General features: G+C 40.6%; 4 protein-coding genes across 13 annotated transcripts in view; 2 read left to right on the forward strand and 2 right to left on the reverse strand.

Annotated features, from left to right (window-relative positions):
* LOC131951594 (sarcoplasmic/endoplasmic reticulum calcium ATPase 1) overlaps positions 1-2,943 on the reverse strand; it is a 32,441-nt gene extending 29,498 nt beyond the window's left edge. For 2 of the 6 annotated variants that reach the window (XM_059313910.1, XM_059313908.1), the window contains exon 1: positions 2,502-2,933. In XM_059313910.1, the coding sequence (XP_059169893.1) occupies positions 2,502-2,619 (118 nt within the window). In that variant the 5' untranslated portion in view covers positions 2,620-2,933. Of the gene's footprint in view, positions 1-2,501 lie in introns of all 6 variants that reach the window. The other 4 variants (XM_059313914.1, XM_059313913.1, XM_059313911.1 and 1 more) reach the window with 4 other exon arrangements.
* A 5,446-nt stretch (positions 2,944-8,389) lies between these two features.
* Positions 8,390-96,643, reverse strand: LOC131951596 (mediator of RNA polymerase II transcription subunit 15). Of its 5 annotated transcripts, none has more exons than XR_009388426.1 (19): positions 96,539-96,628; positions 87,984-88,071; positions 87,152-87,203; positions 86,191-86,373; positions 85,707-85,751; positions 85,353-85,447; positions 84,756-84,833; positions 83,658-83,714; positions 77,611-77,663; positions 77,035-77,135; positions 76,712-76,855; positions 71,546-71,609; positions 66,787-66,835; positions 65,355-65,506; positions 63,748-63,905; positions 36,962-37,063; positions 14,308-14,405; positions 8,761-8,882; positions 8,390-8,655 (listed from the first exon to the last, which is right to left on the reverse strand). XR_009388426.1 is itself a non-coding variant. In XM_059313919.1 (18 exons), exons 1-18 carry the CDS (start codon positions 96,607-96,609, stop codon positions 8,811-8,813), a joined length of 1,659 nt encoding a protein of 552 aa, XP_059169902.1. In that variant the 5' UTR covers positions 96,610-96,628; the 3' UTR covers positions 8,667-8,810. The 5 variants fall into 5 exon arrangements, 2 of the variants coding, with proteins under 2 accessions (XP_059169902.1, XP_059169901.1); XR_009388425.1 differs by lacking the exon at positions 8,390-8,655 and adding an exon at positions 8,687-8,730; XR_009388427.1 differs by lacking the exon at positions 8,390-8,655 and adding an exon at positions 8,690-8,706.
* A 2,587-nt stretch (positions 96,644-99,230) lies between these two features.
* LOC131951599 (uncharacterized) lies at positions 99,231-117,186 on the forward strand. The gene is made up of 4 exons (XM_059313921.1): positions 99,231-99,343; positions 108,400-108,487; positions 114,629-114,680; positions 116,568-117,186. The coding sequence occupies exons 1-4, from the start codon at positions 99,231-99,233 to the stop codon at positions 116,609-116,611; spliced, it is 297 nt and encodes a 98-aa protein (XP_059169904.1). The 3' UTR covers positions 116,612-117,186.
* A 2,465-nt stretch (positions 117,187-119,651) lies between these two features.
* The window catches only part of LOC131951598 (uncharacterized), a gene marked incomplete at its 3' end in the record, with an annotated part of 28,979 nt that continues 4,451 nt past the window's right edge, over positions 119,652-144,179 (forward strand). Inside the window, exons 1-9 of the mRNA XM_059313920.1 lie at positions 119,652-119,723; positions 130,429-130,697; positions 133,478-133,609; positions 135,848-135,921; positions 136,405-136,511; positions 140,558-140,605; positions 141,525-141,659; positions 142,082-142,204; positions 143,720-143,866. Coding sequence (XP_059169903.1) covers positions 130,485-130,697; positions 133,478-133,609; positions 135,848-135,921; positions 136,405-136,511; positions 140,558-140,605; positions 141,525-141,659; positions 142,082-142,204; positions 143,720-143,866 — 979 coding nt within the window. The remainder of the gene's footprint in view (positions 119,724-130,428; positions 130,698-133,477; positions 133,610-135,847; positions 135,922-136,404; positions 136,512-140,557; positions 140,606-141,524; positions 141,660-142,081; positions 142,205-143,719; positions 143,867-144,179) is intronic.

Genomic DNA, 144,179 nt, shown 5'->3' on the forward strand with positions numbered 1-144,179 from the left:
TTCCGTTTATCGGAATTCTCTGAAAAGTTGATACGGATCTACTATTTTAATATAATACTTATATTAGAAATTTCATCAAACTAGCTGTAACGGTACTCAAGTTATCGTGTTTACACACACACACGGACAAGATTGCAAAACTATGTTTTTCAGACTAAGGGAGCTCGTCAAGATTTGCAAAATCTCGATTATTTTTTTTGCATGATTACAAGACTTTATACTTTGTATATACGAGAAAGTAAAAATGAAGAAAAAAGAATTATTTTCTTGACGTAGTCATTTTGAAGGCTGCTTGTTTAAATGTATGCAAATGAATAGATTTAAAGCTTTAACAATTTTTAGAGCTAACAGAATGTGTTCCTTTTATTAAAAAGGTTCTGAAATTTACTAGGTAGTCATAAGATAAAAAGTTCAAAGATAGCAACAACTAAAAGTTAATAATGATCCAAATGTAGAAAAACATTACAAACAATAATTTATCTTTGAAAACCATGGAGTAAAAAAAAAAACTAAATTATGAAATCTGATTTGAAAAAATCGTGAAACAAACAAAACAAACATTCAGTAATATGAAAAATGATAATTTTAAAGTTCTTTGACTATGGATAAAACAGTGAAATAATGTAGAAAGATAGCTACATCATTCTTTAAGTGAAATCCTTAGGTCTATTCCAAAAATGTATAGCTTCTAGTACTTTTATTCAAATAGGCCCAGTTCAATAAAAGCTAAAATCTACGTAGATTGAGGGAGAAATGTTACTACCTATATTTTTGAGGTAATGCAATTAAAAACTAGATGAATGTTAAGAAAATTGTATATATACCACAAACTGATAAAAGTTTTAAGGTTAGTGTTTTAACTTATATTAACAGTGAACAGCGATGACTTTAACTGATGATTGAAGTTTAGTTTTAGTACAATTCAGATAGAATATAGATCTAGATCAGCGGTTCTTAACATGGATTCAATCAAACCCTAGGGATTGGTGAGTTAGCCTGAAGGGTTTGGCAGAGGTCAAGACACACCCGACTCATATGCTTTGCCAGCAGTATTTGTCAATGTGGGCGATAGAACTATCTTCAAATATTAACTAGTTCAAATACGACACATTATTGAATTGCATAGTAATATAGTACACCATAGCAATTTAACATATCCCTACTGTAATATTTCTATTCTGTAGAACTCTTGACACCACCACAAAAAAATAATAATAATTGTGTCAACGCTACCTATTAAAGACTTTAAGAGCATCCTGTCAGCAGGAACAAGCTATTTTGTCTAGGTTACTGTTTGGTAATAAATACCAAATCCGATTAGCCTAGATTCAAGCTTATACAGAATTTGAAATCTAAGACAAATTCCAGACCGAAAAAGATGCGCATAGCTCTACAATTACTTGGTTTTTCTTGTCATCTACATGTTTGTTGTTTTGGCCTATGTTATGTCTTAATGGGACAGGGATTAACACGATAAATACTTAAATAGTAGGCCTATATTTAATTCGGCTATTAAAATATATTTTTTTAGATATTTTATACGTAGAGACTAGAACTCAGTTTATACTATATACTATAAACCCTCAACCCCTGATGACCTGTCCGCACTGTACAAATAGATTTGTCAAAAGAATAAAGCTAAAATAGTAATTGAACCCCATTGTGCAGCTATAGAAGAATAAATTGAGTTAATTTGAGCCCATTTAGTTGATATTTAGGTCATTGCACTTTGCATCTTTTGCCAGCCAGATAGCACTTGGGGGAAAATCTTTTTCTGAGTAGTCACTTCAAAAATTTTAATCAACTACCTAGATTTCTTAAATCTAGATTACATTCATCTATAGGACGGAGGGGTTATTAAATGGCAGTGCACCTAACTATCACTGCTATCCCTGCAGTCTCCAGTTCAGTTCTTGGTCCAGACCCATCTAGAAATGTAGTCTATATAAAGTATATAGATCTAGCTCTGCTGAGTAGGCCTTCCTGTCTCTCATTCATTAAGAAAAGTTTAGTAATAGATCTAGATATCTAGATTTAGATCTAGATCTAGTAGTAGACTAATAGAGTAGACTAGTTATTTAGTAGTTAAGGCGGTTGGGAGGTGCTGACCCTCCATATGCTAAACTACTAACTACTTCATCTGCCCTGGATCCTCTGGAGTCTAGAATCTATGGAAGGTTAAGTCTGAAATGGGAACTTTTTTCACTTTACTCTAGATTCTAGAATCTATAAATCTATTTGGATCTAGTCTAGACCTAATCTATACGTCTAGATCTAAATCTAGTATCTAGACTTCTAGATCTAGAAATAGATCTGGATCTAGACTTTAGTTGGCAGCCATAGTTCATTGACCTAGATCTAGATCTACTGAATTGATCAAGTCTAAATCTAGAATCAAGATTCTAGACTCAACCCAATAGCTCCGAGAACATTCTAGATCTCGATATTATGTTTTTGTTATGTAAATTCTAAACTCGTGTAGTTTTACGCAAAAATCATACCGTTTGGTCCATATTTTTCTGTATTTCTTTTAACTTGTTCGTCTGATAATCCTGTGTTTTCATCTACACCAAAGTGTGCACACACTTCTTCGGTCGTTTTCGTGAAAGAGATATCCATTGTGAAATGGCGGTGGTGCACACGTTATTTCGTGTCACCGTTTTTTTAAAGAAAAAAAAACAAATTTAATCCCCTATACTGAAATCCCCGTTTGACAAACTTTTTAATACACTAAAATCCGAAAAATGAAATTAGAAATGCACGTTTCTTCCTAAGAAATCCCCTTCCTCCAGCATAGGTAATGAACACAGACCTCACGCCTAACACAGGTGAGGTAAAAGAGAGTGAAAAGAGGGGCGTCAGCTCTGAAGGAACATCCCAAGTGATATGTACGGAATGGTTGAAGTCATAGGAAAGACTAGGACGAGATAATTCACTTATATTTAAAGAGAGTTCATTCGAAATCCTAAAAGACAGCTATGTGAGGTGCAAATTTGGGTTTTCAGCATTTTCGCAAACCGGAACACCCTTAAAACAATGAAATGGTACAGCCCGTGATCTCTACGCCATTACTTGTGAACCCGATGTGGTCTAACGTGATTGGCTGATTGGTCAGGACTCCAGTTAGGTAACGATGCAGTATCGCAAAACATGACGTCAAGACGGAGAACCATAGCTTATTCGCTGTTTTATTTCCGTACTATTTTTGTTACACCTCCCCCCTCTGAACGTCTTTCACCCCCCCCCCCCCCCCATTTTCCTTTAACCTGCAAATATATTGCAGAAAGGCACTTATTTTACCTGCTGAGTAAAAGTAAGGTGCTCAATCCAGCGAAGGCTTAAGTGGGCCAGTTAGTATTTCACTGCTCTATTCCTATTAGCTACTCGAACAAACTTACATGAGCTTTACAAAATAACTTTTTGTAATTTTTGTTTACTCTTCGACTTTTTAAATATCGAAAAAATAATGTTTGCAAATTTCGAGCTTAAACAAACATTCGAACAAACAAGTAGAATCTAGAGGGTAACTATAAAAAAATTAGTGTAAAAAGTCATTCAAATGACCGTGACGTCATTTATCAACGACCCGAGTCCGTTGACCTATATTTCCATCTTAAAATCCCAAATAACTAGATCTAGGCCCGGTTCGTTTCTTATCTTGGTAAATCGTTAGCGACACTTTAGGCCTACGGTACTTTATTGTTTTTTAAACTCCTAAATCTAAAAGCCTAGGCAATATTAATATTTTCATTACTTTTTAAACTTTTAAATCACTAGATATTCGTTTGCGAATGAAGTCTAATAGTAATAGACTAAATAGATCTACATGTGAATTCTAGGGGAGTGCATATTCCCTCGGACTAAAATTTTTGGCCTAGATCTACATTGTATTCCTAAAATCTGTAGATCTCGGCTGCGGGTCATCCATCCCCAGCCGAGATCTATGATGTCACCTTTTTTTTGACAATGTTTACCCCTCACCCTTCTCTATAGTCACACATCGTCACAAAAGGCTAGACCCCTCCCATCCCACCCCCTAAAAAAGTCACACCTCAGCCTACAGCTATAACCCACCAGTATTTCTTCCAGACCTTTTTTCTCGGGGGGGGGGGGGGGGGGACTAATGTTTTAGGGGGGTGGCCAGTGTTTCTTCCAGACTTTTTTCTCCGGGGGGGGGGGGGGGGGGCACTTGAAATTTTCGGGGGGGGGGGGCGGTAAACTTTCTCTGGGGGTGGGGCGGACACTGTTAAAAGTATATATTTTCTATACAAAATTAAATTATATAAATTTCATTCCGTTCGGGGGGGGGGGGGGGGGGGCGGTAAAAAATTTCGGGTGGGGGGGGGGGGCTTTGTCCCCCCCCCCCCCCCCCCGAAGAGATGCCTGGAAGAAACTCTGGGGGTGGCGGTAGACGTTTTTAGGGGGATGCCTGGAAGAAACACTGCGACCCACGCCTTCTCCCCTCCCCCTCCCCCCTTCACACAAAATTGCAGTTTAATTTCTTTCTAACAATTGACTGATCTCGGTCAACATACAGTATATTAATCTATTCTATTTCTATTTCAATTTTTTTTTAAATAATTTTTAAAACGCGACATAACGGCTCAAATTCAGTTTCTAGTACAACTTTTTTTAAACTAAAAAATTGTGACGTTAAACTATCTGAATTCCTCTCGTCCTGCCCCCAGAAGTATGACGTCATTTATAGACGACACCCTGCATAAATGCTTCTACATCTGTTAGATTCTGTAAGGAAATTCCGTACGGAAATTCATTAAAATATTTTTATAAAATAGTAAATTTAAAAAAAACTATAGCTATTTTTCTGAAACTTGATACAGTTTAATTATTAAGTCAAATCTGAAGTCTAGATAATTCTTTTTTTAAGGCGTTTGTTATCTCATCTCTGGCCGCCAACCAAAGATCCACAGCAGAGTCCTGTGCGATCTTCTCAACCTGACCCCGACATAAGAGCCAGGTCAAATCGAGCCCGCCAAAAGGGCCAGCGACAAACGGGCAGTCAAATAGGCTCCCGACAAATAAGCTCCCGACAAAATACGCTCCCTTCATTAAGACTTCCGACGAATAGGCTTCCGTTATTTTGGCTCCAGACATTTTGGCACCGACAAAAGGGTTCCTGTCAATAATGTTTGCGTGGAGACAAGTTTTCCGGTGAAATTGAATATGGCACCTGCAAATGGGACCTCTTCGCCAATACTCTTTAGAGTTAGCACCCTTAAACAATACAACGTATTCAGCTATTGCTCGGCAGGCCTTATATTTTATCTTGTACAAGAAATAGAATGTTATAAATTTAAGGGTCATCAAGGTATGACTCAACCATAGCGTCGATTGTGGTCTGTTTAGTGCGTGGGGAGAGAGGTCCACATTTATTTGCAGTATACGTGTAGGTGGTCAAAACATAACGTCGTATATCATGCACACATCATGTACACATCATGAAATCGTGCACATATCATGTACATGATGCATTTAAACTTGTGGTCGCTTTTAAGCAACCAATCTTCACTGTTGTAAATAAAATTTGCTGTTCGTTCATGAAAAAGTTTTTCATTCAGACATTTTAAAGAGGTTATAGGGCTTGTAAGTAGGTCACAACTTATCGTTCTCGTCAGCAAGTAGATTTCGAGACAGTAGACATACAAGCCCTATAGTGTAACGCCTATGCCAATAGTGGTGGTCATACGATTTACGTGTTTGGAGTCAATATGTCGCGAGCATATATGTCGTGAGTCAATATGACAGGAGTCCATTTGACGGGAGCCATTAAGTAGGGGCCCTTTGCATGGGTAACTTTGACGGGGTCGTCTTGTCACGGGCCGATTTGACGGTGAACCATCAAACTGGTAGTTCACTAACAGCTTTTGAGCTATTTTCAGTACTGGAAGTAGTATTTACACTTCTTCCGGGTTCTCAATAGCCAATAACGTGAGTACCGTTTACGTTAGGTGGACGAAATTTCGCAAAAAAGCTTACATAGTATGCGCAGGTTTCTCTCAAATTTTGAGTGATTTTCGTCACAGGGAGTGGTACTTTACTATTTTTCTACGGCCACACTGTATCTCGAGTGCTGTTTCATTTAGGTGAACGAAATGTCTTATCTAAGATCTTTTCCCTGTGTTACTTTAAATATTTGAGTGACAAACGATATCCGGAAGTGTACTTTATTTTATTTCTGGTTTATAAAAACGCTATTTCCGATTTCTCAGGAAAATAAAAAACCCATAAGAATGAATTCATCTGGATTTCTCTGTCTATCATCCGTCGTAGGCGGATACTAGCGAGCAAAAGTTTGACCACTTCTACCAGACCGATTTCTTTCAAGGGTGTCACCCACACACGAACCTGGTGTGGTAACTGAGGGTGTCACCCCCACCCCCATGAACCTGGTGTGGTAACTGAGGGTGTCACCCCCACCCCCATGAACCTGGTGTGGTAACTGAGGGTGTCACCCCCACCCCCATGAACCTGGTGTGGTAACTGAGGGTGTCACCCCCACCCCCATGAACCTGGTGTGGTAACTGAGGGTGTCGCCCCCACCCCCATGAACCTGGTGTGGTAACTGAGGGTGCCACCCCCACACGAACCTGGTGTGGTAACTGAGGGTGTCACCCCCATGAACCTGGTGTGGTAACTGAGGGTGTCACCCACACACGAACCTGGTGTGGTAACTGAGGGTGTCGCCCCCACCCCCATGAACCTGGTGTGGTAACTGAGGGTGCCACCCCCACACGAACCTGGTGTGGTAACTGAGGGTGCCACCCCCACACGAACCTGGTGTGGTAACTGAGGGTGCCACCCCCAGACGAACCTGGTGTGGTAACTGAGGGTGTCACCCCCACACGAACCTGGTGTGGTAACTGAGGGTGTCACACCCCCCCCCATGAACCTGGTGTGGTAACTGAGGTGTCACCCCCACACGAACCTGGTGTGGTAACTGAGGGTGTCACCTCCATGAACCTGGTGTGGTAACTGAGGGTGTCACCCTCCATGAACCTGGTGTGGTAACTGAGGGTGTCACCCACACACGAACCTGGTGTGGTAACTGAGGGTGTCACCCCCACGAACCTGGTGTGGTAACTGAGGGTGTCACCCCCACACGAACCTGGTGTGGTAACTGAGGGTGTCACCCCCACACGAACCTGGTGTGGTAACTGAGGGTGTCACCCCCACACGAACCTGGTGTGGTAACTGAGGGTGTCACCCCCACGAACCTGGTGTGGTAACTGAGGTGTCACCCCCACACGAACCTGGTGTGGTAACTGAGGGTGTCACCCCCACACGAACCTGGTGTGGTAACTGAGGGTGTCACCCCCACACGAACCTGGTGTGGTAACTGAGGGTGTCACCCCCACGAACCTGGTGTGGTAACTGAGGTGTCACCCCCACACGAACCTGGTGTGGTAACTGAGGGTGCCACCCCCACACGAACCTGGTGTGGTAACTGAGGGTGTCACCCCCACACGAACCTGGTGTGGTAACTGAGGTGTCACCCCCACACGAACCTGGTGTGGTAACTGAGGGTGTCACCCCCACACGAACCTGGTGTGGTAACTGAGGGTGTCACCCCCACACGAACCTGGTGTGGTAACTGAGGGTGTCACCCCCACACGAACCTGGTGTGGTAACTGAGGGTGCCACCCCCACACGAACCTGGTGTGGTAACTGAGGGTGTCACCCCCACGACTTGGTGTGGTAACTGAGGGTGTCACCCCCATGACCTGGTGTGGTAACTGAGGGTGCCACCCCCACCCCTATGAACCTGGTGTGGTAACTGAGGGTGTCACCCTCCAAGTAGATGCCATCAAAACAAAAAAACAAAAAATGAGGCGACCGATGCTAGCACGTTAAGACAGATCAAATAGACTTTCCCTACAGCTAGCAGCACATGATATGACAAGGCCACTCAATTCTGAACTTGCTAATCAGACATTGTGATGCTCAATATCTGTACTTATCATGTGTAAGTGCAACATTTGTCATGTGTAACATTTGTCATCATGTGTAAGTGTAACATTTGTCATCATGTGTAAGTGTAACATTTGTCATGTGTGTTACATTTGTCGGTACACTAGAGAGACTGTATTTGGTATTTCAATTAATTAACAGGCTATCGCCAACGTGCTCACCACGCTGCAGTTAATTCAACCAGTCCAAAATAAAAGAACTGACGAATGTGTGGCGGCGAAGCTTTATGTGCCCTACTGAAAATCTAGACAAGAGAAAGAGCCCGGTGGATGGGACTCTCAACGTTTAGGCTGAGACCCACTGGCTTGATTTATTCCCTAACGCTTCCAATAATGTCTGCGTCCCACATAATGGTGTCGGCTATCTGCTAGATGACAACCACACAATCATAGAAAACACGAAACAGAAACGATATTTTTATTTGTCAAAAAAAGACATTATGGTTCAATGATTGTTGGACATTATGGTTCAATGATTGCTGGACAGCATTATGGTTCAATGATTGTTGGACATTATGGTTCAATGATTGTTGGACAGCATTATGGTTCAATGATTGCTGGACAGCATTATGGTTCAATGATTGCTGGACAGCATTATGGTTCAATGATTGTTGGACATTATGGTTCAATGATTGCTGGACAGCATTATGGTTCAATGATTGTTGGACATTATGGTTCAATGATTGCTGGACAGCATTATGGTTCAATGATTGTTGGACATTATGGTTCAATGATTGTTGGACAGCATTATGGTTCAATGATTGCTGGACAGCATTATGGTTCAATGATTGCTGGACAGGTTCTGGAACGTCCGTTGCTTGTCTAGACGAAGGTCGGATTGACCTGGGCAATGAGAGGGTTGACGGGGTCGCACGCTTTTCTTACACTCATCTCCTGGGGGAGAAATAAAAAACACGTCAGCTAAAGATACTGTCAAAAATGTGCACCCCCCCCCCACCCATACACACACAGTTGTTTTGTAAAAACGTTCAGTTTAGTAGAAATGTGCACCCCCCCACACACACACACAGTTGTGTTGTAAAAACGTTCAGTTTAGTAGAAATGTGCACCCCCCCCCCCACACACACACAAACCACCCATATAAGCTAAAGAGAACTGAAGCTAGAAAACAACAAGAGTGAGTTTGAGGGCTAAAGAAAATATTGGGAGAAGATCAAGTCACTTGTGTACCAGCTAATCGCTTGCTGTTGGCTGCTGTTTGTTTTCATATACCTGTTACAACCTTTCTCAGTTGATCATACGGTTATGACGTCATCTGATGCAGACGTTCAAAGAACATATAAATAAAATCCCAAACAGACGGTAGGTGCGTAAGCAGACACCTAAAGCCTGGAGCAGAAGTCTGGAAATCTTCTGGAAATCTTGCATGGCCGACTTGTGAGCACACGGGTAAAACCATCGAAACCTTTACAGACACCTGCTATAGTGCAGTCTCGAACCATTTGATTCGCGTGTCAGGTCAAGTGCTGGCATTTTACCTGGGCTAGTGTCACCTTATCAAGTCACGTGACCTCAGGAATAGGACTGGACAACATCAACTCAAACCAGCACAACATCAACTCAAACCAGCACAACATCAACTCAAACCAGCACAACATCAACTCAAACCAGCACAACATCAGATAGTTCCAATCAAGTAACATCAACTGGCACATACATTTGTTTATTGCACTAATGGATCTAGAGAAAGATCTATGTCCTAAGGCGGGCTTACAGAGAAAGATCTATGTCCTAAGGCGGGCTTACAGAGAAAGATCTATGTCCTAAGGCGGGCTTACAGTGAAAGATCTATGTCCTAAGGCGGGCTTACAGTGAAAGATCTATGTCCTAAGGCGGGCTTACAGAGAAAGATCTATGTCCTAAGGCGGGCTTACAGTGAAAGATCTATGTCCTAAGGCGGGCTTACAGTGAAAGATCTATGATGGGATGGAGGCAGGAAACACTGAGCGATGCCAGCGCCATCTGGCCAGACGTGCTATCGTAGGGAGAAGGTCACAGGCCTGAATGTCGAGCTCCACTAGACGCACGTCCCTATCACGTGAGCCACTATCAGACAAGTTCGACAAACGACGTGAGACACAAGATCATTTATATAGTGGGGAGAGTTGGCCATCTAATGGTGGTTGGAAGATGGGAGAGTTGGCCATCTAATGGTGGTTGGAAGATGGGAGAGTTGGCCATCTAATGGTGGTTGGAAGATAAAAGAGTTGGCCATTTAATGGTGGTTGGAAGATAAAAGAGTTGGCCATCTAATGGTGGTTGGAAGATAAAAGAGTTGGCCATCTAATGGTGGTTGGAAGATATAAGAGTTGGCCATCTAATGGTGGTTGGAAGATAAAAGAGTTGGCCATCTAATGGTGGTTGGAAGATAAGAGTTGGCCATTTAATGGTGGTTGGAAGATAAAAGAGTTGGCCATCTAATGGTGGTTGGAAGATAAAAGAGTTGGCCATCTAATGGTGGTTGGAAGATAAAAGAGATAAAATTGGAATGTTTAGGAACTTCAAACTGGGAGGACCAAACAAACAAAAATGGAATGTTTAGGAACTTCAAACTGGGAGGACCAAACAAAAAAAAATGGAATGTTTAGGAACTTCAAACTGGGAGGACCAAACAAAAAAAAATGGAATGTTTAGGAACTTCAAACTGGGAGGACCAAACAAAAAAAAAATGGAATGTTTAGGAACTTCAAACTGGGAGGACCAAACAAAAAGAAAATGGAATGTTTAGGAACTTCAAACTGGGAGGACCAAACAAAAAAAAATGGAATGTTTAGGAACTTCAAACTGGGAGGACCAAACAAAAAAATATGGAATGTTTAGGAACTTCAAACTGGGAGGACCAAACAAAAAAAATGGAATGTAGGCCGAGTGTTGAGGACGGAGGAGCTGCTGTTCACTTACTGTTAATGCTAAGCCCTTTGTCACTTTTATTCACCTACTCGTTACACTCTAACCATCACACTTTATTCCTAAACCTCACGGAACATAGCTGCACATAACACAACATATATGTGACTTTTTATCTTCTCTTCGCCCAATCTTCGGTCCCAGCTTTTCTACTCGCAGCTCTTTGGTTTTTACACAACACTATCCACAATCTCTCCCCTCCCCCCCCCCCCCCCACCTCACCCTTTCCTCAATTTTTCCCACGCAGGCCGTTAAAATAAACCAGTCCATTGTTTTTTCTTCCCGTTCAGACTGTTTGGGAAAGAAGTTAGGAAAGTGTCATTAAGTTGTTGGGATGCACAATTAGTTGCTGCTGTTTCAGGGTGTTGCTCTTCTACTAGATCCGTTGATGTGGCTTCTCAGTTGTCGCTCGTATGTCAAAGTGTAGCCTTCAACAGCTTGTATCTAAAAATATTGTATATAGGGCAGTCGTATGTCAAAGTGTAGCCTTCAACAGCTTGTATCTAAAAAATATTGTATGGAGGGCAGTCGTATGTCCATGTACTACTGTGTGGATACATATAGGGGTGTGCCTATAAGAGAAATTGTATTCATTGACAATGAATGAGAATACAAATTTGAAGATTGATCAAGGAAAAATGTCGATATCTCTATCCTAAATTGAAGCAGTCTCCGACCATTAGGCCCTGATGTTTTAAAATTGATTATTTCAGCGTCTGAAAACAATTTTTTTATAAATAAAAATACCAGGACAATCTTTATTCGATGTCAGAACATTGTCACATACATGTAGAAAAGGTTACGACATCAAAGTAGACACACACACACCACATACGACGTGAAACTAGACACACACAAAACACATACGACATCAGACTAGACACACACACCACATCAACATAAAACTAGACACACACACACACAACATATCACACAATGATCTCAAAAATTAGGAATGCAGATTGAACGTAATTCTGATGTGTGCTACCATACAATAGATCCAAGTTGAACGTAATTCTGAAGTGTGCTACCATACAATAGATCCAAGTTGAACGTAATTCTGAAGTGTGCTACCATACAATAGATCCAAGTTGAACGTAATTCTGAAGTGTGCTACCATACAATAGATCCAAGTTGAACGTAATTCTGATGTGTGCTACCATACAATAGATCCAAGTTGAACGTAATTCTGATGTGTGCTACCATACAATAGATCCAAGTTGAACGTAATTCTGATGTGTGCTACCATACAATAGATCCAAGTTGAACGTATTTCTGAAGTGTGCTACCATACAAAGGAGCTCTTGGTGCAAGAGAAATCTAGTTGGCACGTGCCCTCTGACCTCTGTGTTGGCACGTGCCCTCTGACCTCTGTGTTGGCACGTGCCCTCTGACCTCTGTGTTGGCACGTGCCCTCTGACCTCTGTGTTGGCACGTGCCCGCTGACCTCTGTGAGAACTAGGCGCTTTTGCAGGTCTAATTTGGGGAGGTGGGAATGGGAGAGTTGACCGTCTAATTTGGGGAATGGGAATAGGAGAGTTGACCGTCTAATTTTGGGAGGTGGGAATGGGAGAGTTGACCGTCTAATTTGGGGAATGGGAATAGGAGAGTTGACCGTCTAATTTGGGGAATGGGAATAGGAGAGTTGACCGTCTAATTTGGGGAATGGGAATAGGAGAGTTGACCGTCTAATTTGGGGAATGGGAATAGGAGAGTTGACCGTCTAATTTGGGGAATGGGAATAGGAGAGTTGACCGTCTAATTTTGGGAGGTGGGAATGGGAGAGTTGATCGTCTAATTTGGGGAGGTGGGAATGGGAGAGTTGACCGTCTAATTTGGGGAATGGGAATAGGAGAGTTGACCGTCTAATTTTGGGAGGTGGGAATGGGAGAGTTGATCGTCTAATTTGGGGAGGTGGGAATGGGAGAGTTGACCGTCTAATTTGGGGAATGGGAATAGGAGAGTTGACCGTCTAATTTGGGGAATGGGAATAGGAGAGTTGACCGTCTAATTTGGGGAATGGGAATAGGAGAGTTGACCGTCTAATTTGGGGAATGGGAATAGGAGAGTTGACCGTCTAATTTGGGGAATGGGAATAGGAGAGTTGACCGTCTAATTTGGGGAATGGGAATAGGAGAGTTGACCGTCTAATTTTGGGAGGTGGGAATGGGAGAGTTGATCGTCTAATTTGGGGAGGTGGGAATGGGAGAGTTGACCGTCTAATTTGGGGAATGGGAATAGGAGAGTTGACCGTCTAATTTTGGGAGGTGGGAATGGGAGAGTTGATCGTCTAATTTGGGGAGGTGGGAATGGGAGAGTTGACCGTCTAATTTGGGGAATGGGAATGGGAGAGTTGACCGTCTAATTTGGGGAGGTGGGAATGGGAGAGTTGACCGTCTAATTTGGGGAATTGGAATGGGAGAGTTGACCATCTAATTGAGGGGGGGGATGGGGTGGGAAGAGGTGACGCCATGATCATGTGTAAATGTATTTTATATAGCTTTTTACTTTTTGTATATACGAAGTATAGAGAAAGTCTTGAAATAGTGCAAAAAAAAAAATCGAGATTTTTGCCAATCTCGACGATTTACAGCTCCCTGAGTCGGAAAAACAAAGTTTTGCAATCTTGTCCGTATGTCTATATGCGTGTGTGCCTGTAAACACGATAACTTGAGTACCGTTACAGCTAGGTTGATGAAATTTCATTTATAAGTATTATATTAAAATCGTATATCTGTATCAACCTTTCAGCGATTTCTGATAACCGGAAGTGAAACTTTTTCTACTTTCAAATTTTTCAAAAGCCTATAACTTGAGTACTATTTCAGATAGATAAATGAAATTTCACATGTAAGTAAAATATCTATTTCTCTACCTTCTGAGTAAATTCCGTTGACCTGAAGTAGTAATTTACGCTATTTCTGATTTCTCAAAAAAAAAAAAAAAAAAAAAAAAAAACAAACAACGCATGTGAATTTATAAAGTACTAAAAATATTCCGCACTATTGTAAACATTTTGTTTTGCCTTCACTTGGTGTGCAATTTTTTTCCCTACGAGATTCTATTCTATTTTTAAAAGTTTAAGTAATTTAAAATGGATTAAAAATATTGTCTATTTCCCGAGTTGCCATCCCCTGTTGTTTTATATAAGAATATTCGAGAAAGTTTAGGGGAGATCACTCCCGGTTTATTGAGGATGTATTTGGACTGAACTACGACCTTTTTTTTTTTTTTGATGTATATGAAAATTAAAGAAGAACGAAAATTTTCCATTGGAATCCGTTTTGATAATTCTATTGCTATTAATCCGTTTGAATAATCCAATTCTAACTAACTCTAGCTATATCGTTAAAATAAGTGCGTCAGACAGCAGACTTGAGCGAGGACTTACCCAGGAACTTAACAACTGCGTCAGGCAGAAACGGTTGGGCATATTGGACAGATGAACAGCCAAATTCTTTTCCACGTTTTGGAAGAATTCAGTGGCATCTGCAAGTAAAGGATATAAGGCAATCGATACAGTAGCATGATGGTAGGAAGAAGAAATATTAGGTAATTATTAGATTGCTAATGGTACTCACGATATGTGAATATTGTATAGTGTGTGTGTGTGTGTTTGTGTGTGTGCATGTGTGTGTATATGTGTTTGTGTGTGTATGTGTGTGTGTGTGCATGTGTGTGTGGATGTGTGTGTGCATGTGTGTGTGTGCATGTACCCGCGTGTACAACCGGGAGCTGTCCTAGAAAAACACGAGTCACGTGGTACAGGAAGCGGGGTAAACACGCTAATCCTATTGAAACGTTTGACTGGATATCTCGGAGATTATCTCGGACTAAATGGTTCAGTCCAAATTTAGACTCGGCCATTTTCCTGCCATTCTGCCGACAATTTATAGACCACAATAGAAAGATATCAAATCTAGAAATTATCAACAATGTGAGACAGTTGGGCTGTAGATGTGAGACAGTTGGGCTGTAGATGTGAGACAGTTGGGCTGTAGATGTGAGACAGTTGGGCTGTAGATGTGAGACAGTTGGGCTGTAGATGTGAGACAGACAGTTGGGCTGTAGATGTGAGACAGTTGGGCTGTAGATGTGAGACAGACAGTTGGGCTGTAGATGTGAGACAGTTGGGCTGTAGATGTGAGACAGTTGGGCTGTAGATGTGAGACAGACAGTTGGGCTGTAGGTGTGAGACAGTTGGGCTGTAGATGTGAGACAGTTGGGCTGTAGATGTGAGACAGTTGGGCTGTAGATGTGAGACAGTTGGGCTGTAGATGTGAGACAGTTGGGCTGTAGATGTGAGACAGTTGGGCTGTAGATGTGAGACAGTTGGGCTGTAGATGTGAGACAGTTGGGCTGTAGATGTGAGACAGTTGGGCTGTAGATGTGAGACAGTTGGGCTGTAGATGTGAGACAGACAGTTGGGCTGTAGATGTGAGACAGTTGGGCTGTAGATGTGAGACAGTTGGGCTGTAGATGTGAGACAGTTGGGCTGTAGATGTGAGACAGACAGTTGGGCTGTAGATGTGAGACAGTTGGGCTGGCCAATAAGAAAGAAATCAGCAAAGAAATAATAGAGCGATCATTTGCTTTGTACAGCGGAATTGTTGATGAGACGAATGAAAAAACACTGTGTATGTCGTACATACAATCATTCACCTGCAGATCGTACATACAATCATTCACCTGCAGATCGTACATACAATCATTCACCTGCAGATCGTACATACAATCATTCCCTTAAGGTAGTTCTACCCTGTCTGCCTACCTACCTACCCACCTATCAGTCAATCTATCTATCTACTTGTTTATCTATGTATATATAATAAATACAAAAAGCTATTTGCAAATGATTTCATTGAGCGTAATTCCCTTTAACTCCATTTAAACAGACCCCATCACAAAGCGTAGATAAATTGATCAGGTTAAAAGCTCATTACCACATAAGGCTACGTCATTCGAGAGAAAAAGCATTATTTACCTAGATTTGACTCAATAGTTCACAGACGGCTCAAACGGCACAGATGACCCACTGAGGTCACACAGATGACCCACTGAGGTCACACAGATGACCTTTGACCCACTGAGGTCAATCTACAGCTGCTGGCACTGATGGCAAGAGCTGACGCACCAAACAACTGTACGACTAGGTCAATGACCTCAAAATTAGCTGTACGACTAGGTCAATGACCTTCACATTAGCTGTACGACTAGGTCAATGACCTCCACATTAGCTGTACGACTAGGTCAATGACCTCCACATTAGCTGTACGACTAGGTCAATGACCTCCACATTAGCTGTACGACTAGGTCAATGACCTCCACATTAGCTGTACGACTAGGTCAGGGGTCTCCAAACTACGGCCCGCGGGTCGGATGCGGCCCGTGAAGAAGATCTTTTTGTCCAAGGAAAAATCGTTTGTTGGTGATGGCTGAAGAACTTTGCGCAGAAAAAAATCAAAGACATGCCTGGAAGTAACTGGCCCCCGAACTAAAATGTGATAGTTAATGCGGTCCTCGGACTGAAAAGTTTGGAGACCCCGGGACTAGGTCAATGAATGACCTTCACATTAGCTGTACGACTAGGTCAATGAATGACCTTCACATTAGCTGTACGACTAGGTCAATGAATGACCTTCACATTCAAAAAAAGCTTCTACACATTTCTAGTCAAAGTCAGCAGTAGGCTGGAGAGACGTATAGTTTGCACATAATTTGTGGAGAAACGTATAGTTTACACTTATTTGTGGAGAAACGTATTGTTTGCACCTATTTGTGGAGAAATATATAGTTTACACTTATTTGTGGAGAAACGTATTGTTTGCACCTATTTTGTGGAGAAATATATAGTTTGCATCTATTGGTTAGCATGTCTGTTTTAACTAGATGATCCCTAGATAAAAGAAAGACTATTTCTTCAGTTCTAAGATTAGTACTTATGTAGAATTTAAAAAAAAATCAATCGTATTCCTGCGGAGAAAGCAAGGTATCGATCCTCCTAAGAAAACAATCAAGAGTTGTCTGCTAATGAAACATTAACGGTTGTTTTTTCAACTTCTATATGCGGCGAGAAATGACAAGCAGATCGGCTTCACTTTCCGTTCGTTGTTGCCATATGACCAGCTAGTTAACCTAGATGATCAACAACTGTGGACATGGTCAGGATAATGGTTAGACAAACTCTCACCACGAGTAGGATTAGATTCAAGGTTAGATTTAGGGTTTTTAAAGAAATATACCCTGCTGAGGTGTGTACATTATGTGATAAACCCTGCTGAGGTGTGTACATTACGTGATATACCCTGCTGAGGTGTGTACATTATGTGATATACCCTGCTGAGGTGTGTACATTATGTGATATACCCTGCTGAGGTGTGTACATTACGTGATATACCCTGCTGAGGTGTGTACATTATGTGATATACCCTGCTGAGGCGTGTACATTATGTGATATACCCAGCTGAGGTGTGTACATTATGATATAAACTGATAAGAAATGTAGACTGTGATTTAATCTTGATATGAACTAGGCTGCAATGTTTTAATACTGATCTTTTGGCGTCAGATACTGCCTATTGAATGTAAAGGCGGTGGTTAAGGTTGATTAACCTCCAGCTGCTAATTGGCTCTAGATGGCAAGAAATCTCCCTACTGCGGCCACTAATGCTAGGCTTGCTACCCTCGGCTAATGACGTCACGTGTTCACAATCACAGGCTCAAATCAAGCTCTTCAACGACAGACGACTCCAGACGACAGACGACTCCAGACGACAGACGACTCCAGACGACTCCAGACGACAGACGACTCCAGACGACTCCAGACGACAGACGACTCCAGACGACAGACGACTCCAGACGACAGACGACTCCAGACGACAGACGACTCCAGACGACTCCAGACGACTCCAGACGACTCCAGACTCCAGACGACTCCAGACGACTCCAGACGACTCCAGACGACAGACGACTCCAGACGACTCCAGACGACAGACGGCAGACGACTCCAGACGACTCCAGACGACTCCAGACGACTCCAGACGACTCCAGACGACTCCAGACGACTCCAGACGACTCCAGACGACTCCAGACGACAGACGACTCCAGACGACTCCAGACGACAGACGACTCCAGACGACAGACGACTCCAGACGACAGACGACTCCAGACGACTCCAGACGACTCCAGACGACAGACGGCAGACGACTCCAGACGACTCCAGACGGCAGACGACTCCAGACGACTCCAGACGACAGACGACTCCAGACGACAGACGACTCCAGACGACTCCAGACGACTCCAGACGACAGACGACTCCAGACGACAGACGACTCCAGACGACAGACGACTCCAGACGACAGACGACTCCAGACGACTCCAGACTCCAGACGACTCCAGACGACTCCAGACGACTCCAGACGACAGACGACTCCAGACGACAGACGACTCCAGACGACAGACGACTCCAGACGACTCCAGACGACTCCAGACGACAGACGACTCCAGACGACTCCAGACGACAGACGACTCCAGACGACTCCAGACGACAGACGACTCCAGACGACAGACGACTCCAGACGACTCCAGACGACTCCAGACGACTCCAGACGACAGACGACTCCAGACGACAGACGACTCCAGACGACTCCAGACTCCAGACGACTCCAGACGACTCCAGACGACTCCAGACGACAGACGACTCCAGACGACAGACGACTCCAGACGACAGACGACTCCAGACGACTCCAGACGACTCCAGACGACAGACGACTCCAGACGACAGACGACTCCAGACGACTCCAGACGACAGACGACTCCAGACGACAGACGACTCCAGACGACTCCAGACGACTCCAGACGACAGACGACTCCAGACGACTCCAGACGACTCCAGACGACAGACGACTCCAGACGACTCCAGACGACTCCAGACGACAGACGACTCCAGACGACAGACGACTCCAGAGAACAAACACTCAAGCTATCTCGGTTCCACTCTAGACTAAAGCTGGCAATCTTAGCGCCACTAACAGCCAATCTTAGCGCCACTAACAGCCAATCTTAGCGCCACTAACAGGCAATCTTAGCGCCACTAACAGCCAATCTTAGCGCCACTAACAGCCAATCTTAGCGCCACTAACAGGCAATCTTAGCGCCACTAACAGCCAATCTTAGCGCCACTAACAGCCAATCTTAGCGCCACTAACAGCCAATCTAAGCGCCACTAACAGCCAATCTTAGACCCATTTCGGCGTCTGAGTCAAGCTTCCCGTCTCCCCAATATATATATACTAGGCATGCTGCCCAGCTTCACTTAGGCTTTCGAAAACATTGAGAATTTGAATGCTTAATTAATTCGCCCATATAAGGCGCCGGTCAGTCGAGGTCAGTTTTGACCCCCTCATCGTATACTTTTCGGCCAACCGGCCCCCGTGTTCTGTCGCCCAAGGCAAGATCCTGCCAAATTTGAAGCGCCTGCGGCGCCGGGAAGTGCCCTATCGGGCACCCGACAACTTAGCTTTATATATTATAGAGATTAGCAAATTGCATAGATAAACAAAGATTTCAATAAATTAATAAAGGCCTGAAATACTTTAGATGATCTAGAATCTCTAGATCTAGAATCTCTAGATCTAGAATCCAAATAGATAAAATAATTTTTTTAAGTTTAGGCCGAGAAAATCGTATTGTATACATTTCATAGCGTACTTAGCTCTAAATCATATTTGAATGAAATAGTTCATTTCTTTTTATTCTAAACTCGGAAGATGACGTCATCAGTTTCGTGCTCTTTTTTTTAGTGTAAACAATAACGACGTCATTGTTAAATGCGTTCTTGTCCAAAGTTTAAACACTTTTCCGGTTGCATAAATAATACTGTTTCTCTACATTCGAATACGCCTTTATTTTTTATTTTTCTTCTTTAAATAAAATTGTGGTTATACATTTAAAACATCTAACATATTATTTTCAACAAAAGTCCGTATAAAGTTCTTCATATGTCGCTGCAGATTCTGACGTGATGTCCGGCGAAAATATTTTGCGGACAGAGAGAGAGAAGAGCGCACATGGCCTTTTATATATTAGGATATATATATATATATATATATATATATATATATATATATATATATATATATACAAACATATACATATATACACGCACGCACACATATATACATTAATGTGGGTGTGCGTGCGTGCATGACGGTCCGGAAAAGAGTTTTATTAATAACGGAGAGTTTATGGTCCATATTTTGGTCGTGTCTTAGTCTCATCTCGAAAAAAGTAAATGCTAGCTTTGTATTCTGCCCATTATGGAAGCAGCAGAAGTGGTCACGTAGTGCTACTTCACTGGATTCAAACTACACCATTCACATTAAGGGCTTGCTATCAAACACGTAAACCAACTATCCTCTTGGGTACAATTTACTAATTTCATAGTAGAAAAGTTTTGAGGTAAAAAACTATTGAAAGCCTGGTTGTATTTTGTCTCCTTATCGGTGCACCTCAGAAACGGCCCGGGACAAATCGACCGTCAAAATAGCTCCGTCAAAAGGGCCCCGACTTATTGGCTCGCGTCAAATGGGCTCCCGTCATAATGACTCGCGACAAAAAGGCTCCCGACATATTGGCTCCCGACATAAGGGCTCATGACATATTGGCTACCGACAAAAGGGCTCCCGATATATTGGCTCCAGACAAATGAATCGTATTACCACTATTGGCATAAAAGTAACCATTTTGTCCTACATCCACTACCACTATAACCTCTTTTAAATGGATGCATGAAATTGTTTTTCATGAACCAACATCGATTCACAAACAAATAAAGCCCTTAACAGCTAAATTCCACCAATTCCAAATTTGTGATAATGTTTAATTTACAACAGAAAATATATGTTGCTTAAAAGCGAGCACAGAAGTGTAAATGTATGATATACATTATGTTTACAGGATAACGACATTTTGTTTTGGTAACCTACAAACTTACTGCAGGTAGGGATGTACAGGGTGGACCCTTCTCCCCACACACTGAGTTGGAACAGCCTAAAACTGACTCAATTATGGAAGTCATAGATAGATGACCCTTAAATTAAAACATACTATTTCTTATAATAGATAAACTATTATAAAAATAAGGCTTGACGAACAAGAGATGCATACGTTGTATTACATAAGAGTGTTGGATAAGCTAACTCAAAGAATATTGACCAAGGGGTCCCACTGGCAGGTGTCATATTCAATTAGACCGTTTGACCGGGACACTGTCTGAAGCAACATTGGTGTTTTCTAGCTGTTAACCTTTACCTAAACCTGGGTCAATACAATTTACATTGGCGAAAAAGCACCCCCCCCCCCCCCCCCCCGTATTTGTTGGAAAAAGTTGAAGGGTTTGACACAATAAAGGTAAACAAAAAAATAGCGAAATCAATACGCAAGTCTTGTAGCCCTTTATCCCTTTATTTTCTTATATATGTATCATTCAATACTTGAGCTCTAATTGAGCTTTTTAATATTTTGTCCATCACTTATGGCGTTCCCCTAAGCGTTAGCGTCCGGGGCGATAGCCCCCTCCCTAACTACGTCACTAGCGCCACATACAATGGTGACCGTGTAAAATCGCATTTGACCAAAAATGTAAAAAAAAATGTTTGGGAAAAAAAAACAAAGAAGCGTGTGACAAAATAAAAAAAAAAGATGGCGCCTGTCCTCTGCTAATTTAGCGCGAGCTGATGGGCGCGATCAGCTGACTCTCTGATTGGTCAATATTAAAACGGATCGCTCGACATGGGTATAAATCCCAGAGCTGAGTGACGCGATTCGATGCTGTCGCATTTCACTTGTCTGCTTGCATCTTGGGATTTGAGTACATTCACAGGAGATAGAACATGGCCAAATATTTTCGTCCTTTTCTTTTCGCGGTATTCATTCTCTGCTTTGTGAAAGGTTTGTATGTGTTAACAGTGGCTCAGCTCGTTCTTCAAGGGGAGGGGCACACAATATACAGGCAAGAGGGGGGGGGGGGGGGTGGGGGTGGCAAGCATATAGGGCCAGGGGGCACACAATAAAAGGGTAGGGGAGGGGCAACATACAGGGGCAGGGGGAAATTGATATAGGGGCAGGGGGCACACAATATCCGTGCAAGGGGCGCGCCATCTAGGTCCAATACAACACATTTAGCACAATGTGAACTACAAAATATTACTACATCCTTTTTTTTTTTACTTTCTCGTATACGGAGTATAGAGGAAGTATTTTAATCGTGCACAAAAATCACATGACATTTTGACAGTTTTCATCGTTTTACACCTCAGTCCTTCATCATATAGGGGACTTATTTTAAACGGGCAAAATAATAAATGCAGATTTATCAAAATTTCAACGTTCTATGCGTAATCGAGTCGGAAAAACCGGACTTTGCTATTCCGTCCGTATGTCTGTGTGTATGTGTCTGTAAACACTATAACTTGAGTACCGTTACAGCTAGGTTGATGAAATTTCATGTACAAGTATTATATCAAATTTGTAATTCTGTATCAACTTTTCAGCGATTTCCGTTAACTGGAAGTGGAACTTATTCTACTTTTCATTTTTCAAAAGCCTATAACTTGACTACAATTTTAGGGTCGGGGTGGTCGAGTCGGTAAAGCTCATAGTTGCTAAACCGAAAAGTCTCGAGTTCGAACCCTCGGGCAGATGAGGTTCGTTAGCTGGGGACAGCCACTCTTCTAGGAGAGACAACTCCAAAATCAAACAACTGCTGCCTTGTAGTTTGTTCTTGGTTGGACAAAGCAACCTGAAAAGAAAAGCAGCCTGAAATCGGATCAATGGCCTCAGTGGCGCATAACCAGTTGATGCATAATGCTTAATTGTGTCGAGTCGGCAAAGCTCATGGTTGTTAAATTCGAAAAAGTCTCGAGTTCAAACCCTCTGGCAAATAAGGCTCGATCCCCTCCAACACTAAAAATTAAAAACGAAGAAGACTACTATTTTAGATAGATAAACGAAATTTTACAAATAAGTAAAACATTTGATTTTCTGCCTTCTGTCAAGTTTTTCCGTTGACCGGAGTAGTAAGTTATAGGCTTTTGAAACATTCAAAGTATAAAAAGTTCCGGTTATCGGAAATCGCTCAAAAGTTAATACGGATCTACGATATTGATATAATACTTATATTTCATCAACCTAGCTGTAACGGTACTCAAGCCTTATTTTTATAATAGTTTATCTATTATAAGAAATAGTATGTTTTAATTTGATTTTCTGCCTTCTGTCAAGTTTTTCCGTTGACCGGAGTAGTAAGTTATAGGCTTTTGAAACATTCAAAGTATAAAAAGTTCCGGTTATCGGAAATCGCTCAAAAGTTAATACGGATCTACGATATTGATATAATACTTATATTTCATCAACCTAGCTGTAACGGTACTCAAGTTATCGTGTTTACACATACGGACAAGATTGCAAAACTATGTTTTTCCGACTTAGGGAGCCCTAATGCACGATTACAAGACTCTTTATACTTCGTGTATAAGAGAAAGTAAAAATCGAATATATTAGAATATTCGAGAAAGTTTAGGGGAAATCACTCCCGGTTTATTCTACGAGATTCTATTTTTTAAAGTTTAAGTAATTAAAAATGGATTAAAAATCATGTCTATATCCCGAGTTGCCATACCCGGAGTGCCATATAAGAATATTCGAGAAATTTTAGGGGAGATCACTCCCGTTTTTCTTTTTCGAGCTGACAATTTCAAACATACTAATGTACTTACAAAATGGGTGCCGTTCCGAGACAATAAATCTATCTTTGACAGAAACCTGCCTCATAATATTGCCGTAATTGGGTTTGATACTTATCTCTCCATACTTACAAATCTACGAATACATACATTTTAGGAACTTTGAGGAACAGAGTAGAGCATATCTTGCAGATGTATTAGAATAGCAAAATAGGCTTAAATTCCAGAGAATTGAAGCAATTATTATCGGGAGGGGGGGGGGGGGGGAGTTAAATCATCGCATTCAAATAATCAAATATAATTTAATATAAAATTATTTCAATACAAAAACTGTATTTTATTTTTAAAAATATGATCGTATCGCCTTCATAGATGAGCCAAGTTGGTTGTCCGCTTGTTCAAATCTCGACGTTCTAAGCGGACCCAGCTCGCAGTGCTGCTGGTTCGGAACACATTCAGACTGACGTGACAAGTTATGTTAGACCCATGACCATGTTTTCTTGTACACAGACATTCAGACTGACGTGACAAGTTATGTTAGACCCGTGACCATATTTTCTTGTACACAGACATTCAGACTGACGTGACAATCAAGTTATGTTAGACCCGTGATCATGTTTTCTTGTACACAGACATTCAGACTGACGTGACAAGTTATGTTAGACCCGTGACCATGTTTTCTTGTACACAGACATTCAGACTGACGTGACAAGTTATGTTAGACCCGTGACCATGTTTTCTTGTACACAGACATTCAGACTGACGTGATAATCAAGTTATGTTAGACCCGTGACCATGTTTTCTTGTACACAGACATTCAGACTGACGTGACAAGTTATGTTAGACCCGTGACCATGTTTTCTTGTACACAGACATTCAGACTGACGTGACAAGTTATGTTAGACCCGTGACCATATTTTCTTGTACACAGACATTCAGACTGACGTGACAATCAAGTTATGTTAGACCCGTGATCATGTTTTCTTGTACACAGACCTTCAGACTGACGTTACAAGTTATGTTAGACCCATGACCATGTTTTCTTGTACACAGACATTCAGACTGACGTGACAATCAAGTTATGTTAGACCCATGACCATGTTTTCTTGTACACAGACATTCAGACTGACGTGACAATCAAGCTATGTTAGACCCGTGACCATGTTTTCTTGTACACAGACATTCAGACTGACGTGACAAGTTATGTTAGACCCATGACCATGTTTTCTTGTACACAGACATTCAGACTGACGTGACAAGTTATGTTAGACCCGTGACCATGTTTTCTTGTACACAGACATACAGACTGACGTGACAAGTTATGTTAGACCCGTGACCATGTCTTCTTGTACACAGACATTCAGACTGACGTGACAAGTTATGTTAGACCCATGACCATGTTTTCTTGTACACAGACATTCAGACTGACGTGACAAGTTATGTTAGACCCGTGACCATGTTTTCTTGTACACAGACATTCAGACTGACGTGACAATCAAGTTATGTTAGACCCATGACCATGTTTTCTTGTACACAGACATTCAGACTGACGTGACAAGTTATGTTAGACCCGTGACCATGTTTTCTTGTACACAGACATTCAGACTGACGTGACAATCAAGTTATGTTAGACCCGTGACCATGTTTTCTTGTACACAGACATTCAGACTGACGTGACAAGTTATGTTAGACCCATGAACATGTTTTCTTGTACACAGACATTCAGACTGACGTGACAAGTTATGTTAGACCCGTGATCATGTTTTCTTGTACACAGACATTCAGACTGACGTGACAAGTTATGTTAGACCCGTGACCATGTTTTCTTGTACACAGACATTCAGACTGACGTGACAAGTTATGTTAGACCCATGACCATGTTTTCTTGTACACAGACATTCAGACTGACGTGACAAGTTATGTTAGACCCATGAACATGTTTTCTTGTACACAGACATTCAGACTGACGTGACAATCAAGTTATGTTAGACCCGTGACCATATTTTCTTGTACACAGACATTCAGACTGACGTGACAATCAAGTTATGTTAGACCCGTGACCATGTTTTCTTGTACACAGACATTCAGACTGACGTGACAATCAAGTTATGTTAGACCCGTGACCATGTTTTCTTGTACACAGACATTCAGACTGACGTGACAATCAAGTTATGTTAGACCCGTGACCATGTTTTCTTGTACACAGACATTCAGACTGACGTGACAAGTTATGTTAGACCCATGACCATGTTTTCTTGTACACAGACATTCAGACTGACGTGACAAGTTATGTTAGACCCGTGATCATGTTTTCTTGCACACAGACATTCAGACTGACGTGACAAGTTATGTTAGACCCGTGACCATGTTTTCTTGTACACAGACATTCAGACTGACGTGACAAGTTATGTTAGACCCGTGACCATATTTTCTTGTACATAGACATTCAGACTGACGTGACAAGTTATGTTAGACCCATGAACATGTTTTCTTGTACACAGACATTCAGACTGACGTGACAATCAAGTTATGTTAGACCCGTGACCATGTCTTCTTGTACACAGACATTCAGACTGACGTGACAATCAAGTTATGTTAGACCCGTGACCATGTTTTCTTGTACACAGACATTCAGACTGACGTGACAAGTTATGTTAGACCCGTGACCATGTTTTCTTGTACACAGACATTCAGACTGACGTGACAATCAAGTTATGTTAGACCCGTGACCATGTTTTCTTGTACACAGACATTCAGACTGACGTGACAATCAAGTTATGTTAGACCCGTGACCATGTTTTCTTGTACACAGACATTCAGACTGACGTGACAAGTTATGTTAGACCCATGACCATGTTTTCTTGTACACAGACATTCAGACTGACGTGACAAGTTATGTTAGACCCGTGATCATGTTTTCTTGCACACAGACATTCAGACTGACGTGACAAGTTATGTTAGACCCGTGACCATGTTTTCTTGTACACAGACATTCAGACTGACGTGACAAGTTATGTTAGACCCGTGACCATATTTTCTTGTACATAGACATTCAGACTGACGTGACAAGTTATGTTAGACCCATGAACATGTTTTCTTGTACACAGACATTCAGACTGACGTGACAATCAAGTTATGTTAGACCCGTGACCATGTCTTCTTGTACACAGACATTCAGACTGACGTGACAATCAAGTTATGTTAGACCCGTGACCATGTTTTCTTGTACACAGACATTCAGACTGACGTGACAATCAAGTTATGTTAGACCCGTGACCATGTTTTCTTGTACAGTGACATTTTCTTGACATAGACGTTCTTTCAAAGAGCTGTGTCTCTATCTAACGTGTATTGATGTAGACGTTCTATCAAAGAACTGTGTCTCTATATGCCATGTATTGATGTAGACGTTCTATCAAAGAACTGTGTCTCTATCTAACGTGTATTGATGTAGACGTTCTATCAAAGAACTGTGTCCCTATATGCCATGTATTGATGTAGACGTTCTATCAAAGAACTGTGTCTCTATATGCCATGTATTGATGTAGACGTTCTATCAAAGAACTGTGTCTCTATCTAACGTGTATTGATGTAGACGTTCTATCAAAGAACTGTGTCTCTATCTAACGTGTATTGATGTAGACGTTCTATCAAAGAACTGTGTCTCTATATGCCATGTATTGATGTAGACGTTCTATCAAAGAACTGTGTCTCTATCTAACGTGTATTGATGTAGACGTTCTATCAAAGAACTGTCTCTATCTAACGTGCATTGATGTAGACGTTCTATCAAAGAACTCTGTCTCTATCTAACGTGTATTGATGTAGACGTTCTATCAAAGAACTGTCTCTATCTAACGTGTATTGATGTAGACGTTCTATCAAAGAACTGTGTCTCTATATGCCATGTATTGATGTAGACGTTCTATCAAAGAACTCTGTCTCTATCTAACGTGTATTGATGTAGACGTTCTATCAAAGAACTGTCTCTATCTAACGTGTATTGATGTAGACGTTCTATCAAAGAACTGTCTCTATCTAACGTGTATTGATGTAGACGTTCTATCAAAGAACTGTGTCTCTATATGCCATGTATTGATGTAGACGTTCTATCAAAGAACTGTGTCCCTATATGCCATGTATTGATGTAGACGTTCTATCAAAGAACTGTGTCTCTATCTAACGTGTATTGATGTAGACGTTCTATCAAAGAACTGTGTCTCTATCTAACGTGTATTGTTGTAGACGTTCTATCAAAGAACTGTGTCTCTATCTAACGTGTATTGATGTAGACGTTCTATCAAAGAACTGTCTCTATCTAACGTGCATTGATGTAGACGTGCTATCAAAGAACCGTGTCTCTATCTAACGTGTATTGTTGCAGGGTTGGTCGTACGACGTAAGACGGATGATTTCCCACTGGTGGAGTGTCACCGCTCGGATATTGATCTTTTATTTATTGCCGATGCTGGCACTGCCACGCCCAAGACATTGGGGTTTGACCACTACATCAAGCAGATGCGCTTCTTCTCCCAACTTCTTGATGTCTTCCTCCCGGCCGGTGAAGACAGGCTGACGAGGCTGAGAGTGGCCGTGATCGCCTCCACTATTGCTGGCAGCTACCCGTACTACAAGCCGCGCATGAACATGCGGGTCGACTTTAACCAGTTCACGGAAAAAACAAGCTTGCAAAGCTTCCTGTTAGCGGATAACGTCGAAGCAGTTCCGGTGTCCTTCCCCATTTCTGCCGCCTTATACGCTATGCAAGATTTGTTTAACGACGCAGCGCTCGGGTCCCGACCAGACGCCCAGCATGTGCTCATCATGGTAGTCAATGGAGCTAAGCCCCTTCAGATCAACCCCAATGATGACCTGAAGGCGTTCAACTCCACTTCCGTGAAGATGCTGGTCTTGCTGGTCGGATCAGAGTCTGGTGTACACATCATGTCCATTTTCCCTAGCAACAACCTGGTCGAGGTCACGTCGTTTGACGACATGATGCAGAACCAAATGATACCCATCATGCTTTGTCTGCAGTGCTACAACGACTGGTTCCGGTACAAGGCCAACAAGGACGAGGAGAGCATACCAAACATCTCGTGCTACCGGCTGCTCTACAGCCAGCAGGAGATCAACTGGGTCCAGGCGGGCGAGCAGTGTTTGGCAGCTGAGTCCGAGCTGGTCTCTATAGAGACCAAAGAAGAGTTAAGTTTCCTGCGAGAAACTCTGCCCTCCAAGATACACGAGCTGAGCAACTTTACGGGAGACTCGAATGACTCGGTGGATATTTTTATCGGCTTGAAGCGGGACACGAGCAGCTACGGTCAAAGGTTCAGGTGGATCAACGACCTGCCGCTGGCATACACCGCCTGGAATGTGGGCGAGCCTTTAGGGGGGCATATTCAGGGCTGTGCCGTCTGGAACTTCAATGTCAGCCTGTATAGTCAGGGGCTTGACAAAGACAGCATTTCATCCGCGCTTAAGGATATACAGAACAGGAGCGAGTACCAGAGTCCCAGTGATGGCTGGTACAGTATCGGCTGTGGCTACAGAAACGCTAAATACTACATGTGTGAATCTAAGAAACCGCCATCTTTTAGAGAGGGTAAAATGCCCAACTTAACCAAAGCCAGCGAGCACAAAGTCTTAGCTGCTGTGTCGAGGGGCGAACTAGGTCTAGCCACGAGCTACAGCGAGACGTTCGGCTACATGACGTCACTGGTGGCCACATCCAGCATAGCTCACTCTGACGACAGGCCCATGCTCTTCACGGTTCTGCTCAACCACAGCTACAGCAGCCGTCTCCCGTCCACGGAGCTGCTCCTGTTTCCCTGCGGGGACACGGCCAATACCAAGGTGCCGTACGCCCAGGTCTGTGACCATGTCGCCCAGTGCCAGAACAAACGGGACGAGCTCATCTGCAACTACCGAAAGTGTGACGTCATGAACGAGTTCACCTGCACCTCTGGTCAGTGTGTGCCGCTGGACGCGCAGTGTGACCTGTTCCCAGACTGTGTTGACCAAAGCGACGAGGATAAATGCATCAAATGTCGGAACGGACTCTGTCATGACGGCCGATGCCTGCCCAAACACTGGTTTGCTGATGGGGAAGTCGACTGTAACGCCTGCACATCCAGGGGGGATCTCAAGGCAGAAATGCAATCTGTGCCAGACATGAACATAGCCAACTGTGTCTTTACCTGCAACCGTACCCAGTGCACGTATGAATCAATGCTAGGTGACGGGGTCATTGACTGTACGGGGCCGGAAGGTCCACTGGACGAAACGCTGGGCAGCCTTGAACCAAGCACCTGCTACTTGCCCATAGACAACGAGACCACGCTTTACAACAACTGGGCCCCGAGATGTGTCTATTATAAGGACAGGTACGACGGTCTTCTGGGCTGTAGGGATCTCATCCATCTACAAAACTGTGACCAATACATCTGTAGCGAAGGCTACATCAAATGTCCCGACTCCTACTGCATACCAATACACTACGTGGCTAACGGGGTGTACGACTGCCCGAATGGAGAAGACGAAATGGCGCCGCTTGACTGCACGGGAAACTTCCAATGTTATTCTTCGAAAATCTGCCTCCACCCAGACAACGTGTGTGATGGCCATCCGCACTGCCCGCAGGGGGACGACGAAATCAACTGTCACGTGACCTGCCGCCCTGGCTTTGTGTGTCTGGCTGGGGTAGTTGTGCTCAAAGATTACGATCTCTCTATCCCACTCACTGACCTCAGCTTCATAGATCCACGAACTCGCTATCTCGATCTCTCCGGTGTAAACATATCCACCGTTTTTCCCGAATTCCCCAAAGGCCATTTCTATAACCTTTTAGAGATGTACCTATCTCACTGTGGCATAACCCACGTGGACGCTGTGACGTATTCACAAAACGACATGTGGTCGGTGATTGAAGCTGACCTGAGCAGCAACGAGATCACGGGTATCGGCGTGACGAGCATCTTCCGCTACATGGTGAGCCTCAAGTCCCTGAACCTGAGCATGAACCTGGGCCTGAGCTACCTGCACCCGGACACCTTCAACACGTACGGCACCACGTCCCAGCTGACCCGGCTCGACCTCTCCTACACCAGCATCGCCTCCCTACACTACACTCTTCTCATGCCCCTGGTCAACCTCGAGGTGCTCATCCTTCGCGCCACTAAAATAGTCGACATGGTGCCGGGAATGTTCCCTGAGGACTTTGTCCTGCAGGTGTTGGACATCCGTCAAATAGACATCCAACACGTGTACGCTGAGACCTTCAAATACCTGACCGTCAAGTCCAACATGTATACGGACAGCTTCAAGCTCTGCTGCCCACAGCTTCACAGCGAGAAAACGCCCAGGTATGTCTGTGACTCCCCGCCCGATCCCTTCTCGTCTTGTTCTGACCTGATGGAGGAGCCCATTCTACGAGTGCTTCTCTGGGTCTTTGGCTTCTTGGCAGTAGCGGGGAACGTTCTCGTCATCGTGTACCGACTGACTTACGACAGAAACATTCTCAAGATGGCCTATGGTCACTTTGTGATGCACCTGAGCGTGTCCGACATGTTCATGGGCCTGTACTTGTTGATCGTGGCCTCGGCTGACACCTACTACCGAGGCTCCTATGTCTGGAACGAGATGGAGTGGAGGAACAGCGTGGCGTGTAAGGCCGCTGGCTTCCTGTCCACCATGTCCAGCGAAGTCTCCACCTTCTACATCTTTCTCATTACAGTTGACCGGTTCCTGGTTATCCGGTTTCCGTTTGGTCAGCTGAAGATGTCCGGCCCGCTGATCCTCGTGTGCTGCGTCTTGGCCTGGGTGTGTGGCGTGACCATAGCACTGATCCCCTTCTTGCCGCCCTTCAAACACTGGACGACCTACTGCTCCAATGGCTTGTGTCTGGCACTGCCGCTCTTCACTCGCAGACTGGCGGGCTGGGAGTTTTCCAGCATTGTTTTCATCTTCCTCAACCTCTTTCTCTTTATCATAATAGCTATGGGTCAGTTCATCATCTACCGGACAATGTCTAAGATGAGGATGGGTCATGGAGCCGTGAGCAACACCAACAACAGGCGAGTGCAGGACTACGCCGTGGCCAAACACCTGTCCATCATCGCCATCACAAACTTCTTCTGTTGGTTCCCTATCGGCGTCATGGGCTTGCTGGCCCTGGCCGGCTACAACCTCGGCATCCAGGCCTACGCCTGGTCTGCCGTCATGATCATGCCGATGAATTCAGCCATCAACCCCTTCATCTACACCATACCAGCCTTAATGCAGCGGTGGTCAGAATTTATTTTTAAGATTTCACGCGATGATTCCTCACGTGCCAATACACAATAACAGAGAATGAGAGATAGTCGAGTTGCTTGTACCAAGGCAACAGCTGTACCCAGCACATTCAGAACCAACGCAGGCCTAGCTATGGGAGCATGGCCATGTTTGCATATTGCGCCAACTAACAATAACAAGTCTAGTCCACCATCCCTTACTACTTCACACATTTCAAATATGCTACGTCACACATTTCAATCACAGGTACGTCACACATTTCAAGTATAGCTACGCCACACATTTCAATCATAGCTACGTCACACATTTCAATCATAGCTACGTCACACATTTCAATCATAGCTACGTCACACATTTCAAGTATAGCTACGCCACACATTTCAATCATAGCTACGTCACACATTTCAAGTATAGCTACGTCACACATTTCAAACATGCTACGTCACACATTTCAATCATAGCTATGTCACACATTTCAATCATAGCTACGTCACACATTTCAAGCATAGCTACGTTACACATAACAAGCATAGCTACTTCACACATTTCAAGTATTCAAGTCTGTAGTTATTCTTCTTATTAAAAAGCTTACAAACACATTTCAGAAAGTGTTTCACATTTTCATTCAACAAAAATCGGTTTGTTTACATGTGTTTTCTAATTTCGAACCGGAATGCTAATCCAACACAAACAGTTTTCAAACCGGAATAAAAAAAGATTTTTAAAAAATTAATAAAATGTTTAAATAACACGCTTTTAATAATGATGCACTAAAAAGTAGAAAATAAATTATTTTCTTTAAATATTTGATAATACACTACTATTTAAATGACTACTTTATAATCTACTAGCCGTCCCGGCCAGGCCCTGCAGTGGCCTCTGTGAAAACCTATCTGTAAAGGACCATGACATGTGTGATTAGTAATCAGCATATACCCGGCATTGCCCACCCTAGGGTTAGCCTAATCCTAAACACAACCAACCAACCAAAAAAAACGCAAACATAACGCAAACGCAAATACAAACCCAACCACAAACGCAAACACAAAGAAAGCACAAACACAAACAAAAAATAGAAAATAAACAGAATCCAAACACAAACCCAACCAGAAACCCAACCTAAGCACTAAGAAAACACAAACGCAAACATATACGCAAGGTGCTCACAGTTTAGCCCGGGGTGCCAAATTGCACCATTTTTTCCAAAATCTTGTTAGAACTCTGTCAACATAGAGTATTTTGATCATCTCTTGTTACAATTTATTTTAAAACCAGTTTCTAAAACGCGAAAAAAACCGCTGAAACTCTTTTTCTAGCATTGCTTTTTTATAATGCAAAAGTGTGACGTCAAACCCTCCAATCCCCCCCCCCCCCATCACACACCGTCACAAAATTACGGACCCCCTCCCCCCTACGAGTGTGACGTCGTTTATGGACGACCCCCTAGACAGAGACAGTAAGTTAAATAATAGCTTGTAAAATAAAAAGTTTACTTTCCTCGATCTTAGCGTTATTCCTTCAACAAACTCTTACCCTAGAGGACCAATGTTTGTATCTTACCCTAGAGAACCAATGTTTGTATCTTACCCTAGAGAACCAATGTTTGTATCTTACCCTAGAGGACCAATATTTGTATCTTACCCTAGAGGACCAATGTTTGTATCTAACCCTAGAGGACCAATGTTTGTATCTAACCCTAGAGGACCAATATTTGTATCTTAGCCCTAGAGGACCAATGTTTGTATCTAACCCTAGAGGACCAATGTTTGTATCTTACCCTAGAGAACCAATGTTTGTATCTTACCCTAGAGGACCAATGTTTGTATCTAACCCTAGAGGACCAATGTTTGTATCTTACCCTAGAGGACCAATGTTTGTATCTAACCCTAGAGGACCAATGTTTGTATCTTACCCTAGAGGACCAATGTTTGTATCTTACCCTAGAGAACCAATGTTTGTATCTTACCCTAGAGAACCAATGTTTGTATCTTACCCTAGAGGACCAATGTTTGTATCTAACCCTAGAGGACCAATATTTGTATCTAACCCTAGAGGACCAATGTTTGTATCTTACCCTAGAGAACCAATGTTTGTATCTTACCCTAGAGGACCAATGTTTGTATCTAACCCTAGAGGACCAATGTTTGTATCTTACCCTAGAGAACCAATGTTTGTATCTAACCCTAGAGGACCAATGTTTGTATCTAGTCCTTGAGGACCAATGTTTGTATCTAACCCAAGAGGACCAATGTTTGTATCTTACCCTAGAGAACCAATGTTTGTATCTTACCCTAGAGAACCAATGTTTGTATCTAACCCTAGAGGACCAATATTTGTATCTTACCCTAGAGGACCAATGTTTGTATCTAACCCTAGAGGACCAATGTTTGTATCTTACCCTAGAGAACCAATGTTTGTATCTTACCCTAGAGGACCAATGTTTGTATCTAACCCTAGAGGACCAATGTTTGTATCTAATCCTAGAGGACCAATGTTTGTATCTTACCCTAGAGGACCAATGTTTGTATCTAACCCTAGAGGACCAATGTTTGGTGTAGTTTGGTGTGGTACCAACTAACAGGATCTGCGTGGTGCCAGTAACCTGATACACAAGTACTGTTACAAGATATAGAACAAAATGAAAGCCCATGTCTGGGAGTTGAGCCATGATGTATGTGAACGGTTTGTCTACTGACTGATGCTAAAGTCTGGGAGTTGAGCCATGATGTATGTGAACGGTTTGTCTACTGACTGATGCTAAAGTCTGGGAGTTGAGCCATGATGTATGCGAACGGTTTGTCTACTGACTGATGCTAAAGTCTGGGAGTTGAGCCATGATGTATGTGAACGGTCTGTCTACTGACTGATGCTAAAGTCTGGGAGTTGAGCCATGATGTATGTGAACGGTTTGTCTACTGACTGATGCTAAAGTCTGGGAGTTGAGCCATGATGTATGTGAACGGTTTGTCTACTGACTGATGCTAAAGTCTGGGAGTTGAGCCATGATGTATGTGAACGGTTTGTCTACTGACTGATGCTAAAGTCTGGGAGTTGAGCCATGATGTATGTGAACGGTCTGTCTACTGACTGATGCTAAAGTCTGGGAGTTGAGCCATGATGTATGTGAACGGTTTGTCTACTGACTGATGCTAAAGTCTGGGAGTTGAGCCATGATGTATGCGAACGGTTTGTCTACTGACTGATGCTAAAGTCTGGGAGTTGAGCCATGATGTATGTGAACGGTCTGTCTACTGACTGATGCTAAAGTCTGGGAGTTGAGCCATGATGTATGTGAACGGTTTGTCTACTGACTGATGCTAAAGTCTGGGAGTTGAGCCATGATGTATGTGAACGGTTTGTCTACTGACTGATGCTAAAGTCTGGGAGTTGAGCCATGATGTATGTGAACGGTCTGTCTACTGACTGATGCTAAAGTCTGGGAGTTGAGCCATGATGTATGTGAACGGTTTGTCTACTGACTGATGCTAAAGTCTGGGAGAAGCCCACCGACTGCGCATGACGAGAGGGTGGATGATGGCCGGCAGCCAACAGCAGCTGCAGAAGAGCTCACCCTGACGTCATCGAACGGCTCACGTGCAGGTACATCGGTTATAAGAATGTGCTGATAATAAAGGTAACCTCTACAGAGCGAGTAGGGTGCCGTTTTCAAACTAAACCACTGTAAAACACGGGGTAGGTGTACTGTAGTTTTTATACAGAAAGAAAGCAAGGCGTCTGTAACAAAGAGTCGTCTAACTTAGGTCCCGGCCTGGCCCAGTAGGTGAAAAGTGGCGAGTCTATTTTTGTCCACACCAGCAACTAGAGGTGACCTCTAGCAGCTCAAGGTAGATAAAGGTCAAAGCAAGAGGCACCCGGCCTCTCTTAGACGGGTGGCAGCATCACGCATGTACATTTCAAGGTGTACACAACACACATCATTGTGTGGTACACACACCATTGTGTGGTACACAACACACATCATTGTGTGGTACACACACCATTGTGTGGTACACACACCATTGTGTTGTACACAACACACACCATTGTGTGGTACACACACCATTGTGTGGTACACAACACACACCAATGTGTGGTACACAACACACATCATTGTGTGGTAGACACACCATTGTGTGGTACACAACACACACCATTGTGTGGTACACACACCATTGTGTGGTACACAACACACACCATTGTGTGGTACACAACACACACCATTGTGTAGTACACATCATACACCATTGTGTACACAAACTCCAACCCACTGCAATTTTTGGGAAGGGAAAACGACTAACAGTTGGACTAAGTTTTAAGGGTAGGTTACGCTAAGTTGGACTAAGATTTACGTGTAGGCTACGCTAAGTTGGACTAAGATTTAGGGGTAGGTTACGCTAAGTTGGACTGAGATTTAGGGGTAGGCTACCCTAAAGTTGGGCTAAGATTTATGGGTAGGCTACGCATAAGTGGGATTACGATTTCAGATTAGGGATCGAGCAAGTTGGACTAAGATTTGGGGTAGGCGCATAGGTGCAAATATTTAGCGGAGTTGACAATTTCTACAGTTTTTGTAAGTATGAAGTGCTATATCAAACGTGAGAACCATTTAAACAGGTGGGGGGGGGGGGGGGAGAAAGCAACGTTACTGTGACAAGCAACAATTTCTCCAGGCACTCAGAGACAAACAGCAACATTTCAAATGGAGATAAAATGGTTGCAAATAAAAACCACAAATGACAACACAAGAGAAAATTATTTCCTAACCCCTGGCTGATTTGATACGTTGTATTTCGTTAGCTTTTGAAAAAGCTTGACTTAGGTAAGGATGAAATGAAGTGAATGAAATAATTCGAGTTAGCAAGGATGAAATGAAGTGAATGAAATAATTCGAGTTAGTAAGGATGAAATGAAGTGAATGAAATAATTCGAGTTAGTAAGGATGAAATGAAGTGAATGAAATAATTCGAGTTAGGAAGGATGAAATGAAGTGAATGAGGAGTGACTCACCATAGCCAGGGCATGAGCTCGGGTCACACCTGGGACTTGACTTGGGATATGTCCTTGGGATGGTGACCAGTAGGGGCGGTACACTGGGCAACTGGTGCTCGTCTGGGGAGAGATGGAGTCGAGTTTTATTCTCGACATGGAGAAAACTATGGGTTTAGGTGCTGGTGCTAGTCTGGGGAGAGATGGACTCGAGTTTTATTCTCGACATGGAGAAAACTATGGGTTTAGGTGCTGGTGCTAGTCTGGGGAGAGATGGACTGAGTTTTATTCTCGACATGGAGAAAACTATGGGTTTAGGTGCTGGTGCTAGTCTGGGGAGAGATGGACTGAGTTTTATTCTCGACATGGAGAAAACTATGGGTTTAGGTGCTGGTGCTAGTCGGGGGAGAGATGGACTCGAGTTTTATTCTCGACATGGAGAAAACTATGGGTTTAGGTGCTAGTCTGGGGAGAGATGGACTGAGTTTTATTCTCGACATGGAGAAAACTATGGGTTTAGGTGCTGGTGCTAGTCTGGGGAGAGATGGACTCGAGTTTTATTCTCGACATGGAGAAAACTATGGGTTTAGGTGCTGGTGCTAGTCTGGGGAGAGATGGACTGAGTTTTATTCTCGACATGGAGAAAACTATGGGTTTAGGTGCTGGTGCTAGTCTGGGGAGAGATGGACTGAGTTTTATTCTCGACATGGAGAAAACTATGGGTTTAGGTGCTGGTGCTAGTCGGGGGAGAGATGGACTCGAGTTTTATTCTCGACATGGAGAAAACTATGGGTTTAGGTGCTAGTCTGGGGAGAGATGGACTCGAGTTTTATCTCGACATGGAGAAAACTATGGGTTTAGGTGCTGGTGCTAGTCTGGGGAGAGATGGACTCGAGTTTTATTCTCGACATGGAGAAAACTATGGGTTTAGGTGCTGGTGCTAGTCTGGGGAGAGATGGACTGAGTTTTATTCTCGACATGGAGAAAACTATGGGTTTAGGTGCTGGTGCTAGTCTGGGGAGAGATGGACTGAGTTTTATTCTCGACATGGAGAAAACTATGGGTTTAGGTGCTGGTGCTAGTCGGGGGAGAGATGGACTCGAGTTTTATTCTCGACATGGAGAAAACTATGGGTTTAGGTGCTAGTCTGGGGAGAGATGGACTCGAGTTTTATCTCGACATGGAGAAAACTATGGGTTTAGGTGCTAGTCTGGGGAGAGATGGACTGAGTTTTATTCTCGACATGGAGAAAACTATGGGTTTAGGTGCTGGTGCTAGTCTGGGGAGAGATGGACTCGAGTTTTATTCTCGACATGGAGAAAACTATGGGTTTAGGTGCTGGTGCTAGTCTGGGGAGAGATGGACTGAGTTTTATTCTCGACATGGAGAAAACTATGGGTTTAGGTGCTGGTGCTAGTCTGGGGAGAGATGGACTGAGTTTTATTCTCGACATGGAGAAAACTATGGGTTTAGGTGCTGGTGCTAGTCGGGGGAGAGATGGACTCGAGTTTTATTCTCGACATGGAGAAAACTATGGGTTTAGGTGCTAGTCTGGGGAGAGATGGACTCGAGTTTTATCTCGACATGGAGAAAACTATGGGTTTAGGTGCTGGTGCTAGTCTGGGGAGAGATGGACTCGAGTTTTATTCTCGACATGGAGAAAACTATGGGTTTAGGTGCTGGTGCTAGTCTGGGGAGAGATGGACTGAGTTTTATTCTCGACATGGAGAAAACTATGGGTTTAGGTGCTGGTGCTAGTCTGGGGAGAGATGGACTGAGTTTTATTCTCGACATGGAGAAAACTATGGGTTTAGGTGCTGGTGCTAGTCGGGGGAGAGATGGACTCGAGTTTTATTCTCGACATGGAGAAAACTATGGGTTTAGGTGCTAGTCTGGGGAGAGATGGACTCGAGTTTTATCTCGACATGGAGAAAACTATGGGTTTAGGTGCTGGTGCTAGTCTGGGGAGAGATGGACTCGAGTTTTATTCTCGACATGGAGAAAACTATGGGTTTAGGTGCTGGTGCTAGTCTGGGGAGAGATGGACTCGAGTTTTATTCTCGACATGGAGAAAACTATGGGTTTAGGTGCTGGTGCTAGTCTGGGGAGAGATGGACTGAGTTTTATTCTCGACATGGAGAAAACTATGGGTTTAGGTGCTGGTGCTAGTCTGGGGAGAGATGGACTCGAGTATTATTCTCGACATGGAGAAAACTATGGGTTTAGGTGCTAGTCTGTAGGTGGAAGAAGTTTCCCATGAAATTAGGTATGTCAAACGGCCTTAAAACGCCCAAATATAGTAGCTATTCACTTCATAGTTTCGATAATAAAATGGACTCATATAGTAGTAAGCTTTGTACCATTAAAAAGTAGATTTTATGCCCTCTAATTATGTATAATTTTTATAGTCGTGGATTTTACATAATATATCTCATTTACCAGTTGAAAACTATCACCGAGATGATTTTTCTACGGCAGTCGAGTAACGGATTTTGACCCCTCTTCCATTCAACTCGCGGGCCATTTTGGCCGTTCAATGTATTTCTTTACAAATACTATAAAATGTGCAAAATTGAATAGCCTTTAGTGGGATACTAAACAAAAAAAACATACTAGACTAAATATTTTAAATGTTAAAAAAACTAAGAAATTTGAAAATTACCATGTGATTCTGACATCGTATAAGTAGTATATTAGGTCCCTTTTGGGTCGCATTTTTGGCGGAGCAGGATGTGGGAAGGTACAATGACATATAGCAAAATACTCGGGAGCAGGATGTGGGCCTGGTACAATGACATATAGCAAAATACTCCCAGCCTGGCGCATCGGGATGTGGAGGGTGGGTGAGCAGGATGCGCAGCCTGGTACAACGACATATAGTAAAATACTACGCCAACTAGGGTTGGCGGAGGTGGTGGGGAAGTAGGTCACCTTTTGGTGACCTTGTGACGTAATTAGTAACATTATGACGTAATCATTGACCTAGTTACGTAATTTTAATGCGTTTTTTTAATGAGTTTTTTAAATTTTAATTAATTTTTGACCTAGTTACGTAATTTTAATGCGTTTTTAAGGAGTTTTTAAATTTTTAATTAATTTTTATTATCGAGTTACGTAATTTAATTACTTTGATTGTATTTTTATTTTGTTTAATTTGTTTGTTTACTTGTTGTTTAATTTAATTACTTTGTTTATATTGTGTAATTTTTATTAACGAGTTACGTAATTTGATTATTTGTTTACTTTTTAATTATTTTTATTGACGAGTTACGTAATTTGATTATTTGTTTACTTTTTAATTATTTTTATTTTGTTTATTTTTAATTTTATTTTATTTTATAATTAGTTAAATTATTATTAACTAGTTACGTAATTTGATTTTAATTACTTTTGTTTATTTATTTATTTGATATATTTCTTTTCTTTGTTGTTTAATTTGTTGGTTTAATTCATTTTAATTAGTTTCATTTTAATTTTTAAATTCTCCCCTACAACGAACGTGTACTAGAACAGTCTTTGTATACCAACCTTTAACCAGCCGTGCAACATGTGGTACTTATCGATCCGCGATCCTTTGTTCTTGTCAAACAACGGGCGCGTTAATATTGATTCCACCCACGGGCCATCAAATGATGGTCCGCCTAATTAATTGGGAACATCTGTTACCATGACACGCGCTGCCCGTTTTAATGGGAATGTATTGATCGCAGCCGCTGGCCCATCACACCTAATTAAATTTGTGTTATGCATCACCGAGTTTCCCCCGAGCGGTTTGACGGGTCATGATGATTTATGTGGGTTCGCGAAGCGATCCCACCGGGGGGGTATGGTAATTAACGCGAAGCCAGCGTTAAGTGTGGGAACATCTGTTACCACGTTAATCGATTTTACCGATCGCTTTGTTAGCTCCGCGAAGCACTTAGGTCATTATGCAACAGCTGTTGTGCGACAGCTGGTGGTGTAATTAGGCTGAGCAATCGTATAAATGACCGCGAAAATTTAGTTTTAAACCAATTCGACTTCGGACTTCACACCAAACTTCACCGCGACTTATCCTGCCTGAGACCTCTGTTGACTCCCGAGACTAACCCACGCCAGCTTTACCAATCACCACATCTACCTAAACAACCACGGACCGCAGCCTGTGTGCATGTTTACAGAACCTTCGCAATTAACATTAAAGGTAAGGATAATAGTACGTATTGTTTAAAAAGTGCTAACCCCTTTTAATTAAACCTTTTTCTAAATACGTAGTCACAGGTATTTACTTTAATTTTGTATCATACACCGAGGTAAGGTTAATAGTATGAATTGTGTTAAGGGCGCTAACCCCATTAAAATCAAATCTTATTAAATAAGTAGTCACATGTATTTACTTTACTTTTTGTATCGCACACAGAGGTAAGGTTAATAGTATGAATTATCCTTTACATATCCTTTAAATAAATATGTATCTAAATAAGTAGTCAATTGAATTTTCTTTTTAGTGTACAACCGACCAAACAAGACAACCAGTGAGCTACCTACCCAGCCCCGAGGCATCAACTGAACCAAACGTTCCAACTACATCCAACTACACCACTTCGGATCTCCACATACAGTTAACTTCACGTTCAGCTTAGACGTGCAAACCCATAGGTACGTTTCATTTTCAATTTTATTTTAAGTATGTTTTTTATTTCATGTATTTTATTTTATGTAATTCTTTTTATTCTACAGCCAGCGACCTACCCAAGCATCCGACTACTAGACACATCGTCAATAATGGAAGCCGCCCAACCTACCACCCACCCAGCCATGACCCGTTTCACATGTGAGATCTGCAACCGACTGTTCACTCGCAAAGACGCTTTGACAAGACATCACGACTCTGCACACGGTCGAGGAAGACATTCCTGTTCAACTTGCGGGAAAGTATTTACACTACTTTCGAATTTAACAAGACATTGTAAAACAGCACACAGCAACCAAACATTACCGACCGACACCCCATCAGCAACCAACAGACAAACTCCACAACCACTATACGTGACCGATAGACAAACACACCAACCCACATCTGTGACCGACACACATACTGTCCAACTCCCTTCAGCGAGCCAAACAGCTTGTACCGCGACCAACACTAGCCCTTTAAAACGACATACGACGTATGACGATATAGCAAACAACAAACGCGTAAAGACTAACAATGACAGTACCATTTATTCAGACACCACTATGTTTCCTGTAGACGACCTTAGGGGAGATGCAGTAGACTTACACACGACCACAGACAATCCTTTACCCACATCCCTTCTCACAGACATTCCTGACTTTATTAAACATAATCACGCCATTAACATGTTACAACACGATTCACATTCAAAACCCTACACAGACAATTTTTCCTTTTTTAGATGTTTAGCCACACATTTAGGAGCACCCTTAAAAGATCTTAGAAAGCCAACATTAAAACTCGCGAAACAGTGGCAAGCGCACCAAGGTCTCGGGACCTTGGATAATTTTAGCGGGGTTAGGTTGGTCGAAATTCCCCTCTTAGAGTCCTGTTTTAGTGTAAATATTGAGCTTTTTGAATTTGACGAAAACCAGATCCTTTTTCCGAAACTTAGAAGTAGTGATAGGTTTAGGGAGACCATGTATCTTTTATTTTTTCAAAATCAGTTTATGTACATTAATAATATAGGTGGGGCGGGTCACTCTTTCGCGTGTTCTGTGTGTAACAAATTATGGCCCACCGTTAAACAATTAAACAGACACGTGAAAGGGTGTAATGGGGGGAAACCCGTAGATAGGTATAAGGGGGGGCTTTATCAGACACAGCAAACAATCTGGGAGTTTTTAGCGTCCTATGGGTTAAATGTAGATAGTAACTTTGTTTATCCCTTCCGAGCAACTTACGATTTCGAATGCTATTTCGACCATACCGAGTTACCCACATTAGGTAGAGTTACAAAAAGCGTAGCCAAACACGTGCCTTTGTCTTGCTCTGTAGCCTCAAACGTAGATGGGTTCGTCGAACCCATCTGTTTTATTTCGACTGGTGACCCTCAAGAATTAGTGACTAGAGTTATTGACAGACTCCACATAATTGCTGAGGCAGCTTATGGAATTTTGAAAAAACAGTTCGAGCCTGTTTTTAAGCAAATCAGGAAGTTATTTCCACCTAAAGCTAGGGGTAGTGATAATAAGTCGAACGACAAAGGGTTTGATAGGTTTCTTAGCGGTAGATTAGACGAGTATTTGCGACAAATGCCGGTTATAGGGTTTAATTCAGGAAAATATGATATAAATCTCGTTAAGCCGTATTTTATTCAGTACTTTTTAGCTTATTCAAACACAGAAGAGGGGTTAGAGGAGGGACCTAGAGCTAGTTGTAACGATGACGAAGATGACGTAGAAGATAAACAAACACCGTTTAAATATGTAGTTAAAAGAAATAATAATTTTATGTGTATATCAACAAATAAATTAAAGTTCTTAGATATAGTTAATTATCTAGCACCTGGGTTTAGCTATAGTAAATACCTCGCCGCGTATAATGTTAAAGAGACCAAGGGATTTTTTCCGTACGAATATGTCAAAAATTTAGCCGTCTTAGATGAAACGGATTTACCTCCGCATTCGGCCTTTTTTTCATCATTAAAAAATTGTAACATTTCAGACGAGGAGTACGCGACGTGTAGGCAAATTTGGGTAGAGAAGGGGATGCAAACGTTTAAAGATTATCTTATTTGGTATAACAATATCGATGTAAAACCGTTTATCGAAGCGCTCGAGCAGCAAACTAATTTTTACAAAAATTTAGGGGTTGATATTTTTAAAGACGCGATTTCTGTCCCGGGGGTAACCTTAAAATACTTATTCAAAACACTTCCCGAAAACGTTTCTTTTTCTTTGTGTTCCGAGCGCGAATCAGAGTTACATAAAACAATCCGAAATAATATCGTAGGGGGCCCCTCCATTATTTTTCATAGACATCACGAAAAGGGTGAAACGTTCATTAGGGGGAATAGTAATAAGGTGGTACAGGCAATTAAGGGGTACGACGCAAACGCGCTTTATTTATGGTCTTTAATGCAAAAAATGCCGACGGGATTTCCGATTATTAGAAATAGTGAGGAGGGGTTTAGACCGCGTAAAACGAATCATTATGGGGAACAGGCCTTTCAGTGGTTATCGTGGGTTTCAAAAACAAAGGGGGTAACTTTAAAAACCGCGTTTAATGGGGGCGAAGTTAGCTTAGGATCTCGCCATATAAGAGTAGACGGGTGGGACGCGAACAGTCGAACCGTTTATCAGTTCCATGGCTGCCTCTTTCATGGACACCCCGACTGCCCCTTAACCAAAGACCGAACAGTAAATCCTATTAGTAACAGACCCTTGACAGAGTTATTTAAAAAGACAAACGAAATTACGAAGTACCTTACCGAGACTGTTGACGTTAAAGTTGTAGAAATGTGGGAATGTGAGTGGGGGAACCAGAAAAAAATGAACCCAACTATTAAAGACTATTTAAAATCTATTGACAAATCACAAAAAACACCGACACCGACCTATGGTAAGAAATGGCCCCTGACTGAAAAACAGATCATCGATTCTGTTTTAGACGACTCGTGTTTTGGACTGATAGAATGCGACATTAAAGTACCGGATAGTTTAAGAGAACATTTTAGTGAGATGACACCTATTTTTAAAAATACGTACGTTACGCGCGACGACATCGGACCGTTTATGAGACAATACGCGATCGATAACAACTTATTAACTAGCGGTAGACGGACTTTAATCGGTAGCTTTACAGGGGAGAAAATTTTATTAGCGACCCCCCTTTTAAAGTGGTATTTAAATCATGGGTTGGTGTTAACTAAAATTTATCAAGTCGTTGAATATAATCCAGTTGCATGTTTTAAGACATTTGGGGATACAGTTTCAGACGCGCGAAGAAAGGGGGACATAGACGACAAATACGCAATAACTAGTGAAACAATGAAATTGTTAGGAAACGCGGCATACGGTAAAACTTTGACGGATAAAACACGACATGCGGACATGACCTACTGTAGTGATAGGGATATAGGGGATTGTATTAATAATCCACGATTTAAAAAAATGACAAAACTTACCGACGCTGTTTACGAAGTAGAAACGTTAAAAAAGAAGATAGTTTGGGATCTCCCTCTTCAGATAGGCTTTTTCGTTTATCAGTACGCAAAACTTAGAATGTTAGAATTTTATTATGACTTTATAGACAAATATATAGATAGAACCGACTTTCAGCTATGTGAGATGGACACGGACAGTTTATACTTAGCCTTAAGTACCGATGACTTGTTAAAAGCCGTTAGACCGGGACTAGAACACGAGTTTTTTTACATTTACGACAAATGGTTCCCCTCAGAAGTATGCGACTCACATAGACCACAATTTATAAGCGGCAAAGGCACGGTAGATAGTCATTGTCTGGGGTGTAGGGCTAGGAAAATTTATGAAAAAAGAACACCGGGGTTGTTTAAGCTAGAATATGAAGGGGATGGGATGGTATCTTTATGTAGTAAGACGTACCACTGTTTTGGCGAGTATAATAAAACATCAACCAAAGGATTATCTAAAAATCACAACACACTAGGCAAAGAATCTTTCATGCAGGTCCTCACAACAAAGGAACCAAGTGGTGGGACAAACACAGGGTTCAGAGCATACAACACGGGGATATACACTTACACCCAACACAGAAACTCACTTTCTTACTTTTACATTAAAAGACAAGTAGACGCAGACAATGTCACAACATCTCCCCTAGACATATAAGACCCGTTAGTTTACCAACCATGACTTTAACGAGACTTTAATGTAAATATGTAAATAAGACAGAACCATGACGGTATGCTGATGGGGTTGTTTTTATTCAATAAAAACTTATGATATAAACGATCTTTTTTAAATTTTTGATGTGAGTTATTGTTTTGTTACTTGTCCCTGAAAGTTATGTAACTCGGTATCCTGTATAAGAGGCATGACTGAAATCAAAATCAACCATTTAAAATACTGGATCCGAGTTGGAAACCGCTCTTTACGGTATTGATCGATAGCCCACCCAGGTGTGGTATTCAGGGAATACTATAAACACCGCCGTATAAGAACCCTATACCATGTCCGGTGAATGTTTTTGTCTTCAGTGCTGTGGATGGGATTCCACTGAGAGCACGACAATGTCGGATCAAACGGAAACGGGTCTTGATATTGGACCCGAGGAAGTGAGATTGTATCCTGTACAGATGATCAGTACCTTTCATGAGACTAATCAAGGGGAGCTGAATCTAGGTTATGAGAGAGTGTTTGTACAGCGACCTATAGGTGGAACCTTTATTGAACCCCTTGATGAGACACCACCACCACCCAACCCAGCTTCTGACAGGGACAGTGACATCAGGTTACATGATGAGGAGGAAAGGTTGCAAACATTTTCGGGGTGTTGGTCCGACGTCTACCCGGTCGACCCTATCAGTTTGGCTAAAAATGGTTTTATCTTCATTGGACCTGGTGACCTTGTCAAGTGTATTTTCTGTTTGAATACGTTGAGGGGTTGGGAAACGGGTGATGTGGTAGAAGAAGAACATCGACGCTATTATCCAGACTGTCCTTTTGTACGGGCTGCACATTCACACACACACACACACACACAGGAGTTGTTTTAAGTAAATAAAATTTTTATATACATTTAAATGCTCTTTTGTGATTAATTGTAATAGCTGATTAAAAGGTGTGACAACTTTCCCATCCAACTTTGAAATCCTACGCAGTCAAAACATCGGTGTAAGTTATACACCGCAAACCAAACTTTTTCACTCAAACCAAAAAGCTCTCACATACACACACACACACACACACACACCATCACAAAACGAACTGGTAAAGACAAAAACAATATTACATCGGGAAAACTTCACCGACCCTAGTATAAATTCTATCCGCAACAACTCCAAGACATGAATGGACAGAGTTTGAAACCTGTCTTGTTGAAAACTTCACCGACCCTAGTTTGAAACCTACCAACTCCAAAGCATACATGTAGCAACTTTGAACCAAACCATGGTGAAACCAAAACCATACCACCCTAGTATAAACTCTACACCTAGCAATTCCTAAACATGCATGGTCCGAGTTCAAAACCAACCTCGGTGAAAACTTCACCGACCCTCGTATAAACTCTACACCTAGTAATTCTTAAACATGTATGGTTCGAGTTCAAAACCAACCTCGGTGAAAACTTCACCGACCCTCGTATAAACTCTACACCAACCAACAACAAAACATTGCCTCGGTGAAAACCAAAAACCTATGATACTGTCCGTATAACTGTTAGTGAAAAGCACGGGGGGAAAAAACCGATTAACGTGGTAACAGATGTTCCCACACTTAACGCTGGCTTCGCGTTAATTACCATACCCCCCCGGTGGGATCGCTTCGCGAACCCACATAAATCATCATGACCCGTCAAACCGCTCGGGGGAAACTCGGTGATGCATAACACAAATTTAATTAGGTGTGATGGGCCAGCGGCTGCGATCAATACATTCCCATTAAAACGGGCAGCGCGTGTCATGGTAACAGATGTTCCCAATTAATTAGGCGGACCATCATTTGATGGCCCGTGGGTGGAATCAATATTAACGCGCCCGTTGTTTGACAAGAACAAAGGATCGCGGATCGATAAGTACCACATGTTGCACGGCTGGTTAAAGGTTGGTATACAAAGACTGTTCTAGTACACGTTCGTTGTAGGGGAGAATTTAAAAATTAAAATGAAACTAATTAAAATGAATTAAACCAACAAATTAAACAACAAAGAAAAGAAATATATCAAATAAATAAATAAACAAAAGTAATTAAAATCAAATTACGTAACTAGTTAATAATAATTTAACTAATTATAAAATAAAATAAAATTAAAAATAAACAAAATAAAAATAATTAAAAAGTAAACAAATAATCAAATTACGTAACTCGTCAATAAAAATAATTAAAAAGTAAACAAATAATCAAATTACGTAACTCGTTAATAAAAATTACACAATATAAACAAAGAAATCAAATTAAACAACAAGTAAACAAACAAATTAAACAAAATAAAAATACAATCAAAGTAATTAAATTACGTAACTCGATAATAAAAATTAATTAAAAATTTAAAAACTCCTTAAAAACGCATTAAAATTACGTAACTAGGTCAAAAATTAATTAAAATTTAAAAAACTCATTAAAAAAACGCATTAAAATTACGTAACTAGGTCAATGATTACGTCATAATGTTACTAATTACGTCACAAGGTCACCAAAAGGTGACCTACTTCCCCACCACCTCCGCCAACCCTAGTTGGCGTAGTATTTTACTATATGTCGTTGTACCAGGCTGCGCATCCTGCTCACCCACCCTCCACATCCCGATGCGCCAGGCTGGGAGTATTTTGCTATATGTCATTGTACCAGGCCCACATCCTGCTCCCGAGTATTTTGCTATATGTCATTGTACCTTCCCACATCCTGCTCCGCCAAAAATGCGACCCAAAAGGGACCTAATATACTACTCGTATAAATTTTTAATCAGAATATTCAGAAAGGTGGTCCTTTTTCTGTTAAAACACTTATTTTGTTTATCATTTCTGAGCATAGTCAAAAAAGACCGAGCTCGACAAAACACACTATAGCGATCACTAAAATAGCTTTAGGCTCGGTCGAAGAAAATGGCCGTTTTCATCGTTAACAACGCACCACCAAGCTTTTCTAAATTGATGTTAGCAAGTTTTAGAGGCTTGATAGTTCAGTGAAATAAATAAAAACATGTAGCTACTTAATAAACAAGTTTGTGAGTCTATTTTTTATAGTTTATTTCTTCCTTATATTTTTATTATTATTAAAGCTGTAACTCCGTCCAATGATTAGACTTCCTCCGACTTCGTCCGATAAACTAAACCCCTCTTCACATTGTATCAGTCTAATATTTTTCTGATTGCTTAGTTTAAACATTTTTTACTTTTCTGACAGAGGGTACTTTGAAAATTAAATACATATTTTTTCTAATCTTTTTAGAATAGTTAAATATTTAATTCTGTTGATTCTAAAAGGTCACGTGATCGTACATTTTGTCACCAGTGTCAACAACATATGGGTAGCCTATAGTTTAAAGCTGAGTTTCATCCAGGCATCGCTTGGGGGGGGGCGCAGTACCCCGAAGAAAGTTTAGCCCCCCCCCCCTCGAACGAAATGAAATTTATATAGAAAATATATACTTTTAACAGTGCCCCCCCCCCCCCGAGAAAAAAGTCTGGAAGAAACACTGGTTTAAAGTAGAAAACCCCGCAAATATCATGGATGGGTTGGGTTTTAGCGATGATTTTAAACTAAATAGTACATAGATTTTTTTAGTGTGTTCTTTAATTTCAATTTTAAATAGATGTTATGTTAATGCCTCCAACACTTACTTGGAATGGGGGGGGGGGGGAGCGAGATCTTTACTACAGTTGTAACAATGTCCATATATATTAATGATCAATGCACGAGTGCAGATTTATTTACACTTTGCAGTTAGCTTAGAAATAAACCCTTATTGGATTCCTTTAAAAGAATATAGCCCTTGTCTACGAAAAAAAACTTGTTACGTCCTCATGTGTCGGGTGCCTATATGTCTCGAGTCAATGTAACGGGAGCCCATTTGACGGGAGCCAATAAGTCGGGGCCTTTTTAACGGGGCTATTTTGACTGGGTCGTTTAGTCGGGAGTCGATTTGACGGGGTCATATTAACGAGGCCGTTTTGACGGGGCCGATTTGTCCCGGGCCGTTTTGACAGGGCACCGTTCTTGACATAGCAACTTTCAAAAAAATCAGTTTGACACCCCTAATGAAATATTTGATGTGGAAGTGATAAGGGGAGGAATCAGCATTCGTCCACAATGGACAGGTGCTGACGACAGACTGGAATCAAACTTCAAGTTAGGATTAAGGTTAGGTTAGTATGGTGAGCTTCATAAATGCTCAACTCCAAAATGTTTCACAACAATTTTCAACAAATACAGGAGAACTTGTTTGATTATTAGCAGCTATTCATACATAGTAAAATACAAAAATAAGTGTTGATAATGACCCAAGACAATTTTTGTATTTGGGAGACTATGAAGAGGAAGTAGACAGAAAGGTCAGAGATCAACTTGAGCTAAGGTGGGGTCAGAGATCAACTTGAGCTAAGGTGTGGTCAGAGACCAACTTGAGCTAAGGTGTGGTCAGAGACCAACTTGAGCTAAGGTGGGGTCAGAGATCAACTTGAGCTAAGGTGTGGTCAGAGACCAACTTGAGCTAAGGTGTGGTCAGAGATCAACTTGAGCTAAGGTGTGGTCAGAGACCAACTTGAGCTAAGGTGTGGTCAGAGATCAACTTGAGCTAAGGTGTGGTCAGAGACCAACTTGAGCTAAGGTGTGGTCAGAGATCAACTTGAGCTAAGGTGTGGTCAGAGACCAACTTGAGCTAAGGTGTGGTCAGAGACCAACTTGAGCTAAGGTGTGGTCAGAGACCAACTTGAGCTAAGGTGTGGTCAGAGACCAACTTGAGCTAAGGTGTGGTCAGAGACCAACTTGAGCTAAGGTGTGGTCAGAGACCAACTTGAGCTAAGGTGGGGTCAGAGATCAACTTGAGCTAAGGTGTGGTCAGAGATCAACTTGAGCTAAGGTGTGGTCAGAGATCAACTTGACAAGTTGAGAAAGGGGTAAAGTTTTTAAAAAGTAATTATTAATATATAAAAATACTGGATGCCCATAAGGTGCAGAGCCTAGTGATAAGGTAACTCTACATAGCCTAGTGATAAGGTAACTCTACAGAGCCTAGTGATAAGGTAACTCTACAGAGCCTAGTGATAAGGTAACTCTACAGAGCCTAGTGATAAGGTAACTCTACAGAGCCTAGTGATAAGGTAACTCTACAGAGCCTAGTGATAAGGTAACTCTACAGAGCCTAGTGATAAGGTAACTCTACAGAGCCTAGTGATAAGGTAACTCTACAGAGCCTAGTGATAAGGTAACTCTACAGAGCCTAGTGATAAGGTAACTCTACAGAGCCTAGTGATAAGGTAACTCTACAGAGTCTAGTGATAAGGTAACTCTACAGAGCCTAGTGATAAGGTAACTCTACAGAACCTAGTGATAACTTTGACACCCAAGAACTGACTGCATAACGCGGGTTGGTGTGGACGTGGATGAACTCGAGAATTTTTACCTCATCTTGTAAAAGCATATGCTAACACGGCTAAAAATCTTCACCCCCTAGCACGGTAACAACGATCTATCTACCTGGTTCAAAAAATTCTCACCCCTTCCATCTAGCACGTTGAATGTGATCTATCTCCCAGGTAAAAAAATAGCCTCAACTTGTCTCTTTGTTCGCCGCGCCAACAACACGTGCATCTTGTTCGCGAGAAAAAAATAATTTCAGGTAAATAAGGTCAATGGTGTGTGTTATGTACACTAGGTCAATGGTGTGTATCATGTACACTAGGTCAATGGTGTGTATTATGTACACTAGGTCAATGGTGTGTATCATGTACACTAGGTCAATGGTGTGTATTATGTACACTAGGTCAATGGTGTGTATTATGTACACTAGGTCAATGGTGTGTATTATGTCAAGTAGGTCAATGGTGTGTATCATGTACACTAGGTCAATGGTGTGTATTATGTACACTAGGTCAATGGTGTGTATCATGTACACCAGGTCAATGGTGTGTATTATGTCAAGTAGGTCAATTGTGTGTAACATGTACACTAGGTCAATGGTGTGTATTATGTCAAGTAGGTCAATGGTGTGTATTATGTCAAGTAGGTCAATGGTGTGTATTATGTCAAGTAGGTCAATGGTGTGTATCATGTACACTAGGTCTTTGTGGCGTGTATATCATGTAAAGTAGGTCAATAGTTTGTATTTTGTTAAGTATGTTCTATAATGTGTAACGGTCTCACTTTAGGAAAGTAATGTGTCGCTATCTCGCCTTCAGCGTAAGAACTGAATGTCTGACGTTGTTACACGGATGCTCAAAAACTGGTGCTAGATTCTAGGTGAGTCATATTTACAGGTAGAACCTCGGTGAGGTAACCCAGCTGACGGGCCGAGCATCTTGACACAAGTAGGTTACTGTTTATGCAACCGTGACGTCAGGCTTGAAGAAAATCTGAAGAAAGGTCACGAAACGAAAACAAACTGGAGAATATGATGGAATCTTTTTTTGGCAACCTTCTAGTTCGATATACAATTGGCCATTACATGTCAGCTAGCACTTGGAGGCAAGCAAGTGAAATAGACGAACAATATTCAGCTAGATATAAACACGACAAATCCTAGGAGCCGGGAGACTCTTGTCCACCTTTCAATAAAACAAGTATAAAACATAACACTAAACTACTAGACACATTTTCTAAAGCTGCTGCAAGCACTGGTCGATTTAAAATATTTTTAATACACGTGATATAACCAGCCAGCAACAATACACGTAACCAGCCAGCAACAATACACGTAACCAGCCAGCAACAATACACGTAACCAGCCAGAAACAATACACGTAACCAGCCAGCAACAATACACGTAACCAGCCAGCAACAATACACGTAACCAGCCAGCAACAATACACGTAACCAGCCAGCAACAATACACGTAACCAGCCAGCAACAATACACGTAACCAGCCAGCAACAATACACGTAACCAGCCAGCAACAATACACGTACTATAACCAGCCAGCAACAATACACGTAACCAGCCAGCAACAATACACGTACTATAACCAACCAGCAACAATACACGTAACCAACCAGCAACAATACACGTAACCAGCCAGCAACAATACACGTAACCAGCCAGCAACAATACACGTAACCAGCCAGCAACAATACACGTAACCAGCCAGCAACAATACACGTAACCAACCAGCAACAATACACGTAACCAGCCAGCAACAATACACGTAACCAGCCAGCAACAATACACGTAACCAGCCAGCAACAATACACGTACTATAACCAACCAGCAACAATACACGTACTATAACCAGCCAGCAACAATACACGTCACCAGCCAGCAACAATACACGTACTATAACCAGCCAGCAACAATACACGTACTATAACCAACCAGCAACAATACACGTACTATAACCAGCCAGCAACAATACACGTAACCAGCCAGCAACAATACACGTAACCAGCCAGCAACAATACACGTACTATAACCAGCCAGCAACAATACACGTACTATAACCAACCAGCAACAATACACGTAACCAGCCAGCAACAATACACGTAACCAGCCAGCAACAATACACGTAACCAGCCAGCAACAATACACGTAACCAGCCAGCAACAATACACGTAACCAGCCAGCAACAATACACGTAACCAGCCAGCAACAATACACGTAACCAGCCAGCAACAATACACGTACTATAACCAGCCAGCAACAATACACGTACTATAACCAGCCAGCAACAATACACGTCACCAGCCAGCAACAATACACGTACTATAACCAGCCAGCAACAATACACGTAACCAGCCAGCAACAATACACGTAACCAGCCAACAACAATACACGTAACCAGCCAGCAACAATACACGTAACCAGCCAGCAACAATACACGTAACCAGCCAGCAACAATACACGTAACCAGCCAGCAACAATACACGTACTATAACCAGCCAGCAACAATACAAGTACTATAACCAACCAGCAACAATACACGTAACCAGCCAGCAACAATACACGTAACCAACCAGCAACAAAACACGTACTATAACCAGCCAGCAACAATACACGTAACCAGCCAGCAACAATACACGTAACCAGCCAGCAACAATACACGTAACCAGCCAGCAACAATACACGTAACCAACCAGCAACAAAACACGTACTATAACCAGCCAGCAACAATACACGTAACCAGCCAGCAACAATACACGTAACCAGCCAGCAACAATACACGTAACCAGCCAGCAACAATACACGTAACCAGCCAGCAACAATACACGTAACCAGCCAGCAACAATACAAGTACTATAACCAGCCAGCAACAATACACGTAACCAGCCAGCAACAATACACGTAACCAGCCAGCAACAATACACGTAACCAGCCAGCAACAATACACGTAACCAGCCAGCAACAATACACGTAACCAGCCAGCAACAATACACGTAACCAGCCAGCAACAATACACGTACTATAACCAGCCAGCAACAATACACGTTACCAACCAGCAACAATACACGTAACCAGCCAGCAACAATACAAGTACTATAACCAGCCAGCAACAATACAAGTACTATAACCAGCCAGCAACAATACACGTAACCAGCCAGCAACAATACACGTAACCAGCCAGCAACAATACACGTACTATAACCAGCCAGCAACAATACACGTAACCAACCAGCAACAATACACGTAACCAGCCAGCAACAATACAAGTACTATAACCAGCCAGCAACAATACAAGTACTATAACCAGCCAGCAACAATACACGTAACCAGCCAGCAACAATACACGTAACCAGCCAGCAACAATACACGTAACCAGCCAGCAACAATACACGTAACCAGCCAGCAACAATACACGTAACCAGCCAGCAACAATACACGTAACCAGCCAGCAACAATACACGTACTATAACCAGCCAGCAACAATACACGTAACCAACCAGCAACAATACACGTAACCAGCCAGCAACAATACACGTACTATAACCAGCCAGCAACAATACACGTAACCAGTCAGCAACAATACACGTACTATAACCAGCCAGCAACAATACACGTAACCAGCCAGCAACAATACAAGTACTATAACCAGCCAGCAACAATACACGTAACCAGCCAGCAACAATACACGTACTATAACCAGCCAGCAACAATACACGTACTATAACCAGCCAGCAACAATACACGTAACCAGCCAGCAACAATACACGTACTATAACCAGCCAGCAACAATACACGTAACCAGCCAGCAACAATACACGTACTATAACCAGCCAGCAACAATACACGTAACCAGCCAGCAACAATACACGTAACCAGCCAGCAACAATACACGTACTATAACCAGCCAGCAACAATACACGTAACCAGCCAGCAACAATACACGTAACCAGCCAGCAACAATACACGTAACCAGCCAGCAACAATACACGTAACCAGCCAGCAACAATACACGTAACCAGCCAGCAACAATACACGTAACCAGCCAGCAACAATACACGTAACCAGCCAGCAACAATACACGTACTATAACCAACCAGCAACAATACACGTAACCAGCCAGCAACAATACACGTAACCAGCCAGCAACAATACACGTAACCAACCAGCAACAATACACGTACTATAACCAACCAGCAACAATACACGTAACCAGCCAGCAACAATACACGTAACCAGCCAGCAACAATACACGTAACCAACCAGCAACAATACACGTAACCAGCCAGCAACAATACACGTAACCAGCACGCAACAATACACGTAACCAGCCAGCAACAATACACGTAACCAGCCAGCAACAATACACGTAACCAACCAGCAACAATACACGTAACCAGCCAGCAACAATACACGTAACCAGCCAGCAACAATACACGTACTATAACCAGCCAGCAACAATACACGTACTATAACCAGCCAGCAACAATACAAGTACTATAACCAGCCAGCAACAATACACGTAACCAGCCAGCAACAATACACGTAACCAGCCAGTAACAATACACGTAACCAGCCAGCAACAATACACGTAACCAGCCAGCAACAATACACGTAACCAACCAGCAACAATACACGTAAACAACCAGCAACAATACACGTAACCAGCCAGCAACAATACACGTAACCAGCCAGCAACAATACACGTACTATAACCAACCAGCAACAATACACGTCACCAGCCAGCAACAATACACGTACTATAACCAGCCAGCAACAATACACGTACTATAACCAGCCAGCAACAATACACGTAACCAGCCAGCAACAATACACGTAACCAGCCAGCAACAATACACGTACTATAACCAGCCAGCAACAATACACGTAACCAGCCAGCAACAATACACGTACTATAACCAACCAGCAACAATACACGTCACCAGCCAGCAACAATACACGTACTATAACCAGCCAGCAACAATACACGTACTATAACCAGCCAGCAACAATACACGTAACCAGCCAGCAACAATACACGTAACCAGCCAGCAACAATACACGTACTATAACCAGCCAGCAACAATACACGTACTATAACCAGCCAGCAACAATACACGTAACCAGCCAGCAACAATACAAGTACTATAACCAGCCAGCAACAATACAAGTACTATAACCAGCCAGCAACAATACACGTCACCAGCCAGCAACAATACACGTACTATAACCAGCCAGCAACAATACACGTAACCAGCCAGCAACAATACACGTACTATAACCAGCCAGCAACAATACACGTAACCAGCCAGCAACAATACACGTACTATAACCAACCAGCAACAATACACGTAACCAGCCAGCAACAATACACGTAACCAGCCAGCAACAAAACACGTACTATAACCAGCCAGCAACAATACACGTAACCAGCCAGCAACAATACACGTAACCAGCCAGCAACAATACACGTACTATAACCAGCCAGCAACAATACACGTAACCAGCCAGCAACAATACACGTACTATAACCAGCCAGCAACAATACACGTAACCAGCCAGCAACAATACACGTACTATAACCAGCCAGCAACAATACACGTAACCAGCCAGCAACAATACACGTAACCAGCCAGCAACAAAACACGTACTATAACCAGCCAGCAACAATACACGTAACCAGCCAGCAACAATACACGTAACCAACCAGCAACAATACACGTAACCAGCCAGCAATAATACACGTACTATAACCAGCCAGCAACAATACACGTAACCAGCCAGCAACAATACACGTAACCAACCAGCAACAATACACGTACTATAACCAGCCAGCAACAATACACGTACTATAACCAGCCAGCAACAATACACGTAACCAGCCAGCAACAATACACGTACTATAACCAACCAGCAACAATACACGTAACCAACCAGCAACAATACACGTACTATAACCAGCCAGCAACCATACACGTACTATAACCAACCAGCAACAATACACGTAACCAACCAGCAACAATACACGTAACCAACCAGCAACAATACACGTAACCAGCCAGCAATAATACACGTACTATAACCAGCCAGCAACAATACACGTAACCAGCCAGCAACAATACACGTAACCAGCCAGCAACAATACACGTAACCAGCCAGCAACAATACACGTAACCAGCCAGCAACAATACACGTAACCAGCCAGCAACAATACACGTAACCAGCCAGCAACAATACACGTAACCAGCCAGCAACAATACACGTAACCAACCAGCAACAATACACGTAAACAACCAGCAACAATACACGTACTATAACCAGCCAGCAACAATACACGTAACCAGCCAGCAACAATACACGTAACCAGCCAGCAACAATACACGTACTATAACCAGCCAGCAACAATACACGTAACCAACCAGCAACAATACACGTACTATAACCAACCAGCAACAATACACGTAACCAGCCAGCAACAATACACGTAACCAGCCAGCAACAATACACGTACTATAACCAGCCAGCAACAATACACGTAACCAGCCAGCAACAATACACGTCACCAGCCAGTAACAATACACGTAACCAGCCAGCAACAATACACGTAACCAGCCAGCAACAATACACGTAACCAGCCAGCAACAATACAAGTACTATAACCAGCCAGCAACAATACACGTAACCAGCCAGCAACAATACACGTAACCAGCCAGCAACAATACACGTAACCAGCCAGCAACAATACACGTAACCAGCCAGCAACAATACACGTAACCAGCCAGCAACAATACACGTACTATAACCAGCCAGCAACAATACACGTAACCAGCCAGCAACAATACACGTAACCAGCCAGCAACAATACACGTAACCAGCCAGCAACAATACACGTAACCAGCCAGCAACAATACAAGTACTATAACCAGCCAGCAACAATACACGTAACCAGCCAGCAACAATACACGTAACCAGCCAGCAACAATACACGTAACCAGCCAGCAACAATACACGTCACCAGCCAGCAACAATACACGTAACCAGCCAGCAACAATACACGTAACCAGCCAGCAACAATACAAGTACTATAACCAGCCAGCAACAATACACGTAACCAGCCAGCAACAATACACGTAACCAGCCAGCAACAATACAAGTACTATAACCAGCCAGCAACAATACACGTAACCAGCCAGCAACAATACACGTAACCAACCAGCAACAATACACGTAACCAGCCAGCAACAATACACGTAACCAGCCAGCAACAATACACGTAACCAGCCAGCAACAATACACGTACTATAACCAGCCAGCAACAATACACGTACTATAACCAACCAGCAACAATACACGTAACCAGCCAGCAACAATACACGTAACCAGCCAGCAACAATACACGTAACCAGCCAGCAACAATACACGTAACCAGCCAGCAACAATACACGTAACCAGCCAGCAACAATACACGTAACCAGCCAGCAACAATACACGTAACCAGCCAGCAACAATACACGTCACCAGCCAGCAACAATACACGTACTATAACCAACCAGCAACAATACACGTAACCAACCAGCAACAATACACGTAACCAACCAGCAACAATACACGTACTATAACCATGTATGAATACATCTCTAGCTAAAGACAGACCAACCAAATTGTCAGAATACATCTCTAGCTATAGACAGACCAACCAAATTGTCAGAATACATCTCTAGCTATAGACAGACCAACCAAATTGTCAGAATACATCTCTAGCTAAAGACAGACCAACCAAATTGTCAGAATACATCTCTAGCTATAGACAGACCAACCAAATTGTCAGAATACATCTCTAGCTATAGACAGACCAACCAAATTGTCAGAATACATCTCTAGCTAAAGACAGACCAACCAAATTGTCAGAATACATCTCTAGCTATAGACAGACCAACCAAATTGTCAGAATACATCTCTAGCTAAAGACAGACCAACCAAATTGTCAGAATACATCTCTAGCTATAGACAGACCAACCAAATTGTCAGAATACATCTCTAGCTAAAGACAGACCAACCAAATTGTCAGAATACATCTCTAGCTATAGACAGACCAACCAATTTGTCAGAATACATCTCTAGCTATAGACAGACCAACCAAATTGTCAGAATACATCTCTAGCTATAGACAGACCAACCAAATTGTCAGAATACATCTCTAGCTATAGACAGACCAACCAAATTGTCAGAATACATCTCTAGCTATAGACAGACCAACCAAATTGTCAGAATACATCTCTAGCTAAAGACAGACCAACCAAATTGTCAGAATACATCTCTTCATTAATAGCATGTGTAAACAAGACATGTTTTTCTATTTAACAGTTAGTGGTAATGAGTAGATTGTTAAAGTACACAAGGAGTGAACTCCCCAGCACCAGGCACTGCTCGCTCTCAGCTGGGTATGACGCGCACGGCAGGCTGGCGTGTTCACCTTGAGAGGACGGCGAGCTAGCACGCGCCTGCGTGTAGGGAAGGTAGGCAAATTCCAGAAAAGGAGCGGGGGTGGTGGACCCAACATGCAGGTAAGGGGAATACAAAGAGAGCATCTATAAAAAAGAAAACTAAAAAAAAAAACTACTAATGTTAGAAATAAACGAGCTCTGTTGCGCTACAAGTATTTGACGGCAACTTCTTTCCCCTGGTTTGATTAGCGGCACCGGCTAGCTGGTAGGCGACAAGGTGACCTTTCCTGCTGGCATGGTCACTATCATAGCTTCTTTAGTTCACTCAGATTATACAAAGGGATTAGTCAAATCTCAGCTTATTTACGGGGATTAGTAGTTTAAACACTCTCAGCTTATCAGGGATTCGTTTAACCACACTCTCAGCTGATACTAAGGGATTCGTTTAACCACACTCTCAGCTTATCAGGGATTCGTTTAACCACACTCTCAGCTGATACAAAGGGATTCGTTTAACCACACTCTCAGCTTATCAGGGATTCGTTTAACCACACTCTCAGCTGATCCAAATGGATTGGTTTAACCACACTCTCAGCTGATACAAAGGGATTCGTTTAACCACACTCTCAGCTGATACAAAGGGATTCGTTTAACCACACTCTCAGCTGATATTAAGGGATTCGTTTAACCACACTCTCAGCTGATACAAAGGGATTCGTTTAACCACACTCTCAGCTGATACAAAGGGATTCGTTTAACCACACTCTCAGCTGATACAAAGGGATTCGTTTAACCACACTCTCAGCTGATACAAAGGGATTCGTTTAACCACACTCTCGGTGCTTTTCTTTAACAACTAGGAGAGTGGCAGAGATATTTTTATGTCAAGCCTAACATGAAATGTGTTGCCCCCTGATGCTCTAAGAGAGAAAAACAACAATTAATTTTCAATTAAGTATGCATTATTCTTCATTACAAGTGCACGAATGCGCCAAGAATCCATACTGGCCATGATTAACGATGTGATCAACAAAGCAGTCATCTCTTAATTAAGATTGGCAGCGGAGTCTACTGGGAGCAGGGGTCTCAAACTTTAATGGGCCATCATGGCATTAGATGGGTCAGGGGGTCTCAAACTTTAATGGGCCATCATGGCATTAGAAGGGTCAGGGGGTCTCAAACTTTAACGGGCCATCATGGCATTAGAAGGGTCAGGGGGTCTCAAACTTTAATGGGCCATCATGGCATTAGATGGGTCAGGGGGTCTCAAACTTTAATGGGCCATCATGGCATTAGAAGGGTCAGGGGGTCTCACAGCTAAACTAGGTCATGTGGTTGGTTTTTAAAAATAAATTTCAATTAAAGGATGTATCTGCAAAGTTTTGAGAACAAATTACAATGAATAAAGTGGGGTTTTCAGAAGATTGATCACTGAGTTCTTGTACAGCCAATCAATATTTGTCTAATGAAAGTGAAACTTCGGGTATAATGCTATTTTTTTTCCAATGTTATTTAACATAAGTATTAATATTACTGGTGGGCAAAATGAATTGTGCATCAATATCACTGTGTTCAAAGAACAAAATAATTGAAACATGATTATCACAACAACATAAAACAGAATGCAAATCAGTGTGACTTCCTGCTGCGCCTTGCAGAGACCAGTTGAGAAATGTGCGGCTTCATCTAGGCAAGTGCCTCTCTTATGGCATTGTCGCAACAAAGTCTGATCCTTTTCTTTGTTTCTATGTCGAGCATCTTGAAAAAGGATTGCTGACTTGGATAAGTTGTAAGAAATGGTTTGAGCATCTTGAAAAAGGATTGCTGACTTGGAGAAGTTGTAAGAAATGGTTTGAGCATCTTGAAAAAGGATTGCTGACTTGGATAAGTTGTAAGAAATGGTTTGAGCATCTTGAAAAAGGATTGTTGACTTGGATAAGTTGTAAGAAATGGTTTGAGCATCTTGAAAAAGGATTGTTAACTTGGATAAGTTGTAAGAAATGGTTTGAGCATCTTGAAAAAGGATTGCTGACTTGGATAAGTTGTAAGAAATGGTTTGAACATCTTGAAAAAGGATTGTTGACTTGGATAAGTTGTAAGAAATGGTTTGAGCATCTTGAAAAAGGATTGCTGACTTGGATAAGTTGTAAGAAATGGTTTGAGCATCTTGAAAAAGGATTGCTGACTTGGATAAGTTGTAAGAAATGGTTTGAACATCTCCAGCCAGTTTTGTCACCATTTGTTGACACCAGTGAGGATATTGGTCTCAAGAGTTACTCTTGTACTTGGCTCTGCTGGATTTCAAAGATTTCATTGAGGTTTTAATCTCTAACATCTGTTATCTCAACACTCAAGGTCAAAGGCTGTCTCAACCATACTGGATAGGACTCTCAGTGGAAAGCTCGTCTCATTGTTGCTTCAGTTCCATGGCTACAGAAATGTCTCAGATTCTAGATACATCTTCAGTCTAGTAGTTTGAAAACAATAAACAAATAAGGAGAACTTGGCAAACTTTCCCCTGCTAGACAACTGTGTAAGTAAGATTGAAGATGTATCTAGAATCTAGACAATTGTGTAAGTAAGACTGGAGGTGTATCTAGAATCTAGACAACTGTGTAAGTAAGATTGAAGATGTATCTAGAATCTAGACAACTGTGTAAGTAAGATTGAAGATGTATCTAGAATCTAGACAACTGTGTAAGTAAGATGGAGATGTATCTAGAATCTAGACAACTGTGTAAGTAAGATGGAGATGTATCTAGAATCTAGACAACTGTGTAAGTAAGATGAAGATGTATCTAGAATCTAGACAACTGTGTAAGTAAGACTGAAGATGTATCTAGAATCTAGACAACTGTGTAAGTAAGATGGAGATGTATCTAGAATCTAGACAACTGTGTAAGTAAGATGGAGATGTATCTAGAATCTAGACAACTGTGTAAGTAAGACTGAAGATGTATCTAGAATCTAGACAACTGTGTAAGTAAGATTGAAGATGTATCTAGAATCTAGACAACTGTGTAAGTAAGACTGAAGATGTATCTAGAATCTAGACAACTGTGTAAGTAAGACTGAAGATGTATCTAGAATCTAGACAACTGTGTAAGTAAGACTGAAGATGTATCTAGAATCTAGACAATTGTGTAAGTAAGACTGAAGATGTATCTAGAATCTAGACAACTGTGTAAGTAAGACTGAAGATGTATCTAAAATCTAGACAATTGTGTAAGTAAGACTGAAGATGTATCTAGAATCTAGACAACTGTGTAAGTAAGATGGAGATGTATCTAGAATCTAGACAATTGTGTAAGTAAGATGGAGATGTATCTAGAATCTAGACAACTGTGTAAGTAAGACTGAAGATGTATCTAGAATCTAGACAACTGTGTAAGTAAGATGAAGATGTATCTAGAATCTAGACAACTGTGTAAGTAAGACTGAAGATGTATCTAGAATCTAGACAGTGGGTTTGAACTCGAGACTGTTCGAACGTATCAACCATGAGATTTTTGCCGACTCGACCACGCCTCCAACACAATTAAGTGTTACGTGTCAACTGGTTATGCGCCATTGCGGCCATTGACTCCGATTTCAGCCTGCTTTTCTTTTTGGATTTGCTTCCATAGCCTTTGTCCAACCAAGAACAAACTACAAGGCAGCAGTTGTTTTAATTTTGGAGTTGTCTCTCCAAGAAGAGTGGCTGTCCCCAGCTAACGAGCCTCATCTGCCCGAGGTTTCGAACTCGAGACTTTTCGGTTTAGCAACCATGATCTTTTGTGCTTAAGACACTCCTGTACTATCCAGTCCATTGGATATGATTGCTGACCTTATCTTGCACCTTCATTGCAGTATGTGAGTGGTCATGTGACCATATTAGGATTTGTATGTTTGTTGGCCTTATGTCCAGTCTGCCTTTAGGCCAACACCCCTTCATTACTTTATGAGACAGACACACTCCAGCTTTCAATTTTCAACTGTCCACACTGACAAAATCCATTTATGAATGATATAAGTCTTGACCTATGCAAAACCCTGAGCGCGACTCACCAAAACCCTAGGGTTCAATTGATTTAGTTCTGAGTGAAAAGACGGTGTGTAGAGCATTTGTTATGACAAAGTACAGAAGAAACTTACCCAGTTTACAGACCAGGTGGTGGCACTCAGAGCCAGGGTGGTATCTGCTGTCTAGAGAGACACAGAACCTTCGCTCTAGCCTGGCTATCTCACCTTGAAGAATATCTGGAATCTCATCTTCTCTAACCCTCTTTTTGGTAAGGGGTGGGCTTGGAGCTCTGAAATAAAGACATGTAGACCTAACTAGAGAGATCAACACTTAATGGCTGGCCCCATGTAAGTCTAACTAGAGAGATCAACACTTACTTAATGGCTGGCCCCATGTAAGTCTAACTAGAGAGATCAACACTTAATGGCTGGCCCCATGTACGTCTAACTAGAGAGATCAACACTTACTTAATGGCTGGCCCCATGTAAGTCTAACTAGAGAGATCAACACTTAATGGCTGGCCCCATGTAAGTCTAACTAGAGAGATCAACACTTACTTAATGGCTGGCCCCATGTAAGTCTAACTAGAGAGATCAACACTTAATGGCTGGCCCCATGTACGTCTAACTAGAGAGATCAACACTTACTTAATGGCTGGCCCCATGTAAGTCTAACTAGAGAGATCAACACTTACTTAATGGCTGGCCCCATGTAAGTCTAACTAGAGAGATCAACACTTAATGGCTGGCCCCATGTAAGTCTAACTAGAGAGATCAACACTTAATGGCTGGCCCCATGTAAGTCTAACTAGAGAGATCAACACTTAATGGCTGGCCCCATGTAAGTCTAACTAGAGAGATCAACACTTAATGGCTGGCCCCATGTAAGTCTAACTAGAGAGATCAACACTTAATGGCTGGCCCCATGTAAGTCTAACTAGAGAGATCAACACTTAATGGCTGGCCCCATGTAAGTCTAACTAGAGAGATCAACACTTAATGGCTGGCCCCATGTAAGTCTAACTAGAGAGATCAACACTTAATGGCTGGCCCCATGTAAGTCTAACTAGAGAGATCAACACTTACTTAATGGCTGGCCCCATGTAAGTCTAACTAGAGAGATCAACACTTAATGGCTGGCCCCATGTAAGTCTAACTAGAGAGATCAACACTTAATGGTTGGCCCCATGTAAGTCTAACTAGAGAGATCAACACTTAATGGCTGGCCCCATGTAAGTCTAACTAGAGAGATCAACACTTAATGGCTGGCCCCATGTAAGTCTAACTAGAGAGATCAACACTTACTTAATGGCTGGCCCCATGTAAGTCTAACTAGAGAGATCAACACTTAATGGCTGGCCCCATGTAAGTCTAACTAGAGAGATCAACACTTAATGGCTGGCCCCATGTAAGTCTAACTAGAGAGATCAACACTTAATGGCTGGCCCCATGTAAGTCTAACTAGAGAGATCAACACTTAATGGCTGGCCCCATGTAAGTCTAACTAGAGAGATCAACACTTAATGGCTGGCCCCATGTAAGTCTAACTAGAGAGATCAACACTTAATGGCTGGCCCCATGTAAGTCTAACTAGAGAGATCAACACTTAATGGCTGGCCCCATGTAAGTCTAACTAGAGAGATCAACACTTAATGGCTGGCCCCATGTAAGTCTAACTAGAGAGATCAACACTTAATGGCTGGCCCCATGTAAGTCTAACTAGAGAGATCAACACTTACTTAATGGCTGGCCCCATGTAAGCCTCCAGAGCTGGACCAAAGGTGCGGTGAAGGGAATGATTGAGGTATGAGGCTGTGGAGAAATGGGCAACTGCATCCAAGAGAGGTTGACACATGTGACCATGGGCACTGGACACACTGGAACTGGTTGTCTGAAAAAGTTGATCAGCATAAGGGCAAATCAGCACGAAGGTAAATAAAGGTAAATCAGCTTAAGGGTAATATGAGAAAAAAGTCATAGAGCATGAACATTAACTGTCCTGAGATCATCTGTCCGTCAAATATTTTGTCTGAGACATTTTGTCTGGGATCATTTGTCGTGAGATCAAATTTCATGAAACTGTGTGTGTGTGTCTGACACCACCCCTGTAGGACCAACAAGTTCTCTCACAAGAAACTAAGATTATATGACACCAGGTGTCTGACACCACCCCTGTAGGACCAACAAGTTCTCTCACAAGAAACTAAGATTATATGACACCAGGTGTCTGACACCACCCCTGTAGGACCAACAAGTTCTCTCACAAGAAACTAAGATTATATGACACCAGGTGTCTGACACCACCCCTGTAGGACCAACAAGTTCTCTCACAAGAAACTAAGATTATATGACACCAGGTGTCTGACACCACCCCTGTAGGACCAACAAGTTCTCTCACAAGAAACTAAGATTATATGACACCAGGTGTCTGACACCAGCCCCTACATGTTGTGCACTGTTACCAGGATAGAAATGAACTGATATAATAATGTAATTGTCTCTTTTGTTGTCAAGTGATAGTTGTATACCTATTGAGCACAGAATTCAGTTTTGTAAAAAAAATTGCTAGGAAAAGTTTTGTTAGCCAACATAATATATGTGGGGGAAGCTCAGTGGGGATGCTTTTACCCACTGAGGTGTTGTGTTTAAGATGGGCTGACCCTGAGATTTAGGACAAATTGAAGCAACGCTGTTGTCCACTAATTGACTTTATTCAACAGTACATCAAGCCATGATGGCGATGTAGAACAATAGTAGTAAACGACGATTAGAGATGAATAATGAAACAAAACCAAAAGATACATTGTTATGTCTACCTCTAGGTATCGTCACCCTCCGTGTCCGCAGATAGCAGCCTTGGATATGACTGACATGGCTAGGCACGAACTACCCATAATCCCATGTCACATGACATGGGCACAGGTAAAATCGGTCACAGAAGAGCATGCAAAACAACTACATCAACAGGGCTACGGTCCCACAGGGGCCGCAACCAAATGAATTAAAACTTTATTCTTATCCTCCCTTGGCTGGTAACCATATGTGTTACAGTTATATCTTGCTTACATGAAATATTATCCTTAGGGACATTATCAAGACAACTGATAATCTAACAGCACATCAATTTTTTTTTGCAACCATAAAATGCCATAAGGATTGGAAAAAACTCACCAGCTTTTGCAAAACTTGCTCACACTTTTCAAGAACAACCATTGGTACCCTGTAATAGATGAGACATCAATGCAGCTTTTAGCAGTTCTTTCACAGTCTCACTACATCTTGTGATCAGTGTTTATAGCATCTTGTTTGGTCAATCATGGTTAGGTAGTAAAACCATACTTTCTACATGGTCAAGGTCTTGTGGTCAGGTAGTAAAACCACACTTTCTACATGGTCAGGTAGTAAAACCACACTTTCTACATGGTCAGGTAGTAAAACCACACTTTCTACATGGTCAGGGTCTTGTGGTCAGGTAGTAAAACCACACTTTCTACATGGTCAAGGTCTTGTGGTCAGGTAGTAAAACCACACTTTCTACATGGTCAGGTAGTAAAACCACACTTTCTACATGGTCACGGTCTTGTGGTCAGGTAGTAAAACCACACTTTCTACATGGTCAATGTCTTGTGGTCAGGTAGTAAAACCACACTTTCTACATGGTCAATGTCTTGTGGTCAGGTAGTAAAACCACACTTTCTACATGGTCAATGTCTTGTGGTCAGGTAGTAAAACCACACTTTCTACATGGTCAATGTCTTGTGGTCAGGTAGTAAAACCACACTTTCTACATGGTCAGGTAGTAAAACCACACTTTCTACTTGGTCAGGGTCTTGTGGTCAGGTAGTAAAACCACACTTTCTACATGGTCAGGTAGTAAAACCACACTTTCTACATGGTCAGGGTCTTGTGGTCAGGTAGTAAAACCACACTTTCTACATGGTCAAGGTCTTGTGGTCAGGTAGTAAAACCACACTTTCTACATGGTCAATGTCTTGTGGTCAGGTAGTAAAACCACACTTTCTACATGGTCAGGTAGTAAAACCAAACTTTCTACATGGTCAGGTAGTAAAACCACACTTTCTACATGGTCAATGTCTTGTGGTCAGGTAGTAAAACCACACTTTCTACATGGTCACGGTCTTGTGGTCAGGTAGTAAAACCACACTTTCTACATGGTCAGGTAGTAAAACCACACTTTCTACATGGTCAGGTAGTAAAACCACACTTTCTACATGGTCAAGGTCTTGTGGTCAGGTAGTAAAACCACACTTTCTACATGGTCAGGTAGTAAAACCACACTTTCTACATGGTCAGGTAGTAAAACCACACTTTCTACATGGTCAATGTCTTGTGGTCAGGTAGTAAAACCACACTTTCTACTTGGTCAGGGTCTTGTGGTCAGGTAGTAAAACCACACTTTCTACATGGTCAGGTAGTAAAACCACACTTTCTACATGGTCAGGGTCTTGTGGTCAGGTAGTAAAACCACACTTTCTACATGGTCAAGGTCTTGTGGTCAGGTAGTAAAACCACACTTTCTACATGGTCAGGTAGTAAAACCACACTTTCTACATGGTCAATGTCTTGTGGTCAGGTAGTAAAACCACACTTTCTACATGGTCAATGTCTTGTGGTCAGGTAGTAAAACCACACTTTCTACTTGGTCAGGGTCTTGTGGTCAGGTAGTAAAACCACACTTTCTACATGGTCAAGGTCTTGTGGTCAGGTAGTAAAACCACACTTTCTACATGGTCAGGTAGTAAAACCACACTTTCTACATGGTCACGGTCTTGTGGTCAGGTAGTAAAACCACACTTTCTACATGGTCAGGTAGTAAAACCACACTTTCTACATGGTCACGGTCTTGTGGTCAGGTAGTAAAACCACACTTTCTACATGGTCACGGTCTTGTGGTCAGGTAGTAAAACCACACTTTCTACATGGTCAATGTCTTGTGGTCAGGTAGTAAAACCACACTTTCTACATGGTCAGGTAGTAAAACCACACTTTCTACATGGTCACGGTCTTGTGGTCAGGTAGTAAAACGACACTTTCTACATGGTCAGGTAGTAAAACCACACTTTCTACATGGTCAGGTAGTAAAACCACACTTTCTACATGGTCAAGGTCTTGTGGTCAGGTAGTAAAACCACACTTTCTACATGGTCAGGTAGTAAAACCACACTTTCTACATGGTCAAGGTCTTGTGGTCAGGTAGTAAAACCACACTTTCTACATGGTCAGGTAGTAAAACCACACTTTCTACATGGTCATGGTGTTGTGGTCAGGTAGTAAAACCACACTTTCTACATGGTCAGGTAGTAAAACCATACTTTCTACATGGTCAGGTAGTAAAACCACACTTTCTACATGGTCACGGTCTTGTGGTCAGGTAGTAAAACCACACTTTCTACATGGTCAAGGTCTTGTGGTCAGGTAGTAAAACCACACTTTCTACATGGTCACGGTCTTGTGGTCAGGTAGTAAAACCACACTTTCTACATGGTCACGGTCTTGTGGTCAGGTAGTAAAACCACACTTTCTACATGGTCAAGGTCTTGTGGTCAGGTAGTAAAACCACACTTTCTACATGGTCAGGTAGTAAAACCACACTTTCTACATGGTCAGGTAGTAAAACCAAACTTTCTACATGGTCACGGTCTTGTGGTCAGGTAGTAAAACCACACTTTCTACTTGGTCAGGGTCTTGTGGTCAGGTAGTAAAACCACACTTTCTACTTGGTCAGGGTCTTGTGGTCAGGTAGTAAAACCACACTTTCTACATGGTCAGGTAGTAAAACCACACTTTCTACATGGTCAGGTAGTAAAACCACACTTTCTACATGGTCACGGTCTTGTGGTCAGGTAGTAAAACCACACTTTCTACATGGTCAGGGTCTTGTGGTCAGGCAGTAAAAACACACTTTCTACATGGTCAATGTCTTGTGGTCAGGTAGTAAAACCACACTTTCTACATGGTCAATGTCTTGTGGTCAGGTAGTAAAACCACACTTTCTGCATGGTCAGGTAGTAAAACCACACTTTCTACATGGTCAAGGTCTTGTGGTTAGGTAGTAAAACCACACTTTCTACATGGTCAATGTCTAGTGGTCAGGTAGTAAAAACACACTTTCTACATGGTCAATGTCTTGTGGTCAGGTAGTAAAACCACACTTTCTACATGGTCAATGTCTTGTGGTCAGGTAGTAAAACCACACTTTCTACATGGTCAATGTCTTGTGGTCAGGTAGTAAAACCACACTTTCTACATGGTCAGGTAGTAAAACCACACTTTCTACATGGTCACGGTCTTGTGGTCAGGTAGTAAAACCACACTTTCTACATGGTCAAGGTCTTGTGGTCAGGTAGTAAAACCACACTTTCTACATGGTCAGGTAGTAAAACCACACTTTCTACATGGTCAAGGTCTTGTGGTCAGGTAGTAAAACCACACTTTCTACATGGTCAGGTAGTAAAACCACACTTTCTACATGGTCACGGTCTTGTGGTCAGGTAGTAAAACCACACTTTCTACATGGTCAGGTAGTAAAACCACACTTTCTACATGGTCACGGTCTTGTGGTCAGGTAGTAAAACCACACTTTCTACATGGTCAGGTAGTAAAACCACACTTTCTACATGGTCAATGTCTTGTGGTCAGGTAGTAAAACCACACTTTCTACATGGTCAAGGTCTTGTGGTCAGGTAGTAAAACCACACTTTCTACATGGTCAGGTAGTAAAACCACACTTTTTTTTTAAAATACATGTTATGTTTTTTTTGTTTTTACTATCTCGTATAAGAAGTATAGAGAAAGTTTTGTAATCCTGCAAAAAAAATCTTTTTGCAAATCTTGACGTTATACACCTCCCTGAGTCGGAAAAACATAGTTTTGCAATCTTGTACATATGTCTGTGTGTGTGTGTATGTAAGTCTGTAAACACGATAACTTGAGTACCGTTACAGCTAGGTTGATGATGTAAGTATTATATCAAATTTATAGATCTGTGTCAACTTTACAGCGATTTCCAATAACCAGAAGTGGAACTTATTGTACTTTCAATTTTTCAAAAGCCTTTAAATTGAGCACTGTTTCAGATAGATAAATGAAATTTCACATATAAGTAAAAGATCTAATTCTCTGCATTCTGCCAAATTTTTAGTAATTTCCGTTGACCTGAAGAAGTAATTTGCACTATTTCCGATTTCTCAAAAAACGCTTGTGATTTTATAAAGTACTAATAATATTCCACACTATTATACACATTTTGTCTTGCGTTAACTTGGTGCGCAACTCTATTCTATTTTAAAAAGTTTAAACAAAACACATTGAGATATTAGTGACAAAGCAAATAAATAACTAAATGGCTAAAAATCCGGCACATTAAAAAAACAAAGGAAAAGGTTACCAATAATTATTAGAAAAACCAAATTATATACATTATTAGTCAACACAACACCATATTAAAGTACACACTGATCAAGAGACTTAAATGATTCCGTTTAAAAACCCAGCTGTTCAATAGTACTTATGTTGTTTTTTAAAGTAATTTGTATTACTTTTTGCCTAGAAAATTGTATACATTTCGTAGCCTACGTCTTAATATACTATTAAAATTTTGCTGTGAGATATTTTGTCTGGAGATCAATTGTCCGTGGTATCATTTGTCTTGATATATTTTGTCCTGGTATCTTTTGTCCGTGAGATCATTTGTCTTTTAGATCATTTGTCCTGAGATCATTTGTCCGTGAGATATTTTGACTGAGATATTTTGTCTGAGATCATTTGTCCTGTCACCGGACAAAGACATGACATCAGATGGACACCGACATGACATCAGATAGACACATAGATGAAGATGTGACATCAGATGGATATGAAAGGTTTTCAATACAAAAATGTCTACTTGCTGTGCTCTGTGATAACTGACCTTTTCTTTGGATTGGTCAGTATGTCCAGTAAACTTTTCATCTTTTTATGGTTCTTTTTGCTATCTGCAGAGTAAGTCATTTGATAAGTAGCATTCAATGAATGAGAAGGTGTAACCAAGATATAAAGATATAAACTATGTTGACATCTTTAAAGAAAGTCTAGCAAATCTCATCTTCCCTGGGGGTCTAGAGAAAGACCAGCAAATCTCATCATCCCTGGGGGTCTAGAGAAAGACCAGCAAATCTCATCATCCCTGGGGGTCTAGAGAAATACCAGCAAATCTCATCATCCCTGGGGGTCTAGAACAGGGGTGCCGCCCCCGAGGTCCTCTCATCCGGCCCCCAGAAATCTTTTTGTCTATGGAAATTTTTTTTTTTTGTTGGAGGTGGCTGAGGAACTCTGTCCAGAAAATTCAAAACAATTTTAAAATATAGCTTTGGGTTCAGATACCAATGCCTGCTTTGTTGAAAACATTGTGACTCAAATAGCGAAAAATGCAAGCAAGCTTCGCCATTTTCAATTGCAATGGATAAGTCGCTGGACAGCTGTTCCACCTCTCAACTGCTTGTATTCATTAGAGGTGTGGATAAAGACATGAATATAACACAAGAGCTGGCTTCCTACATAACATGTATGTCACTGTTACCGGAGATGATATAGTTAATGAGTTAAAAAACACATTTGCTGAGTATAATTTGGACTGGACTAACCTCAGTTACCTGACTGTTGATGGAGGAAAGTACATAAGTGACAAAAAGAAAGGCTTGGTTGGACAAGCGAATGAGATAACATTCTACAACCAATGTTCCTGCACTGTATTATTCATCAGCAGTGTACTGAATCATGAAGTGAAGATGGTGAATTAAATAGTCACAATGGGCTCAAGCATAGATAGTTCAGAGAGATGTTGAAAGATACAAACACAGAATCGCAAGATTTACCATATTACACAGCACTAAGATGGCTGAGTTGTGAGAAAGTTCTGAGTTGAGTACGTAAGTTAAGAAAGCAAAAAGGTTAATTCCTGGAAAGTAAAGTCAAGTGGAAATTGGCCTCTGCTGCAGACATAACTATTCATTAAAATTTTCTGAACCTAAAACTACTAGAGAGGGAAATCTAATTTCTAATCTATACACCCACTTAGAGGCCTTCAGATCCGAACTTATCATGGTTTTGGAACAAGTACAGGCCAACATGGCTGAAGCAACAGCTGAGTCCCCCGGATCATTTGCATGCGAGATCATCAAGGAACTCCAGCTGCGGTTTTCTGACCCCATTAGAGACAAGTTCAAAGAAGTGCGAGTGGGTTTTTATAGGTCTTTTTTTAAAAATAAGTTTTTGCTCAAGGAAGACTTTCCTAATATTAAAACATTTGCAACAAAGTAGCTTTTTAAATTTCGGAACAACATACCTGTGTGATCAAACAATTTCAGGAACGAAATACGTGAAGAACAATTTCATAACAAACTTGGACCTCGAGTGTGTTGTCGGGCACCGACAGTGTTTCTTTCAGACTTTTTTCTCAGGGTGGGGGGAAGGGGGGACACTTGGAAGTTGTATAAAATTATATTTTGTAGGAGGGGAGGAGTCCGCCACACCGGAGAGATGCTTGGAAGAAACTCTGGCCCCTGAACCGATATTTTATAGTTAATGCGGCCCTCGGTCTGAAAAGTTTGGAGACCCCTGGTCTAGAGAGTGACCAGCAAATATGTTGTTCTCAAGCTATTGAGTGGAGTTGATGTCATTTACCAAATGAAATTCTAGCTACCAAATCTAGAGGCTCTCAATTCTAGAGGCTACCAAATCTTCAGAGAGGCTACCAGATCTACAGAGAGGCTACCAGATCTACAGAGAGGCTACCAGATCGTCAGAGAAGCTACCGGATCTAGTGGCTACCAGGTCTACAGAGAAGCTACCGGATCTAGTGGCTACCAGGTCTAGAGATTACCAAATCTTCAGAGAGGCTACCAGATCTTCAGAGAGGCTACCAGATCTTCAGAGAGGCTACCAGATCTACAGAGAGGCTACCAGATCTACAGAGAGGCTACCAGATCATCAGAGAGGCTACCAGATCTTCAGAGAGGCTACCAGATCTACAGAGAGGCTACCAGATCTACAGAGAGGCTATCAGATCTAGAGGCTACCAGATCTACAGAGAGGCTACCAGATCTACAGAGAGGCTACCAGATCTAGAGGCTACCAGATCTACAGAGAGGCTACCAGATCTACAGAGAGGCTACCAGATCTACAGAGAGGCTACCAGATCTACAGAGAGGCTATCAGATCTACAGAGAGGCTACCAGATCTACAGAGAGGCTACCAGATCTACAGAGAGGCTACCAGATCTAGAGGCTACCAGATCTACAGAGAGGCTACCAGATCTTCAGAGAGGCTACCAGATCTACAGAGAGGCTACCAGATCTACAGAGAGGCTATCAGATCTACAGAGAGGCTACCAGATCTACAGAGAGGCTACCAGATCTAGCGGCTATTAGATCTACAGAGAGGCTACCAGATCTACAGAGAGGCTACCAGATCTACAGAAAGGCTATCAGATCTAGAGGCTACCAGATCTACAGAGAGGCTACCAGATCTACAGAGAGGCTACCAGATCTACAGAGAGGCTACCAGATCTACAGAGAGGCTACCAGATCTACAGAGAGGCTACCAGATCTACAGAGAGGCTACCAGATCTAAAGGCTACCAGGTCTAGAGGCTACCAGATCTTCAGAGAAGCTACCGGATCTAGAGGCTACCAGGTCTAGAGATTACCAAATCTTCAGAGAGGCTACCAGATCTTCAGAGAGGCTACCAGATCTTCAGAGAGGCTACCAGATCTACAGAGAGGCTACCAGATCTAGAGGCTACCAGGTCTAGAGATTACCAAATCTTCAGAGAGGCTACCAGATCTTCAGAGAGGCTACCAGATCTACAGAGAGGCTACCAGATCTAAAGGCTACCAGATCTAAAGAGAGGCTACCAGATCTTCAGAGAGGCTACCAGATCTTCAGAGAGGCTACCAGATCTTCAGAGAGGCTACCAGATCTACAGAGAGGCTACCAGATCTACAGAGAGGCTAGCAGATCTTCAGAGAGGCTACCAGATCTACAGAGAGGCTACCAGATCTTCAGAGAGGCTACCAGATCTACAGAGAGACTACCAGATCTACAGAGAGGCTACCAGATCTTCAGAGAGGCTACCAGATCTACAGAGAGGCTACCAGATCTTCAGAGAGGCTACCAGATCTACAGAGAGACTACCAGATCTACAGAGAGGCTATCAGATCTACAGAGAGGCTACCAGATCTAGAGGCTACCAGATCTACAGAGAGGCTACCAGATCTACAGAGAGGCTACCAGATCTACAGAGAGGCTATCAGATCTACAGAGAGGCTACCAGATCTAGAGGCTACCAGATCTACAGAGAGGCTACCAGATCTACAGAGAGGCTAGCAGATCTTCAGAGAGGCTACCAGATCTACAGAGAGGCTACCAGATCTTCAGAGAGGCTACCAGATCTACAGAGAGACTACCAGATCTACAGAGAGGCTACCAGATCTACAGAGAGGCTACCAGATCTACAGAGAGGCTACCAGATCTAGAGGCTACCAGATCTACAGAGAGGCTACCAGATCTAGAGGCTACCAGATCTACAGAGAGGCTACCAGATCTAGAGGCTACCAGATCTACAGAGAGGCTACCAGATCTACAGAGAGGCTACCAGATCGTCAGAGAGGCTACCAGATCGTCAGAGAGGCTACCAGATCTACAGAGAGGCTACCAGATCTAGAGGCTACAATATCTAGAGAGGCTATCAGATCTACAGAGAGGCTACCAGATCTACAGAGAGGCTACCAGATCTACATAGAGGCTACCAGATCTACAGAGAGGCTACCAGATCTGCAGAGAGGCTATCAGATCTACAGAGAGGCTACCAGATCTACAGAGAGGCTATCAGATCTAGAGAGGCTACCAGATCTACAGAGAGGCTACCAGATCTACAGAGAGGCTACCAGATCTAGAGGCTACCAGATCTACAGAGAGGCTATCAGATCTACAGAGAGGCTACCAGATCTACAGAGAGGCTACCAGATCTAGAGAGGCTACCAGATCTACAGAGAGGCTATCAGATCTACAGAGAGGCTACCAGATCTACAGAGAGGCTATCAGATCTAGAGAGGCTACCAGATCTACAGAGAGGCTACCAGATCTAGAGGCTACCAGATCTACAGAGAGGCTATCAGATCTACAGAGAGGCTACCAGATCTACAGAGAGGCTACCAGATCTAGAGAGGCTACCAGATCTACAGAGAGGCTATCAGTTCTACAGAGAGGCTATCAGTTCTAGAGGCTACCAGATCTACAGAGAGGCTACCAGATCTACAGAGAGGCTAGCAGATCTTCAGAGAGGCTACCAGATCTACAGAGAGGCTACCAGATCTTCAGAGAGGCTACCAGATCTACAGAGAGACTACCAGATCTACAGAGAGGCTACCAGATGTACAGAGAGGCTACCAGATCTACATAGAGGCTACCAGATCTACAGAGAGGCTACCAGATCTACATAGAGGCTACCAGATCTACAGAGAGGCTACCAGATCTACAGAGAGGCTACCAGATCTACAGAGAGGCTACCAGATCTACAGAGAGGCTACCAGATCTACATAGAGGCTACCAGATCTACAGAGAGGCTACCAGATCTACAGAGAGGCTATCAGATCTAGAGGCTACCAGATCTACAGAGAGGCTACCAGATCTAGCGGCTATTAGATCTACAGAGAGGCTACCAGATCTACAGAGAGGCTACCAGATCTACAGAAAGGCTATCAGATCTAGAGGCTACCAGATCTACAGAGAGGCTACCAGATCTACAGAGAGGCTACCAGATCTACAGAGAGGCTACCAGATCTACAGAGAGGCTACCAGATCTACAGAGAGACTACCAGATCTACAGAGAGGCTATCAGATCTACAGAGAGGCTACCAGATCTAGAGGCTACCAGATCTACAGAGAGGCTACCAGATCTACAGAGAGGCTACCAGATCTACAGAGAGGCTACCAGATCTAGAGGCTACCAGATCTACAGAGAGGCTACTAGATCTAGAGGCTACCAAATCTAGAGGCTATTAGATCTACAAAGAGAATTAGCGTAGTAAAAAATTCACCTTCATCTGTTTTTTTTTCTGAATCAATAACGAATTTTCTCAATGGTTCAATGTAGCGGGAAAGTTTTTCCAATTTCTTGACATATTCCATCTCTTCTTGTGATGTGCTGGGAGGTCCAGGACTGGGGTCAGACACAGCAGTGCCTGCAATAAAGCAAACAATGCTTCACTTTTGTCATCAGACACAGCAGTGCCTGCAATAAAGCAAACAATGCTTCACTTTTGTCATCAGACACAGCAGTGCCTGCAATAAAGCAAACAATGCTGAACTTTTGTCATGATCCACTCTAGAATCTTAAGGTTGTCTCTCTATTCAACTCTACCTGGTGTGTGAAGCATGGTATTAGGAGATGGGACACCCATCTGGCCCCTGACAACTGGTGAAGGCATCATATGTGGTGAGGACATCATTGTCAGTGGAGATCTGGGGTTAGACAACAGACACATGAGGCAAGTGACAACTGACACATGAGGCAAGTGACAACAGACACATGAGGCAAGTGACAATTGGCACATGAGGCAAGTGACAACTGACACATGAGGCAAGTGACAACAGACACATGAGGCAAGTGACAACAGACACATGAGGCAAGTGACAACAGACACATGAGGCAAGTGACAACAGACACATGAGGCAAGTGACAACTGGCACATGAGGCAAGTGACAACAGACACATGAGGCAAGTGACAATTGGCACTTGAGGCAAGTGACAACTGACACATGAGGCAAGTGACAATTGGCACTTGAGGCAAGTGACAATTGGCACTTGAGGCAAGTGACAACTGACACATGAGGCAAGTGACAATTGGCACTTGAGGCAAGTGACAACTGACACATGAGGCAAGTGACAACAAACAAACTATTTAAAAATACTATTAGAGACAGATTTCTGACCTACCCCTGAGCTGGTGATTGCACTGGCATACCAGAAATTCCAATGTCCCGGCCCTGCTTTTAAAGAAATAGAAGACCAATACATAAACAATCAACTGTCCAAACTCCAGTAGCCTTCATTCATTGTCAACATTCACACACATTCATTGTGAACATTCACACACATTCATTGTCAGCACACACACTACTCACACACATTCATTGTGAACATTCACACACATTTATTGTCAGCACTCACACTACTTACACACATTCATTGTCAGCACTCACACTACTCACACACATTGTCAGCACTCACACTACTCACACACATTGTCAGCACTAACACTACTCACACACATTCATTGTCAGCACTCACACTAATCACACACATTCATTGTCAGCACTCACACTACTCACACACATTCATTGTCAGCACTCACACACATTCATTGTCAGCACTCACACTACTCACACACATTCATTGTCAGCACTCACACTAATCACACACATTCATTGTCAGCACTCACACTACTCACACACATTGTCAGCACTCACACTGCTCACACACATTCATTGTCAGCACTCACACACATTGTCAGCACTCACACTAATCACACACATTCATTGTCAGCACTCACACTAATCACACACATTCATTGTCAGCACTCACACACATTCATTGTCAGCACTCACACTACTCACACACATTGTCAGCACTCACACTACTCACACACATTGTCAGCACTCACACTAATCACACACATTGTCAGCACTCACACTGCTCACACACATTCATTGTCAGCACTCACACACATTGTCAGCACTCACACTAATCACACACATTCATTGTCAGCACTCACACTACTCACACACATTCATTGTCAGCACTCACACTACTCACACACATTGTCAGCACTCACACTACCCACACACATTGTCAGCACTCACACTACTCACACACATTGTCAGCACTCACACTAATCACACACATTGTCAGCACTCACACTACTCACACACATTCATTGTCAGCACTCACACTAATCACACACATTCATTGTCAGCACTCACACTACTCACACACATTCATTGTCAGCACTCACACACATTCATTGTCAGCACTCACACTACTCACACACATTCATTGTCAGCACTCACACTACTCACACACATTGTCAGCACTCACACTGCTCACACACATTCATTGTCAGCACTCACACACATTGTCAGCACTCACACTAATCACACACATTCATTGTCAGCACTCACACTAATCACACACATTCATTGTCAGCACTCACACACATTCATTGTCAGCACTCACACTACTCACACACATTGTCAGCACTCACACTACTCACACACATTGTCAGCACTCACACTAATCACACACATTGTCAGCACTCACACTACTCACACACATTGTCAGCACTCACACTACTCACACACATTCATTGTCAGCACTCACACTACTTACACACATTCATTGTCAGCACTCACACTACTCACACACATCCATTATCAGCACTCACACTACTCACACACATTGTCAGCACTCACACTACTCACACACATTGTCAGCACTCACACTACTCACACACATTCATTATCAGCACTCACACTACTCACACACATTGTCAGCACTCACACTACTCACACACATTGTCAGCACTCACACTACTCACACACATTCATTGTCAGCACTCACACTACTCACACACATTCATTGTCAGCACTCACACTACTCACACACATTGTCAGCACTCACACTACCCACACACATTGTCAGCACTCACACTACTCACACACATTCATTGTCAGCACTCACACTACTCACACACATTGTCAGCACTCACACTACTCACACACATTCATTGTCAGCACTCACACTACTCACACACATTCATTGTCAGCACTCACACTACTCACACACATTCATTGTCAGCACTCACACTACTCACACACATTGTCAGCACTCACACTACTCACACACATTCATTGTCAGCACTCACACACATTGTCAGCACTCACACTAATCACACACATTCATTGTCAGCACTCACACTAATCACACACATTCATTGTCAGCACTCACACACATTCATTGTCAGCACTCACACACATTCATTGTCAGCACTCACACTAATCACACACATTCATTGTCAGCACTCACACTACTCACACACATTGTCAGCACTCACACTACTCACACACATTGTCAGCACTCACACTACTCACACACATTCATTGTCAGCACTCACACTAATCACACACATTCATTGTCAGCACTCACACTACTCACACACATTGTCAGCACTCACACTACTCACACACATTGTCAGCACTCACACTACTCACACACATTCATTGTCAGCACTCACACTACTCACACACATTGTCAGCACTCACACTACTCACACACATTCATTGTCAGCACTCACACTACTCACACACATTCATTGTCAGCACTCACACTACTCACACACATTGTCAGCACTCACACTACTCACACACATTCATTGTCAGCACTCACACACATTGTCAGCACTCACACTAATCACACACATTCATTGTCAGCACTCACACTAATCACACACATTCATTGTCAGCACTCACACTACTCACACACATTGTCAGCACTCACACTACTCACACACATTGTCAGCACTCACACTAATCACACACATTGTCAGCACTCACACTGCTCACACACATTCATTGTCAGCACTCACACACATTGTCAGCACTCACACTAATCACACACATTCATTGTCAGCACTCACACTACTCACACACATTCATTGTCAGCACTCACACACATTCATTGTCAGCACTCACACTACTCACACACATTCATTGTCAGCACTCACACTACTCACACACATTGTCAGCACTCACACTGCTCACACACATTCATTGTCAGCACTCACACACATTGTCAGCACTCACACTAATCACACACATTCATTGTCAGCACTCACACTACTCACACACATTCATTGTCAGCACTCACACTACTCACACACATTCATTGTCAGCACTCACACTACTCACACACATTGTCAGCACTCACACTACTCACACACATTGTCAGCACTCACACTACTCACACACATTCATTGTCAGCACTCACACTACTCACACACATTCATTGTCAGCACTCACACTACTCACACACATTCATTGTCAGCACTCACACTACTCACACACATTCATTGTCAGCACTCACACTACTCACACACATTGTCAGCACTCACACTACTCACACACATTGTCAGCACTCACACTACCCACACACATTTATTGTCAGCACTCACACTAATCACACACATTCATTGTCAGCACTCACACTACTCACACACATCCATTGTCAGCACTCACACACATTCATTGTCAGCACTCACACTACTCACACACATTCATTGTCAGCACTCACACTACCCACATGTCCTGAGCAGTCAATGGCCACATAAAAGCTCACAAAAATCTCGATTTTTTTTTTTTTTTTTTTTTTTTTGCAAGATTACAAGACTTTCTCTATACTTTGTATATACGAGAAAGTAAAAATGTGAATGCATAATCACCAAGAGGGAATGGTTGTTGAAATAATATAATTAGCAAAATGTGAATGCAAATTCTGCAGACGTGTAGGAGGACATTATTGTTGGAATATTATAATTAGCGTGGAATAATAAAAGGCAATCTTTTATTTATTTTATTCACTGAACTTACTGTTTACTTATTATAATTTTTTATCAACTATCCCGGACTATTATACACGCGTCTTCATGTTCATTAGGTGCCCAATGGTTTTAGTCATGATCTTTATTGTAAATTTTTAAAATTTAAAGTACTGAAAATAAAATGCATGTATTAATAAAGTGCTATATGGTTGGTAAAAGTCGGATATTTTAAATACTGCATTTTATTTATTTTATACACTGAACGTACTGTTTACTAATTATTATTCTATCTTTCAGTTTGTGGTTAGGGTTAGGGTTTTTTGTGTTTATGTTATGAGTGTTGTCTTTTGTGTTTGCATTGTGTTTGTGTTTTCTTTTGTGTTTGTGTGGTGCATTTGTGTTTGTGTTTTCTTTTGTGTTTCTTTTGTGTTTGTGTTGCGTTTGTGTTGTGTTTACTTTTGTTCTGTTCCCAAGTTGGTACATTTAAAAAAGATTTACCGTGGCGGAGCACTGGTATGCAGCTAGTATCTTGATATTTGTTTATCTGTCTGTAAGATACAAAAATGGCTTCCCTAGAACTAGACTGTTCTATATCCAGTTTTTAAGTTTTCGGATAAAGGCTACTCACCTAGCTTGGATAAGCAAGGTGGGACAAAAGCTGTCATAAAAATAAGGACAGGCAAGACAAGAACAGCCTTCAACTACAACAAAATCCAGGACTTTACCACACTAGTAAAACCTGTTTTACTCTATGGAGACATTGGGAATACCTGTGACTTTGCTGATGATTTGGATTTACGCTCACATGACCAAAAAGCCATCCAAGCAAAAACCACAAAAATAGAGCAAATTGCCAAAAGCGTTGGGCTAAAGATAAACTCCGGAAAAACCAAGCTAATGAAAATAAAAACCAAAAGTGCTCTCAAGACCTTTGCGAATGGAGCAGAGCTAGAAGAGGTCGAAGACTTTAAGCACCACGGCAGCTATATATCAGCAAATGGTAGCACGGAGAAAGAAATAGCCACCAGAATAGCAATGGCAGCACAGGCTTTCAACAGACTTGCTAAGATCTGGAAATCATCCTCACTGCAGCAGAGAACTAAAATAAGATCTACAAGTCTGATGTACGTTCTGTACTCCTCTATGCTGCAGAGTCATGGAAACTAAACAAGAAAGGAGACAGCCGACTCAGAGGCTTTGAAAGAAGATCCCTCAAACGCATCCTCAGAATAAAGTGGGACGAAAATATGGCGAAGGACAGGATTAAATGACATTGTCTCAGAAGTTCGAATGAGGAGATGGAGATGGCTGGGCCATGTCCTATGTATGAGCAAAAAAAGACTCCCCAACATGGCGCTGAAGTGGACTCCGCCTGAAAAGCGAAAGAGAGGAAGACCACTGGGAACATAGAGGAGGGAGATGGAAGAAGAAGTCCTGGCTACTGGCAAGACCTGGCATGAATTGAAGTGGCTCGCCCTAGACAGACTGGAATGGTGAAGATTGGTTGCTGCCCTATACTCCACATGTGGCCCTTAGCCCTTAAGGGCTAAGGGCCAACAAGACGGGTCATTACCTAGAATCAATGAGGCAAAAGGAAAATAGGCAAGAAGACACCAAGAAGACTGGATACACCTGGGACAGTTGGAGAGACTAGCCCAGGACAGTTGGAGAGACTAGCCCAGGACAGTTGGAGAGGCTAGCCCAGGACAGTTGGAGAGACTAGCCTAGGACAGAGACACCTGGGACAGTTGGAGAGACTAGCCCAGGACAGTTGGAGAGACTAGCCTAGGACAGAGACACCTGGGACAGTTGGAGAGACTAGCCCAGGACAGTTGGAGAGACTAGCCCAGGACAGTTGGAGAGACTAGCCCAGGACAGAGACACTTGGGACAGTTGGAGAGACTAGCCCAGGACAGTTGGAGAGACTAGCCCAGGACAGAGACACCTGGAAAGTTCTTGTGAGCGGCCTATATCCCTAGAGCGGTGACAGCCCAACCTCAGAAATAACCTAATAAAGGCTTCAAATTTTTGTAGCTTTTTACTTTCTCATATAAAGAGTATAGAGTAAGAAATGGGATTGTGCACAAAAGATTTTGACAATTTTTGTTGTTTTACATCCTCCTACTTTATCAAATATGGAAAATTGAAGAATGTATTGTAATCATGCGATTGTTTTACACCTTCAGCAGCAGGAGAAACTTAGAAAATAAAATAAAACTAATCTGCATTGTTTACCACAAATAAACAGATGTTGCCAACTTAATAAAAGCTTGTAAAAACCAGTTAGTTGTGCCTAATAAAAGTGGGTCAATAAAAAAAAGCCTGAAGATTGCATGATGAGCCTAGATTAATTCCAATTCAGAAAAAAAAATATGTAACTAGCTCTTACTTGTAAGTATTGACCTTGACCTTGCATTTGCCTGATTGGACCAGCAGAATATGTCATCTGTTGACAAACATAAGCTCTAACTCATTCTAAAACACATACATGGAATATCTCACATAGCTTTCATAGTTATTTCATTAGTGGTCAATTATCATTATATATTTTTAAAAATCATAAAGTCATATTGATATCACATTGCATTGTAATCAAATTTTGCCCCCCCCCTCCCCCCCAATTTGAAAGAATAGGCTAGAAGGTATCAAAATTTCAATCGCCATGTTACATTTTTTACCTATTAAACAAAAGACAAAAGCAGAGAAACAGACAGATGAAGCAAGTTTAGTAAAAGCTTATATAAAGTGAAATCTTAAACATAAACGGTTGTACGGTTGTTACTTTACACCAAATACAATATTCAAGTTTTTAAAGTACATATACACAGTATATATGAGCCAAATTAAGTAAACTTTAAAAGTTTTCAAAGTACATATACACAGTATATATGAGCCAAATTAAGTAAACTTTAAAAGTTTTTAAAGTACATATACACAGTATATATGAGCCAAATTAGGTAAACTTTAAAAGTTTTTAAAGTACATATACACAGTATATATGAGCCAAATTAAGTAAACTTTAAAAGTTTTTAAAGTACATATACACAGTATATATGAGCCAAATTAAGTAAACTTTAAAAGTTTTTAAAGTACATATACACAGTATATATGAGCCAAATTAAGTAAACTTTAAAAGTTTTTAAAGTACATATACACAGTATATATGAGCCAAATTAAGTAAACTTTAAAAGTTTTTAAAGTACATATACACAGTATATATGAGCCAAATTAAGTAAACTATAAAAACCAGATGGTCACGGTCCATGTGGTAGGTGAAGTAGATTCAATGTTTCAGTAACCTTTACTAAGAAAGGATAGTATGGTCAGCACAAAGCCTAGCCGCCTTAAATTTCAGTCAGGTACCCATCAGGGCTGAGTGGACTCAGACAGATTTCACCTCAAGACTTTTAGTCAGCAAAAATAAGCTCTAACATCTGATGCTGCCGTCCCCAGTATGATGTCCTCTTTTAAATTAAAAAAAACTTACTCCTGGACTGGAGACTGACATGGCATGTGCTTGCCCTTGCATTGCCTGGGAAGATGTCACTATGAAAGCATCCTGACGCTGTGAGTATATACAAGAATTCAATAGTTGTCTACAGGTCATAAATTCCAAGACAAAACCAAAGTGAATCAACGAGGTTGTATCAACCAAGTTGAATCAAGGATGTTGTATTAACCAAACTGAATCAATTAGGTTGTATCAACCAAGCTGAATCAAAGAGGTTGTATCCACTCAGTTGAATTTTTGATGTTGTATAAATAAATTTGAATGATCTTAGTAGACAAATAAAGATGAAGATAAGACTCAAATGAATTCAAATACTACATGTATATTAAACAAGATGAAATCATGAGCTGCACTTTAAATGGAAACTTACAATCAAATATCATGTAACTGGCAACTTAGAATCAAATATCATATAACTGGCAACTTACAATCAAATATCATGTAACTGGCAACTTACAATCAAATATCATGTAACTGGCAACTTACAATCAAATATCATGTAACTGGCAACTTACAATCAAATATCATGTGACTGGCAACTTACAATCAAATATCATGTGACTGGCAACTTACAATCAAATTTTGTGGCCGCTGTCCCATCTGTGCCCTGATGTTCTGCATCATTCTAGGTTGCTGTATGTTCCCTCCCATACCATGCATCATTCCCCCTGCACATCACCAATGCTCATTTAGCCATGTGCATTATTGTTTGATTGTTCAAGAAAAAATGAACCCTAACCAAAAAACTAAGCACAGATTAATTTCTTTCTTGCACTCATTCGTTGTACAGTTTAACCTTATTATGAGTGAATATCATTTATTTTATAGATTTCAAAATGTTCCAATTGAAAGTAAAGTTATGATATTAATACTAAGGGAAAAATGGCAATAGAATGAAATATTTAGAAACAAGAAAGTGAAAAGTACCTAAAGACTCGTACTGATTGGTCATCTGATTGGTCATCTGATCACCTGGTAGAGGAAAAGAAATGTTTCATGAAGCCACTTGGGAAAAACTGTAATTACACACACACACACACATACATATTAAGCCCTAAATTAAACTGATCACCCTCAGAATCTTAAACATTATATAAAACTACTCATTCTCAGAATGTTAAACCCTATATAAAACTACTCATTCTCAGAATGTTAAACCCTATGTAAAACTGCTCATTCTCAGAATATTAAACCCTATGTAAAACTGCTCATTCTCAGAATGTTAAACGCTATATAAAACTGTTCATTCTCAGAATGTTAAACCCTAAATAAAACTGCTCATTCACAGAATGTTAAACCCTATATAAAATGCCTCACTCTCAAAATGTTAAACCCTAAAAAAAACTGATCAAACAGAAAACTGATGCCCAAAAGAATCCACTGGCTTGACTTTGTATAGACTGCTGCTCACCCAGAGTATCATATTGAGCAGTGAATCCATCAGCTGGGCGACCCATAGCTCCAGCACCTTGGACTGTTAAACTCTGAAGTGCATTCATAGGATCCTGATCAGTAACTTGAGCTCGCATTACATTCATTCCAGGTTGACCCATATTAGGTGGAATGCCTGAATTCATCTTCTTGTCCTTAGAATCTACAAACAAAAAACTAGAAACAATAGGGTCGGCCACTAATGCTAATGGTTCAAACCCCCGGACAGATGGGGACAGTAAGGCCACTAATGCTAATGGTTCAAACCCCCGGACAGATGGGGACAGTAAGGCCACTAATGCTAATGGTTCAAACCCCCGGACAGATGGGGACAGTAAGGCCACTAATGCTAATGGTTCAAACCCCCGGACACATGGGGACAGTAACCCATTTAGGAGAGAAAACTCCAAAATCAAACAACTGTCTTGTTATTTTGTTCTTGGATGGACAAAAGCTATGAAAGCAAATCTAAAAGAAAATGGTGTTGATGGAAATCATGTCCCAACATAAGGGTTTAGAATAAAGAAATAGTTTTCACTGACAGTAGTTTAGTAGCCATGTTCATAACATTTTTTTGTTGTTTTACAACACTGAACTCTACTTTCTTTTCAAAACTGGTTATTTTTTTTTATTTCAGAGCATCAACTGTCCATATGGCGCTTAACATGTTGACACGTAATACTTAATTGTGTTGGAAGAACTCCTATCCAACATTACAATTAAGAACTAAGAAGAAGTTTGAACCATGCATTTCTAGATCATTTTTAAATCCATATATTTTAAAATGTAAACTATTTTTTATTATATTTTTATTACCTTGTTTTGGAGAAAAAACAGCTTATGCACAAATATTTTACACCAAAGGTAAAAAAAACACACAATACATGTACTGGACTAATCAAATGACAGGTTCTATGGTAACTATGGTAACAAGAACTCACTGTGGTCTCCAACAGACAGTAACACCCGAGCTACCAAGTCCAGGTATTCTTCCTGCAAAAGGTATACAATTCTTTTTTGATAGTTCGTATCTCAGGAGTCATTGTCAAGAGCTAATGTCAAAATTGTCAAAGGCCATTTCATCAGGAGCTAATGTCAAAATTGTCAAAGGCCATTTTGTCAAGAGCTAATGTCAAAATTGCCAAAGGCCATTTCATCAGGAGCTAATGTCAAAATTGTCAAAGGCCATTTTGTCAAGAACTAATGTCAAAATTGTCAAAGGCCATTTTGTCAAGAACTAATGTCAAAATTCTCAAAGGCCATTTTGTCAAGAACTAATGTCAAAATTCTCAAAGGCCATTTTGTCAAGAACTAATGTCAAAATTGTCAAAGGCCATTTTGTCAAGAGCTAATGTCAAAATTCTCAAAGGCCATTTTGTCAAGAGCTAATGTCAAAATTGTCAAAGGCCATTTCTTCAGGAGCTAATGTCAAAATTGTCAAAGGCCATTTCATCAGGAGCTAATGTCAAAATTGTCAAAGGCCATTTCATCAGGAGCTAATGTCAAAATTGTCAAAGGCCATTTCATCAGGAGCTAATGTCAAAATTGTCAAAGGCCATTTCATCAGGAGCTAATGTCAAAATTGTAACTCGCTATTTTTGTCAGGAGCTAATGTCAAAATTGTCACAGGCCATTTTGAATGGAGCTATTTTTTCATGTCCTTTTGTCTGGGCCTATTTATCAAGGCTATTTTGAATGGGTCTTTTGGTCAGGAGCCAATTGGTAGAGGTCATTTTTCACAGGCTATTTTGAGAGAGAACTTAAAATACTCACTCTAGTTCTTGCCTTACGAAAAACATACTCTTCCATTTCCACACTTGACTTAGGCATCTGAGTCTGACTGTTTCTCATGACATCCTCCCTGTAGAGTCAAGTTTCATTCTTTTAGGCACTAGTTTTTTATCCAAGGGTTAGGGTTATATTTTTAGATTTAATTGATCGGCCATTAGCCTTTGTCATTGCTGCGTATTTTAAACAATGCTTGTTAAACCGCCTTTTTTTTTGGCGCAAAATAATCTGTTTACAGGCATTTTAAGCGCTAATTTTTTACATTTTTTTAAGCTAGACTTTGATCTAGTTAAAAAAAAAAATTTTTTTGCGCGAGCATCATTTTCGTCTGTTAAAATTATAATTGGTATAAGTACAGAATGGAGAGCTTTTATCTAGTTTTTTTTCGTGACAGATTTTTTTCAAGATAGATCAACTTCAAGTTGAAATTGAATATTTAAATTACTTTACCTTCTACATTAAACATTTGCTTTATCTTTTAAGAGTTTAAAAATAATGTGTGCCTTTTGTGTAAACAAAAAAAATTAAGCTAAGTTTTAAAATTAGTCTTAGCTTTGTATCCATTCGGCTCTACTCTGTTATAATTAAAAAATGTAATAATTTGTTTAGGCCGCATTTGCGCTGTTCGCTCCTCGTTAAGCTAAATCTTTACCCTAGGTAGCACGCAATCTAAAAAAAAAATAGGTATCAGGACGATAGTCCTGGATCTAGCTAAATCAAACTGCTCTTTAGTAAATTGTTTTTTTTTATACAGCTGGCTGTCTAGCATGCGTGATATGTGAACTTAAAAAAAATGACCAGAAGTAGCAAAGTAGGTTGTTTTTCAATTTGCTTGAAGAAAGGGGGGAGGGGGAAGTGAAGACATGACGATCTTGTGTACGCGTGTTCATTTTATGACGTGTACTAGCCTATAGGCCTGCTGAACTCACAGTGACCCCGTCGACCCTGGATTTTTCACCCACGGCTAGTAAACGTAAGCAAGCAATCACGTTAGTGACAATATTTGGAGATATTATTTTTTTTTAAAATCACTCGTCATGTTTTCAATATGAAAAAAAAATGAAATGTAAAAAAAGACTCGGAGCTCCATGTCTATGAACTTCAGCTGCCACACTGTTGACTCAATATAATGTGAATTGAGTGTAAAATGTATTTGTAATTATAGACTATCATTATTATCATAACTATCATATTAAAATTAAAAATCACTTCAACTGTGAGTCCCGCAACGTAGTTTACGTCATCCAGTGCAGGCGATGCAACATCTTTTATATTGGACAAACGGGGAAACGATTGTCTGACAGGGTTAGCCAACACCTGCGATCAATCAACAATGAAGACGGTCTTCCTGTGGCCAAACACTTTAACAAGAGTGGGCATGACTTAAAAAAGGACTTTTGTGTAACCACCGTCCGGTTTTGCCACAATTTTAAAAATCGCCTTAGCACTGAAACGCGACTGATACTTAAATTTGGTACACGGGCACCCGATGGCTTGAATGAACAGATATCTTTCACCTAACCAACCCCCCCCCCCCCCCTCCCGCATACACCACGCCCCCAACCCCACCCCTATACGGTGTCCAAGCGTCCTTCTCACGCGTCTTTTCTTTTGGATATCGTGGCTAGCAGACAAGACGTGTTTTCACTGTCGAGCTAAGTCAAAAAATGTGTTACTGTTTGTCTTTATTTGTCTAATCTGTAATCACACTGTTGTGTGCTGACGAAGACCTTGGGTCGAAACGTCCATAGTACTTGTAACTGTCTTTAACTTGTGAGGTAACTAATACTATCTGTTTTATTACTAATTGCATTAACCTCACTGCAGCTACCATTTGTTTTTTATCTTTTCGCTAACCAGTTATTTGGCTGCTACTACGTGTTGCTTTGTCTCGTTATCTGCGTATGTGTTTTACATACATACTTCATTTTTCAAACTTGTTTTTACCCCATAACTTTTTTGTTTTAGAGCAGTTACATAATCTGCTACCCCCACTTTACCGTAGTAATAAGATTCCCTGTTCTTTTTTTCCATCTAACCAAATTTTCGTGCCCGACAATCAACATGCTATCATACAAAAATGCGTTTAACCAACTGCGAATTTTCATCACAACGTGCTTTAGCCTACTACCTACTACAATTTCTAACACCTCTACAGAATTAGCGTTTGCCTTGTTCAGAAAAACAAGGTTCACCAGCCATACTCACTTTATCAACAAGTGTCTACGCTTGCGGGTAATACCAATAGGTTTCAGAATAAACTTTCGGCCTTCATGCTCCACTCCTAATGCATATGAACATAGGCTTTTTAACCAGTTAAATTCTAAATATTCGTTTCAACAAATGCGCTCAACCATCCAGCATTACAAACGTCTTAACTCAACACTAAATAGGAGGATAGCATCCTTGGAGCAACGTCTATACTCACACACATCATGTAACCTACAACTCTACAACCTTATACGCTGCATTATTCACCAACTCAATCGAGATTTTTATTCCTACCTGGTGAAACATAAAAATAAGAAACTCAAAAACCTCTGCCCTACCCCTAAACCGACGGTGAACAGCAACGCCCCTTCCGATACAAAAGTGGTCTGCATACCTGACACCATCCCCCTCTCGAGTGATGAACGATCTGTCCTAAATAAAGGCTTGAAATTTATACCCCTGAGACCAACCACTGATAAATTTACTCTGCTTAGCAGCGCCCACGAGCTCTTCCGCAAACTTAAAATTAAAGCTTATTTCGACAACAATCACTCAGGTTTTAACCAAGACAACATTGAAGATGACTTATTCTATAAACTCGCAAAAAGACAGTCGCACTGGACCCCAAATTTTAATTCCTCAAAAAACCTCAATCTGTTTATCCACCATACAGAGTACGAACTAAATAACTTCAAACCGGCCCCATTAAAACACTCCAACCTCACAGCCGGGGAATCACGTGCGCTCGCATGTTTGAGGACCCGCACGGACATTGTAATTAAACCGGCTGACAAAGGCGGGGCTATCGTTGTATGGGATAAAGACCTGTACACAAAAGAGGCATATAAACAACTCTCTGACAGTACATTCTACTCACCGCGTCTTAAGGATGGGATCTTAACTAATAACACAATTGTTACCAAAACTATAAACACATTAATATCATCTAAGAAACTCCCTAAAACAGCATCTAGCCCAGTGGTTCCCAACCTTTTTCGAGTGGCGACCCCCTTTTATAAAAATTAAGTGACCCGCGACCCCCATAGAATTAAAAAGCCGAAATTAGTATGGAAATTAATAAGCACTAAAATAACATTTTCTAGTAGACTTTCAATATGAACTACTCTTGATAACTGTTTTAATAACATGAGTAAAATTGCATACTATTCACTAAACATTCGTGGTTAATTTTTTTAAAGCATTTTTTTTGTTAACGCCAACCTATATCATTATCATAATTTTGTTTTTAATCGAAAAATAGTGTTGAAAATCTATTCTCGAAAAAAAAACAATCAATTTTACGTTTGGGTATGAATGGTGAATACTACATCAAAATTGAGGGTGCAGTTTTTTATCTTACGCGGAATCATTCTACAAATCAAAGAATTCATCTTGTAATTCATCGTGAATGCTGGCAACATTGAGGGAAGAAGAGAATGGATAATGCGTCAATGCAGATTCTTTTGTTTTTCAGCTCAGAGAAATAGCGCTGCATTTCGTTTTCACTTGAGTCAAGATGCCCATAAATTTCTTCTTTCAAAATTTCAATTATCTCACAATTAGATTCATCTACCACACTGCAGAGTTTCTCAAATTTACAATATTTCCAAGATTTATTTTCTTCGCCGATTTTGCAGCTTTGATAAAAATGCCCCGAGATAATCATGGAAAGTTATAATATTCGTTCATCTTCCCTGAAGCTTCAGGTTATGCTTATGTTGATGTTCGAACACACCTGCTAGGTATGATACTCTCTCCAACCACTCGATGTCGTTTTAAGTATACCAAAAGGTTTTGTTTCCTTTGCATTTCCCAGAACAATTTGATTTCAATTCAAAAACATGATTCACAACAATTCGTTTGACAGCCAGCGCACTTTAGTGTAGAAGAGCATAACCACGTGATCTTTATTCAGATCTTTGCTCAGTTCTTTGAAGGCTCCAGTTTTTATATAATTTACCACTTATACCAGCAATGGAGTCTTGATGGCGATTGGTGAGGGCAGTGGTTAGGGAGCTAAATCTTTTCTGCTTTCTGAAATCTTGATTTTGACCTAAACATAGATGGTGCACCATCCGTACAAACCATCACAGCCGTTTTAACCCATTTTAATCATCCAATTTAAAAAAAAAAAAACGTATTTACTTTCTCCATGCTATCTTCACAAAAGAGCAACTCTTCTTTGCTATCATCTGAATAAATATAGACAAAGACCAGAAACTGCGAACACGAACTCGCGTCTGTTGATTTATCAACTTGAAAAGCAAACAATGGTGAAAGCTTAATTTCAATAAAAATTTGTTATTTAACATCTACGGACATGTAAGACTTAACTTCACCATCTTCAACATGCAGCGTTTGATGAGATTTTCTCCTATTGGGTTTTTTTTTTTTGCTTGGCATTTTCTGTCGCGACTTCCTGTGATGCTTGCACTAATGCTGTGTTTCCTTGGTGAAAACTTCCTGTTCGATCAAGTCTCTGACGTTTGCAACTAGCTTCATACCGACGAAAGAACTCCATATCTTTTTTGGTGTGTTTCGAATGACTCGTCTCAAATGACGTTTTAGTTTTGAAGATTTCCTAAACTCGTGACTGAGAAAAACTTTGTACAGTACGCTTTGCTTCTTCTCTATTCCCTTTCAAGTGATGTAAGTAAAGCCGAATTTCAAAAATTCTTCTAAATATTTATGTTTTGTTTCAAATTACTAAGGTTTAGTATACCAGTTGGCGACCCCCCAGAAAGCCCTTCGCGACCCCCAGGGGGGTCGCGACCCCCAGGTTGGGAACCCGTGATCTAGCCTATGCATTTTCGACAGTAAATTGGGAAGACCCTCATTCTATTTACTACCCAAAATTCATAAATCTGGTTGCCCAGGTAGACCCATTATATCAGCATGCGCCTGTCCTACTGAAACTATATCATCCTTTCTGGACAGTGTTTTTAAACCCAGAGTTGAGGCACTACCATCGTACCTCAAAGATACCAACCATGCTATTTTAACTTTAGAATCTTTAAATAAATTCACTAGCAATAAACCGAGATTAATTTTCATATTAGACGTGGTGTCGTTATACACCTCGATACTCCACAAAGACGGTCTACTAGCTATTAAACACTTCTTTAATGTGAACCCCCATCCCTCTATTGACAGTAATACCATACTTAGATTAACCGAGTTAGTTCTCAACCTCAACTCGTTCGAGTTCGATGGTCAGTTCTTTGACCAAATAAGTGGGGTAGCTATGGGAACTAAAATGGGTCCTAGTTATGCGTGTCTCTTCATGGTTACCTAGAGGGTCAAATCGAGGAAAAATACACTGGCAGAATTCCATGTTTTTATCGGCGGTACATTGATGATGGGTTAGGTATTACAGAGATGGCAGAAGAAGAACTGCAAGATTTCATATCATTCTGCAACAACTACCACCCAAACATTAAATTTATCTCTGAAATTTCAGAGAGTTCTGTTAACTTCCTGGATATGACAATATCGCTTAACACAACCAACGTTGGGACGACTGTATTCTACAAACCAACCGACTCACATTCATATCTACTTTACTCTTCGTCACACCCCCCGGCCTGCAAAAATTCTATACCATTCTCACAATTATTAAGACTGCGACGTATTTGTCAAGATGATGACGACTTTTGGATCAAGGCCCATGAGCTACTACAGTTCTTCCGACTCCGGTCATACCCGGAGCATATACTCCAGTCAGCACTACACCGCATAACAACTGTTGACCACCAAGCCTCCCTTCAACAATTTCCAAAACAAAAGTCAGATAGAACTAAACTCATCTTACCCTACCATCCTCATTCAGTTTTGGCTAAAAATATCATTATAAAAAATTATTCTATCCTCAAGTCAGACCCCCATTTAGGCCATTTATTTCAACAGAATCCTTTGGTTGTGTATAGAAGGGAACGCAACCTTAGAGACCTTTTAGTTCGCAGCCGCCTGCCACCCACTACCAACACCGGTTTTGGCACCACTCCTTGTCCCCATAAATGCAATACTTGTCATTTCACCCTTCAGGTTGAATCACTCCAGCTGCCGAAGGGAACCCTCAAAATTAAAAATCACTTCAACTGTGAGTCCCGCAACGTAGTTTACGTCATCCAGTGCAGGCGATGCAACATCTTTTATATTGGACAAACGGGAAAACGATTGTCTGACAGGGTTAGCCAACACCTGCGATCAATCAACAATGAAGACGGTCTTCCTGTGGCTAAACACTTTAACAAGAGTGGGCATGACTTAAAAAAGGACTTTTGTGTAACCGCCGTCCGGTTTTGCCACAATTTAAAAAATCGCCTTAGCACTGAAACGCGACTAATACTTAAATTTGGTACACGGGCACCCGATGGCTTGAATGAACAGATATCTTTCACCTAACCAACCCCCCCCCCCCTCCCGCATACACCACGCCCCCAACCCCACCCCTATACGGTGTCCAAGCGTCCTTCTCACGCGTCTTTTCTTTTGGATATCGTGGCTAGCAGACAAGACGTGTTTTCACTGTCGAGCTAAGTCAAAAAATGTGTTACTGTTTGTCTTTATTTGTCTAATCTGTAATCACACTGTTGTGTGCTGACAAAGACCTTGGGTCAACGTTCATAGTACTTGTAACTGTCTTTAACTTGTGAGGTAACTAATACTATCTGTTTTATTACTAAGCATATTTAAAATTAGAATTTGAAATAAAAATAGGTTTTGGCTTTCATTTTCCATTCTAGCATAATTTTTAAATTCTCTCTTTTCTCTGCAACTGAGTAAGCTAGATATTTTAATGTGGTGTCAAATGTTCTCTTAAGCGGTAAGGAACTTAATGGTATGGTACTGTTATACTGCATGATGGTGTATTTGAAATAACAGAATATTTTATTATTTAATTTGAAAAATCCATAGTCCATAGGGGCCTAATTAAAACTATTAGATCTAGCTAGAGTCTAGATCTAGTAGTAGATCTAATTCTAATCTTACTAGATCTCTAGATCTAAATCAGATTTTAGATCTAGACTAGTTCTAGATTCTAGATCTAGATTTAGAGGTAATCTATCGTTTTGGGTACGTAGAATCGCCCGCGGCTATTAATGTACGAAAACAGATGCAACCATGCTCATTTACTATAGCAGCCATCTTGTTAAAGTTTTATTTTTATAGACTTATAGCGCGAGATTCAGGCAGAAGTCACTCTATTTTACAAATGGCTGCTGTTTATATTATATAGCAAATCTTGCTTGCAGACACTGCTGTTTAAAGTTAATTTCTGGCCTATTGATATATTTAGCCATTGATTTAGGTTTATTAATCATTTATCTATAATATTTGACACAAACATATCACAAAATACTTCTATTACAGCCTTGACAATGAGGTAACGTTTTCGTACATTAATAGACGCGGGCGATTTTACGTACCCAAAACGATAGATTACCAACTTTTTTGTATTTTTCAAAACATAAATCCTCCTCAAAATGTGAAATAATAATTAAAATGTAAGGAGTCCCCTGTTTTTCACATTACTAGTCGCGGGCGATTTTACGTACCTAAAACGATAGATTACCGATTTAGATCTAGAATCTAGATCTAGTAATCTAGAGTTTCTAGATCTAGAAATCTAGAATAGTAGATCTAGAGGTAATCTATCGTTTTGGGTACGTAAAATCGCCCGCGGCTATTAATGTACGAAAACGTTACCTCATTGTCAAGGCTGTAATAGAAGTATATTGTGATATGTTTGTGTCAAATATTATAGATAAATGAATAATAAACCTAAATCAATGGCTGAATATATCAATATAGGCCAGAAATTAACTTTAAACAGCTGTGTCTGCAAGCAAGATTTGCTATATAAACAACAGCCATTTGTAAAATAGAGTGACTTCCGCCTGAATCTCGCGCTATATGTCTATAAAAATAAAACTTTAACAAGATGGCTGCTATAGTAAATGAGCGTGGTTGCATATGTTGGAAACATCGCTGGTGTTCATTTATTACTGAAAAGTTTTAATTCAAATGTTTAAAAACAGGTACATAAATGAAACAAGGAAACATTTTTGTATTTTTCAAAACATAAATCCTCCTCAAAATGTGAAATAATTATTAAAATGTAAGGAGTCACCTGTTTTTCACATTACTAGTCGCGGCCGATTTTACGTACCTAAAACGATAGATTACCGATCTAGATCTAGATCTTAGTTACAGTTAGTGTGTTTACTAAACTCAGCGAACATTACCACATAATTTCCGATGCTATGCTAAGAGATTAACCCCTATTTATTTTTTAAAATATAAGTTAGATCTAGACTATGTCTTACAGCTTATTAACAATTTTTGACCGAAAATTTGGAGATTGCCAATCTTCTTGCATTCTGTTTGGGTCTGCCATTTTGAAAACGCAGGAGTTGTAGCCCTTGAACAAAAACCTCATTTACACTAGCAACATATAAATTATACTTGACCTACTTATATGTATACTTGTATTTGTTACACAGCGTTTACACTTGCGACATGTTATATATGTTACGGTCAAAGCCCGAAGTGCGGCCAAAGCGCGGATTGGCCGGCCAATGCGCGCATTGACCGGCTCTCTTGGCCAAAGCCCGAAGAACTTAGCACTAAGATCGTATTTCGTACATTGGCCGGCCAATGCGCGCACTGGCCGGGATGTCCTGGCCAAAGTCCGAAGCGCTTAAACTTGACAGCGTATTTTTCACATTGGCCGGCCAATGCGCGCACTGGCCGGGATGTCCTGGCCAATGTTCTATCTAGACTAAGTTGTGATCGCGTTTTCATTATTCTGGGTGCGGTTTCATTGTGAGTAACGTATTGTTTAGCTCTTGTTTGCATAGCATTCTATATGCAAGGCGACATGGATCAAGAGGGTACGGAGGAAATATTACCTGCAGATTGTGTCACAAGAAACAAGAAACCATGGACAACAGGTCAGCAGCTCATACTACCTTGCAAACGCAAGGTGCTAAGATGCTAACAAAATTTAAACATGCTGAAGTGAAAGATACAGGTAGCATCCGTATTCCAGATGTTGACAGAGGTCGCGGTGATCCCCGAAGCGTCATTGCAGTTGGCATGAGCGTCGAGGGCGCTTTCTACAAGCCAGGAACGGACCATGGTGTATTTAAACAACTATAAGATAGAAGTGAGTTTTCAATTCTTCACGAAAAACTGCTCTCATTGTCACCCGTTGGCACTGAGGAAAATAACTACGAACCATCGCATCTTCACAATCACTGACCGGCGGCCAAGACTACATTTACTGCAATTGCACAACCTAATGCACAGCAAATCGCTCCAAGTGTAAAAATAACAATGTAATTCCAAATAATAATCAACAAAGACTTAATTTTTATGATTCTTACGGTATAAAAAAAAACAAAATCTGCTTATGATCTTCTAATTCGGACTTTGTCCCTAGCCAGATGATCTTCTAATTCGGACTGGCCGGCCAAAGGCCGAAATCAAGAGCAATTTCAGACTTTGGCCGGTCCACCATGGCCAGTCCGCGGATTGAAATGAAGTTAAGTTTCGGGCTTTGGCCGGTCAATGAGAGGCAATATTGGCCAATGCGCGCATTGGCCGGCCAATCCGCGCTTTGGTCGACTTCGGGCTTTGACCGTAACATATATATATATATATATATATATATATATATATATATATATATATATATATATATATATATATATATATATATATATATATATATATATATATATATATATATATATATATATGGATCCAAAAAAAAATTTTGCGGGGTGGCCCTTTTCCGTCTGACATTAATACATCTATAGGCCCACCAGAATGTGCTCGTGTGATCACACATAATCAACTTAGATCTACTATAAAAACAGGCAGATAAAAAAGTCATAGGCTAATTATTTAGGTTTAAAATCGGACATAATTAACATAAAGAAACGAATTGGGGTGGGGGGGTATGTCATAGGCCCTACTCTAAAAACTAGATCTACTTTTATTCTTCATAATAGACTCAGTACAGTGATAACACGATCACAATACGTTTAATGAACTTGGCAGATGCAAGTTTTCGGAGAAATCGGACCTTTACTTTCAACAAACAAATATTTAGCCCTGTTTATTGGAAGCTGTTTCTGAAGGATATAGACTAGCAATTAAAGAAGCTGGGGAAATGGCTACCATGGGGTTGGGGTGGGAAAGGGTGATTGTACTGCGGGATGGAAGGGAGGGGTAATAACAGGTGGGTAATTTCTACGACCCGTGGTATTATATATATACACATATAAAAACTGTCTAGCTCCAGTAGCTGGCATAAAATTTATAAAATCTTGCATGTTCTCTAATTTTTAGATAAGGGGTCATCCATAAATGACGCCACACTCGTAGGGGGAGGGGGAGGGGGGGTCCGTAATTTTGTGACGATGTGTGATGAGGGGGGGGGGGGGGGTTCAGATGTTGCGACGTCACACTTTTGCATTATAAAAGAGCAATGTTAGAAAACGAATTTTAGACGTTATTTCGCGTTTTAGATAACTGTTTTAATAAATTGTAATAGTTTAGACAAGATTTTAGAAAAATATCAATGTTTTAAAAAATTCAACTGCAATTTTGAGGGGGGGGGGGGGTTGTAGGCTGAAGTGTGACGTCAATTTAGGGGGGGTCTGGCTTTTTGTGACGATGTGTGACGGAGGGGAGGGGGGAGGTAAAATCGTCAAAAAAGCGTGACGTCATTTTTGGATGACCACTAAAGTAGATCTAATTACTAGGCCTATGCCTAACCGAATTTTATTAACAACGCCTGACTATGCATTGTGTAGCATGTAATTTTAGATACCGGCCAGTGATGAAAAAGTAAGTTTTATATATAGGTAAAATAATAGTTCAATATATAAAACTTTACAAAACTGAGGCAGAAAAAAAGAGAAAAAAAAAGAGAAAAGAAGAAAAAAAAATCAAGATATTATTGATTTTCTTTCTCTTGAAAATTAGACTATCCTTTTCAATAAAATAATGGCTGACAAAACAGCGGTGACACTTCTAAACCAGAAAGAAGAAAGTGAAGATAATGTTGAATCAGATGAATGGAAGGCTCAGAAGTACAGAAACAAGGTTATTGAAAGAATGTAAGTCATAGTGTTGTTGTCTATAATCTAGATCTAAAGTGTCTGATGAAAACAAGTTTTTGACTATTCGGGGTTTAGTCTAGAAGTGAAGTAGCTGAGGAAATTCATTCCTTTAGGCTATTAATATTATAATTATTATTCTAAGGGCTGATTTCAAATGGCTGATAAAAATTATTTGCATGTTTACAAATATTGTTCACATTGTAACTTGTTGCATTTAAAACTGTTAATAATTTAGTGGATAGAAAACTAGGCCTAATAGTCGTAGTTTATAGTGCATGATTACATTAAATTGACTGACTTTGTAACGAAAATAATATATAGCAAGACTAAGACTGATATTGTTACAAAAACAAGACAAAAATCAAAACACGATGACAAAAAAATGCGACAGGATCAAAGTGCTTTATTAAGGTTGACAGTATTGATACTAAACAAGTACAAAAAATGATGAACCTTAGCACAATGATTTAGATCCTAGTAAGCAGTAAAACGAAAACTGTACATATAATATATGAATAAGTCTAAGTAACTCAGAAAAACTTTCCAATAACCTTTTGTTTTACAAGAAATTATAAAGCAGGAAAAAACTCATTCTAAAGTTATCTTTTAATAAATTTACAAAAAAAATCTAAAAAAAAAAATATATATATCTAGACGTCTAGATCTATTCGTTTCGGCTAGGATAAAAGATTCTAGGATCTAGAATTATAGAATCTAGATCTAGAATCTAGAGTAACTCTGCCTGGCCCGACTATGCGCCTCAAAATGAACAACTCCGTAACTCTCACTTCGAATACTAATTGGCACTAATTGCACTGTTATTTAAATATTTTATACAGAAACATTATAATTGGTAGCAAATATGTCCATTTATAAGTCCATTTATATCAAACTTTGATCCATTGAATTACCCACAGTGGGATATGAGCAATTAAAAGCAACCCGTCATGTAGGCGGCCATTTTTATGTTGCCGGGACAAGCAAAGACTCCTCCCGACTTAGCGTCTTTTTAAAACAATGTTTGGATGATATTTCGAATCGTCCCTTTGAATCCCGGTCAGAACGTCCCCCCGTCGTGGCCTCAACCAACCGGCGGGCTTTTTGCATTGAGTTAAATATAAACTCAAAACAATAATATAAACAATCTCCTTTTAGGTCGGTCAGGCCACATACCAGGCACCCACAGTGTTGTGTGTCGTGCCTTAACCAAAATAAACTATCTCCCCTATTATTTTTTTTCCATTGTTATAAATTATATTATTTTTGGCATTTAGAATCAAATACACACTGAAACACAAAAATAAGCACATAAAATATTAATAGTACAAGATTATTTATTCAACTGAGCTGAAAAAAACAGCAAAAATATGACGTAGTCGGATGGAGGAAAGACCAGTCGTTTGGAGGCAAAACCGGGAAAATTGTAGTCGGGTCCAGGACGACTGGGTCGTCTGTTTTGGGGGCATATATTTAAAAGTTATATTGCGAATGGAAAAAAAGGGAATACATATTTTTATTCTTCTTTGGATGGAGAGTATTTCTATGCTTTGGTTTTCATTCTATGTCAAATAGTAACGAAATTAGGTGTCTCGAACCGGAAAGGAGTCTCCGTTTCAGGCTAAGGGTGTCCGGGGCTGGTAATGTTACTCTAGGCCCTAGGCCAGTAATAACTCAGTATTACTCAGTAATGAGTATGGAGTAATGTAAAATAATAGTAAAATGATAGGCCTATTATAATAAATAAATTATATTATTAATTATATTATAAAATGTTAAATGTAGGCCCTACTTATTACTTAAATGTAGGCCCGGTGGTCTATCGTTTTAGGTTAGGTCGAGGTGCGTAAAATCGGCCGCGGCTAGTGATGTAAAAAAAAGTTGCCTCATTGTTGAGGCTTTAACTTTAATTATTAGAAGTAGGCCTAGGCCTATACTATATTCATATATATATTGTGGTAAAATCACGATATACTAGGCCAGGGGTCTCCAAACTTTTCAGCCTGAGGGCCGCATTAACTATCAAATATCAGTTGGGGGGCCAGAGTTTCTTCAAAACATCCCTTCGGAGTGGTATTCCCCCCCCCCCCCCTGAAAAATGTGTACCGCCCCCCCCCCCCTCTAACGAAATATAATTTATATAGAAATATATACAAATGTCAAGGTCACCTCCCCCCCCCAGAGAAAAAAGTGTGAAAGAAACACTGCCGGTGGCCAACAACACACTAGAGGTCCAAGTTTGCTCTCAAATTATTCTTCATATATTTCAATCTTGAAAATATTTGTTCACACAGGTATCTTGTTCCAAAATTTGAAAGGTACTTTGATGCAAATGTTTTAATATTAGGAAAATCTTCCTTTTGCAAAAGCTTATAAAAACCCAACCGCCCTTCTTTGAACGTGTCTCTAATGACCTCCAGCTGCAATTCATCTTTGCAACTGGCCACATTTGCTTCATATGGGTTCTGAAACAGTTTCACTTTTCTGCCTTTGAATCCAAGTCAGAAAACCCCTTCTGAAACTGCAGCTGGAGGTCTTTGATGATCTTGTATGCAAATGACATGGGGAACTCAGTGGTTGCTTCAGCCGTAAAGACCTTGCACTACTGAGAATGCGTCAAGTTGTTGGCTTGTACTTTTGTTCCAAAAACATGACAAGTTTGGATCTGAAGGCCTTTAGTTGATTGTAAAGATCAGAAACTAAATTTCCATCTAGTAGTTTTAGGTTCAGAAAATTTAAATGACTAGACATGTTTGCAGCAAAGGCCGATTTCTATACCCACTTTCATCAGACAGTAAGTACATCAGCTTGTGGCTGGCCTTTACTTTCAAAGAAGTCACCTATTTCCTTTCTCAACTTAAATACTCTGCTCAGAAAAATGTATCGCAAATTAGCCATCTTACTGCTGTGAAATATGGTAAATCTTGCGATTCTGTGTTTCTATCTTTTAACATGTCTCTGAACTATCTATATTCTCTCCGGTAACAGTGCCATACATTCTATGTAGGGAAGCCAGCTCTTGTGTTATGTTTTTGTCTTCATCCACACCTCTAATGAACATAAGCAGCTGAGATGTGGAACAGCTGTTCAGCAACTGATCCATTGCAATTAAAAAATTGCCAAACTTGCTTGCATTTTTCGCTATTTGAGTCACGATGTTTTCATCAATGTCTGCAACACGGCCGATAATAGTATTTGCACCCAAAGCTACATTTTCTAATTGTTTTAAATATTCTGGGCATAGTTTCTCAGCCACCTCTAACACACATTTATTCCATGAACAAAAAGAATGCCGCAGGCCGGATGAGAGGACCTCGCGGGCCGCATCTGGCCCGCAGGCCGCATCTGGCCCGCAGTGTAGTAGGCCCTAATAATTGTTTGTTTAAGAAACACAGAAAAAAACCAGAAGATTTGCGACAACTAGCTCTAGTAGTTCTGTGTTGGGTTCTTCTGTCTAGGGGTGTATATATATAACAACAGACAAATATAACGTATACAACAGTAGATAACACTAACACTCTATAATAAAAAAAATAATAAGATATTTAATATATATATATATATATATATATATATATATATATATATATATATATATATATATATATATATATATATATATATATATATATATATATATATATCCACACTACAACTAACTGCTTCACACACTAGCACACGCTCTGACACCTGTCATCTCACTCAACCAAGGGATACAATTATATACCAAAGGGAGGGTACCTGTCGTTCCAGCACACAACACACTCACACACAAGCAGGGGACATGTAAGGGACATAACATTCTGTTAGTAAAATAAGACGATTAAATTTACTAAAGTTAAAAGTAGTAATAATATCTAGAACAATGTTTAGTAGCAGCAATAATTAGCTCATACATTCAAAATAATTAGAAATACAAAATAATTAGCAAAACAGTATTTAAAATGCAACTAAAATCAATCCTTGCACATTTTTAAACATTAGGCCTATGTATTAAAATAATATGGCGGCAAATAGGCCTAAATGATGGTTTACAGTATTTCCGGTGGTTTCCGGAACGGCTTGACAGACTACGCCATGGAATAATAACCAAAGCTATATCTTGATTTTACCTATATTGTGATATATTTGTATCAAATATTATAGATAGGCCCTAACTGAATAATAAACCAAAATCAATGGCTAAATATATAAATATAGGCCAGAAATTAACTTTAAACAGCAGTGTTTGCGAGCAATATTTGCTAGCATATAAACAGCAGCCATTTGTAAAATAGAGTGGATTCCCCGGAGTAAGTATAAGTTTACCAAAAAAAAAACTTAAACAAGATGGCTGCTGAAGTAAACAAGCTTTATTGCATCTGATGAAAACATCGCTAGTCTTTATTTATCACTGAAAAGTTTTAATACAATTGTTTAAAAACAGGTACATGAATGAAACTTTGAAACATTTTTGTAACTTTCAAAACATAAATCTTCCTTAAAATGTGACTGAAATAATTACTAAAATGTAATGAATGAGGCAACTTCTTTTCACATTACTAGCCTTGGCTGATTTTACGTACCTAAAACAATAGATTACCCTAGGCCCTATAATATTGGATATAATGTATATATTGTATAGGCTTATATATATATAACACACATATATATATATATATATATATTATACACTATGTATATATAGGCCTATATATATACACACATAAATATAATATATATGTGTGTGTATATATATATATATATATATATTATATATATATATATATATATATATATATATATATATATATATATATATATGTATATATATATATATATATACACACGTGTTTGTGTGTGTCTTTGATGTTATTAAGATTCAATAGGCCTGCTTAATTTGTTTTTAGCCTTGGGACTAGGCGTACATAACTAATTAGTAAATGAAGTACGTGGACTAGGACATGTGCATGCGATTCCTCTCTTGCTAACAAAACAGGGTGAGTGAGCTGTCTGCCAATGGTGGTCTGTGACACATTTTTCTTGCACTCAGGTCAGTCATTTTAATGGCATTTTTAAAAAAAAGATAAATCTATTAGATCCAAATTTTAACAAGATATTTTATACGACCTGACCCGCGCAGTAAGCATACGCCGCTATTTAGTTGTGATTTTGCCGCATGTTTTGAGAGGTCTTCCATATTTTTGTGGATGTCCACATTGGGGGTGGGGGGGGGGGGGGGTTGCTGAAAATGGACACGTGTGGACGTGGAAGGGGAGTCCTAAAATTCAAAATTTGGTGGACATCATATACTTTTAATCCTTCGCAAACACTTAATTTGGAAAGAGTCAAGTGATCTGATTGTGGCGGTTGATAACTTTCCAGCATTTGCTGCATACAATAGGAAACTAAGTACATTACTTTTGAAAAGTCTGCGTTTGGTTTTGGAGGAGGTTTTCTTCATGTTTTCTGCATGGTTGTCAAAGCGTGTTTGGCTTAAGAGATGCCTGTTTTAATTTCAGCTGAGCACTAACCTTCATAATTGACACTGCTGCATCTTTTAATTGCTCTACTTGATTGTTGTTTATTGTAATAGGTTCTTGACCAGGTGTATTTTTTTAAAAAATTTGGTCATGTTAATGTTTTGTTTGAGCCCAACTCCATTTGCAAAATATTTAGTTTTTCTTGCAGATCTTTTTGACTGCTGGCTATCTGATGCCTCTCATGTCTTCTAGGCCAGTTGTTAGTGTCCATCTGATGCCTCTCATGTCTTCTAGGCCAGTTGTTAGTGTCCATCTGATGCCTCTCATGTCTTCTAGGCCAGTTGTTAGTGTCCATCTGATGCCTCTCATGTCTTCTAGGCCAGTTGTTAGTGTCCATCTGATGCCTCTCATGTCTTCTAGGCCAGTTGTTAGTTGTTAGATGCCTCTCATGTCTTCTAGGCCAGTTGTTAGTGTCCATCTGATGCCTCTCATGTCTTCTAGGCCAGTTGTTAGTGTCCATCTGATGCCTCTCATGTCTTCTAGGCCAGTTGTTAGTGTCCATCTGATGCCTCTCATGTCTTCTAGGCCAGTTGTTAGTGTCCATCTGATGCCTCTCATGTCTTCTAGGCCAGTTGTTAGTGTCCATCTGATGCCTCTCATGTCTTCTAGGCCAGTTGTTAGTTGTTAGATGCCTCTCATGTCTTCTAGGCCAGTTGTTAGTGTCCATCTGATGCCTCTCATGTCTTCTAGGCCAGTTGTTAGTGTCCATCTGATGCCTCTCATGTCTTCTAGGCCAGTTGTTAGTGTCCATCTGATGCCTCTCATGTCTTCTAGGCCAGTTGTTAGTTGTTAGATGCCTCTCATGTCTTCTAGGCCAGTTGTTAGTGTCCATCTGATGCCTCTCATGTCTTCTAGGCCAGTTGTTAGTGTCCATCTGATGCCTCTCATGTCTTCTAGGCCAGTTGTTAGTGTCCATCTGATGCCTCTCATGTCTTCTAGGCCAGTTGTTAGTGTCCATCTGATGCCTCTCATGTCTTCTAGGCCAGTTGTTAGTGTCCATCTGATGCCTCTCATGTCTTCTAGGCCAGTTGTTAGTGTCCATCTGATGCCTCTCATGTCTTCTAGGCCAGTTGTTAGTTGTTAGATGCCTCTCACTTTTTTACTTTCTCGTATACGAAATATAAAGTTTTGTAATTGTGCAAGAAAAAAATCTTTTTGCAAATCTCACCGTTTTACACCTCCCTGAGTCAGAAAAACATAGTTTTGCAATCTTGTCTATGTGTGTGTCTGTAAACATGATAACTTGAGTACCGTTACAGCTAGGATGATGAAATTTCATGTATGAGAATTATATCAAAATTGTAGATCTGTATCAACTTTTCAGCGATATCCAATAACCATAAGTGGAACTTTTTCTACTTTCAATTTTTCAAAAGCCTATAACTTGAGTACTATTTCAGATAGATAAATGAAATTTCACACGTGAGAAATGAGTAAAAGATCTAATTCTCTGCCTTCTATCAAATTCTATCATGTCTGAACCATAGATGGGCCAGTGCTATGTCTACCATATAGAACATTGCATTGGAACCCTTCATATATGATTTTGATTGCAATTATTTTTTTTTTTCTTGAAAACCATGTCAAAGTAAAATTTTCCAGAGGTTGTTTCCATCTAGGCTATCAAAAACCTTTTGAAAATGGATGAATAATGCATAGAGAGGGCATTTCCATTCATTGTTTTGTTTCTAGTATCTGTGGCATGGAAAATATGTGGTTAGTGCATGATTTGCCTTTCCTAAACCCAGCTTGTTATTTCCACATATTTGCATTTGCAGGCCTGGAGATCCTTCTTAGCATGGGGCTGTAAATTATTTGTCTGGAGATGCCTTGACAGTTTTTACACCATTTTTTATTTCCCTTTTATTTCACTTTGACTATTAGACCAGTTTTTCCATTTACCTGAGGTCCATTGTTCCAGATTTCTTGCAACATTTTACAGATGACTTGTGATACGTCTGTTGTTTCTGCTTCAAGCATTTCTGTTGCATGCCTTATAGTGTTTATATTAGCTTGTCATACATCATTCTTTTTTTCATAATTAAATAACCTTTATAACAGCTGCCCTGCCTGTTCTTGGCTCTGTACCCATCAACAAACTAATCTTCACAGTCTTGTACCATGTTGCTTACCTGATTGAGAAAACCACTCACCATTTGGTGAAGCCCTGATCAGCTGTGTTAAAGTATATGATGCTGGGGAGCTGAAGTTGTACCAAATTCTTTTTTCAAATGTGGACACCATCATGGAGGACATGATTGGCTCAAGTAGCTGCAGGTCTCATTTCAAGCCTGACCAACTCCATCAGACATTTCCAATCTAAGCCAGTAAGAGGACAATAAAGAAAGATGTTTTATTTTGTAAGCCTCATAACAACAACATTTAAGAAACCTGTAGATGACTTTTTCAAAGACAACAATCTCCCTTGGGATTTTGGTTCTGTAGTTTGTTTGGACAGAGCTCTAATCATGCTGGGAAGGAATTCTGTTTTTTGGTGCGCTATTGGAAGTGAAGCATCACACAGTATGGTTACACATTGTATTCTATACCGGCATGTGTTGGCTACTAAAACCTTGCCTCAAAAACTGGCTCAAGTATTCAAAAGTGAAGTATGTGTGAAATAGTGCTCTGAGGCTCTACATCTTCAGTGAGCTGTGTAAAAAAATGGGTTCTGAAAAAAAGGGCGGCTGGGCCTAGTGCTGACCATACTGTCCCTGAGTCCACCCAGCTATGATGGGTACCTGACTCATGGTAGGGAAAATAAGTGCGGCTGGGCATAGTGCTGACAGAAACAGATAAGCTCTGCTTGTCTTGCCCAATAGACCATCGGGTTTGAAAACTCCTGGATATGGATGCTACTAGCTAAACCAGGGGTCTCCAAACTACGGCCCGCTGGCCGGATGCGGCCCGCGATGTCCTCTCATCCGGCCCGCGGAGATTTTTTTGTCCACGTTTGTTGGTGATGGCTGAGGAACTTTGCCCAGAAAAATCAGTGACATGCCTGGAAGAAACTGGCCCCCGAACTGAAATTTGATAGTTAATGCGGCCCTCGGACTGAAAAGTTTGGAGACCCCTGAGCTAAACCAATGAAAAAATTCAATGAGAAGAAAAACATTTCACACTTAATTCTGAAAATCTGTTCATAATTTTTTCATTAACAAATAGCAGTTTTTTTCTTTTGACAATGGGGTTAGACTGTTGGAAGTGGTGGTTAAGCAAACCTACTCCATAAATTCATCAATTTAATTTTAAACTATTTTTGCATGTTTTTTAATGCCAAATTCAACAGTGCTATTTTGAATTAAAAGTGTCCTGTTGTTAGATAGCCTGCTAATCTCATAAGTTGTTTATTCATTTAAGCCCCTTCAGAATTTGAGAAAATTTGATAATCCAAGTAATTATTTTCTTAAATTGAACATAAACACTATGAGATATGTATTTGTTGAAGCTAATGGTGGTATTTGAAATTGTCCTCCACTGATGAGAAATTGTGTTGAACTCTCTTGAGTCAAATGTGTGCAATTGCTTTTTCAGCCAAGAAGAAATGAGAAAATCTGAGTCTCAGGTCCCAAAGTCAGCTGCAGAACTTGAGGAGTTTGTTTTCTCTAAAGCCACATCAAGGGTAATTTGTTTGACTTTCTTTAAAGGGGCATACACTCATCACTTCCTCAATGAAATGAAAACTAGAATCAGCTTGAGATGCCGTGGATGTTAAGTTGGGGCACAGCATCTTTTTTTTTCTATTAAAATGTTTTGAAATTTTCACCTGATCTCTCCTGCCTGGTTATAGAGCTACTTGTCATACAGTGCTACATTACAGGGTGCTACTTGTCATACAGTGCTACTTTACAGGGTGCTACTTGGCATACAGTGCTACATTACAGGGTGCTACTTGTCATACAGTGCTACATTACAGGGTGCTACTTGTCATACAGTGCTACATTACAGGGTGCTACTTGTCATACAGTGCTACATTACAGGGTGCTACTTGTCATACAGTGCTACATTACAGGGTGCTACTTGAGATACAGTGCTACATTACAGGGTGCTACTTGTCATACAGTGCTACTTTACAGGGTGCTACTTGTCATACAGTGCTACATTACATGGTGCTACTTGTCATACAGTGCTACATTACAGGGTGCTACTTGTCATACAGCGCTACATTACAGGGTGCTACTTGTCATACAGTGCTACATTACAGGGTGCTACTTGTCATACAGTGCTACATTACAGGGTGCTACTTGTCATACAGTGCTACATTACAGGGTGCTACTTGTCATACAGTGCTACATTACAGGGTGCTACTTGAGATACAGTGCTACATTACAGGGTGCTACTTGTCATACAGTGCTACTTTACAGGGTGCTACTTGTCATACAGTGCTACATTACATGGTGCTACTTGTCATACAGTGCTACATTACAGGGTGCTACTTGTCATACAGTGCTACATTACAGGGTACTACTTGTCATACAGTGCTACATTACAGGGTGCTACTTGTCATACAGTGCTACATTACAGGGTGCTACTTGTCATACAGTGCTACATTACAGGGTGCTACTTGTCATACAGTGCTACATTACAGGGTGCTACTTGTCATACAGTGCTACATTACAGGGTGCTACTTGTCATACAGTGCTACATTACAGGGTGCTACTTGTCATACAGTGCTACATTACAGGGTGCTACTTGTCATACAGTGCTACATTACAGGGTGCTACTTGTCATACAGTGCTACTTTACAGGGTGCTACTTGTCATACAGTGCTACATTACATGGTGCTACTTGTCATACAGTGCTACATTACAGGGTGCTACTTGTCATACAGCGCTACATTACAGGGTGCTACTTGTCATACAGTGCTACATTACAGGGTGCTACTTGTCATACAGTGCTACATTACAGGGTGCTACTTGTCATACAGTGCTACATTACAGGGTGCTACTTGTCATACAGTGCTACATTACAGGGTGCTACTTGTCATACAGTGCTACATTACAGGGTGCTACTTGAGATACAGTGCTACATTACAGGGTGCTACTTGTCATACAGTGCTACTTTACAGGGTGCTACTTGTCATACAGTGCTACATTACATGGTGCTACTTGTCATACAGTGCTACATTACAGGGTGCTACTTGTCATACAGTGCTACATTACAGGGTGCTACTTGTCATACAGTGCTACATTACAGGGTGCTACTTGTCATACAGTGCTACATTACAGGGTGCTACTTGTCATACAGTGCTACATTACAGGGTGCTACTTGTCATACAGTGCTACATTACAGGGTGCTACTTGTCATACAGTGCTACATTACAGGGTGCTACTTGTCATACAGTGCTACATTACAGGGTGCTACTTGTCATACAGTGCTACATTACAGGGTGCTACTTGTCATACAGTGCTACATTACAGGATGCTACTTGTCATACAGTGCTACATTACAGGGTGCTACTTGAGATACAGTGCTACATTACAGGGTGCTACTTGTCATACAGTGCTACATTACAGGGTGCTACTTGTCATACAGTGCTACATTACAGGGTGCTACTTGAGATACAGTGCTACATTACAGGGTGCTACTTGAGATACAGTGCTACATTACAGGGTGCTACTTGAGATACAGTGCTACATTACAGGGTGCTACTTGTCATACAGTGCTACATTACAGGGGTGCTACTTGAGATACAGTGCTACATTACAGGGTGCTACTTGTCATACAGTGCTACATTACAGGGTGCTACTTGTCATACAGTGCTACATTACAGGGGTGCTACTTGTCATACAGTGCTACATTACAGGGGTGCTACTTGTCATACAGTGCTACATTACAGGGTTCTGCTTGAGATACAGTGCTACATTACAGGGTGCTACTTGTCATACAGTGCTACATTACAGGGTGCTACTTGTCATACAGTGCTACATTACAGGGTGCTACTTGTCATACAGTGCTACATTACAGGGTGCTACTTGTCATACAGTGCTACATTACAGGGGTGCTACTTGTCATACAGTGCTACATTACAGGGTGCTACTTGTCATACAGTGCTACATTACAGGGAGCTGCTTGAGATACAGTGCTACATTACAGGGTGCTGCTTGGCATACAGTGCTACATTACAGGGTGCTACTTGAGATACAGTGCTACATTACAGGGTGCTACTTGAGATACAGTGCTACATTACAGGGTGCTACTTGTCATACAGTGCTACATTACAGGGTGCTACTTGAGATACAGTGCTACCTTACAGGGTGCTACTTGTCATACACTGCTACATTACAGGGTGCTACTTGAGATACAGTGCTACATTACAGGGTGCTACTTGTCATACAGTGCTACATTACAGGGTGCTACTTGAGATACAGTGCTACTTGGGATACAGTGCTACATTACAGGGTGCTACTTGTCATACAGTGCTACATTACAGGGTGCTACTTGTCATACAGTGCTACATTACAGGGGTGCTACTTGTCATACAGTGCTACATTACAGGGGTGCTACTTGTCATACAGTGCTACATTACAGGGTTCTGCTTGAGATACAGTGCTACATTACAGGGTGCTACTTGTCATACAGTGCTACATTACAGGGTGCTACTTGTCATACAGTGCTACATTACAGGGTGCTACTTGTCATACAGTGCTACATTACAGGGTGCTACTTGTCATACAGTGCTACATTACAGGGTGCTACTTGTCATACAGTGCTACATTACAGGGGTGCTACTTGTCATACAGTGCTACATTACAGGGTGCTACTTGTCATACAGTGCTACATTACAGGGAGCTGCTTGAGATACAGTGCTACATTACAGGGTGCTACTTGTCATACAGTGCTACATTACAGGGTGCTACTTGAGATACAGTGCTACATTACAGGGTGCTACTTGAGATACAGTGCTACATTACAGGGTGCAACTTGTCATACAGTGCTACATTACAGGGTGCTACTTGAGATACAGTGCTACCTTACAGGGTGCTACTTGTCATACACTGCTACATTACAGGGTGCTACTTGAGATACAGTGCTACATTACAGGGTGCTACTTGTCATACAGTGCTACATTACAGGGTGCTACTTGAGATACAGTGCTACTTGGGATACAGTGCTACATTACAGGGTGCTACTTGTCATACAGTGCTACATTACAGGGGTGCTACTTGTCATACAGTGCTACATTACAGGGTGCTACTTGTCATACAGTGCTACATTACAGGGTGCTACTTGTCATACAGTGCTACATTACAGGGGTGCTACTTGTCATACAGTGCTACATTACAGGGTGCTACTTGTCATACAGTGCTACATTACAGGGTGCTACTTGTCATACAGTGCTACATTACAGGGTGCTACTGTCATACAGTGCTACATTACAGGGTGCTACTTGTCATACAGTGCTACATTACAGGGTGCTACTTGTCATACAGTGCTACATTACAGGGGTGCTACTTGTCATACAGTGCTACATTACAGGGGTGCTACTTGTCATACAGTGCTACATTACAGGGTGCTGCTTGAGATACAGTGCTACATTACAGGGTGCTACTTGTCATACAGTGCTACATTACAGGGTGCTACTTGTCATACAGTGCTACATTACAGGGTGCTGCTTGAGATACAGTGCTACATTACAGGGTGCTACTTGTCATACAGTGCTACATTACAGGGTGCTACTTGAGATACAGTGCTACATTACAGGGTGCTACTTGAGATACAGTGCTACATTACAGGGTGCTACTTGTCATACAGTGCTACATTACAGGGTGCTACTTGAGATACAGTGCTACATTACAGGGTGCTACTTGAGATACAGTGCTACATTACAGGGTGCTACTTGTCATACAGTGCTACATTACAGGGGTGCTACTTGAGATACAGTGCTACATTACAGGGTGCTACTTGTCATACAGTGCTACATTACAGGGTGCTACTTGTCATACAGTGCTACATTACAGGGGTGCTACTTGTCATACAGTGCTACATTACAGGGTGCTACTTGTCATACAGTGCTACATTACAGGGTGCTACTTGTCATACAGTGCTACATTACAGGGTGCTACTTGTCATACAGTGCTACATTACAGGGTGCTACTTGTCATACAGTGCTACATTACAGGGTGCTACTTGTCATACAGTGCTACATTACAGGGGTGCTACTTGTCATACAGTGCTACATTACAGGGTGCTACTTGTCATATAGTGCTACATTACAGGGTGCTACTTGAGATACAGTGCTACGTGAAAATGACATAGTAGTATTAAACAGTGGTGTAGTGAGGTCGGGTGTCACCCGTTGAGGCACTTAATGGTGTCACCCCCCAGAAGCGTAGCGACCCTTCCCAGGGACAAACTTTCAATATTTTATTTGCACCCCACCCCCCCCCCCCCTCAAACTTTCGATTTGCACTTCTTAAAACACTATTTAACACTCAAATTAATCACTTAATAAAGTGGAATTATCATTTTTCTCTATTTATTTTGCTTTTTTTTTGCCTTGGTGTCACCCTCCTAAATGGTGTATTAGCCTCTGGTATTAGACTTCAGTGCAAGAAATCTTTGCCATCAGACCACAGGCCTCATGCATTCCTTACAGCAAGGTTTCAGGGAATTTTTTTATCCTAGTCAGGTAGCACTGTGGCTAGATTTGGGCTATTTCTTTACCCTAGTCAGGTAGCACTGTGGCTAGATTTGGGCTATTTCTTTACCCTAGTCAGGTAGCACTGTGGCTAGATTTGGGCTATTTCTTTACACTAGTCAGGTAGCACTGTGGCTAGATTTGGGCTATTTCTTTACACTAGTCAGGTAGCACTGTGGCTAGATTTGGGCTATTTCTTTACACTAGTCAGGTAGCACTGTGGCTAGATTTGGGCTATTTCTTTACACTAGTCAGGTAGCACTGTGGCTAGATTTGGGCTATTTCTTTACACTAGTCAGGTAGCACTGTGGCTAGATTTGGGCTATTTCTTTACACTAGTCAGGTAGCACTGTGGCTAGATTTGGGCTATTTCTTTACACTAGTCAGGTAGCACTGTGGCTAGATTTGGGCTATTTCTTTACACTAGTCAGGTAGCACTGTGGCTAGATTTGGGCTAGTCAGGTAGATGAGTAGCCTTACATCTCTGAGAGACTACAAAAGTTCCAGAGTTAGGTCTTGATAGACCCTGAGTTTATTTAGGCAGCCAGAATGTGATGCACGTTTGCTTCACCATGCCTGGACTAGAAGAGTTTTTGATTGAATCATCATAACAAGCCCAGTTGGTAAAAGAAAAAAGAGGGAAAATTAGGATGACCTGTACTATAACTTGTAGAATAGAATAGAAAAAATAAGGCAGCTATTCACATGGCATTCTTGATTCAAGTATTCAAACATTTATCTCGCTTTACAATAGATTGAATAGGTTATTCTAAAATTGACGCATTTTAAAAAAATATTCTGCATCAAATTTAAATGAATTACAAAAGTGAAATTTAGTCTATAATTCCTATATCTCATTTGACTTGGCAATGGACTTGTTTTTATTGATTTCACTAATTGGTTTCAAATATCTGAAATTCACAAACAATAATTGACTATTATTTTTAAAATATGTATCTGTTGCTATATAGCCTGAATAAAACAACTGGTTCATTTATTAAAGGGCCTATACATAAAAAGCAGGGACAGGAGTTTGTATTTCTGTTGGTAAAATAACAAACAGCAAGCTTGCAGCCATTTTGTCATTTAGTTGCTAATGATCCTATTTGTGTACAATTTCAGAAAAGTTACCTAGATCTGGTTGCAAGAATTTTAATCTACATCACTGAATTCAGTAAGTACTCTTTCTAGACAAGTTAAGAACTAGATGAAGAGCACATGGGCTAAACCACAATTGTCAGACTTTTTCACTTTTGAGAAAAACGAAATTTAGTGTTTTTTCAGACTCCGGTAGCCTCACACGTGTTAGATTTTGAATTAACAGGAGCTTTTTATGACAATAGGTTCAATCCTTGATGTGTAGGTGTATTCATTTAGTTACCAGGTCAAACCACATGTTCAGAATAAATAAAAAAATAATGCCTACCAATTTTGGACCTATGTTGTTTTTCCCTTATAATTCTACTGAATTCATGATAAGGCGTGGAAGATCACCCAGTATGTATTGAAAAAGCTTTGATTATTCTAATACTGATAGCCATGGACCTATAGTATTAAATAATCAGATGGTCTATGTCAAATTCTGACTCACGCTCTGGCTTTGGTCTGCTTCTGACTCAGGTCGTAGTTTGGCAGTTCTTCTTCTTTTGTTCACATACCTTTTTAGTATGAGTCTTTAAATTTTAGACAGGCCTGACTAGCTTTGCAATCTTGTTTTGTTCACATACCTTTTTAGTATGAGTCTTTAAATCTTAGACAGGCCTGACTAGCTTTGCAATCTTGTTTTGTTCACATACCTTTTTAGTATGAGTCTTTAAATCTTAGACAGGCCTGACTAGCTTTGCAATCTTGTTTTGTTCACATACCTTTTTAGTATGAGTCTTTAAATCTTAGACAGGCCTGACTAGCTTTGCAATCTTGTTTTGTTCACATACCTGTGGTTCACGCTAAATGTTTACAATCGTAGTCGGGTTTAGTGATGGCTATTAGGGGCTCGTATACATTATTAGTCTGTATATATTTCATAGCGTACGTCTTGATGAGTAGATCTATATAACTATATCTAAATCAAATTTAAAGTTCCTTTCTTTATATTCTAAACTATTTTTTGCAGAGCCCTTCCAGGTAGTGTTCTAATCAACTCCCCAAAATCTCATGCCTATCGGATGAACGGTGGCAAACCAAAATGGACTTTTATTTTTATATGGCGTATATAGAGAAAAAACAAATCGCACTCTACCGGGGCGCCACCCCTGCGAATTTGAAATTTTTTTTTTCGCAGAAACCTCCCCAGAAATATTCACAACAACTTCCCAAAGTTTCACGGCGATGTGATGAGAGGTGTAGTAATGCATGAAAGACAGACTGACACAAAAACGAACATACATTACTTCATATATATATAGATAGATATGCACTAGTATTACACGAAAAGTACGCTTACTAAAAACTTTCAAAAAGTGGACATCTGCGGTTTAGCCCATGTGGTCTTCAGATGTTCTAATATTTCAATTTGAACATATAGCTCTGCTCAATGTAGTATAAATGGATACAGCTTTAGTTTATAAAGTGAGGTGATGTTTATATTTGCTGTACTTTCTAACAGATAAAAATTGTGTTTATATTTGCTGTACTTTCTAACAGATAAAAATTGTGTTTACATTTGCTGTACTTTCTAACAAATAAAAATTTTGTTTATATTTGCTGTACTTTCTTACAGATAAAAATTTTGTTTATATTTGCTGTACTTTCTAACAGATAAAAATTGTGTTTATATTTGCTGTACTTTCTAACAGATAAAAATTGTGTTTACATTTGCTGTACTTTCTAACAGATAAAAATTGTGTTTACATTTGCTGTACTTTCTAACAGATAAAACTTTTGTTTATATTTGCTGTACTTTCTAACAGATAAAAATTGTGTTTATATTTGCTGTACTTTCTAACAGATAAAAATTGTGTTTACATTTGCTGTACTTTCTAACAGATAAAAATTTTGTTTATATTTGCTTTACTTTCTAACAGATAAAAATTTTGTTTATATTTGCTGTACTTTCTTACAGATAAAAAGAAAGAAAAGAAAGATGAGATGGCTGGAGACCCCTGATCTGTATGCCTTTTGTTGGAATCTAGTGACTTGGTTTTATCACCATTATTTAGTTTAAGATAGGGGTAGACAATTGTGTGATACATTTAAATGTTTAAGATAGGGGTAGACAATTGTGTGATACATTCAAATGTTAAGATAGGGGTAGACATTTGTGTGATACATTCAAATGTTAAGATAGGGGTAGACATTTTTGTGATACATTTAAATGTTTAAGATAGGGGTAGACATTTGTGTGATACATTCAAATGTTTAAGATAGGGGTAGACATTTGTGTGATACATTCAAATGAAACGTGATACTGAATTATTACTCCCATGTAAAATTTAATTATAATTATTTTTTTTGTATTGAATTAATCTAAATCCAGTTGCCAACATGCTTAATTTTTATATAAACTTTGTGATTATTATTAAGATTGATTTTTGCACAAACACTGGTTTTAAAAGCTTATTAAACTGACATGGGGCAATTATGGAATGCTACTAGTCAAGTTTGTATAGAACAATACATGCTGAGGTGTGCAGTTAATCCACAGAGGTGGGAATGTCTTAAAAATGTCATTTGACAAGCTTTTAACATTGGTTAAAACCTCTCTATCTCACATTGGTTAAAACCTCTCAATCTCACATGGGTTAAAACCCTTTCTTTCCTTCTAAAATCTTTGATACTATATAAACAATTGAATGGGCTTTTGTTCTGGTGCTATTGAATACAAACTGCTGATAGTGGTCATGTGCTTATTTATTTATGAAAGCTAACTTTAACCACAAAAGTTTTTTACTTGAGTTGACAAATGACTGACATATTATCATATTTAGTGTGAAATGTTTTATTTAGAGTTTACAGATGTGTGCAATGTTTTTTTTAAACTTTTCTGTCTACTAGGTTGTTTTTGTAAATAATTAAAATTTGTCATATTAGAAATGTTGAAATAAAATTTTATTATTATAATTTTTTTCTGATTTATTGACTGAGAGAAGAATCTCCTACCCCCCCTTCTTTCTAAGATAGTGACACTATTTTAAATTGATAGGCTAAGTAATGTAGCTTTTTCCTTCAATTCAATTATTTTTTTCTTTTCCCTTCATTCAATTCTTCCTTTCTCCTTCGCTTCATTGATTTCTTTCTTTCTACTTCCCTGCATTGATTTCTTTCTTTCTACCTACTTCCCTGCATTGATTTCTTTCTTTCTACTTCCCTGGATTGATTTCTTCCTTTCTATCATTGATTTCTTTCTTTCTACCTACTTCGCTGCATTGATTTCTTCCTTTCTACTTCCCTGCATTGATTTCTTTCTTTCTACTTCCCTGCATTGATATCTTCCTTTCTACCTACTTCCCTGCATTGATTTCTTCCTTTCTTTATACTTCCCTTGATTGATTTCTTCCTTTCTATCATTGATTTCTTCCTTTCTACTTCCCTGCATTGATTTCTTCCTTTCTTTATACTTCCCTTGATTGATTTCTTCCTTTCTATCATTGATTTCTTCCTTTCTACTTCCCTGCATTGATTTCTTCCTTTATTTATACTTCCCTTGATTGATTTCTTCCTTTCTACTTCCCTTCATTGATTTCTTCCTTTCTACTTCCCTGCATTGATTTCTTACTTTCTCCTTCCCTTGATTGATTTCTTCCTTTCTACTTCCCTGCATTGATTTCTTCCTTTCTACTTCCCTGCATTGATTTCTTTCTTTCTACCTACTTCGCTGCATTGATTTCTTCCTTTCTACTTACTTCCCTGCATTGATTTCTTTCTTTCTACTTCCCTGCATTGATTTCTTTCTTCCTACTTCCCTGCAATGATTTATTCCTTTCTATCCTTTCTACTTCCCTTCAATGATTTCTTCCTTTCTACTTCCCTGCATTGATTTCTTCCTTTCTACCTACTTCCCTGCATTGATATCTTCCTTTCTACCTACTTCCCTTCATTGATTTCTTCCTTTCTACTTCCCTGCATTGATTTCTTACTTTCTCCTTCCCTTGATTGATTTCTTCCTTTCTACTTCCCTTCATTGATTTCTTCCTTTCTACTTCCCTGCATTGATTTCTTACTTTCTCCTTCCCTTGATTGATTTCTTACTTTCTACTTCGCTGCATTGATTTCTTCCTTTCTACTTCCCTGCATTGATTTCTTCCTTTCTACTTCCCTGCATTGATTTCTTCCTTTCTCCTTCCCTTCAATGATTTCTTCCTTTCTACTTCCCTTCATTGATTTCTTCCTTTCTACTTCCCTTGATTGATTTCTTACTTTCTCCTTCCCTTGATTGATTTCTTCCTTTCTACTTCCCTTCATTGATTTCTTCCTTTCTACTTCCCTGCATTGATTTCTTCCTTTCTCCTTCCCTTCATTGATTTCTTCCTTTCTACTTCCCTTCATTGATTTCTTACTTTCTCCTTCCCTTGATTGATTTCTTCCTTTCTACTTCCCTGCATTGATTTCTTCCTTTCTACTTCCCTTCATTGATTTCTTCCTTTCTACTTCCCTTCATTGATTTCTTACTTTCTCCTTCCCTTGATTGATTTCTTCCTTTCTCCTTCCCTTTATATTGATGTCTTCCTTTCTACTTCCCTTGAGCCAGGAAACGAATCTAAATCATAACATGAAAATGAAAACATTTTGTCTATGGTGAGGCAAGCTCGGGGGGGGGGGGGGGGGGGGGGGTCTAAGAATGATAGGAAAAGACAACCCTGACTTCTCTGACAGTAGAAAGCAACTTCGACCTTACTAAATAGATTGCGCCTAGATAAGTTGGCCAATACTAACGGTTTTTGACGTCTCAAGTTGGCCTACACTAATGGCTAGTGACGTCACAAGTTGGCCTACAGTACACATACAGTGGGCCTACAGTACTCATACAATGGGTCTCTGCCTAAAAATACGACTAGTACAGTGATTAGCTAGAAGCGCAGATGTGGAGGCGAGACATTGATCAAGTTCACTACACCATGGATCTGATTCAGTGATTGGTTGAGAGCGGAAAAACGTTCACTACATCATGGATCTGATTGGTTGTGAGCGAAAAAATGAGAGGCTTATAGTAAACATAAAGCTCGTGCCACGTGCATGCTATGTGTTTGTCAGACGAGTGACGTGGATATGTCTGTATGAGGTGAGTCGTTTCTGCTAGCGTAAAGTGACCAAATTATTGTTCGTACTCCACGATTGGCTACACCATACACTGCATCCAACACGCTCAATGTTTAGATACCAAATTCTGGTTTCTGACACAGCGGTCTTGTGGTGATTAACTGAGAAGTGTGTACTATTGAGCGACAGGTTAAGCCAGTGTTAGTGTGTAGTTGATTTCCTTACATGGCCGACTGAGGGTTCACCTAAGCCTAAGATATTAGATCTAAACAGAGGGGGAAGGAGGTGAACATGTTCAGGCGTATTTAGTAAACTTGCGGGTCGATTATAATATTGTTTTAACTATGAAACCAACAATTATTATCTCATATTATTTGTCTTGTCCGAATTGTGTCGTATTCCTTCTTGGTAAATCTTTCTTATATCTACTAGCCGGACAGGACGATAAACATCCCCCATCCTCCCTTCCCCCCTCCCCGTGAAAGAATTCTCCTCTTAGTTACCTCACCTAAGTTTCAAATCGTTTAAAAAGTAAATTATCTGCCCCTAATAGCCGTCACTAATTCGACCCGGCTCTACGATTGTAAACATTTGGGGTGAACCACAGCTCACCAGACTGGTGGGGGTGGTAGCGATATGCCTAGAGAGCGGGGTAGGAACGGCTAAGCCCTTACGTGTTGTTGTCTCGCATGGTCCTCACGTAGAGAATTAAATATAGAAATTTCCAAGGCCGACTGGAAATGATGCCGGCAGAATCCCCCCCCCCCCCCCCCCGGAAGTTTGGAGAAAAATGTCTGAAACAAACCCTGCGGATTATGTGTTTATTGAATTCACTAGCTTGCAAAAAAGGTCACACGGGCTAATGATAAAGGAAAAAGAACATTTACTATTTATAATTCGAAATAACAGGAATAAAAAGAATTGAATTTTAGTTTCTTCAAAGTGTGCTAGAATAAGACAAAAGTCCTGTTACCAAATGTAATCAATAGTCTTATTGTTCAAGTGTTATTTATAGAATAGAAAACATTGAGCTGTAAAGATGACTTATTCTATTTACAGCTGCTTTAATAGAAGTGAATTAGACACGATTTATTTTAAATCGTGTTTCTCCACCTGGATTCGAACGAACACGGGTTGGATGTGTCCATCTCATGGGTTCGGGCCGAGACACATCGTCTGTTCAGCGATCGGATTTTGTCAGTGTGGACGATAGAACAAGCGGTCGCAGCCGATAACAGTTCAAATAACGACAGCGCGACATATGGACCAACAAGACATATGGACCAACACGACATATGGACCAACACGACATATGGACCAAAACGACATATGCACCAGCGCGACATATGGACCAGAGCGACATATGGACCAACACGACATATGGACCAGCGCGACATATGGACCAACACGACATATGCACCAGCGCGACATATGCACCAGCGCGACATATGCACCAGCGCGACATATGGACCAACACGACATATGCACCAGCGCGACATATGCACCAGCGCGACATATGCACCAGCGCGACATATGGACCAACACGACATATGTACCAGCGCGACATATGGACCAGCGCGACATATGTACCAGCGCGACATATGGACCAACACGACATATGGACCAACACGACATATGCACCAGAGCGACATATGGACCAACACGACATATGGACCAAAACGACATATGCACCAGCGCGACATATGGACCAGCGCGACATATGGACCAACACGACATATGCACCAGCGCGACATATGGACCAGCGCGACATATGTACCAGCGCGACATATGGACCAACAAGACATATGGACCAACACGACATATGGACCAAAACGACATATGCACCAGCGCGACATATGGACCAGCGCGACATATGGACCAACACGACATATGTACCAGCGCGACATATGGACCAACAAGACATATGGACCAACACGACATATGCACCAGCGCGACATATGGACCAGCGCGACATATGTACCAGCGCGACATATGGACCAACAAGACATATGGACCAACACGACATATGGACCAACACGACATATGCACCAGCGCGACATATGGACCAGCGCGACATATGCACCAACACGACATAAGCACCAGAGTGAAATAACAAGTATCAGTATCTTGATATTCCCATATCGTCGAACCCTTGACGTTATGACACACATACGTCACGAATTGTATCAACGTCACGTATACAGGCGCGTGTTGATCAAGTAGTGCTATAAAAGTGCTGTGAAGAATATCTATATATATATGTTACGGTCAAAGCCCGAAGTCGGCCAATGCGCGGATTGGCCGGCCAATGCTCGCATTGGCCAATATCGCCTCCCATAGGTCGGTCAAAGTCCGAAACTTTGCTTGATTTCGGCCTTTGGCCGGCCAGTCCGCGGACTGGCCATGGTGGACCGGCCAAAGTCTTAATTAGAAGATCATCTGGCTAGGGACGACAGGCCAAAGTCCGAATTAGAAAATCATGAGCAGATTTTGGTGTTTCTTTTATGCCGTAAGGATCATGAAATTAAGTCTTTATTGATTATTAATTAAAGTAAATGACAGAAACATTCACATTTTTTATTGTACTATAGTCTCAATCAATCAGTATTATCATTTGTTACAACAAGTTGAACTTTTATGGCATTTAGAATTACATAGCAGTTTGTTATTTTTACACTTGCAGCGATTTGTTGTGCACTTAGTTGTGCAATTGCAGCGAGTGTAGCCTTGGCCCCCCAGTCAATGATTGTGAAGATGCGATGGTTCGTAGTGATTTTTCCTCAGTGCAAACTGACGACAATAAGAGCAGTTTTTCGTTAAGAATTGAAAACTCACTTCTAGCATACAGTTGTTTTAGAACACCATGTTCCGTTCCTAATTTGTAGAAACGCTCATGACAACTGCAATCACGCTTCGGGGATCACCGCGACCTCTGTCAACATCTGGAACACGGATGCGTACATTGTCACCCACTTCACCATCTTTAAATTTTGTATTTGATGTTTTAAGCATCTTAGCACCTTGAGTTTGCAAGACAGTATGAGCTGCTGACCTGTGTTCCATGATGTCTTGTTTGTTGTGACACAATCTGCAGATAATGTTCCCTCCGTACCCTTCGTCTGCTTCATTGGGTATTCCACAAATAGCATGGACATCGTTGCCACAGGATCGACAAGAATGGGCTGCACTACAATGTTTTTCACAAACTATACAGAATCTGTTGGCCACATTATTGTCACGCAACTGGTCTGGACGTTCCGCCACGGCAGCAGATGTGTTAGCTGAGGATGTCGTTGCATTTATGGCAACCTCCATTTCTTGTTCAATGCTCTCAAGATCTTCCTCAGTAACTATTTTATCGAGAGCCTCTCTTGGTAGATTTGAAGTGTTAAGTCCCACTTTTGCTTTGCATATCCTAACAAGGCTTCGTATGGCGATTGTTGGATTCCTTGATGAAAAGAACGATTTTTCATAAATTAAATGAATTTGAGACTCTCAGCCCAATGAGCTGATTCATTTGTTTGCATCCTTGTCATTATCATGTTTTGAACATCTTGGTTGGCACGTTCGGCTGAACCTTGGCTTTGGTTTTCCGTGAACTAGAAGTTCAGGCCACATGTTCTTTAGTTCAGAAATAACTTGATTCACAAATTCTCTTCCATTATCTGATTGAAGCACACTTGGGGCACCAATAGTCGTGAAGATATCCAGCAGCTGGTAAGCAATTTCTTCTGCTCTTTTGGTTTTCAAAGCTCGCAATAATATGAACTTGGTTAAATGATCCTGGTACCTGAGTATAAACTTGTATTTGCCGTCAAGAGGCGTAGCTAGGGGAGGGCGGGTGCCAAACAGCATCCTATTATCAATGATGCTGATTGCGTCATTCGCTAAAGTGACACAAATCAACAGGATTTTTTTCTTTAACACGTAAAAAAATTATTTGACGTGTTTTAAACATCAGTGTGATTGATGCAATGTGTTAGCGTTACTAACGGTCTATTATTAAATGCTCGATATCAATTTCTGATTGGATCGTCTAAAAATAGATGCTAATTGCATAATTCGCAAAGTTAAGAAACTGTTTGGAATTTTTTACGGACAAAAGGAAACATCCCAGTTAATAATATAACCTTTGTAAATTTTTCTGATTATTATAAAAAAAATGTATTACATTTCCCTCAGCGGCCCATGTGAGCCTTTGGGGGCCGAAACTGAAATTTTTGTTCGCATCCAAATCGCACCCTACTTTCGATTTGCACCCCCTTCAAACTTTCGATTTGCACCCCCCCCCCCTCAAACTTTCAATTTGTTTTTCCAACCCATTTTGGCGCCCCCTAAGGTCGGCGCCCGGGAACATATGTCCCTTCCCCCCCGCCCCCCCCCCTCGCTACGCCTCTGCTTAAATGTTACAGGGTTACAATTGTTTTAACATAAAAGTGATATAAAATCAAATGTATTTTACATTACGGGGTACTATATAATAATACCGTATAAATACCCAACTATGAATGTATAAATACACAACTATACATGTATAAAATACACAATTTACAGATTGACGTAGGGCCCAGTAATAATTTTTGCATAGGGGCCCGAAAATTCTAGCTACGCCACTGAGAAGTCTATGCTGATTTAGATTTGTAGTACATTTTCATTAATATGTTTACTTGTGAAAATTCTATTAGAATGTTTTTTTTTTCTTTGAACTCGGTGATTTTGATGCAGGGTTCATTTTGTGCACTAGTAAAACGTATCTAATGCGCAAGTACTTTTTAAAAATAATTCTTTAATTTCCTAATTAATAATGGGTTTGTTGAATGGGCATATGAAACAGCTGGGGTTCGGTACCTTTGAAAAGGTTAACCCCTTAACGCCGACTGTTCTACTGCTGCCGGTCGTTGTGTATTGGTTACATCCAGACGGTCGTTGTGTATTGGTTACATCCAGACGGTCGTTGTGTATTGGTTACATCCAGACGGTCGTTGTGTATTGGTTACATCCAGAGGGTCGTTGTGTATTGGTTACATCCAGACGGTCGTTGTGTATTGGTTACATCCAGACGGTCGTTGTGTATTGGTTACATCCAGACGGTCGTTGTGTATTGGTTACATCCAGACGGTCGTTGTGTATTGGTTACATCCAGACGGTCGTTGTGTATTGGTTACATCCAGACGGTCGTTGTGTATTGGTTACATCCAGGGGGTCGTTGTGTATTGGGCACATCCAGACGGTCGTATCGGTACCAATGGTCACGTTGTCAAGTCGAAATTTATGACGTCACATTCTCTTGACTCACGCGCATCGTAATTTTTTTTTTGACTTTGTGAATTCAGTCTAATTTCATTGATTATAATTACTAAATAGGTGATCTGTTTTTGTTTAAAAAAATACTAATAGCTTTATTATTCACTCTTTTATGTATATAAACAGTATAAATCACATATGAGAATAATTTTGGAAGCTATCTGCTGATTACGGTTTGTAATCGCGACATCCGGCAATAAGACATAAAATAGTACTTGGGTGCCAAGCAGGTATAACAAAATACGATGCATCGCCAAGCTGTCATTCATTTAAGTATGATTATAAATAAGTGAAGGATTTACAATATAGTTTTCGCCTATTTATAAAGTGCACTTTAGAATGTTACGGTCCATGTGGTAGGTGAAGTAGAGTTCACCTGTTTCATTGACATTGGCATAGGGAGAGAGAGAGATAGAGAGCGATGCTGGAATAATGTGATCATGTTGCTGGGTACCATAACGTATCTAGCTTTGAAATAGCTTTGTAAAATATTAGGAGAACATAAAAATAAATGGACAACAGGAAGTGAGGTGGTGGACCACTATCCTGGATACCACCAAAGAAAGGTCTTCACAGTGACCTTGACAATAATAACACTGAGCTTAGACCTACACCTCGTAATAAAAACAGCAAGGTTAAATACTGACAAAATACCCTTTACAGTGATATTAAATACCCGCATCAGTGGCATTATACTGGCATTTAGTACCGACAGCAGTGTTATTCATCAATGTTATCGATTATAAAACAGCACCAGCGCTGAGTACCCACAGCAGTGACACCAAGAACCAACTACAGTAACACTGAGTACCCACAGCAGTGACACCAAGAACCAACTACAGTAACACTGAGTACCCACAGCAGTGACACCAAGAACCAACTACAGTAACACTGAGTACCCACAGCAGTGACACCAAGAACCAACTACAGTAACACTGAGTACCCACAGCAGTGACACCAAGAACCAACTACAGTAACACTGAGTACCCACAGCAGTGACACCAAGAACCAACTACAGTACCCACAGCAGTGACACCAAGAACCAACTACAGTAACACTGAGTACCCACAGCAGTGACACCAAGAACCAACTACAGTAACACTGAGTACACACAGCAGTGACACCAAGAACCAACTACAGTACCCACAGCAGTGACACCAAGAACCAACTACAGTAACACTGAGTACCCACAGCAGTGACACCAAGAACCAACTACAGTAACACTGAGTACACACAGCAGTGACACCAAGAACCAACTACAGTACCCACAGCAGTGACACCAAGAACTGACTACAGTAACACTGAGTACCCACAGCAGTGACACCAAGAACCAACTACAGTAACACTGAGTACCCACAGCAGTGACACCAAGAACCAACTACAGTACCCACAGCAGTGACACCAACAACCAACTACAGTACCCACAGCAGTGACACCAAGAACCAACTACAGTAACACTGAGTACACACAGCAGTGACACCAAGAACCAACTACAGTACCCACAGCAGTGACACCAAGAACTGACTACAGTAACACTGAGTACCCACAGCAGTGACACCAAGAACCAACTACAGTAACACTGAGTACCCACAGCAGTGACACCAAGAACCAACTACAGTAACACTGAGTACCCACAGCAGTTACACCAAGAACCAACTACAGTAACACTGAGTACCCACAGCAGTGACACCAAGAACCAACTACAGTAACACTGAGTACCCACAGCAGTGACACCAAGAACCAACTACAGTACCCACAGCAGTGACACCAAGAACCAACTACAGTAACACTGAGTACCCACAGCAGTGACACCAAGAACCAACTACAGTAACACTGAGTACACACAGCAGTGACACCAAGAACCAACTACAGTACCCACAGCAGTGACACCAAGAACCAACTACAGTAACACTGAGTACCCACAGCAGTGACACCAAGAACTGACTACAGTAACACTGAGTACCCACAGCAGTGACACCAAGAACTGACTACAGTAACACTGAGTACCCACAGCAGTGACACCAAGAACCAACTACAGTAACACTGAGTACCCACAGCAGTGACACCAAGAACCAACTACAGTAACACTGAGTACCCACAGCAGTTACACCAAGAACCAACTACAGTAACACTGAGTACCCACAGCAGTGACACCAAGAACCAACTACAGTACCCACAGCAGTGACACCAAGAACCAACTACAGTACCCACAGCAGTGACACCAAGAACCAACTACAGTAACACTGAGTACCCACAGCAGTTACACCAAGAACCAACTACAGTAACACTGAGTACCCACAGCAGTGACACCAAGAACCAACTACAGTACCCACAGCAGTGACACCAAGAACCAACTACAGTACCCACAGCAGTGACACCAAGAACCAACTACAGTAACACTGAGTACCCACAGCAGTGACACCAAGAACCAACTACAGTAACACTGAGTACCCACAGCAGTGACACCAAGAACCAACTACAGTACCCACAGCAGTGACACCAAGAACCAACTACAGTAACACTGAGTACCCACAGCAGTGACACCAAGAACCAACTACAGTACCCACAGCAGTGACACCAAGAACCAACTACAGTAACACTGAGTACCCACAGCAGTGACACCAAGAACCAACTACAGTAACACTCACTACACATGGCTTCAACACTCAGTACCCGCTGTTTCAGCACTGAGTACCCATACCAGTAGCAATATGTAGCTACAGCACTGTCATTGGTAATGAATAGCAGAATCATTCAAGCACAACAGCCTTAGCACGAAGAACCGAAGTCGGAAACATACGGTACCATCAACAATAGCAGTGAGTACCCACACCGGTGGTACTGGGTACCCACAGCAGCATGTAAGAATATACAACGGCTGAACACTGTCATTTAGGACAGTATTTGTTCACGTGCTTTGAGAGTATAGCAAATATAGGTCAAATGAGAAATATGCGTCTTTATTAGTTGACCTTGAATAGGAGGTCACGAAAATGACGTAACCGGACAACTAAGACAAATTTAAGAAAGTCCTTTCATATGTAGTGTGTTACTGTAGTGTAGTGGAATCACGACAGCAAGGCTTCAAAATACTCACTCATAAGAGTTAGTCAGCAGGTGCATCAGAATTATGTAACTCTGTCTTAGCTAATCCTAACATATAATAGCCCACGTGCGCACTTCTCTCTCTCTCTCTCTCTCTCTCTCTCTCTCTCTCTCTCTCTGTCCGCAAAATATTTTCGCCGGATATCACGTCAGAATCTGCAGCGATATATGAAGAACTTGATACGGACTTTTGTTGAATATAATATGGTAGATGTTTTAAATGTATAACCAACATTTTATTTAAAGAAGAAAAATAAAAAAATAAAGGCGTATTCGAATGTAGAAAAAACAGTTATAATTATGCAACAGGAAAAGCGTTTATAGTTGTGAAAAAGAACGCATAAAACTGTGATGTCACTAATGTTTATACATTAACTAATGACGTCATCTGTCGTGTTTAGAATAAAAAGAAATGAACTATTTCATTCAAATATTATTTAGATCTACGTACGCTATAAAATTTATACAATACAATTTTGCTGGGGCTAAAGGTTAGAAAAAAATTCTATTAGGATTCTAGATCTAGATATTCTAGATCTAGAATATCTAGATCTAGATATTCTAGATCTAGAATATCTAGATCTAGATATTCTAGATCTAGATATTCTAGATCATCTAGATCTAGAGATTCTAGATCATCTAGATCTAGAGATTTTAGATCTACGGAAAAACTAGACTTACACAGATGTAGACCCTACCTAGATCTAGAATCTATTCAAATAATACATTTCTTTACTAAAGTATTTCAGGCCTTAATTACTTTATTGAAATCTTTGTTTATCTATGCAATTTGCTAATCTCTATAATATATAAAGCAAAGTTGTCGGGTGCCCGACAGGGCACTTACCGGCGCCCCAAATTTAGCAGGATCTTGCCTTGGGGCGACAGAACAAGGGGGCCGGTTGGCCGAAAAGTCTACGATGTGGGGGTCAAAACTGACCTCGACTGACCGGCGCCTTATATGAGCTATACATCGAAAAAAAATGTCCACATAGGAACCTCTTCATAACTCCGGAGGTCGTAGACCGACCCTCGGGCGAATTAATTAAACATTCAAATTCTCAATGTTTTTGAAAGCCTAAGCGAAGCTGGGCAGCATGCCTAGTAAACTATAGTTTTCATGAATTTTACAAGTGAGTCTGCATGTCCGTGTGTTTAGTTTGTGATATTCTATTGTTTGTGCGTGGATATTTAGAGAAATATGTGTCAGTAAAAATTGTAAAATGACCCGGACTAAAAAAATTAATTAAATTACTGTTTGGTCCATAAGTGCCTGCTGTCGCGTTTCCGCGACATACCGTAATTAGTATAAAAAATAAGTCCAAATTCAATAACAGCAATATACCTCAAATTCAGTGTCAGTATGATGAGAGAAAATCAGCACAAATAATTTTTATACGCTTGGAACATAATTCAGGCATAAAGGTGTTAAGAACCAGTAGCGTACATAGGGGTGGGGGGGGGGGGGGGGAGGAACAGGGGGAGCGGCCACTCCCCCTCGGGCCATTTTCAGCAAAGTGGCGCCTTTTTGGAAACTTCTTAAACTCAAAGTTTTAAGCAATGATATTTGTTAAAAAATTACTTTTGGTTGGCACATCTATGTAAATCACAAGATTTATTTTCATGCGTCAATTAAGCATAATAGTACCACACTAGTAGAGTCTACGTTTACAACACGTATTAACAGCTGTATCAGGTTGTCATTCTAAAAATAACCATTACGATGCATTGCAATGTTTAAAAAACCTTTACAGGTAGTACCACTTGACAAGAAGGGTGTTAAATTTAAGGCAACTGTATAATGTATTTGCTTAAGAATAATTGAGTAAGAAAATATCATACATAAATCTTCACAAATAATTACTTTAAATATGCAGTTTGAATCGTGTAATTATTTTAAAAAAAATTACAATACAGACACAAATACAACTAATGTGGCACCTCTATTTAAATTTACTTATGGGCGAACTGCGTAGTGGTGGGGAAATTTTGAAGTAGTAGTATCATCACAGTTTGTGCTATAGTGATTACGATTACAAATTATTTAAAACATTAACATTATATTAATTATTATTTTATTTTACTAGATCTAGATCTATAATAAATTTGAATAAGGCTTTATTTTTTATATATAAAAAAACAAAACAACTCAACTTAAACTAACACCGATCGCACAGTCAATTATCCGCTCAGCTGATGTATCGTTTGAATTTGTTTCAAAAGGTAATCGCCCCTTCATTTAATTATAGAACATACTATTTTAAAGATGACAGTAAAAAATACATTTTTGCCATTGACAAGTTTTGATGTTCAAATAGTTTTAGTTGGAAGCTTCAAGAGTTGCTGTCGCTTGGACGACAGATCTGCTAGCTAAATGGCTGACCTTGAGCTCAGAGTGTGGGAATCAGCTGAGAGCACGCTGACGTCTGACGAGAGATCATCAACAGGTAGTCTCTCCGTCAGTCACCTGGGCGAGCCAGACTTCCGGCAACTCGAGGACAGCACATGTGGACAGCACGCTGACCAGCTGTCTGACCAGCTGTTACACCGCTTAGCTGGACGTCATGACGACTTCCTCTCAACAGTGGTCAGTATCTTTGTGTCTGCCTCCATGTATCTTTGTGTCTGCCTCCATGTATCTTTGTGTCTGCCTCCATGTATCTTTGTGTCTGCCTCCATGTATCTTTGTGTCTGCCTCCATGTATCTTTGTGTCTGCCTCCATGTATCTTTGTGTCTGCCTCCATGTATCTTTGTGTCTGCCTCCATGTATCTTTGTGTCTGCCTCCATGTATCTTTTTGTCTGCCTCCATGTAACTTTGTGTCTGCCTCCATGTATCTTTGTGTCTGCCTCCATGTATCTTTGTGTCTGCCTCCATGTATCTTTGTGTCTGCCTCCATGTATCTTTGTGTCTGCCTCCATGTATCTTTGTGTCTGCCTCCATGTATCTTTGTGTCTGCCTCCATGTATCTTTGTGTCTGCCTCCATGTATCTTTGTGTTTGCTTTGTGTAGATTTAACCCCCCCCCCACCCCAACACTTTCCCATGGTTCTTGGACACAAAATGGAAATGATGATGAAACCACACTGCAAATGCAAACACGAACCAAAGCACCCCAAAACACACATTATACCACACAATAAAAACACAATACACACACACACACACACACACACACACATATATATATATATATATATATATATATATATATATATATATATATATATATATATACTAGCTGCATCCCGTGCTCCGCCACGGTAAATCTTTTTAAAATATACCAACTTTGGAACAGAACAAAACAAACAAAAACACATCACAAACACAAACAAAACACAACCACAACCACAACACAACCACATTACAACCACAACACAATCACAACACAACCACAACACAACCACAACCACAACACAACCACAAAACACCCACAACACAACCACAAAACAACCACAACACAACCACAACACAACCACAACACAACCACAAAACAACCACAACCACAACACACGGTAAATCTTTTTTAAATGTACCAAGTTGGGAACAGAACAAAACTAAACACAACATAAACGAACGCAAAAAAAACAAACAAAAAAAAACGAAAAAACAAACACAACACTCATAACATAAACACAATTTAAATGCAAACATAAAGGCATATTGCTCACAGTCTAGCCCGTAGCGCCAAATCGCGCCCTTTCCAGTGATTTGCACCCCCCTCAAACTTTCGATTTGCACCCCTTCCCCCCCCCCCCCCGCCCTAAAACTTTCGATTTCCACCCCCCTCGCAAATTTTTTCAAACCCACTTTGGCGCCCCCTAAGGTCGGCACCCGGGGACATATGCCCCCCCCCCCCCATCGCAACGCCTCTCCTATAAAACCCCTAGCTTGTCCGCAAACCGACAGAATAATAATTAGAAAACAGTATAAATAATAGGCAGTATTTAAAATATCCGTGTTTTACCTACACTATTTCACTTTATCCATTAACGCATTTTTTTTCCAGTACTTTAAATTTTAAAAATTTACAATTGAGTTTCATAACTAAAACCATTGCGCACCTAATGAACGTGATGACGCGCCTATAATAGTGCTGAATAGTTGATTAAAAATTATAAGTAATAAACAGTAGGGCCTACATTCAGTGAATAAAATAAATAAAAGATTGCCTTTTATCAATCCATGCTAATTATAATTTTCTAACAATAATTTCCTCTTACACATCCGAATAATTTGCATTCACATTTTGCTAATTATGTTATTGCAACACTAATTCCTTCTATGACGAACGTATATTTGCATTCACATTTTTTATTAGCGTGAGTTTAATGTATTTTTAAATTACCTCCTTTGTCAAAATTAGAAAAGAGTTAAATTAATTTTATTTTTCTTCCCTACTGTTATTATGTTATTAAAATGTATCCACTTTTTCTGGGAGCCTAAACGAAAATGATATTTGACATTAATCTTTTTAATACGTTTTAGCAGTTTGCGTGTATTTAATATTTTCTTGACGTTATGCGAAAGAGTAAAAACCGTGGCAATTTTAAAATAGCTCTATGCCGCTATATAAACAAACCCTACTCTATTACTTATAATAAGACACTGCGGTGCACTGAAAAGCACAGCATGGTGTGAATGTTTACTTTTATAGTCCCAAAATCTATAGCGATGACGGAAGGAAGGAAGGAAGGACTGACACACTACCAGCAGCGTTATATTATATATATATATATATATATATATATATATATATATATATATATATATATATATATACACATAGGCAAATACACTTATAGTTCATAGTTGACAACATGGCCAGGAAAAAGATCACGTGACTCCTCTACATAACGAAACTAGTGGCTGATTAAGGGACGGACTGATAGGGTAGCAGCCTTGGGACCTCTTTCAGGCATCTGTTCTGAGTTGGGGTGGGTAGGGCGTTATAAAAAATGCTCCACCCCGGAGAAAAATGTCCGAAAACGTTGGGTCAGCCGTATTTAGGAACCCAAGTGGTTCGTACTTCCCCAGTGGTAGGCACTTATCTAGTTCCCCAGTGGTAGGCACTTATCTAGTTCCCCAGTGGTAGGCACTTATCTAGTTCCCCAGTGGTAGGCACTTATCTAGTTCCCCAGTGGTAGGCACTTATCTAGTTCCCCAGTGGTAGGCACTTATCTAGTTCCCCAGTGGTAGGCACTTATCTAGTTCCCCAGTGGTAGGCACTTATCTAGTTCCCCAGTGGTAGGCACTTATCTAGTTCCCCAGTGGTAGGCACTTATCTAGTTCCCCAGTGGTAGGCACTTATCTAGTTCTCTAACAAACCTCTCATCTCGACTGATTTACCCCCCCCCCCCCCCCCCAGATGTCTCGCTACCGGTTCTCCTGTCTGACGGAGCTGCACGAGACGGAATATTTGTCAGAACCGGAAATCATTCGGGCCACAACGTTCACACCCGTGTGGCCATGTGATCTGGTCAGAGAAAGGTGGTTTAAGGTAAGACAAATTTGTGATCTAGTCAGAGAAAGGTGGTTTAAGGTAAGACAAATTTGTGATCTGGTCAGAGAAAGGTGGTTTAAGGTAAGACAAATTTGTGATCTAGTCAGAGAAAGGTGGTTTAAGGTAAGACAAATTTGTAATCTGGTCAGAGAAAGGTGGTTTAAGGTAAGACAAATTTGTGATCTGGTCAGAGAAAGGTGGTTTAAGGTAAGACAAATTTGTGATCTAGTCAGAGAAAGGTGGTTTAAGGTAAGACAAATTTGTGATCTGGTCAGAGAAAGGTGGTTTAAGGTAAGACAAATTTGTGATCTAGTCAGAGAAAGGTGGTTTAAGGTAAGACAAATTTGTAATCTGGTCAGAGAAAGGTGGTTTAAGGTAAGACAAATTTGTGATCTGGTCAGAGAAAGGTGGTTTAAGGTAAGACAAATTTGTGATCTGGTCAGAGAAAGGTGGTTTAAGGTAAGACAAATTTGTGATCTAGTCAGAGAAAGGTGGTTTAAGGTAAGACAAATTTGTAATCTGGTCAGAGAAAGGTGGTTTAAGGTAAGACAAATTTGTGATCTGGTCAGAGAAAGGTGGTTTAAGGTAAGACAAATTTGTGATCTAGTCAGAGAAAGGTGGTTTAAGGTAAGACAAATTTGTAATCTGGTCAGAGAAAGGTGGTTTAAGGTAAGACAAATTTGTGATCTAGTCAGAGAAAGGTGGTTTAAGGTAAGACAAATTTGTGATCTGGTCAGAGAAAGGTGGTTTAAGGTAAGACAAATTTGTGATCTAGTCAGAGAAAGGTGGTTTAAGGTAAGACAAATTTGTGATCTGGTCAGAGAAAGGTGGTTTAAGGTAAGACAAATTTGTGATCTAGTCAGAGAAAGGTGGTTTAAGGTAAGACAAATTTGTAATCTGGTCAGAGAAAGGTGGTTTAAGGTAAGACAAATTTGTGATCTGGTCAGAGAAAGGTGGTTTAAGGTAAGACAAATTTGTGATCTAGTCAGAGAAAGGTGGTTTAAGGTAAGACAAATTTGTAATCTGGTCAGAGAAAGGTGGTTTAAGGTAAGACAAATTTGTGATCTAGTCAGAGAAAGGTGGTTTAAGGTAAGACAAATTTGTAATCTGGTCAGAGAAAGGTGGTTTAAGGTAAGACAAATTTGTGATCTGGTCAGAGAAAGGTGGTTTAAGGTAAGACAAATTTGTGATCTAGTCAGAGAAAGGTGGTTTAAGGTAAGACAAATTTGTAATCTGGTCAGAGAAAGGTGGTTTAAGGTAAGACAAATTTGTGATCTAGTCAGAGAAAGGTGGTTTAAGGTAAGACAAATTTGTAATCTGGTCAGAGAAAGGTGGTTTAAGGTAAGACAAATTTGTGATCTGGTCAGAGAAAGGTGGTTTAAGGTAAGACAAATTTGTGATCTAGTCAGAGAAAGGTGGTTTAAGGTAAGACAAATTTGTGATCTAGTCAGAGAAAGGTGGTTTAAGGTAAGACAAATTTGTGATCTAGTCAGAGAAAGGTGGTTTAAGGTAAGACAAATTTGTGATCTGGTCAGAGAAAGGTGGTTTAAGGTAAGACAAATTTGTGATCTGGTCAGAGAAAGGTGGTTTAAGGTAAGACAAATTTGTGATCTGGTCAGAGAAAGGTGGTTTAAGGTAAGACAAATTTGTGATCTGGTCAGAGAAAGGTGGTTTAAGGTAAGACAAATTTGTGATCTGGTCAGAGAAAGGTGGTTTAAGGTAAGACAAATTTGTGATCTGGTCAGAGAAAGGTGGTTTAAGGTAAGACAAATTTGTAATCTAGTCAGAAAAAGGTGGTTTAAGGTAAGACAAATTTGTGATCTAGTCAGAGAAAGGTGGTTTAAGGTAAGACAAATTTGTAATCTAGTCAGAAAAAGGTGGTTTATATATTCATATGTAGTACCTATATATTGACTAGTGATTGTATATTGACTATTCCCCATATACTGTGGCGTTACTAGGTCGGGTGTCAACCCCCCACCCTGCCAACAAAACAAAGTATATTATATATATATATATATATATATATATATATATATATATATATATATATATATATATATATATATACATATATATATATATATATGTATGTATGTATTTGTATAAACTTTACTGCAGACTTTAAAGTAACGATGTTTATGTTAATAATACAGTTGAATGTAGACTTTTTTTCTCTATAGTTAGCACGTTGTACTATCTGTGCCTGTATATTGTTACAATTCATGACAACAGATTCGTGTGTACCTCGCACAAAGATTCAGGTTGCCTTGTTGTCAGGAGTTTACATGGCCGCAAGAATGGGCTAGGTAAGTTTCTTCACAAACATGGGCCATCACAAACATTGGCCATCACAAACATGGGCCATCACAAACATTGGCCATCACAAACATGGGCCATCACAAACACTGGCCATCACAAACACTGGCCATCTCAAACACTGGCCATCACAAACATTGGCCATCACAAACACTGGCCATCACAAACATTGGCCATCACAAACATTGGCCATCACAAACATTGGCCATCACAAACATTGGCCATCACAAACACTGGCCATCTCAAACATGGGCCATCACAAACATTGGCCATCACAAACATTGGCCATCACAAACATTGGCCATCACAAACATTGGCCATCACAAACATTGGCCATCACAAACACTGGCCATCACAAACATTGGCCATCACAAACATTGGCCATCACAAACACTGGCCATCACAAACATTGGCCATCACAAACACTGGCCATCACTATTACCACAACCTCATGACTAACAAAAACTGCCTAGGCGCCGCCCGTTTGAGATCAGCAAGAAACATTACCTGTCTCTACCTGACCTGGAGGCCCCAGAGAGGGAGGCTATCATCAGATGGTCAGCTTTGGTCACTAGTCAAGGTCAGTCAGTGCTAGATCAATGAATCACTTCGATAAATTGCTGTTCAATGAAGGTTTAGAGAATTAGGTATTTCAAAGTGGCCAAAAAAAAAAGTGTTTTCGCCCGCGTGGCCCAAATGTAAAAGTTTTTCACTTGATATTTTGTAGAGAGCTCATTTTGTAATGATCATAAATACGACATGGTACTATTACAATTTTAAAAATTAAAGACGTTTTAAAAACAAACTTTTATTTATTTATGCACTAAAAAGGAGGAAATAAATGGAAACAAGTTGAATAAAAAGTTTGTAAAAAAGCAAATATTAAAAACCTTTATAGCAACAAGCTTTTAAATGCACTGAAAATAAGAAAATAAAGATAAATAAAAATTTTGTTTCCTTCATAAAAGTATCGGTCTCCAAAATATATAAAAGATGTCAATTTAATTTAATTTATTCAATAACGGTAACAATAGTAGGCACTGAAGCCTTTTTTTCACATTGGCGGTTTTAAAATAAACAAATAAAATAACAACGTAATATAAGCATTTAAAAAATAGATAGACGTATAATGCTGGGGTGCGTTCAAGCTAGGAGAACGATCGGTTTGTAGGTGTACATGTAATTTAAAAAAAAAAATTTGTGACCGAACGAAAGGATATTTTTGAAAACTTTCTTCGGCAATATTGTTCTAAATTATGGCAGGAATCGATTGGTAAATGTTTCAAGTCGCTAAGTGGTCTGGTTGCCGAGATATGGGCCAAAATTATGCATTTTTTTCGAGGTTTTTTGGCTTTTCCGGGAAATCCAGGAAGGAATTCCGGGAATTTTTTTGGCCCACAATCATCCTCGGAACTTGCTTAAGATATTTGCTTTTGGAACTAGTCCTCGATATTGCTTCGTTGAGGAGGAGATACGACTTAAAGCTGCGGACACACATCGGACACACATCCTTGACGAGTTAATAATCGCAATTGTCCGTATGGAAATTGCGCTAAAAAGCAATTGCATAGTAAAAACATAGAACTAAAATGGTGGAATAAAGCTTTTATGAAAGAAAGTAAATTAGTTTTATTTTCTTATTTTTGGTGCATTTAAAAACTTGTTGCTATAAATATTTTTACAAGCTTTTATTCAGTTTGCAAGGCCTGTTTGTTTGTTCGTAGTTTGTGGGTTTGTGGCAAATCTTGTAATTCACACAGAAAATGTCATCACAGAGTAGATTGGTCTCTATGTTTCTGGAGGACTGCGATGGGTTTTTCCTTTCAAGTGCTCACCCCGCCCCTTTTTATCCAAGGCCACTGAAACATTTCAGTCTGGTAGTGGGTACATAAGCTACGTTAATGTCTCTTTTTTTTTTACTTTAACGTATATCAAGTATAGAGAAAGTATTGTAATCGTGAAAAAAAAATGTCGGAGTCGGAAAAACATAGTTTTGCAATCCTGTCCGTATGTGTGTGTGAGGGTGTAAACACGATAACTTGAGTACCGTAACAACTAGGTTGATGAAATTTCATATATAAGTATTACTAGCCGGCCAGGCCCTGCTCTGGCTTCTGTGAAAAACCTTTCTGTTAAAGAACATTACCTGTGTGTTTAGTAATCATCATAAACCCGGCACTGCCCACCAAAACCAAAACAACAAAACGCAAACATAACGCTAACACAATTACAAATACAAACGAAAACAAAAACCTAACAACAAACCCAACCACAACCACAAACACCAATATAAACACAAAGAAAAAAAAACGAAAAAGCAAACGAAAACAAACCAAATCCAAACGCAAAACCAACCACAAACACAAACACAAACCCAGTAGCGTACGCAGGGGGGAGCAGGGGGAGCGGCCGCTCCCCCTCTGGCCATTTTTAGCAAAGTGGCGCCTTTTTAGAAACCTTTTTAACTCAAAGTTTTAAACATTGATATTTGTTAAAAAATTATCTTTGGTCGGCACATTTGAAACGTAAATCTCTATGAATATTGTTTTTTTCAATTACCAGTAAAAGGTGTGTGAGCAGTACAGTGATCTAAACCATACCTTCTCATTATGTTAAAAAATTATCTTTAAAGAACACAACAAATCCGTAGCTAATTAAAAAGTGCATAATCTGAAATGAAAGACCGATATTTTAGTTATATGTAGGCTATCATTCCGAAAGCTTTACTTTTATATTGAAAAGCTGGCTTTTATACCAACTCCGATTTAAAAAAACTTTCATTATGCTATAATAGTTTAGCATTTATAATGACAGTATATTTAATTCTGACTGTAGACAAAATATTTTTGTAAAAACGAATAGTGTTAAATTACTTCATTAGATTCAACAGTAATAATTTATTTGTTTTGATATTTATAATAAAATGTGTAGACATATACATATTTATATTACGATATTGATTATTTCACCTTTTCGCTAGTCTTAATAGATGTCCCAAGAATTATTATGTAATTTTCGTTACAAGAATTACGAAACAGATTATGCCGCGTTCATTGTTTTTGGTTTATATATATATATATATATATATATATATATATATATATATATATATATATATATATATATATATATATATATATATATATATATATATATATATATATATTGTTTAGAGTGATACCATATTTTTTTTATTCGTCGGCATACATTGTGTGTTTTTTTTTATTTCTTCAGAGTGCTAATTCAAATTTATTTTACATCACATCGAAGCAATAACATACAGCTAATATATATATATATATATATATATATATATATATATATATATATATATATATATATATATATATATATATATATATATATATATATATATATATATATATATATATACTTATATAGAAAATATTTCAAATTCGGCGCCTTTTTTTGCTTTTTCCGCTCCCCCTACAACGAAAACCTGGATACGCCTCTGCACAAACCCAAAGAAAAAAACACAAACGAAAAAGCAAACGAAAACAAACCAGATCCAAACGCAAAACCAAACACAAATAAAAACACAAACCCAAAGAAAAAAACAAACGAAAACGAAAAAAGCTTAATAATCGACTATAGTACCCCAACTAATTCATAGTCTTTTTGCACTCACTTAAACGAACGTAGTTGCCAAACCAAACCAAATGAACAATTATAATACTCCAAGCTTATTCGTAAAATACCTACAACATTTGCATTTGATCAATCCCCGCTAATTATGTAATTATTTTTTTCCCCAACACCAAAACAAAGTAATAAAAAGTAAATTCTTTTCCACTAATGCAATGTTTTATAAAGGGAAGTAATCGTGTTTTCCTAATTTATCAAAGGGAAGTAAGTGCTAAAGGACTAAATATAAATAATTTTCAGACATAATTAGAATTTTTGTTATTTTTTAAAAATTGTGTTTAATGAACATGCCGACAATTATTACTATCAGTTTGAAAAATGAAAATTATTTCCCAACACTTTCAATAGTATTTTTTAACTCATAAATTTAGACAAATGCGCACGATAATAGTCTAACACTTTAATCCATCGAAGTATGTCAACGATAAACATATGTTTTTTACATACAGAATTGAGCTTTATATATTAGATATCAAATGTGTAGATCTATTTTAACTTTTCAGCGATTTCTGATAACCGGAAGTGGAACTTTTTGTACTTTCTAAAGCCTATAACTTGAGTACTATTTCAGATAGATAAATGAAATTTTACATGTAAGTAAAAGATCTAATTCTCTACCTTCCATCAAATTTTGAGTAATTTCCGTTTACCAGAAGTAGTAATTTCCGATTTCTCAAAACACGCATGTGAATTTATAACGTACTAATAATACTCTGCACTATTATACACATTTTGTTCGGCGTTCACTTGGTGCGCAGTTCGTTTTTCTATGAGATTCTATTCTATTTTTAAAAGTTTAAGTAATTAAAAATGGATTCAATATATTGTCTATATCTCGAGTTGCCTTCCCCCGTTGTTATATAAGAATATTCGAGAAAGTTTAGGGGAGATCACTCCCGGTTTATTGACGAATTACTAGAAAGTAGTCAGACTATTTCAACCTTCTATTTTCTCTCTAAGAGTGGCGTCAAGGAAACTGGAATGACTTGGGCATCTTGAAACTGAAGGGTAAGCCTAACCCAACCAGCGTTTCTTCCAGGCATCTCTTCGATGGGGGGAGGGGGGGTGGGCAAAGAAAGTCTACCGCCCCTCCCCCCTAAACAAAATGGAATTTATGTAGAAAACATACTATTATCAATGTCGCCCCCCCCCCCCCCCCGCCCTCCTAAAATATCAAGTAACCCGTCCCCCGGAGAAAAAAGTCTGGAAGAAACACTGAACGCAACCCTAACTCCAACCCTAACCCCCAAATCTAACCCAACCCCAAGTCTAACCTCAATCCTAATCACAACCAAAAGCCCAAACCTAAATCTGACATCTTTGCAGAATTTCTCCGAACGAAATGAAATTTATATAATTTATATAGAAAATATATAATTTTAACAGTGTCCGCCCCCCCCCCCCCGAAGAAAGTCTATCGCCCCCCAAAAATTTCAAGTGCCCCCCCCCCCCCCCACCCACTGAAGAAAAAAGTCTGGAAGAAACACTGCATCTTTGTCGACTGTATTTCTTATTAAAATTTTCCTAATGATCAGTAACTTGCGAAAAAAACAACATTTCACTAAAACCACAGGAAAACCACCTAAACACAGTGGCGTAGCCAGGATCGTCTCAAGGGGGGGGTTCCAATTTTTACCCGGGGACAAACTTTCGATTTGCACCCCCCCCCCTCAAACTTTCGATTTGCACCCCCCCTCAAACTTTCGATTTGCACCCCCCCCCTCAAACTTTCGATTTGCACCCCCCCCTCAAACTTTCGATTTGCACCCCCCCCTCATACTTTTTATATATACCGAGGGGTCTATGGGGGGGGTTATGACCCCCCCTAACCCCCCCCTGCCTACGCCACTGCCTAAACAGCACACTCATATAAACCACACAAGTTCCACACAAACAACAACAGCAATCACGTGACCAATGTTTGCAGACAGCCGTTTCCTTACTGCCAAGGTCACGTGGAGTGTCATGGAGGATCACCTTGCCACGTTGGCCTACAGCGGGAAAAAATATTTGGTCTTCCTGGCAACCAGACTGTGCATGGAGTCTATCGCCAAAAATAAAGGTCAGTAGTTCACTGGGCTAGACAGGTTTTGAGCCAACCTATGACACCGTGTGACTAGACAGGTTTTGAGCCAACCTATGACACCGTGACCGTGTCTGACAACTAGATTGTGACACTGCGACGCCACTGCACGTGATTTAACTGTGTTATATTTATACATCTAGTATCACGTGATATAAATGTATGTTGTATATCTAGTATCGCACGATATAAATGGATGTTGTCATGTCTAGTATCGCTTGATATAAATGGATGTTATCATGTCTATTATAGCATAATATAAATGTATGTTGTCATGTCTATTATAGCATAATATAAATGTATGTTGTATGTATGTCTAGTATCACATGATATAAATGTGTGCCATATCTCAGTATCATGTTCTACATAAAAGCTGTAATGAAATTAAAATGTTGAACCAGCAATGTACACAAGTAGCCAGATGTACGGGGCTTTTGCTCGCATTTGTACACATCTTCTACAGTCAGGCTATGTGGAGGTGCGGGAAGGGATGCTACTCTCGATACAACTCTATCTCAGGACGCGTAAGTTCTCTTCAAATTGTGTACAACCAATGGCGTATAGCAGTTTTACTCGTTGAGAATATCAACACTATTGTGTAGGCCTATATATAGGCCTATATATATGTTAAGTGTATTTTGAGAGTTTTGAGAAAAATGAGTGCAAAGTTTTTAAATTGAAGCTGAAATACCAAAACAGCTGATGTATAGTATTCGAATTAAGCTACTTCGGTACTTTCTCCATTGCCCAAATTTACAGGGATGGTTAAGGAGAGGTAATCAAATAATATACCGGTCTTAACTCATTTAAAAAAAAATGTAACTTAAGTACTTTTTCCACTGAGCCCTTCTAATTATAAACAAAAGTTTAAAATTAAAAAAATGCGAAATAAGAATAAGACAAGAGTTTGTTTTGTTTATCTAGCAAAATTGCAACCCGCCTACGCATTGCTGTGGTCAGTGGCGTAGCGAGGTCGGGTGTCACCCGGTGCGGCATTTAATGGTGTCACCCCCCAGAAGCTTAGCGACCCCTCCCGGGGACAAACTTTCAAATTTTCGATTTGCCCCCCCCCCTCAAGTTTTTCTCTATATATTTTGCTATTTTTTTTTTGCCTTGGTGTCACCCCCCTAAATGGTGTCACCCGGTGCGGTCCACACCCCCGCCCCCCCCCCCCCCCCCCCGCTACGCCTCAGGCTGTGGTCTCAGAACCAAAATTGAAGCAATATTTTAAGATGATTTTTATCCATGCGTTACCAATCATGTATTTTTAGACGAATAGCCTCGTTTTTAAAACTGAGATCTTTAAATGCCAACAAAGCAGACACTAGGTTGTTTCTTTGACCAGAGCTGATGATGCTCACACGTCCAAAGGCGTGATGCATGAAAGCTTTCAGTGTACGTAGCCACCCTCCGTAATGTTGAGGGAGAACACAGCGACCGCCTGGGTGTCAGAGGCTTTGTGTGGTGCTCCTGTGAGCCACCGTTTACACAACATCAATGAAGGCCGTGTCAACCGTGTCCCTATTGTAGGGTGCTCTTTAAAACGAATGTAGGCGCCATAGTGCTAGCCAGTTGCCCCGGGGCGCTGCAGGTCACCCAACCACCGGACATGCCTGATTCGATTTAGACAACGATTATAGTAGCCCACCTTATCCTTACAGTATGGCCCTTCTTAAAATGAACGTAGGCGCTATATTATTCACATTTAAACCGGGGTGGGGGGGGGGGATTACACCCAGACGGGGAGCAGGAAGGACGCGCCTTATTATAATGGCCCGTCGCATCCATCGTCTAACATAACTCTTTATAACGAACGTAGGAATAATAGTGCCCATGCAGGCACCGGCGCGCCAAATCACACACTTTTAGGGCGCCGCAACTCTAATGCATCTAAACATCACTGAATGTTTATCTAATGCATCTAAACATCACTGAATGTTTATCTAATGCGTCTATACATCATTGAATGTTTATCTATTACATCTAAACATCACTGAATGATTATCTAATGCATCTCCTAAACAAACTTGTTATTTCAGTCAAAGTTTTTCACTCGTGTTTCTCCCACAAATGTAGTGAGTACGCCTCGGCTGGCCTCTTCCCTATCCTGCTGGACATGCTGACCAGCTGCCCACCCCACACACAGGCTGTGGTGCTCAACATTCTTGTACTCATGGGCATGCATGGTAAACCACGTGACCGGCCCTTCACTCACACAGACCCGTCTTCACTCACTCGCATCCGTCTTCACTCACACAGACCCGTCTTCACTCACACAGACCCGTCTTCACTCACACAGACCCGTCTTCACTCACACAGACCCGTCTTCACTCACACAGACCCGTCTTCACTCACTCGCATCCGTCTTCACTCACACAGACCCGTCTTCACTCACACAGACCCGTCTTCACTCACACAGACCCGTCTTCACTCACACAGACCCGTCTTCACTCACACAGACCCGTCTTCACTCACTCGCATCCGTCTTCACTCACACAG

The sequence above is a fragment of the Physella acuta genome, unplaced genomic scaffold (assembly GCF_028476545.2).
Source record: "Physella acuta isolate Inbredline_101_S28 unplaced genomic scaffold, ASM2847654v3 ptg000814l, whole genome shotgun sequence".
NCBI classification, from domain to species: Eukaryota; Metazoa; Mollusca; class Gastropoda; family Physidae; genus Physella; species Physella acuta.

Bases quoted from the DNA above. Each gene is read 5' to 3' on its own strand.
- LOC131951599 (XM_059313921.1), top strand. From the start codon at position 99,231: ATGGCTGACAAAACAGCGGTGACACTTCTAAACCAGAAAGAAGAAAGT. The intron at 108,488-114,628 runs GTAATTTGTTTG...GTACAATTTCAG, and splicing joins TCTCTAAAGCCACATCAAGG to AAAAGTTACCTAGATCTGGT. The intron at 114,681-116,567 runs GTAAGTACTCTT...ACTTTCTTACAG, and splicing joins AATCTACATCACTGAATTCA to ATAAAAAGAAAGAAAAGAAA.
- LOC131951596 (XM_059313918.1), bottom strand. From the start codon at position 96,609: ATGGCAGACCCAAACAGAATGCAAGAAGATTGGCAATCTCCAAATTTT. The intron at 86,374-87,151 runs GTGAGTTCTTGT...TTTTGTTTGTAG, and splicing joins ACTGTCTGTTGGAGACCACA to ATTCTAAGGACAAGAAGATG. The intron at 85,448-85,706 runs GTACTTTTCACT...GGTGATGTGCAG, and splicing joins CAATCAGTACGAGTCTTTAG to GGGGAATGATGCATGGTATG.